We start from the raw sequence: 144,179 nt of genomic DNA on the forward strand, positions 1-144,179 counted from the left end.
TAATAAAAGCAGGCATTTAGATATTATTGGTAGACCCAGAAAGCCAAAGTTTGGGCATTTGTTCAGTACTTTTAAATAAATAATCAGAGAAAGGAGAAAGCCCTGAATAGAAAGTCAAGCTCACTAAAATAAGTGTTCACTTTATACCTTCAGCTTGGAAAGTTTTTCCACATCTATCCATAAGTAATAATTTTATTTTATTTTTTGAAACATTTTATTTATTCATTTGACAGAGAGGGAGAGAGAGCACAAGCCAGGGGAGTGGCAGGCAGAGAGACGGGGCAGGGAGTCTGATGTGGGGCCCAAACCCAGGACCCTGGGAGAAGACAGATGCTTAACAGACTGAGCAACCCAGACTGTACTCATGAAACAGTTTTTATAGTATATGTATATTCAAATATATATCACTTCTTTTATAGCTTCTCAGTTTCCACTTTTAGTTGGAAAAATATTCCCTACACCATAGGTGGTATGTATTGTCTCCAAATTCTCTTTCAAGATTTTTAATGTTTAAATGTTTACGTTCAGTTTTTAAAAATTCATCTGACATTTATTTTTATACATAAAGATATTTAATTTTATTTTGGTGGATTGACACTTGTACCAGTAATTCTTACTAAATAATCCATGCATCCATCCATCCTGAACTGAACTGAACAATTTATCTCACTGAACTGAAATTTCTCTTCTGTCATATCTTAAAATTTTCTGTAGATTCTGTGTTTTATTTCTGAGTTTTAAAATTTTTTACATTTTTAGCAACCCACGTGTCCATTGATAGATGAATGGGTAAAGGAGATGTACACATACTGGAATATCACTCAGCTAAAAGAATGAAACCCTGCCATTTGCAATAATATGGATGGATCTAGAAGGTATAATGCTAAAGTAAAATAATATGGATGGATTTATGATAACCAGTCCTCAGTCCCCTGTTTTTCTTTTTCTTTCTTTCTTTCTTTCTTTCTTTCTTTCTTTCTTTCTTTCTTTCTTTCTTTCCTTCTTTCTTTCTTTCGGATGTTTATTTATTTGACAGAGAGAAAAACAGAGAAAGAGAGAACAGACAAGCAGGGAGAGGGGCAGAGGGAGAGGGAGAAGCAGGCTTCCCACTGAGCAGACAGCCTTATGTGGAGCCCAGTTCTGGGACCCTGGGATCATGACCTGAGCAGAAGGCAGACAACAGACTGAGCCACACAGGCACCCTCCTCCTTTTAAAAATTTTTCTTATTTTATAAGTAGTAAATTTAAAATGCTTTATTCAACAAATATTTATTCATTCAGTAAAATATTCAAGACACTATGTTAAGCCATTATACTATAGTAAGTATGATGATGGAGTTTCTATGTGAACTTGACTGGCCCTGGGGTACCCAGATAGATTAAACATTTTATCTGGGTGTGTCTGTGAGGTGTTTCCAGATGAGATAATCATTTGAATTAGTGAACTTAGTCAAGAATACTGCCTTTCCCAATGTGGGCATTAGTGAATTCATCGAAGGTTTGAACAGAATAACAAAGAAGGGGGAGAAAATATTCGCCCCATTTTGCTTCCTTCCTGCCTGGTTTAGTGGAGACATGTGTAGTCATTTTCCCTGGCCCTTATACTGGGATTTAAATGATTGGCTCCCATGGTTTTCATGCCTTTGGATTTAGGCTGAATTACATGCCTGGTTTTCTTGGGTCTCCAGCTTGTGGAGGGAATATAGAGAAATTTGTCAACTTCCATAATCAAGTCAAACCTTGTCTAATACCATAAGGTAATATCATATTCTTCACCTGAAGTTTTAATGGTTGATAACAAAGTGAGTGATAGCTTAACAAGTCTTTATTTTGTAGGGTGTGTCTGTAAGTAACAGGCAAGAGAAAGGAAGGGGAAAGAGAGAAAGCAAGTACTTTAGCAGTGAAATACTAGAAAGATATGTTTCTGTACTAATATTCTAAAAAGAAGGTAACTCAAAATCTTCAAAATATCCAAATTATATTTTTCCTCCTAGGAAAATTTCCACCAGGATTTTGCTCCACTTAATATTTGGTTACAGAAAAAAAAAAGATGCAATTATAAGCTATCATCAATAACTTACCCCTGAACATATATGTGCATTTCTAGATATTTTCATGAGTATATAATAAGGATGGAATTCCTGGGTCATAGTTTTTTTTGTGTGTTTGTCTTTAAAAGGTAATCCCAGCAGTGGATGAGAGTAGTACTTGTTCAAACCTTGAGTTTTCTCTTTTCTTTTAGTCAATCTGGTGACAGGTGTAGAAGCATATCATCGAAGTTTTACTTTTTCTCTGGTGATTAATGATGGTGGACAACTTATTGGCCATTTAGGTATCTTTTTTGGTTATGTGTCTCTCCAAAATTTTGTTCATTTTTGCTAGGTTATCTTATTGATCAGTAACATTTCTTGGAGTGTTCAGATATACTTTTGTTGTCTAATATCAGTATTACAAAGAACTTCTAATATCATTACAAAAAAACATGACTTGCCTTCTTTTTTTTTTTTTTGAAAGATTTTATTTATTTGACAGACAGAGATCACAAGCAGACAGAGAGAGAGAAGCAGGCTCCCTGCTGAGCAGAGAGCCCAATGCAGGGCTGGATCCCAGGATCCCGAGGCCACAACCGAGCTGAAGGCAGAGGCTTAACCCACTGAGCCACCCATGTGCTCCACTGGCTTGCCTTTTAACTCTATTAATTGCGTCTTTTGATGAAGACATTTTTAATTTAGATTGAGACTGCCATATCAACTTTTTCTTTACAGTTGCTACATTTGAATTCCATTTAAATAATCATTGCCTATCCCGTAATCATTAATATATTCTCTAATATTTTTACCCAGAAGCTTTATTGCTTTGTATTTCACACATTACTCACATTCCATCCTACACTTTTTTATATGCCCATCTTACACTGATTTTTATATGAGGTTGGAGGCAGGTGATTAATTTGGATAAAATTGGTATTTATTCTATCATTAAGTTGTTTACATTACAAATCCTTTTTTCTTTTAAGCATCAGTTGTCTGGTTTGGTACCTGTCTTTTACTGTTTTGTTCTTTTATAATTCATTTTGCATAATGTTTGAAAGTGATAATTATAGTTTCCTTGTCATTTCAATCTATAGTGGAAAAGAGCAATAGTAAGATATGCTACACGGTTTAAGCTTTGATTTCTTGGTGATGTCATTTCAGGATAGTTGTTACCTACTTAGCAGTATTGGAGACACTCTTGATTCTACTGCTCCAATTTCCACACTAATTGCTTAACCTCTAGGTTAATGACAGTTTTAGTTATTGCTTAGCACAAATCCAGGAGAGAGAAGTCAACCAGTTTGTTTTTTCCAAAAGGGCCCTCTGGCTCTTGTTATATGAATTGGGCTAGGCTTCTAGCTTGCTTAAGTGCTAAGAAGTTTATCTTCAATGCATTTTATCCTTAATGCATTTATTCCATTCTACCTTCAGTTTTTTAAATAGCTGAATATCTGATCTTATTTCCCTTCTATCTTTGGCTATTTTTTAATGATACTGTTTTATATTTTCCTGTTGCTCTAAATGTATTTGTTTTCCTTACATTTAATTTGTAATTTCATGAAATTTCAGGTGACAGTTACCATGGCAATGTTATTTGATTTCTGTTTAACCCAATCCTCTGTGATAAATTATCCTTACATTTTATGTTCCTTATTTGAATACACACACATATGTATATGCATATGCATACACAACACACACATTTTCTAAATATATACATATATATTATGTGTATGTATATTTTTACACACAGGCATACATATGGGTATAAACAGATATGCTTAAATTGACATTTAGAAATGTGTATAGTAGGCTGATTTACTTTGTGGACAAATTTTTCAAATAAAATGTTTTTCAAATAAACTGCTTAATTTTGAACTCTCTAAGAATTTTGAAATAATAATAGCTGACTGAGTGAATATTTGACATTCCATCAGAAAATTGACTGAAATTGAATTTAGGGTCAGAAAAAAAGTGAAGAGCAGTATATCAGGTAATCTATATATACCCATTCTACAGTCTTTTGCCATTTCTAATAATTGACATGATTGATACAAACATGTTACTAATGAGACTGATCAATATTAGTTTAGATATAATTAGCATAATATATAATGTTGATTATAGGTATAGGTTATCTCTTCTACTTTGGTTAATCATTTTTTAAAATGGCGTAGGAAAAATTGGCTGCTATTAGAACAGCTGAAGCTAATTCTTTAGTGAGAGATACAACTATTCAAAGCATTCTTAGCAGGTCAGTACTGTCATCGTTCACCTACCAGTTATTTTTAGGACATTTCACACCGTTGTAACAGTGACAATTAAAAAAATCTCTTTTCAAATAACATAATTCAGAGTAATGATGTGCTGCATGCTAAAATTGTCACAATTTATGTATCTAGTGATGTGCAACTGAGAGTCAGCAGATACATTATTTTTAATTTGTCTAATTTGTTATTAGAGCAATTAACAGGGAAGCCACTTATTGAATATTGAATATGCAAGCAGTTTTATTAAAAACTGTAATTTAAGTGTCCATTAACCAATAGAATCTTTTCTAGCTCTGTTCTTATTTACCATTTATCACATTTCTCATAATGTGATGAATTTTTAAATTGACTATATAGAACATAATGTTACTATTAAAATAAGTATATTTACTATTAATAGCTTATGACATAATACATTTTTTAAAGATTTTATTTATTTATGTGATAGAGATAAACACTTCGAGAGGGAGAACACAAGCACGGGGAGTGGGAGAGGGAGAAGCAGGTTTCCCGCTCAGTAAGGAGCCAGATGTGGGGCTGGATACCAGGGCCCTGGGATTATGTCTTGAGTCAAAGACAGACGTTTAATGACTGAGCCACCCAGACGTTCCACATAATATATTTAGTTGAAATAAATATGTAGACTTGAAGTCAGTATTCTAATGTGACAAATGCAATATGATTATGGAAAAGTAATGGTGTTATAGAACTCATATATAATATTCTTTTTACTGTACTGTATTTTTATGATATAAAAGACAGTTTGAATGAGATATATGCCTGATACAAAGGTAGTAACTGTATTTTATCTGTGCATTAAATGAGTTCTAAAGCATCTAGTAAATTTAATTAACAAATCAAATAATTTAATACAGTAGCATAATTATGGATGCCTGTCATTGGTGAAGGGAAGCAAAGAGATCATATGTATTGAATTAATGTACTGACCAAAATGATCAATGGAATTACGTTCCAATATCTTTATGGAATAAAGTTGAGATACTGAAGTGATTTCAAAAATATTTACATGACAGAGACTGGCTAGAAGCACTGAATTCACTTCTTGTTGCAGTATACACCAAATAAATGAAATGTCTTACCCCATTGCCATATTGATTAGTCCTTTTCAATGGGAAGTGGGTAAGAATGATACATCATTTTCTAGCCAAAGTAGTTAAAAGCTTAAAAAGCCCTCATTTATTCTCTTCTTCTCGCTCTCTCTTCCTCCCCCCCTCCTCTCTTTCTCTGTCTCCTCTCTTCTGCTTGCTGTCTGGATACAAATGATCCACAGAAGCCACTAAATGGAAAGCTTCTGTGTCCCTGAGTGACTAAATACAGCAGAGGTCATCACCACCACTGAGATGTTTAGGTTCATTGTCATCAGCAGTGGACTTATCTTAACTCAAGCAATTCGTGTTCACCTTATATATTAAGCAACAATCCTTTTGAAACATCTCTAATTAATTCTTACTCAGTTTCTGTTTTTGGATGGGGAATTTACGAGTTTTATTTATATCTTACCAGCATCTGATACACTTTATTATTACAGACTTTTGAAATAATTTTATCCTCTGAATTTCTGGCTTTTCAGACTTCTTTGCTGATACTTCACCCTTTCTTAAATATTAGGGTACTCTAGGGATAGTCCTGAGCCCTCCTCATGGTCTCTGTTTCCACCCTGGAGGATTTGTTTCAGGCCTATGGCTTTAACCTACATCTCCGATCCCTACATCTTGAGCGCCTCTGTGTCCAATTCTTAACATCTCCACTTGATCCTTAGGGCTTCATAATCTTAACAGTAAAATGTAATTCTTTATTTCCTCCCTCAAAAATGTTTGTCTTATGCACTTCAGTTTAGGCCATTAGCAGTCATTCAGTTATTTAGTACACAACTCTAGGCATTACATTTGAATTCCCTCTTTTCTTCATTTCCTATCTCTGATCCATTTGGATCTTTCTGTAAAATGTATCTTATCACTTCTCACTCTCTTCAGAACTGCCTGTGATAACATCATCTCTTATCTGGATTTAAGGGTTCTAAGCAGGGAAGTTGCATCCTCTAATTAATAATTTCAAAAGACAATAATTTTCTCATTAGATTTTTTTTCTTTCTCTGGACTGTTTAAAGCAGAAATCAAATCATGTAAATCCCATGTTTAAAAATCCCCAGGTTATTCTCACTTTGTTTTTATAAAATCTAAATTCAGACCATGGCATCAGTCTTCATCTTACAACACTAACACTCAGACTGGTACAAAGCTATGAAACACTGTCAGAACCAGTATATTAAATCATTGCTTAATTTGCCTTCAAAATCTAAAATAATGCCTCAGAGTTTATCAACTAGATGGAATTTAGAAAAAAAAATCTTAGTAAAATAATGAACCAACTAATAGTTCTGTTTTCTAGATTGGTATAGGCTGTAAATTTGATAAATAATTTTTCTGCATTCACAGTGATGCAGGTTTTCCTTCCATGTAAGTTCTTATTTCATTATGCTTTGTAATAGGCTTATCATTTCTTCCTGGATTATGGCAATAATCTCCTACCTGTGTTCTCTACTTTCACTTTTGGTTTATAGTCCCTTTTCTACACAGAAGCGACAATAACCATTCAAAATTATAAATCAGATCATGTCACTTCCTTGCTTGGAACTGGAAAGATCTTTTCATTACCATTGAGGAAAGACAAAATAAAACAAATAAAACTTCTTTACTGCAGCTTAAGACCACTACTTGATTGATTTTTGGTTACTTTGCTGACGTCTTTTTAAATCTTTTCCTTTTACTCTTCTTCAGTAGACTCCATCTGTACCATCCTCAGTGTTATTGGCTGTGCCAGGCTCTTTTCTGGGTTATATTTTATGAGGCTATTCTTACTGTTTAAAAAATATTTTCTTATTATATCTCCATAGAGCCAGTTTCTTTTTTCTCATCCTTGTTGCAGTTCAGACAGGACTTTTATAAGAAACTTTTCTCAGTACCCCATGAAAAATAACCCTCTACCCAGTCAGTCTTCATTACATTACCTGTATAACTTACCAGGATTTGAACTCACTGTGTCTACACTTGTTTACTTGCATATTTTATCCATTTGGATTAAATCCACTGGAATTTAATCTATTATTCATAGTGGTGCCTCCCAGCCTCTGGTAAAAGACCTCACACAGTAATCAATCACTACATATATGTTGGTTGATTGCTTGGTTGCATGTCTAACTTTGCCCTTGATTAAAATCGCCATGGAGTCAAGAAATTAGTTTGACTCATCTTATTCTCACACATGATACTCAACAAAGCTATCTAGATAGAGCATACATTTTTATTTAAAGATTTTTATTTATTTATTTGACAGAGAGAGAGAGAGAAATTACAAGCGGGTAGGCAGAGAGAGAGAGGGAAGCAGGCTCCCTGCTAAGCAGAGAGCTCTATGTGGGGCTCGATCCCAGGACCCTGAGATCATGAGCCTAAGGCAGAGACTTAATCCACTGAGCCACCCAGGTGCCCCAATAGAGTTTATATTTAATAAATATTTTGTTATACTATACACAAGTCAGTAGTAAGGGAAAAAGTCAATACCAAGGGCCAGATTGAGATTAATTAACTATCTCAAACTTCTCTAGTGTTGAATCTATTGTGAAATCCCCTTATTACTTTTAATCAGGCTATATAGTTCTTGAAATATGACCAGTTTTCAAAGTTCTTACTCAAATAGAGAGTTCTGTCTGTGGCAAAATATTTCTTAACTGAGGTAACATATTAGAATCATCTGAAGAATGATAAAATATACCAATATTTAGACCCCACTCTAGACCAATGAGGTACAAATACTTGAAGCTGGGGTATGAGCACTGATAGTTTTAAAAAGAACCACAAAACTTAGTATATTGAAAATAATCAGAACTGTATACCACTGGCTATAACCAGTTGTGGTATTTTTCTTTTATCATGGATTCAATGTGTATTAATGATTACATCTTCTCTAAGTGTTCAGTAAAAATGTTTGAATATTATTCTTTTATTAACTCTGAGTCTACTTATTTACTTATCTTTGTGTCTCTTTTTTTCTGCCCTTTCCTAATAGAATCCTTATCGCATGCACAAAATTTTCCCAAACCTTTATTATAAAGATTCTTATGAATAGGAAATCTTGTTGTTAGAATACTACATTGCATCAAATAGCAAGTCAAATATCTGTTTTTTTAATTATCAGCATTTATAAAATTACAAGGCATATTTGTAATTGATTTATTAAGATTAATCTTTCAATTCTGTGAAAAGGAAAAAGTGTCTAGCTTGCTTAGATGGTTTACTAAGATGGGCTTTCTGAATGCCCCTCATAGAAATAAAAAAAAAAAATAATGGAAATACAAAAGAAAAAATATGTCATATATACTAACTTTCACATTTTACGGTATCTCTAATCTATGATTTTATATCACTTGCATCCATACAGCTTACTTAAAATGTAAAACCTAGGGTTTATCTAAAATCTACTATTGAGTCAGCACATAAAGAAGTGGGCCTAGGTATATTTACTATGTTTAACTTTTTATTATAAAGAATTTTGAACACACTGAAAAGTAGTGAAACTGGAAAATGCATCCTTATGATGCATCCTTAAGATGCTCTAGGAAGTAGTAGAAGACATGCAACTTGGCAGTTATCCACAGAACAGCCAGGTGCCTATGGTGAGATATGTGTGCACCAACTCCTGTCTGCATAGGGAAAGGCACTCCTGGAACCTGTTTATTCCCTAGAACATCTGGTCTACCACAGGGGCAACAAAGCTGGCTCCTGGAGCAGAAGACTCCTCAGGCTACAGAGGAGTCACAGGGGCACAGGGGCAACAAAGCTGGCTCCTGGAACAGAAGACTGCTCAGGCTACAGAATGCTGATGCTAGAAATGAAAAATCAAGCTGATTTTACCTGATCTGGTAAGATGCCAGAACTTTAAAAAAACACTTTCTGTTTCACTGTAGGAAATTTGATGTATAGTTTGTGAAAATATACTTTATTACATCAAGGAAATTCCTTTCCATTCTGACTTTTGTGTCATTACAAGAGATGTTGAATTTTACCATATATATACCAAATATACCATACATATACCATATATAGGGATATTTGTATCTATTGAGAAAAATGTTTTTTTTCTTTAACCTTTTGATAGGGCAAATTATAATGACTGATATTTTTTAAAGATTTTATTTATTCATGAGAGACAGAGAGAGACAGAGGGAGAAGCCAACTCCCCACTGAGCAGTGACCCTGATGTGGGACTCCATCCCAAGACCCCAAGATCATCACTTAAGCCGAAGGTAGACACAACCATCTGAGCCACCTGGTGCCCTAAAAAGACTGATTTTTGAATAACAAATGAAACATATAGCCCTTGAATAAATTGAAGATGCTGTTTATTTCTTATTATTTATGCAATATCTTCTTGAAATTATGATTTTTGCTTCAATATCCACTAAGAAAGGGACTAGTAATTTTCTATTCTCTTTAAACTCTATTTGGCGTAAAGGTTATGCTGAGTTTATGATACAAGACAATCGTTCTTCCCAATTAATCAATTCTTTGAAAAATTTTAAGATTGACTGTAATTCTTTTTTAAATAATTGGTATAATTCTTCAGTAAAACATTTGGAAACTGAAATTATGTATTAAATATTCAAAATAATATACAATATTCAGGAGTTCTTTCTTCTTGTGTCATATGTAATAAGTTGTATTTTTCTAGGGAGTCTCCCATTTAATCTAAAGTTTCTAAAAATTTTAGCCTATTTTTAAAATTTTATTTTTAAATTTTTTGTAGTATCTGTAGACTCTGTTATAATGCCTTATTTATTCTTGACATTGATATTCATGATTCAAGATTTTTCTCATGTTTGATTCATCAATCTTACTAGAAACTAATCAGTTTATTAGTTTTAAAAAATAATTTGTCTTTTTAATTCTCTTTATTATTGCTTCTATTTTATATTATTAATTTCTTATCTATATCATTTTTTACTTCTTGTATTTTCTTTGGAGTTTATTTGTTATTCTTTTTCTAAGATTTAATATGGACACTCTACATAATTCTTTCTTTTCATATATATATAAAGAGAGAGAGAGATCTATATATATATACTTTAGGCTATATTACTTCCTCTGATACTGCTTTGACTGCCTCTCATACATTTTTTTTAAAGTTTTAAAATATGATTTTAAGAAAAGTTTTAAATATGTATAAAGAAGGGAAATTAGCAAAATTACATCAGCTGCCCATATATGGAAATTCCAACATAAATTACTATCAATGATCATGACGAACATTTTTGTTTTACATCTATCCTCTTTCCTTTGTCATTTAATATTTTAAGAAGATTTATTTTTATGGTCATGCCATGTCCAACTGTATTATATATTATATATGTTAGCAATCTTATTCTATATTTGTTAAGAACTACTTGTTTATGTGTTGAAAACTACAAATTTATGTGTTGAAACCGTAACCCCTAATGTGATAATATTTGAAGGTGGAACCTTTAAGAGGTAATTGGGTTTAGATGAGGTTATGATGGTGTAGCCTCTCATATAGGATTAGTTTCTTTTTTCTTTTTTCTTTTTTTTTTTTTTTTAGTGTAGTACATTTATTTTAAATGATGGACTACTACGGATACATTATCCTTAGCCAATGTCCATAGTTTACATCAGAGTTCACTTTTTAGGTTGTACAGTTCTATCTGTTTTGACAAATGTATAATGACATGTATCCACCATCACACTATCAGATAGAACAGATTTATTGCCCTAAATATGCACTCAACCTATTTGTTCCCTCATCCCCAGGCAACCACCAATCATTTTACCATTTCAATAGCTTTGCCTTTTCCAGCATGGGTGGGATAATTGGGATCAAACAGTATGTAGACTTTCCAGACTGCTGGATTAGTGTTTTTAGAAGAAGAGAAAGCAAACCCAGAATGTGCTCTCCCCATGTAAAAACAGAATGAGAAGACAGCCATCTGCAAACCAGAGAGAGGGCTCTTATCAGGATCTGACCTTACTGCACCCTCATCTCAAACTTCTTAGCCTTCAGAACTATTAAAATAGATTTCTGTAGTTTAGAGAATTTTTTCAAATATATATATATGTATATATATACATATATATATATTTTGTCAGAGAGACAGCACAAGCAGGGGAGCAGCAGGCAGAGGCAGAAGCAAGTTCTTTACTGAGCAAGGAGCCTGATGTGGGACTAGATCTCAGGACCTCAGTATCCCAGGATCATGACTTGAGCAAAAGGCAGACACAATTGACTGAGCCAACCGGGCATCCCAGATTTCTTTGGTTTAAGCTACCCAATCTATGGTAACAAATTACACTGGTTCCACATTGCATTTTGTGTCAAGTTGGCTTCTCTTGTTCTTCCAAAGATTCTTCCATACACATCTTTGTCATATAAGAACTATGTGATCTTTGGAAAGTTATTTTCCAACATCACTTTTCTTATTTATATGTGAAAGATGAGAGCGGTAACTAGTGTTTATACAGATGTTAGGAGTAGAAATCATGTATTTAAAGCATTAAATGAAATAATGCACTGAGAAAAAGCTAGCATAGCACTTGATAAACAGAAATATTTGGTAAATGATATTGCTGAGTTTTTGTGTTATATATATGGCAAGAGAGAGAGAGAGAGAGAGAGAAAGAGAGCTGGAGTCCAAAAGTACATTTAAAATTATTCTTCTGTAATTAAAAATTACCAGGTAAGTACTACCTAGAGCAACATTAAATCATGTTTTTTATTGTAAACAAGAACTTGCATTATCATTCCTGACATGTGTACAGAATGTAAATTTCTAAGGATTTTTGTTACTGCTTACTATAACCTGTATCCTATCTTTTAGATACTGACTAATGCTATTATTCACAGAATAAACTTAAACAAACAGGATTCACAATAATTAATTTTCCACAAGGAGAATTTATATACTATAAAGGCTATTGAATAGTTTGTCTTTGTAAGGAAACTTGGTCTGTAAAGTTTAAACAATATTTTTCTGCTGGTTGTTCATTTCAGTTATGAACAGTATTTGTATTTTCAGTAGACAATTTTCAATGAATAGCATAAGATGAAAAAAACGAAGATAATTGGTAAGTAAACAAAATACATGAGAATTTAAGTATCTCTGCAAAAAAGAAATGACTTCAGATTAACTTATTTTTGCTTATTTTTGAGTGTATCAGAATATAATCTATTTGAAATTTGTGTATTTGAAATTATTCTGAGTTTATCAGAGCTTATTACCAAGGTATGCTGTCAATGATAGCATTATTTTTTACACTTTTTTGCACTCTACTGGAAATTTTTCTTATAATGTTTTAAAAAGTGTGTCACTGTTGGAAGCTTCACTGATGGAAGTTGAAGCTTCCTGCCTTATTTGCAGTTTGAAGTAACTTAAAGCCAGTTGTTTAGCAAATGCTAAACGATTTTTTTTAATATAATTTTTTATTTTTTATAAACATATATTTTTATCCCCAGGGGTACAGGTCTGTGAATCACCAGGTTTACACACTTCACATCACTCACCAAAACACATACCCTCCCCAATGTCCATAATACCACCCCCTTCTCCCAAACCCCCTCCCCCCAGCAACCCTCAGTTGGTTTTGTGAGATTAAGAGTCACTTATGGTTTGTCTCCCTCCCAATCCCATCTTCTTTCATTTATTCTTCTCGTACCCACTTAAGCCCCCATGTTGCATCACCACTTCCTCATATCAGGGAGATCATATGATAGTTGTCTTTCTCTGCTTGACTTATTTCGCTAAGCATGATATGCTCTAGTTCCATCCATGTTGTCGCAAATGGCAAGAAAACTATAAAGTACTCATCAAAGAAATTGAGGAAGACACAAAGAAATGGAAAAAATGTTCCATGCTCCTGGATTGGAAGAATAAATATTGTGAAAATGTCTATGTTACCTAAAGCAATCTACACATTTAATGCAATTCCTATCAAAGTACCATCCATCTTTTTCAAAGAAATGGAACAAATAATTCTAAAATTTATATGGAACCAGAAAAGACCTCGAATAGCTAAAGGGATATTGAAAAAGAAAGCCAACGTTGGTGGCATCACAATCCCGGACTTCAAGCTCTATTACAAAGCTGTCATCATCAAGACAGCATGGTACTGGCACAAAAACAGACCCATAGATCAATGGAACAGAATAGAGAGCCCAGAAATAGACTCTCAACTCTATGGTCAACTAATCTTCGACAAAGCAGGAAAGAATGTCCAATGGAAAAAAGACAGCCTCTTCAATAAATGGTGCTGGGAAAATTGGACAGCCACATGCAGAAAAATGAAATTGGACCATTTCCTTACACCACACACAAAAATAGACTCAAAATGGATGAAGGACCTCAATGTGCGAAAGGAATCCATCAAAATCCTTGAGGAGAACACAGGCAGCAACCTCTTCGACCTCAGCCGCAGCAACATCTTCCTAGGAACGATGCAAAAGGCAAGGGAAGCAAGGGAAAAAATGAACTATTGGGATTTCATCAAGATCAAAGCTTTTGCACAGCAAAGGAAACAGTTAACAAAATCAAAAGACAACTGACAGAATGGGAGAAGATATTTGCAAACGACATATCAGATAAAGGACTAGTGTCCAGAATCTCTAAAGAACTTAGCAAACTCAACACCCAAAGAACAAATAATCCAATCAAGAAATGGGCAGAGGACATGAACAGACATTTCTGCAAAGAAGACATCCAGATGGCCAACAGACACATGAAAAAATGCTCCATATCACTTGGCATCAGGGAAATACAAATCAAAACCACAATGCGATATCACCTCACACCAGTCAGAATGGCTAAAATCAACAAGTCAGGAAATGACAGATGCTGGCGAGGATGCGGAGAAAGGGGAACCCTCCTACACTGTTGGTGGGAATGCAAGCTGGTGCAACCTCTCTGGAAAACAGCATGGAGGTTCCTCAAAATGTTGAAAATAGAACTGCCCTATGACCCAGCAATTGCACTATTGGGTATTTACCCTAAAGATACAAACGTAGTTATCCAAAGGGGCACGTGTACTCGAATGTTTATAGCAGCAATGTCCACAATAGCCAAACTATGGAAAGAACCTAGATGTCCATCAACAGATGAATGGATCAAGAAGAAGTGGTATATATACACAATGGAATACTATGCAGCCATCAAAAGAAATGAAATCTTGCCATTTGCTAAACGATTTCTTACTTCTGCTTCTTTATCAACACATTTTTCAACTTTTTCCAGTGTGTTTTATTGTTCTTTTAATATCACAGCCTCTTTCTATAACCAAATATTAAGGAGAGAAAAATGTATATTAAGGGAAAAATTCACGTGAATTTTGGGGGACCTTTGGTTATCCTAGTTTTAAAATGTCACAGGGGCACCTGGGTGGCTCAGTGGGTTAAGCCTCTGTCTTCAGCTCATGTCATGATCCCAATGTCCTGGGATGGAGCCCCACATTGGGAGCCCTGCTCAGCAGGCAGTCGGCTTCCTCCTCTTTCTCTTCCTGTCTCTCTGCCTGCTTGTGATCTCTCTCTCTCTGTCAAATAAATAAATAAAATCTTTAAAAAAATAAATGTCACAGATAATTGTCTCTTTTTCTGTGATCCAATTGTTAGAAAGAGCTCTAAAGTTCTACCCACAATGCCAACATGTTCCATGTCATCAACAATTCAAATTTAATTCAGTTTTTACACTATTGTGACTTGGAGGTAGTGTCAGTTTCCACAGCTTAAAGGTCAGTCCAACAAGACTGTCCTCTGTCTCCCACTTCTAAGATTAGTTCACAGTCCACATTGTCACTTGTGCTTTTGACTAACTATATATTGGAAAGTCCAATGACCTCCTCTCTTTTTCTTCAATTAATTTGCTACAGTGGCTCATAGAACTCAAAGAAACGTTTTAGTTGCCATATTTCTAGTTATTATAAAAGGATATAACTAAGAAACTATCAGATGAAAGAGATTTATAGGGCAAAGTATGAGGAAAGTGTGCAAAACTTCCATGCCCTCTCCTGATGCCACTTTCCCAGTACCTCCATGTGTTAACCAACCATGTTAACTGAACACATCCTTTTGGTTTTATATGGAGGCATTATTATTTGGCATGATTGATTAAATCATTGACTATTGGCAACTGAACCCAATCTCTCACCTTTTTCCCCTCCCCAGAAGTTGAGCAGTGGGACTGAAAGTTTCAATCCTCCAGTTACATGGTTGGTTCCACTAGCAATCACCCAGATCCTAGGGTGCTTTCCAAAAAGTCACCTCAATTGCATAATACAAACACCTTTATCACTCTCTTTACAAGGTTTTTAGGAGTTCAGTGTCAGAAAAGGGGTTGAAGACCAAATATGTACTCCTTATAAATCAAAATATTGTAAGTTATTTGAGTATCAACTCTCACAGACACATGTAGTTCAAAAATGAAGACTTGTTAATATGTTCGTTGTTTATTTTTTAGTTAATCATAGGAAGTGCTAGAGGATTATATAAATTTTATCTTATTACTATGTCACAATGAAGTGTCACAGTGGCTATTATTTATGAATAAAACCATGGCTGAATAAGAGAAAATGGATAGATGAGAAAATCTGCACATCAGACGTTATAAAATGAATACTCTATTTAGCTCAGGTTCTGTGTAAAGTTTCTTTTCTGTTACTGTCATATTACTCTACAATGGGATTTCTCAATCAGCACTATTGACAATTGGAGCTGAATAATTCTTTGTTAGGGGATGGTGGTCTTTCCCAGTGCACTGTAGGATATTTAGAAACATTCTTGTCTTCAAGGATGCTTGAAGATGTCAGTAGTGGCAATAAAAAATGACTCCAAATATTGCCAAATTCTCCTGGGATACAAAATTGCCCTGCTTGAGAACCATGGTTCTAAAAGGAAGCCACAAATGATTCAACAGAGACTTGAGTTTCTGCAGTTTACCACTAAAACCTAGAAGCTTGTGAGCACTAAGTTTCATCTTTGTTTCATGTCTGAGGTAGCATGAGGTAGCATTCTTTCATTGCGTTCTTGGTCATTTGGTGCCCTTAATGAGTTTGTTCCCAGTGAGGTCAACAAATATACTGAAAGATAAGATATAGAAATACCAAGTGATCACCTTCAGAACTGTGGTTCTGAAGTGGTGAAAGAACTTTTTCTTTTTCTTTGATATAATCCATAGTCATATGATATTCATAAAATACACTAAAAATGAGTTATCAAAAAGAGATCTCATAGTGGATGTGCTTCCCTTTTCAACAAGGTCAGATTCCTATTAAAAAAGGAGTAATTTGGTCAATTTGGAAAATATGTTTTTTAACTTCGGGTTAAGATTTGTTAAGATTTTTTTATTGTTTGTTTATTTTGGTAATATTCAGTGAAAAGAACAAAGCAGTGATTAAAGAGCCTGTGTTCTTGTCCTTTGAAGAAGCATAAGCAAGTCTTTTTTCCCTTCCAGTTTCACTGAGGTATAATTAACAAAAGATATTTAAAATGTACAAGGTGATAATTTGATACACATATATACTATGAAATATTTACTACAATTAAGTTAATTAACACATCCATAACCTCACATAGTTATCTTATGTGTGTGAGTATGGTTAGAATGCTTAAATCTACTCTCTTAACTAATTTTAAGTATGCAGCATATATTATTAACTATAGTTACCATGCTGTACATGAGATCCTCAGAAGGTATATATCTAATAACTGGAAGTTTGTACCATTTCACTAATATCTCTCGATTTCCCATTTGCCCCATCTTCCAGTCTCTGACGACTTCCATTCTACTGCCTGTTTCTATGAACTCCACTTTTTTAAAAATTCTATTTATATGTGATATCATACAGTATCTGTCTAGCATATTTTACTTACTACAATTCCATATATACATATATGAGATTACATGTAGTCATTCATGGATACATAGGTTGTTTCCATATCTTGTCTATTGTGAAGGATGCCACAATGAACATAGAAGTACAGATATCTCTTTGGGGGTACTGTATCACCTTCTTTAGATATATACCTATTTCCTTTAGATATTTCCTTTAAATATAGAAGTGGGATTCCTGGATCATAAGGTAGTTCTATTTTTAACTTTTTTGGGGAAACTCTATAGTATTTTCCATAATTATTATAATAATTTACATTCTCACCAGCAGTGTACAAGAGTTTTTTTTTTCTGCATTCTTGCCAGCATATGTTATCTCTTGTCTTTTTGATAGTAAGCATCCATCCAAACAGATATAGGTAATAGCTCATTGTAGTTTCCATTTTATATTTTCCTGATGATTAGTGATGTTAAACACCTTTAAATATAGCTGCTGACCATTTGTAACCCTGTTTGAAAAGAAATATTTTTTCAGGTCCTTTGTTTTTTTAATGGAATATTTGATTTCTGTTATTGAGTTCTATGAGTTCCTTATATATTGTAGTCTTAACCTGTTAACAGATAAGTGATTTACAGATATTTCCCCCATTTTATAGATTGCCTTTTTATTTTATCGATTGCTTCCACTACTGATGTAGTTTTTTAGTTTGATGTAGTCCCATTTATTAATTTTTTCCTGTGCTTTTGGTGTCATATCCAAAAAACATCATTGCCAAAACTAGTGTGAAAGAAGTTTTCCCTATGTTTTTCTTCTCTAGGAGTTTTATGGTTTCTGGACATATTATTACGTTTTTAATACATTTAGGATTAATTCTTGTGAGCAGTGTAAAATTGGAATCCAGCTTCATTCTTTTGTGTGTGAATTTTTACTTTTTTATGACACCATTTATTGAAGAGTCTGTCCTCTATGCATTGTGTGTTCTTGGCACATTCATTGAAGATCAACTGACTCTACTATGTAGATTTATTTCTAGGCTCTCTACTTTATTCTATTTGTCTTTATATTTGTTTTTATGCTATGTCATTATATTTTTTCCTTCTGTTGTCAGCCTCTCTTTAATCACTTTTATATGGATAACATGTTCTTTCTGATAAAGACACACACACCATTAACCATTTTTAACTTCCAAGTTGAACAATACATTATGGTACTTGTAACATTAAATATCTAACAAATTATGTGTGAATGTTCATACCCATATCATGAGGATATGCAGGAAAATAAATTTTAATATACAACAGTAAAAAATAATTTGTTTAATTTTGCTCATGTTTAAGCTTCATGTTTGAAAACTCTATTTTACTTACTTATTTATTTTTTCTTTTTTTTAAATTTCTTTTCAGTGTTCCAGAATTTATTGTTTATGCACCACACCCAATGCTCATGCAATACGTGCCCTCCTTAATACCCACCACCAGGCCCACCCAACCCACCAACCTCCTCCCCTCCAAAACCCTCAGTTTGTTTTTCAGAGTCCACAGTCTCTCATGGTTTGTTTCCCCCTCTGATTTCCCCCAACTCACTTCTCTTCTCCATCTCCATGTTATTCCTTATGCTCTGCAATTAAGTGAAACCATATGATAATTGGCTCTCTCTGCTTGAGCTATTTTACTCAGCATAATTTTTTTTTATTATTATTATAGCTTTGTAACATAGCTTGAAGTCAGGAAGTAAATCCTCTAGCTCTGTTCTTTCTCAAGATTATTTTGGCTATTTGAGATTTTTGTTATTCTAGATAATTTTATAATTTTTTTTCTATTTCTATTTCTATGGCATTGGAATGTTGACAGGAATTGTATTAAGTCTGTAGATCATTTTGGGTAGTGTGGATATTTTAACTATATTAATTCTTCCAATCCATGAGTGAGATTACCATTCCATTAATTGTGCTTTCTTCAGTTTGTTTCATCAATGTCTTATAGTTACCTCTTTGGTTAAATAATTTATTTATGTATTTATTTTTTGGTTTTGATGCTATTGTAAATAAGATTTTCTTAATTTTTTTTTTTCAGGCAGTTCATTATTAGTGTAGACATGTGGCTAATTTTTCTATTTTGATTGTGTATCCTGCAACTTCACTGAAAGTGTTCAGTAATTCTAAGAGTAGGCATTTAAACAAAGGTATCATCTCTGCAGCTTCCATATTAGAACTACTTTTACTGCATTCCATAATTTTCAGTCAATTGTGTTTCCAGTTTTGTTCATCTCAAGATATTTTTTAATTTCTCTTTAGATTTTTTCTTTGACACGTTGTTGTTTTAGGACTGTGTTGTTTATTTCCACATATCTGTGAACATTCCAGCTTTCTTCCTGCTAATCATTTGTAGTTTCATACCATTGTGGTTACAAAAGCTATGTAATATGACTTCAATCTATTTAAAATTAAGAATTTACATCCTACCTTCCTTTTTGTCAGGAAGTGAGAAACGGATACACTGTCAAACTGTTGGAATTATGTTAAAAAACTGGCAGAATAGGAGTTCTGCACTGTCATCCTCTCACAGAACTTCAATTTCAATTTCGGCAGTTGCTATATATGAAAATACCCAAGTGGGAGTCTGGGAGGTTTTTTTTTTTTTTTTTTTTTTTAAGATTTTATATATCTGTTAGACAGAGAGAGAGAGAGCGAGCACAAGCAAGAGACCACAAGCAGGGGAAGCTGCAGGCAAAAGGAGAAGCAGGCTCCTTGCTGAGGAAGGAGACCAATGTGGGACTTGATCCCAGACCCTGGGATCATGACCTGAGCCAAAGGCAGTTGCCTAACTGACTGAACCATCCAGGTGCCCTGGGAGTCTGAGATTTAGGGAAGAAGTTCCAGGACTCTGTTGGAGCTGATAAAATCCAAGAATAAATGCACTGATGAGGGTGAAAGTAGCAGTTTTACTTTATCCACCTTAATGGTGGCATGGTGCCAGGAGAGACCCTAAGGGCCTGCAATTTATCTGAAGTGGGAAGGTAAGGTAGTAGGAGTTCCCATTCAGCTTCCTCCACTATGCGGTATGTTGGCAAAACATCCAATTCTTTCTTGTCTCACCCAGATTACTAAGGTGGTCAAAAAGTTTGAGGGGTTGGGAATGGCTGGGAAAATAGCGACCAGGTCTTAGACCTTATTAAAGAGATACTATTATTCATAACTGTCTTTCCTATGAACCAATTCATGGACTCCATCAATAAGTTGCCAACAAGCCACTTTAAATCCTCACCTATGGATTCTTTTAACTGGCCCACAGGAAACCCAATTGCTTTCCATGCTCCAAATCTCTCCTATTGCTCCTGTTGCTAGCTCTCAACATGCTCCCACAGACAGTGAGAACAAACATTACTGGTCAGTTAGTGGTCAAACACAGAAAGCTAGCCTGATCATGCAGCACTGAGAGAAGGTTCACACACTTAAACATTTCAGGGCATTTCTCTTGGGAAAACAAACAGGAGGCTCTCAGCACCTGACTTGGCTCTGTGGGACCAAGTGAAGTCATAAAATCTTAAGAATTCCCTCCCAGAAAAGAAAAAGAATCATGGAGTGGATGTATCTATTGAAAAGTTTTGATAGGACCCCAAAATCCTTAGCCAGATGGACAGGTAAAGGTATCTATTCTTCAGAACCAATCAGTACAGACTGCAAGAGATAACTACTTCTTCAAATGATGAGATAGTCATTCAAAGTTCAAGGAAACTGAAAAATTAAGGAAACATAGCAGATCAAGGGAATGCAATAACTTTCTAGTAACTGGCCCTAAAGAAATATAACTCTAGTCTGCTTGAGAAATAATTAAAATTAATTGTTCTAAGGAAGCTCAATGACCTAAAAAAGAACATATGTGAACAAACAAATATAATCAAGGAATTAATACATAAACAAAATATGGGAGATTCAATAGAAACATAGAAATAATTTTTTTAAAAATTAAGCATATTCTAGAAGGTGAAGAATACAATGAATAAAATGAAAAAAGGTTATAAACAGCATCAACAGCATCCTTGGTCAAGCAGAAGAATCTCTGAACTTGAAGACAAGTCATTTGAAATTATCTAATGAAAGTAGAAAAAAAGAATCAAGAAACCCTATGTGAATTATGAGACACAATCAACTGAAACAAAATTCACATTACATAAGTCCCAGAAGGAGAAGAAAGATAGACATAGGCAGAAAGCTTCTTTAAAGAAATAATGTCTGAAAATTTCTCAAACCTGGGCAAAGATACGAATATCCAGGTACATGAAGCTCATAGGTTAGATTCAACCCAAAGAGGACTTCACTGAGACACATTTTAATAAAACTGTCAAAAATAAAAATACAAATAGTTTTACAGCAGCAAGAGAGGAGAAACCTATTTCATTCAAGGTTAACTCTGTAAGTCTATAAGACAATTTCTCAGCAGAAACCTTGAGGCCAGGAGAGAGTTGGAATATATTCAAAGTGCTGAAAGGAAGAAAAACAAATCCTATCACCAAGAATATTTTACTTTGGTAAAGTTGTTCTTCTGAAATGAAGAAGAGATAAATGTTTCCTCAAACAAAACTGAAGGAATTCAACCCCATTAGACACTTTATATAAGAAATGTTGAAAGGAATTCCTCAAGCGCAAATGAAAGGATGTGAACTAGTGACAGAAAAACATCAAAGAATGAAGCTCAGTGGTAAAGGTTAGTATATAATCAAATTCAGAATATTTTCATACTGTAATGGTGGCATGTAAGTCACATTAATATAAAGATTAAGAAACAAGTGTTTAAATTGACTAGCTATAATACTTACTTCATAGATACACAGTATAAAAATGTAAAATGTAATCTCAAAAACATGAGATATGAGGAAAGGATAGTTTTTGCATGCAATAGAAGTTAAGGTGTTGTCAGCTTAGAATAGATTGTTATCTCTGTCATAAATACACAAAAACTAGAGAAAGAATCAAAGCATACCGCTATAGAAAATCATCAAATCACAAAGGAAGACAACAAATCACAAAGGAAGAAAGGAACAAGGAAACTACAAAACAGCAGAACAATTAACAAAATGGTAAAAGTGTATCCTTACCTATAAATAGTTACTTTAAATATAAAGAGATTAAAGACATTTAACTGAATGGAAAAAGAAATCATAAAATTTAACTACATACTGCCTACAAGAGGCTCACTTGAGCTTTACAGACACACAAAAGCTAGAGTGAAAAGATAAAATGGATAAAAAAAATTATGCAATTGAAAACCAAGAGAGCAGGGATAGCTATACTTATGCCAGACAAAATAGAATTTAAATCAAAAGCTGTAACAAAAAAGGTCATTATATAATGATAAATGTGTCATTTCACCAAGAGAATATAATAATTATAAATTTATATATGTTTGTAGAATCTAAATATATTAATCAAATGTTAACAGACCTGAAGGTAGAAATAGATAGCAAACAATAACACCTGAAGTCTTCAATACCCCACTTTCAACAATGGATAGATCATCCAGACAGAAAATCAATAAGGAAATAAGGGACTTGAAGTATACTTTAGGTCAAATGGACCTAATACATATGTTAAATAGTCCATCCAATAGCAACAGAATATACATTCTTCTCGGGAACATTCTTCATGATGGATTATGTTAGATCATTAAGCAAAAGTCTTAATACAAACAGTAAGTAATATATTTATATTATCTCTAAAAAGTGGTGTCATTTCGGTGTACCTTTTATAAGTGAAGAAATTGTTTCAGAAATATAAAAAATTTTGCTAAAGTCATTAGAAGTGTTAATTTACAAAGTCAGTAGGCTGAATTAGGTCTGAAACCATGCTTAATAACTTGAGTATCATCTCCATAAGGACAGGTTGTTTTGTGTGTTTCACAACCGAGGGTGTCTCAAAGGCCTAAAATAGTGCTACCAAGCACGATGAGGTACCACCTCATAGGTGAGGAAAGAAGGAGGATGGGGAGAGGTAGAGGAGGGAAGGAAGGAAGGAACATTATACCACATATTTTTAGTGGCATTTTTACTTCATTCCCAGTGTTATGTAGCATAAGTGTTTTGTTACAGAACTTAATATACTAAATGTTGAAATCCTTGAATAATCATTTCATGTCCTGGGTCTCCATGACCCAGGATTCCTCCTTTTTCCTCCTCAGTGACATCCCACAGAGTAGAATTCTTGGAGTTATCCTATTAAAAAAGGTATTTTGGTGGATAATTAGAGATTATTGTGATGTTTCCATTGTCAATAGTGGAATATTTTCAGTGGATATTTTCCAGTTCTGTCCTCTGTGCAAGCAAATCATATTTAGATACTTAAAAGAGCTTGTTTTTATTTGCTATTGCCAGATGTTTTCTATTTCAGTGACAAGTCTTTTTCCATGCATATTACAAATCACATTGATTTTGAGCCATAATAGAAATGAAAATGAATATGTAAAACAAATAAAATATGCTTCATCTCTGTATTGCATATACTTTTTATTCTGATTATACATTTAGCACATATCCATTGTGAAAAGTAAGGACAATAAAAATAACTGTTCTTATCATTCTAGATTATTTTATTTTGACATTTCTTGCTAAATGCCAAGAGTAAATTATTATAGAGTAAACATATAGAATAGCTTCTTATAATTCCAATGAATATTAATTCTCTGAGCTAGTAGATGGCCAATGTTATGATTGTCCTGAACTCCCTTGGAATATCACAGAATTCTGGTCTTTTGATATTATGTATATATAATTGTTGAAATTTTCTTATCTTAACTTTAAAGAAGATCAAAAAGGGAGAATATTTATTTGGGTACATCAACTTTTAAAGAGTTGCTTTGCAAATCTCGAACAAAAGTTAACAAAAGTTACTTCAATCCTACTCTGCTGATTCCTCTGAAGACACTGGCCATGGCTCCCACTGTGATTTAGCGTTAACTTAAAATTAGTGTAATAGTACACCATAGCTTGGTCGTGGGGTTAAATTGATTTCTACACAGTGCTAAGGAAAATACGTTGTATTTTCTTTTAAATATAAAAATTAAAAACTTAAATAGCACTCATTAAAAGTCTTCAAAAAGAAACTTTACCTCAATTGATATAAATGGCTTATGATTCAATAAATGTTGAGTTACTATATATACAAATGCCCAATGATCAGACCATGTAAAAATAGAGCTCTGACCTATATCTTCTGCAACAACTAGCCTGGAAATCTGAGCCAGAATTTCTAAATAACCAGCCTAGGAAGCTCAAACACAACATGGGCAGCAGTTGGCCTAGAATTGTCAGAACTTGACCAGCTTCCCCACTTCTAATGACTAACCTGAGTAAGCCAAATATATTCTGCAAATTAATCATCCAAGAGACCCCAATTCTAGTTAGCCCACCTCCAGCTTTATTATGCCAACAAAATCCAATCAAAACATGCCTGATACGACAGTTGATTGATGATAGATAATGATTGATGGTGATAGTTTCCTTTCTCATTATGTGCTTTTTATTTATTTCAAGAATGTTGAAAAATCAACATAAAAACATTAAAGTTCCACCAGCTACTTTATTATAGTCATGGTGTCAATCACATATGATTCATAAAAAACAATGAACAGTGAATTAGGAGAAGACTCATATCATATTTCACAAAGAAAACTAGTGGCTATTCCTAGTAAGTTGGAGCCATATTGATACATTATGTATTATGTTTAATATTTAAAACTTGGGAGTACCTGAGTACCAGTACCTTGGCTGGTTAGGCATCCAGTTTTGGCTGGATCATGATTTAGTGTTTTAAGACTGAGTCTTGCATTGGGCTCCATGCTCAGGGCAGAGTCTGCTTGAGATTTTCTCTCTCCTTTTCCCTCTGCCCTTCTCCCTGCTTTATCTCTAAAATAAATCAATAAAATAAAATAATAATATATTTAAAAAATACATAAGACTTGAGCATCCATTATCACATTTTAGATTTACTTGAGAGAATAGTAATTCCTATATCAAAAGTAAGTTCCATTGTTTATTTTATTTTATTTTACTTACTTATTTTATTTCTAGTATATTTAATATACCATGTTATATTAGTTTTAGGTGTACAATATAATGTTTCAACAATTCTATATATTACTCAGTGCTCATCATGGTAAGAGTACTTTGAATTCCCTTCACCTACTTTGCGCATCTTCCACTCACCTCTCCTCTTGTTTCTTCTCCCTAGGTAAGAGTCCATTTTTTTGTTTACTTATTTCTCCTTAGATCACTTGTTTTGTTTTTAAAATTCCACCGAAAAGCAAAATCATATGGTATGTTTCCTTCTCTGACTGACTTATTTTGCTTACCATTATACTCTGTAGCTCCATCCCTGTTAGTGGCGAGATTATTTCTTTTCTTTTTTTTTTTTTTTTTTTTTTGGTCTGAGTAATATTCTATTGTGTCTATATGCCATCTCTTCTTTATCCATTCATCCACTCTGATGGACACTTGGGCTGTTTACATAATTTGTTTATTATAGATAATGCTCCAATAAACATGGGCGTGCATATATACTTCCAAATTAGTGTTTTAATATTCTTTGGATAAAAACCCAGTAGTGAAGATTACTGGAATTTAGAGGAGTTCTATTTTTAATTTTTGAGGAAACTCCATACTGTTTTGCATAGTGGCTGTACCAGTTTACATTACCATCAAGAGGGCATGAAGATTCCCTTTCTCCACATATTTGCCAACATTTGTTGTTTCTTGTATTTTTTATTTTAGACATTCTAACAGGTGTGAAGTGAGTAGGTTTCATTTTTAAGAAAATCTCCAGGAAGAGAATGGCCTTCAACATTGGGAACAGGAACTTGAAAAGGTTCTCATTTAAACAGTAGAGATGCTTTCTTCCAGAAGTAAGTAAAACTTGAATGTGATTACACAAGTGTTAAATAATTGGGGTAAACATATTTTAAAAAGGAAAAATGAACTGCACATTTCTTACTATAGAAATATATATATATATATTTTTATAAATTTTTTATTTTTTATAAACATATATTTTTATCCCCAGGGGTACAGGTCTGTGAATCACCAGGTTTACACACTTCACAGCACTCACCAAAGCACATACCCTCCCCAATGTCCATAATCCCACCCCCTTCTCCCAAACCCCCTCCCCCCAGCAACCCTCAGTTTGTTTTGTGAGATTAAGAGTCACTTATGGTTTGTCTCCCTCCCAATCCCATCTTGCTTTATTGATTCTTCTCCTACCCACTTAAGCCTCCATGTTGCATCACCACTTCCTCATATCAGGGAGATCATATGATAGTTGTCTTTCTCTGCTTGACTTATTTCGCTAAGCATGATACGCTCTAGTTCCATCCATGTTGTCGCAAATGGCAAGATTTCATTTCTTTTGATGGCTGCATAGTATTCCATTGTGTATATATACCACATCTTCTTGATCCATTCATCTGTTGATGGACATCCAGGTTCTTTCCATAGTTTGGCGATTGTGGACATTGCTGCTATAAACATTCGGGTGCACGTGCCCCTTTGGATCACTACGTTTGTATCTTTAGGGTAAATACCCAGTAGTGCAATTGCCGGGTCATAGGGCATTTCTATTTTCAACATTTTGAGGAACCTCCATGCTGTTTTCCAGAGCAGTTGCACCAGCTTGCATTCCCACCAACAGTGTAGGAGGGTTCCCCTTTCTCCGCATCCTCGCCAGCATCTGTCATTTCCTGACTTGTTGATTTTAGCCATTCTGACTGGTGTGAGGTGATATCGCATTGTGGTTTTGATTTGTATTTCCCTGATGCCGAGTGATATGGAGCACTATTTCATGTGTCTGTTGGCCATCTGGATGTCTTGTCTGGATCCAGACAAGGATCCCATCAAAAAGGAGAGCTATAGACCAATATCCTTGATGAACACAGATGCGAAAATTCTCACCAAAATACTAGCCAATAGGATTCAATAGTACATTAAAAGGATTATTCACCACGACCAAGTGGCATTTATTCCAGGGCTGCAAGGTTGGTTCAACATCCGCAAATCAGTCAATGTGATAGAACACATCAATAAAAGAAAGAACAAGAACCATATAATATAGAAATATATTTAAAACATTTTTCCTAACTATGAAATTAAGTATGAATCATGAAAAAAAATTTTGTTTTGATTCTTATGAAATGTTTGATAAAAGTGATATAAATTTGAGGCCACACCATTACAAGATTCTTTACATCTAGATTTTCAATTTCATTGTAAGGTTTTCACACTTTATGCTTCAGTGACTGGAAATATCTACAGTGTTTGAAGAGAAAGGGTATCATTTCATGAAAAATGCATTGAAATTATTGCAAAATATGAATGTGAAGATGCATACCAAGACACCCCTTGATAATAGTACATATTTTTCAGCTGCCTTAATTATTTTCTAGCATTGCCTGATTTACTGAGTGCTTAGGTTTCACTGGCTTTAGTTACTCTTACTTTAGGGTGATAGGTTATGGTGTTACTGATTCACTATATGATGAGGAAGTAGACGTTTGATTGTATTATAAAATTGTTTCATTTTAAATATTTTCATGAGAAAAAGTGGAATTTTGTTTCTAATTTGTAGAATATTCTGCATCATGGGTATTTATTCCATGGGGTTTTAGAAATAAGTTAGCATTGTGAGTCCTGAAATATGGTCATTTGACTTCTTTCCTTACTAGCCTCTCTGGCATCTCTATGGAGTTAGTCAGAAACATGCACATGCAGCCTTCGGTGATCTGTCAAGTTTTGGGGGGTATCAGTGGCTGATACAAGGCAAATTTCAGACTGAATAGGAAACTTGCCTCTAAACTGTCTAAGGAGTCACAGAAACAATATCAATTCTGTTTGACATATATATCATTTAGCAAATATCTACTCTGATCTCATAAGTTGTACAAAGAATGACCATAATATTCTAAAAATTTGTCCTTAGAAGAGTCTATTTCAGTGAAAGTGCCATTCCAAAAAGTGGCTGCCAGTAATGCTAGAGAAACCACCTTTGTCTGGAATATGCTCATTATTGCTTTTAGAAAGAAATGAAATGGGATGGGTGTCGAATGTGTAATATGAGGTTTCCAGGAAATAGAAATTCAACATGAACTTTGTCTGCAGGTTACATATGAATATCTACCTGGAATGTACATTACAGTCTTCATGACTCTCAGAAGCTCATGGAAGAAGAGTGGGTGTAGTTACTAGTGGGGAAAACCTGTTAAATTTTTATTCTAAGAAATCTAATAATTGATATTATGTTTAAAAACAGTGAAAATGTAAATACATGAAGTTTATGGATTTTCCAAATAAGTGAACTGTTTCTGTTGCTTATGATAATTAGGAAGCCTATTGGGGGGTGCCTGGGTGGCTCAGTCATCAAGCGTCTGCATCAAGCCCTGCATCAGGATCCCTGTTTAGCAGAAAACCTGTTTCTTCCTCTCCCACTCCTGTTTGTGTTCCCTCTCTTACTGTCTCTCTGTCAAATAAATAAATAAAATCTTAAACAAAAAGAAAGAAACCTATTGTTGGGGCACCTGGGTGGCTCAGTTGGTTAAGCATCTGCTTTTGGCTTTGGTCATGATCTCCTGGGGTTCTGGGATTAAGCCCCTCCTCAGGCTCCCTGCTCAGTGGAGGGTCTGCTTCTCCCTCTTCATCACCCTCTATCTCTTGCGCCTCTGCTCCTGTGCACTGTCTCTCAAATAAATTAATAAAATATATTTTTAAAAAGCCTAGTAATTACATAAACATAATTTATATATGTGACCTCTTTCTCTTTCTCTCTCTCTCTTTTTGTCTCTGTCCCTGTCTCTATGTCTCTCTATATGTGTGTGCTTTGTCTCTAATTTCTTTCTTTTTTGGTGGGGAAGCACAAAACAAAACAAAACAAAATTCAAAGACTATCAGTGCAGAAGTTGTACCTAGTTTAAGTATTTCCTTTCCTTTATAACCTTTTCTCTTTGTTTCTGCGTAATTATACATACATGGGGAGAGAATTCTATAGTACAGTATATTTTTATCACTTAACCTATCATCAGCATTTAAAGAGGTTGTTATCTGTCCAGCACTATTCTAAGCATTTTGTATTTACTAAATCATTAAATACTCAAAATAATTATTGATAGTAGGGCTATTATTATCTCGTTCCAACAATAAAGAAACTAGATGTACAGATACGTAAATAACAATGATAGAAGTGGTAAAAATGTAATTCAAACCCAGGGAGTCTGAATCTAGAACATAAACTCTTGACTGATATATTCTGCTTTTTAATTCTGTGCTCAGTATTTTTCTGCATAATAAAATATACTTTGCTATTAGCTATAGTGCTATTAGCAGTTCCCTAATATTTTATGACATCTGATATTATTTATACATGACAGTGGAGATAAATTTAACATCACTTCCTATTAATTTGCATATATTTTTTTACTTTCTCTTTTTTAATAGAAAAAACAGAGTAAAATTATTTTTTTTTCTTTCACAATGAATTTGCATTTTTAGAAATGGTCACTAGGAGTAGGTGTTTTTTTTTTTTCATTATTAAGTTCACATTACAGATTTTAAAAAATTCTACTGCAAATATTCCTTGATGAACTAAGGACATATTACCTTCAAGTTTTTGTTGCCTCTTCATTGTTGAAGGCAGCTATCAACTTGGAATGTCATTATCTGTGAGGAGATGTGCAGACTCCAAAGTTGCAGTTGCTTTAATGGCAAATCTCAGGTGAATCTGCTATTGAAGTCACTGTCTTTGCACATAAAGAATACAAGATATTTCGAACATAAGAAAACTTTGTTTTCTTACCTTGAGAAAAATCTCACTTTGTTGTTTTCATGTTCAGTACCCATAGGCTGTGTTTAGCAAAATAATAATAATAATAATAATTTTTTTAAAAGATTTTATTTACCTACTTGACAGATAAAGAGAGCACAACCTTACGGGGCAGCAGAGGGAGAGTAAGAAGCAGGCTCCTCACTGAGCAGGGATCCCGATGTGGGGCTTGATCCCAGGACCCTGGGATCATGACCTGAGATGAAGGCAGTTGCTCAACCAACTGAGCCACCCAGGTGCCTCTAAAAAATAATAATTAAAAAAAAATCACAATCATTTTTCACAAGCTTAAAAAGTTTAGTTCCATCAACTATAAGATCTTAAATTCATACTAATAATTTCCATTTTTGATCACAAGTCTCATTTAGATGATCTTAGTTTGCTTAAATAGACACTTTGAACTTTTCATTTCAGAACTTTTTTTTTTTTATTTGCTATGGCAAAAATCCATAAGGTATTTCCTTAAGAAAGAAATATACATGCCTAAATATAAGTATACTTATTTGTCCACTGTCTTTATATATACATACTACTATAGATTGCTTATTTGTGACTTCCCCAAAGTTAATGTTGAAAACTAACCCTCAACATGATTGTTTTAGCAAGTGGGGCATCTGGGAGGTGATTAGGTCATGAGGGTAGAGCACTCATGAATGAGATGAATACATTTATAAAAGAGCCTACAGAGTTCTCTTGCCCCTTATAGAAAGTGGGGGGAGGGTCAGAAGGAGAGGGAGGGAGAGAATCTCCAAGAGATTCCTCGTCAAGCAGGGAGCTGGATGCAGGCCCCAATCCCATCACACTGAGATCATGACCTAAGCTGAAATCTAGAGTTTGTCAGTTAACTGACTGAGCCATCCCAGCATCCCTTGGCTTATATAAATGAAAAAACCAAGGGTAGGTTTGATTCCAGTAATGGCCGGATTATCAGGATTAAACAATGTTGTAAAGATTTGGTCCATTTCTATCTCCCCGCCTGCATCTCTGGTCTATGCCTTCATTTATGTTAGCTTCATTGTCAAGCAGCAATTATCCAAACTGAGTGGCCCCTGACAAGTCCTTACAGGCTTTATAGCTAGTAATTATAATATAAGAGAGATTTCTCTTCCAAGAACTTCCAATAAATTCTGGAATTGAGTCTCATTCATTCTCTGGAGTTGTTTTCAAATCCCTGAAATGGGTAAATGCAGTTCACTCATTGGCTAGGCCCAAGTTACTAGAGCTGACATAGGATTGCCCACATGGATGGAGATGAGGAAAGAGTATTTTCAAAGAAAAATTGATTTGAAGAAAAAAGAATAAAAGTCTTGCAAGCAAAATTAAGTACAGTTACATAATATATAAAAAGGATGAAAGGATGAATAGCTTTCTGGTAGAAGAATATCTTGAAGTTTGACTGAAATTTAGTACAAAGCTGTGTATTGAAAATGGTAGAATCTGTAAAACTCTTATTTAGAAATAGCAAGCAGATTAATATCTACCAACATGTTCTACCGTTTGGGGAATAAGACAAAAGGGATCATTTCATAGGATTATGATTAGGAAGGAAAAAATTTAAGGAACTTGATAGGCTCTGAGGGAAATAATGCTCAGGTTGATAATATACCTAGTTTTTCATATTAAAAGACTCTCTACAAGGCTGCTTTTAGAATGTTTTAATTCTGTCTCAAGAAAGAAATTGGTTCATCTTTTCCTGCCAAAATTTATGCTTATTAATGCATAGGACTGTGTGAAGTCTTCGCAAATGTTTTTCCACAAGATAAAGAAGATTTTTAATGAAGGACTAGTGGAAGTTTTATGGTAAACTGTGATGCTTTGGGGTCTGGGTGACAAAGTATAGCCCAGTGGGTAAGAGGAAGTTCCTCAATTTTGCATGTAACTCATAACTCGTGAAGAACCACAATGTCTGGTAGATCTTAGAGCAATAATCCAGAGCACATCACTTGTGGACCAGACAATGAACATTATCATCAGGGAAACATGAAGAAGCTTCACTTGGATCAAGGAAAAGCAGAATATAGAAGCTACTTGGTGATTACATTGACAGGTTTATGAATACATGCAGGTCCTCTGAAAGACTTAGGAGAAGACTGGATTATGTTACAGTAAATGAAAGATCATATAGCCAAAGACGAAAATGAGAATAAATACATTGGAGAATCATGTATGTAACTTCATTGATTAGAACTCACTGGGGTGTTACGGTAATATTTATAATAATGTGTATTGTAGATTTGAAAAAGATATTTGTTGGTATCTCAGCCACATACAATCAAGTTTTCCTACAAATACAATTCCAAAAACAAAACCACTTTCAAATTATGACTGTATTTACTTGTTGTATAAAGATAGCAAGATCTAGAAGTATCTATTTAGTTTTTGAGAATGGGGCTTCCTCAGAAAGCTGAAAATAGGACTATCCTACAAGCCAGCATGTGTACTATTAGGAGTATACTCAAAGGATTAAAAAAAAAAAAAAAAAGCGATTTGAAGAGGAGCATGAACTCCAATGTTTATAGCAGCAATAGTCAAATTATAAAAAGAGCCCAACTTTCCACCAACTGGTGAATGGATAAAGAAGATATGATGTATATATACAATGGCACATTACTCAGCCATAAACAAAATTTAATTTTGCCATGTGCAATGATGTGGATGGACCTAGAATGTATAAAGCTAAGGGAAACAAGTCAGCCAGGGAAAAACAAATACCATATGAATTCATTTATATATGTAATTTAAGAATCTAAACAGATGAACATAGGGGAAGTCAGAAAAAAAAAAAAAAAGAGAGACAGAAAGACAGAGAGGGAGGCAAATCATAAGAGACTCTTAACTATAGAGAACAAACAGGGTTATTGGAGGAGAGGTGTGTGAGTGGATGGCCTAAGCAGGTGATGAGCATTAGGGAGGGCATTTGTGATGAGCACTGGATGTTATATGTAATGAATCACTAAATTCTACTCCTGAAACCAATATTACACTACTGTTAACTAACTAGAATTTAAATAAAAACTTGAAACATAAAAAGCCCAAAAGAACCTAGTAAAAGGAAACTTAAAGGAAAATTGTTTTATACTAAAGAGTACTATTCTCTTTTTATATTTGCACAAGTATTTATGTGAGTATAAAAACATAAAACTTCTAAAATTAACAATTATGTAATTGTTTAAATTATAATATTTTCTATTATAATAAATTTGAAAATTTTATTGAATATGTACTTTAAATTTTATTTAGTTGAATATTTAGTAACACTTCATTTATGGTTATAAAGTTATTTTCAAATAAAATAATAGAAGTCTTTCTCTTTCTTATTTCAATATTTATTATATTTCTTTATATCCTTGATGGGATATGATACATTTTTATGTTACTTACAAATAAGGGCATTGAGATTTTTAATTATTACTGAATTGTAGAATAGAGTTGATACTTCAGAGTTACATGAATTTTAGAACAACTAAATTCCAACAGTACTCCCAGTGTTCATTAAATCACAATTTTTGTTGTTAAGTAATTTGGTCAGGCACATAGGCCATCTGTTGAATTGAATACAAGCTATGTAATCTGCTTGGACCATCTTTTTGTTGTATATAGTTTATCACACTTATTTAATTACTACATGCTTCCAGATTTTTGTGGTTTGCAATATGCTCACTCAGTGAAGTTCTGTCCATATTGCATTCCTTATTCACTGAGAAACTACTAACATTTCTTGTTGATTAACAGTCAGCTTTGCTTATCATTTAGTGTTAGAATGATAGCACTGGATTATTTCTCTTTTTGGAAACCTTATTATGCATTTATTGTTGACAAGAAATGTGTGTATTTCATTAACATTGTTCAATATTTTCTTTCTTCCCTTTTTCAGAAATTTTGAGCATCCTGTTGATATTAGGATAACTTCTCTTCACTTCTTTTCTCATCTTCTAAAACATTCTAAAATTGGAAGTGTTAGAAAATGTGGAATTCTCTTCCCCTCTCAGAAAGAGTTATGACCACCCTGATATTCAACAACCATGACAAACCATACCTGATTTTTTATTTTTCATCTCTTATAGATTATTATAATATCCATCATCTAGAGAACTTTCAGATGATCCTTTTAATTTATGTTGATTCCTATTTTCTAGTTTTCCATGAAGAGTTGAAATTATATCTGCTTGTTTTTCTCACTTGAATACATTTATGTAATGTAGAAAAGGGACCATGATAATTTCTCTTATATGGTACGAGCACTTTATTTTTTAAAAGTTTTATAAGTTAAAGCATTTTGTATTTTATGAACTTAACTGAATTTTAAAAATACCCAACTCAACTATTTACTTGACTGGTTGTCTTATTATGTATTGTAAAATAAAATGTTCTTTATCTCTTTTAAGTTCTGAAACCATTAAAATCTCTGTACTGTTTTCCATGTAGAGAAGCACTTCTCAGGCATCATAGTACCCCTCTAGTTTACCATAATAAATTGCTAAAATCTGAATATGTGTTTAAACCATTTGGAACTGGATAATGGGCATTTCACATTATCCCCCATGGCAAATCAAGCTACTGATTCCACCACTCCCGCTTTTTTTGGGTTTGCTTTCTATAATTGATTGTTACAATTCTACCATGTTAGGAATTCATTTGATCTCATTTCTTTAAATTTGGATCATATTGACTTTCAATTCTTAAAACATCAAGAAATTTCTACTGCTGCAGAACAAAGTTTCTGCAAGCACAAACACAAAGCTGAATAACAGCTGGTTGAGGCATTTGGGAGCAACCTCATGGCAGAAAAGCCATGAGGTTTCAAGATCACAGTGAGAAAAGAAGCACATGCACATTAGGGTGAGCCAGAAATTTTCTATCACCTTTCCCATGCAGGCTTGTGCTAATTCCCAAGCCACACTTGGCAAGAGTTATACATATGTAATTTTTATGTTTTTTTTTCTTTACGTATATTGTCTTCAGTAGAAAAATAAATGTATTAATCACATTACTCATTCATCTGAGTAAATTAGGTGCTGAGACTAATCATATTTAATTTTACTATCCTTTTGGCTTTTCATCTGTATGACACCTTATGTGATAGGTGGATTTTGAAACTCAACATTTCTGCACATAGTCTTCATTCATTTGATGTCAAAGGCTTATTTTAGTGTGTTTTTTTTGAAGAAAAAAAGTGTCTACTTTACAAGTCTTTGCACCACCTTTTATTAACTGATAAGTATAGTTTAGAGAGAGCAGGGCTTAAATTAGTTTTTCATTTATTAACTTTGGAAAATGAGCAGGTTATTTGGTATAATCATTTTGTGTTACAGTTTCTTCATTTATAAATAGGAATATTATACTTTCTACATACTTGTTGTATTAATATGACAATGCATAGAGAACAAAATGAGAACTTGTTCACAATTTGTTACTTTTAATATCAATATTTTCATCAAAACCCATCTTATTAACAAGAAGATGGTTCTTGGTTATGACAAGAAATTTAAAAATGTATTTTTTTTATTTTTTTAAATGTATTTTTAATGTATAAAACATTTGTTTACTTATCTTATTATTTACAAGAAAAATAATCCTTATCTATAAGGATCAATCACAATACTAATTCATATAGTTTTCAAAATTCACTCAGAAGACAGAATAGGCATATTTTTCAAAAATCACTTTACAGTTATGAGAAATATCTTTTTTGGTTTTTTAGAGATTTTATTTTATTTATTTGTTTGCTTGAGAGAGAGTTGGGAGGCAGGAGCAGAAGGAGAAGAACAAACAGACATACTTAGTACAGAACCCAACATGGATTTTAAGCCTATGAACCTAAGATCATAACCTGAGATGAAATCAAGAGTTGGATGCTTAACTGATTGAGCTGACCAAGTGCCCTGAGAAATAATTGTTAATGAAAGTGAAACAACTTACATGTTTCCCAACACAAATATAGATGCATAAATACCACAAAACTGTATAGAAAAGATATTATAACATGCACATCCATCTCTAATTAATAACTAGGCTTGGGTTTATATATGACTTATTAAATATGGAGTTGTGGTAAGTTACTCAAATTAACTTCCATCATTATTGAATGAGGTTAATATAAAACCTATTAGCATCCAGTGTCTGATAAATAGGAAGCACTTAAAGTGTGATACTTCTTTACTATATTTAAAGTGTGATAAAAGTAATTAAAAATTTATTGTCTCCTGAGTTGTTAATTTTAGCCATTCTGACAGGTGTGAGGTGGTATCTTATTGTGGTTTTGATTTGTATTTCCCTGATGATGAGTGATGTTGAGCATTTTTTTCATGTGTCTGTTAGCTTTTTGTATGTCTTCTTTTGCTAAATGTCTTTTCAGGTCATCTGCTCATTTCTTAACCAGGTTTTTTGTTTTTTAGATGTTGAGTTTGATAAATTCCTTATAGATTTTGGATACGAGCTCTTTATCTAATATGTCATTTGCAAATATCTTCTCCCATTCCTTTGGTTTCCTTTTAGATTCGTTGATTGTTTCCTATGACCCAACAATTGCACTACTAGGTATTTATCCAAGGATACAAACATAGTGATTTGAAGGGTTGCTTATGCTCTCTCTCTCTCTCTCTCTCCCTCTCTCACTATCTCTCTCTTTCAAATAAATAAAATCTTTAAAAATGTTTAAAAAACAAAACAAAACAAAAACAAAACAAAACAAAACATAGTGATTCAGAGGGGCACATGCACACCAAAGTATATAGCAACATTATCCACTATAACCAAAATATGAAAGAGCCCAAATGTCCATTGGCTGATGAACAAATAAAGAAGATGTGGTATAAATATATACATACAAACACAAACATGTACAATGGAATATTACCAGCCATTAAAAAGAATGAAATCTTGCCCTTTGCAATGAGGTGGATAGAGCTAGAGTGTATTATGCTAAGCAAAATATGTCAGTCCAAGAAAAACAAATACCATATATGGAACTTAAGAAATAAAACAGATGAACATAGGAGAAGGGAAGGAAAAATAAAATAAGATAAAAGAAAAAACAGAGAGGGAGGCAAACCACAAAGACTCATAACTATAGGTGAACATAAGTATAGAGAACAAACTGAAGGTTGCTGGAGGGAAGTTGGATAGAGTGATGAGGTAAATGGGTGATGAGCATTAAGGATGGCATTTCCATGAACACTGGGTGTCATATGCAAGTGGCAAATCACTAAATTATACCCCTGAAACTAATACTATACTATATGATAATTAACTTAAATTTAAGTAAAATCATGAAAGAATGAAAGAAAAGCAATTAATATTTAAAGCAATATTGTATTTTAAGAACAAGTAGATATTTACAAAAATCAAGTTTTCAATATTCAAATAATCTTTCAAATAGGAAATATATATTTTAGAGTTATAAACAATGAGCACCTAGACAGATTTAGAGACTTTCCAATCTAACTCATTTTACAGAAAACATAACTGAAATGTGCAGATATTAAGTGTATTTTCCAGAATCACAAAGACTATTATTGACAAATCTAAAATTAAATTTCACATTACCTTGTTTATGTTCAGTATTTTGGCTTCATGACTGACTGTCTCTTTTAATTTATTCTCACCATTAGAAAAGGAATTGAGGTACAGTTTTGTGATTATAGTGCCTTATTTATTACCTCTAAATAAATTTCAATTATGTTATTATTCATTATGATCATTCTAGTTTTAAATCTCTTTTTTTTTTCATTTTTTATTTTTTATTTTTAAAAAACATATATTTTTATCCCCAGGGGTACAGGTCTGTGAATCACCAGGTTTACACACTTCACAGAACTCACCAAAGCACATATCTTCCCCATTGTCCATAATCCCACCCCCTTTCCCAAACCCCCTCCCCCCAGCAACCCTCAGTTTGTTTTGTGAGATTAAGAGTCACTTATGGTTTGTCTCCCTCACAATCCCATCTTGTTTCATTGATTCTTCTCCTACCCACTTAAGCCCCCATGTTGCATCACCACTTCCTCATATCAGGGAGATCATATGATAGTTGTCTTTCTCTGCTTGACTTATTTCGCTAAGCATGATACGCTCTAGTTCCATCCATGTTGTCGCAAATGGCAAGATTTCATTTCTTTTGATGGCTGCATAGTATTCCATTGTGTATATATACCACATCTTCTTGATCCATTCATCTGTTGATGGACATCTAGGTTCTTTCCATAGTTTGGCGATTGTGGACATTGCTGCTATAAAAATTCGGGTGCACGTGCCCCTTTGGATCACTACGTTTGTATCTTTAGGGCAAATACCCAGTAGTGCAATTGCTGGGTCATAGGGCAGTTCTATTTTCAACATTTTGAGCTGGCAAGGATGCGGAGAAAGGGGAACCCTCCTACACTGTTGGGAATGCAAGCTGGTGCAGCCACTCTTAAATCTCATTTTAAAATACTTTATTTCTACATTTTTATTGACAATATTCAGGGGTTTTTTTATTTTTACTGTATCCCTTTAAGATTTATTTAAACAGGTATATAATTTCCCCAAATATTTTAATGTTTTTCATTGCCAACAGAGCTAACATAGATCTAAATTATTTTTAAGTATAATAGAAAATTTACGCCTGTAGAAGAATATCATGGAGATTTTTCTGGCTTAAAATGACTGATTAAAAACATTACACCACTTAGAATGGCCAAAATTAGCAAGACAGGAAATAACATGTGCTGGAGGGGATGTAGAGAAAGTGGAACCCTCTTACACTGTTGGTGGGAATGCAAGTTGGTGCAGCCTCTTTGGAGAACAGTGTGGAGATTCCTCAAGAAATTAAAAATAGAGCTTCCCTATGACCCTGCAATTGCACTACTGGGTATTTACCCCAAAGATACAGATGTAGTGAAAAGAAGGGCCATCTGTACCCCAATGTTTACAGCAGCAATGGCCACAGTCACCAAACTGTGGAAAGAACCAAGATGTCCTTCAATGGACGAATAGATAAGGAAGATGTGGTCCATATACACTATGGAGTATTATGCCTCCATCAGAAAGGATGAATACCCACCTTTTGTAGCAACATGGACGGGACTGGAAGAGATTATACTGAGTGAAATAAGTCTAACAGAGAGGGTCAATTATCATGTGGTTTCATGTATTTGTGGAGCATAAGGAATAACATGGAGGACAAGGGGAGTTAGGAGAAGGGAGTTGGGGGAAATTGGAAGGGGAGGTGAACCATGAGAGACTATGGATTATGAAAAACAATCTCAGGGTTTTGAAGGGGCGGGGGGTTGGGAGGTTGGGGGAACCAGGTGGTGGGTATTGGAGAGGGCACGGATTGCATGGAGCACTGGGTGTGGTGAAAATGAATTTAAAAAAATAACATGCATGCTTTTCCCCATTTATCTGTATATCTATCTATATCTTTATCTATATATCTATATCTATATATATCTACCTCTATTAATCTATCATTTATCTATCATCTATCTATTAGTAAGGAACTGACACCAGGTGAAGTATGTTCACTAAATTGGGGAATATGGTAAATAAGAAAAATTTATGGACAAGTAGAATGTACTGAAAGAGGTAAAGCTTAGGGCACCTGGGTGACTCAGTCAGTTAAGCACCTGCCTTTGGCTTGGGTCATGATCCCAAGACCCTGGGATCAAGCCCCACATTGAGCTTCCTGCTTAGTGGGGAGTCTGCTTCTCTCTCTACCTCTGCCTACTTACTTCTCTCCTTGTTTGTGCACCCATGTGCTCTCTCTCTGTCAAATAAATAAATAAAATCTTAAACAAATAAAAATTAAAAAAAAAGAGACAAAACTCAACAATGGAACCATTTGCATCACAAAACCTCAAAAATACTCTGCAGTGATTAGTACCAAATATGTCCAAAGATAGTAGTACAAAGTGGGGATGAAAGGAGAAGAATTCATTGAAATTCTCTTTGAGAAGAATCAGTAAGATCCCCTAGATCCCCTTTCCCAGGTTTCATTTTCCACAGCCTGGTGAATACCCCCTACCCAGCAGGGACCAAGTGGTTTACTCTTTGGAGAATGCAGCAAGAGGCAAAGAGGCTCCATATTAGGATACTAAGAAAAAAAGAGAGAGAGAGAAGAAGAAAAAGTAGAAAGAAAGAAAGAAAGAAAGAAAGAAAGAAAGAAAGAAAGAAAGAAAGAAAGAAAGAAAGAAAGAAACATGGATAGGTAAAATAGGGGAGGATTAATGATGTTGAGTTTCCTGAGGAAACTCAATCCCCTGAGGGGATTGTCCTGGTCCTAGGTAAGAGCAACTTATCTGAGAATTTAATAAAATTGGGCAGGAGTACCTGCCGAATTAATCATACTTGGAGGTGAAACATGGGTTGCCATAATGGAATAGTGTTATATGCATTATATTAGCATTGACCTTGCTTTGCTATTACTTAAATAATTCAGGAAATAAACCAAAAAGATAATGAAATTGAGTAATTTGGCTAATAACCTTACATATAGTTTTTTATGTTCTTTAGGTTGATAACTGAATTTAATGTCTGGTTTAAATTGAACACACTTGAATTCTGGCTTAGAAGTGGCTGTGAATTCTGGTTACATAAATATATTTCTAAAAGAATTTTTCCATGTGGAGGTATTCAGAGATGAGCTCTGCAAAGACTGAAAGGCTCTTGCACACTTGCTGTCCCATCAAAACATCCAGCAATTGATTATTCATAAAAGGAGCATGCAAACTCGTGTTTCTCAAAGTTAAAAATGAATGCCACTAGAAACGTAATATCTAATCACTATTCCCCAATCAGCTGTTCCAATTTGGACTGATAATGTTCACAGATGATGATGGTTCATTTTCTAGCTCAGAATGAAGAATGTTTAGTTCTAAGAACTGAGGCCATTATTATTCACATGCTTTTGATCCAGGAAATTCTTGCCCAAAAAGGCAAACATAAGCCTGTAACTGTCATGGTAATGCATTATTTTAAGAAAGTGATGAAACAAAAATATATGTTTATAAAAAATAGTAAATTAAAAGAAAAGTGATGAAACTAATTTATCTAACCAGATTGTTTGTTTATCTGATCAATTCAATATTAATCAATTTACTTACTAAGAATTATTTCAAGGCTATGTCTTACTGTCTTCAATAATAGTACTAAGTCACTATATCACAAACTTTACCCAATCTCCATTGATAATCTTTTTAAAGGACAACTTGAACTCAGATTCCAAAACCATATAAACATCCATCCATAATTTCCCCCTGTAAGCCTCTTTTAAAGTAGTGTTCTCCTTTACTGTGTTGTGGTTAATAAACTTTGCATTGGTAACACATTAGTACACTGGTCTTTTGAGACAGTTTTTAACAGGGATTTCTTTCATCAAGTCACCAGGCTGGTTATAAAGTTGAAGTTCAAACATACTTGAAATGCAAGCCCACAAGTTTAATTTCCCTGACAAATATTTTTTAATTCATGGAGAGCCATAGTAGCGAGATGATCGTCTTTGATTGCAGAGATAGTTTATTAAATCTGTTCACACCGGGTCTTAGTTTCAGCTCCCCACCTTTAGTATTCTTCCAGATTCTTTAAGATAAAACTGTAGTGTGATCATTCAGCCCTTGTCCACATCTTCTGGAAATGTTAAGCATTTACTACTATAGATCTGATATCAGAAAGTTTTATTTAAGTCTATGGAAAGCCTACACTGTTCCTGACACATTGTTGCACTCCACAATACTTGTTAAATTAATGAAAATATTAACTTACTAAAGGCTTTTAGAATTTCCTTCCCTTATGGCACCTGTGGGTTTAATTCCAATTTCTTCCAGAAGTAAACATCCCATCAATATAAACTGAATTATATGTATTGCACTTTATCCATCATGTCTAGGTGTTCAAAGGGTGAAAGTTTCTCTTTCAATCTCATTGGCCTTCTCATAATATCAAATACTAGTTCATTCAGTGCATACAGTCAAAATCTGGAAAAGAAGCTGGTAAAAGGAGAGCACAATCTATTGGAATGATTGAAACCTGAAAGAACTGTTTAAATTTATGAATGGTATAAAATTTTAGGCTTGATTTTAATAAATTTAGTTACTCTATTTCTTCCCAAGCAGATGGTGAAGCTTATGAAGAAAATACAATTAGATCTAGAGAAATAAAATAATTACATTTTATTTGTACATCCCAATTATAGGATTAAATTACTGACCCAATATTATAGGTCTTATTCAGAGACTTTCTTAGTATTTATTTTATAACAAGATTTCTATTGTACAAAATTGAATCTAAGTATTCATTTTATATGTTCAGTGATTAAGAATAATTTTCCTGTTTTTCTTACCCTCTTCATTCCTTCTTCCTATTAGAGAATAATTTTCTATTATAAGAGTATATCAGTTTAAGTCTATGAAAGAAGGACAGTATTGTTAGGAGATGTCCTATTTGTCTTATAAACATTCCACTTTAAAAAATCTGGACAAATTAATTGTACTAGCTGAGGAGGACCTTGACCATAAAGATCCATTGTCTTTCCTGTAATTAGCAACTCCCTAGTCTTTATCATTGACAGGGGAAAAGACAAGGGGAAGAATTCTAAGAAGAATAGTTCATTGATGTATATTTAAAGTGGACCTGAAAGATAAAAGCTATTTTTTATTATTTCCTTTTGTGCTGTAAATATATCCTTGATAATCTACAATTACACTGAAATTACACTGTACCTACCCATTGTTTCAGATGTTGGATTTGTATTAAAAATTTGGGAACCTGCTGTGTATTAAGTATGATATTTATTTCCATTCTCATCTTTTCTGTTACACACCGACTTTTAAAATTGTTACTTCATGATTCACTTATTATCTGGGTTCAACAGTGGAAACTCTACTTCTGCTAGAATACATTTGGTAGATTGTTTTACTTGACATTTAAAGCTTGACTGACAGCAGTATAGAGGAACAACTAGAGAATGTTGAATGTATGCAAGAGGATAATAAAATGATTTATGCAAATGATGAAAGGAATGGAAACAGAGGATTATGAGAAAAGGGGGCATAAGTAAGATAGTAAAAATATCCAAATCCATACGCATTATTTAGGTATGTATTGATATAAACTCTATGCCTCAAACAAAATAAGTCTTATTATTGGTTGTCTTTTTATTTCTGAATATTTGATATTATAAGAATTTTAAATAAAAACTATAAGGCAATGATTATTTTAAAATATTATAAATAATTACATTCATTATAGTCCAAATATGCCAGTATTCTTATACTTTCTTGTAAGTATGAAAGGAAATTTAAGTGTTTAGTTATCCATATCTTATACATACCTTAATTAATTTATACACCTAACTTACGATTTTTAGCAGTAAAACCAATATACAACATATCCAATCTAGTTATTTTTACATCATTAAGTTATCAAAAATGCCATTATTTATCCAACAAACAAATTAAGAACCAACAAAATGTTCAGTGGCTTCCTCTAATAATTTAAATTATCTGTGGTACATACATAGCAATAAAAAAAAAGAATCTTGAGGTCCATTATGCTTTAATGTATTGTTATGACACATTATATCACTACAAGAAGACATGCAAATCAACATCCCTAATCATCAGGGCAATACAAATGAAAACCACAGTGAAATATCTGTTCACACGTGTTAGGATGGTTATTAGTAAGAAAAAAACAAGAGATAAGAAATACTGATGATGATGTGGAGAGAAGGGTATCTTTACACATTGTTTATGGTAATGTAAATTGGTAGAGCCACTGTGGATAACAGTATGAAGGTTCTTTAAAAAATTAAAAATAAACCTGCCATAGGATCCAAATATTGCATTTCTGGTTTTATATCCAAATGAAACAAAATCATTATCTCAAAGAAGTATGTCATGTTTATTGCAGCATTACTTATAATAAGCAAAGTATGGTTCTGTGTCCATCGATGGATAAATGGATAAAGAAGTTGTGGTGTATAAGTGTGTGTGTGTGTGTGCGTGTGTAGGGGGAGTGTATATATACATGTGTATGAGTGTATATGTATATAAATATAGCATGTTTATATATGTATATACATATGTACATATGTGTGTGTTTGTGTATACACAAACCAACAAAAATTGAGTTTATTAACCTGCTAGGCAAGGGATTATATATACCAGTAAAGAATTCACACTATGAAATATTATTTAGAGTTAAAAATAATGAAATCCTTCCCTTTTGTGTGTGTGCCTAGGATGAACTGACATTTGGAGGGCATTTTGGTAATTGAAAGAGTCCAGACAGTGGAAAAAAAATATCACACGATACCATTTATATGTGGAATCTGGAAAAAAAGAAAAAAGAGTGACATCATTCAAATAGGGAAACAGAACGGAATGGTGGTTGCCAGGGGCTTGGGGATAGGGAAAATAGGGAAATTTTAGTAAAAGGTACAAAGGTTAGTTACAACTTGAATGAGGTCTGAGGAGTTAATATACAAGATGATACAAGACTGCCAACACTGTACTGCATAACTGAAATTTGCAAAGGAATAGAACCTAAAACAAAAGCAAACATAAGGTAAATATGTGATGGTTGTGTTAATCGACTCAATGAAAGGAGTCATTTCATGTGAATAGATATTTCGAATCATCACTTAGTACACCTCGAGTATCTTTCAATTTTATTTTCATTTATACTTCAAAAAAGTTGAAAAGAAGTTTTCAATATTGACTCATCAATTGTGATGAATGTACTACACTAATGCAAAGTGTTAATAATAGGATAAACTGTGAACTGTGTGCAGGGGTTGGGGGAGATATATATATGGATATTCTCTGTACTTGCCACTCAATTTTCCCATAAAGCAAAAGTCTTCATAAAAATAAAATAATTAAAGAGAATCAATATGAAAAATAATGGAGAAATAATTATGGTGTAAAGATATTTTTTGAATCTCTTATTTTAAGATACTAGGAAAGCTGTTGAGACTTTGAGAAAGAGAAAACAGGTGGTAGAAACAGGGTAGAGGAAACACAAATCGAAGATAGGAGCCACAGGACATGGCTTCCTGAGGGAGTCAGCCTCAAAACTCAAATCTGGCAAAAACGATCCAAAGATCAAAGATAGATGTGGGTCCTGAGAACAGGGTTTGTAAATTGCTGCAGGTACAAGTCTCTCATTTTTCTTCACAGAACTAACAGCTGGCAATTGTGGCCTCTGCTTTTAGGTAAAGTCTGGGCAATATTTTAGAAGAAGTTGCACTCCACTGAGAAGTCTAAGGAAAATAATAATTCCTGTGAAGAGACAGAGAAAAACCTTAGAGACCAAGGGGCTTAAGGAGGTATGGAGAAGAAAGAAGGAGGGAGAATAATTCATTTTCCTAAAGTGAAATGAGCTAATATATTCCTTCAGTACTTTACCAGAGTAGTTTTAGGGATTTTAGTTGCCGGCTTCTGTCTGCTGTCTGCCTGATCCACACTCCCCCCAGGGTAGCTGGGCTATCAACACTTGCATTTAGGAGCGAAGCCTGTTAGAGAAATATGTTTGTCACAACTGCAGAGATATTTTGCATTAGGCATCTGTACCAAAGAAGGGAATCATGCTTTCGTAAGTCTGGATGGAAAAGCAATAAAAAATACATATTTGAAGAAAACCAACCACCAGAATAAAAAAGACTGAGCTGAACAAACAGAAAACTTACTTTCAAATAAATAATTAGAGGGTTGAAAAATAACCTTTAAAATTTATATTAGGTATTCACATAAATTGAGAAAAAATGTTTTATACATTAAATACAAAGAGGTTACCATAAGAATGAGCAAAATACAAGGAGCATTTTTGGGAATTAGACTATGACTACTGATATGAAAAATTCACAGGATAAAATGTATAATAAAATGTTTTAAGTTGAATATGAAATGAGTCATGTGGGAAAAATGGAAAATATATCTTATAATATATAGAAAACCAGTTGATATATGATCAACTAATATTTGACAGGGGAGCTAAGGGTACTCAATGGATAAAAACAGTCTCTTCAATAAATGGTGCTGGGAAAATTAGATAATTACATGCAAATGAATGAATCTAGACCCTTATCTTATATGACACACAAAAACTAACTTGAAATAAAGACATAAATGTAAGACCTGAAGTTATAAACATATTAGGAGAAAACATAGGAAAAAATCTTAATATGGGTCTTGACAATGATTTTTTGGATATGACACCTAAAGCACAAGCAACAAAATCAGGATTACATCAAACTCAAAAGCTTCTGCACAATGAAAGAAATGATCAGCACAATAAAAAGGCAAGTTTTATAATAGGAGGAAAAATTTCAAAGCATACATCTGATAAGGGGTTAATGCTTAAAATATATAAAGAACTCCTACCACTCAATAGCAAAATAACAAATGTCCCAAATAAATAGATATTTTCCCAAAGAAGATACTCAAATGGCCAAAAAGGTACAGGAAGAGGTGTTCAACATCACTAATAGTAGGGAAATGCAAATCAAAATCATAATGAGATATACTTCACAACTGTTAGAATGACTATCATCAAAAAGATGAGGGATAACAAATATTGCTGTGAATGTGAAGAAAAGGGAATTTTTGTGTACTGTTGATGGGAAGGTAAACAGTTACAGCCACTACAGAAAACAGTCTGGATATTCCTCAAAAAATTAAAAACAGGACTATCATATGGTCCAGCAGTTCCACTGCTAAGTATATATACAAATGAAATAAACCATTACCCTGAAGAGATGTACAGCACTATGTTTATTGCAGCATTATTTAAAAACGTTCAAGATATGGAAACAACCTAAGTGTCCAGCAGTGGCTGGATAAATAAATAAAAAAAAAAAACATGTTTATGTATACACACACACACACACACAGGAGTATTATTCAACAACAAAAATGGAGGAACCCCTGTTGTCTGGGACAACATGGTGAATCTTAAGGGTATTATGCTAAGTGAAATAAGCCATTTGGGACAAACTTCAGTTGCCTGTAGGGATAACAGGCTTAATGATGCACCTTCACTGGCTGAGTTCTCTTCTAGCTACCACTCCCTGGTTCCCCACCTTGAGATTCTAATATAAACTAGGACTATTCAAAACTCTGCCTCAGGGTCTTTTGGAAGAACTCAAATTGAAATGGGATCTGTTTTCAGGAGGCTTGAAAAACTAGAGTGATACACCACTCACTTTTTTTTTTTAAGATTTGTGTTTGTTTGTTTTTTTTAAAGATTTTATTTATTTAAGAGAGAGAGAGAGTATGAGAGAGAGAGAGGACAGTGGGAGAAACAGACTCTCTGGCGATCAGAGCCTCATGTGGGACTCGATCCCAGACTCCAGGATCATGACCTGAGCAGAAGGCAGTTGCTTAACCAACTGAGCCACCCAGGAGCCCCACCACTGTGTGTTTTGATGAACATCTAAATTAATGGATCCCTTCTTACAATGAAAGAACTTTATAAGTGGCAGTAAAGTCCCTGACTAGAGTTTTAATGATTTCAAATTCTTACAGATGACACTTAACAAGCAGAAGATACTGGTTTAAGAATTAAATTGTATACTGTTAACACACTTCAAGAAGTCTCTCTAGACAGAGGCCTCGGAGTTTTTCTTGGACTCTTTCAAAATTTTTGAAACTTATTTTCATTGGGGGCACCTGGGTGGTTCAATCAGTTAAGCCTCCAACTCTTGATTTTGGCTCAGGTCATTATCTCAGGGTCCTGAGATTGAGCTCCTAGTTGGGCTCTGTGCTCAGCAGTCTGCTTGTCCCTCTCCCTCCCCTTCTGCCTCTAACTAAGCTCCCACTCATGCTCTCTCTCTAAAATAAATAAAAGACAGAAAGAAAGAGAGAGTGAAGAACACAGGCAGGGGGAGTAGCAGAGGGGGAGGGAGAAGCAGGTTACCCGCTGAGCTGGGAGCCCAATGCCAGGGCTAGAGCCCAGCTTTTTTTTTTTTCCAGGAAAGTTAACTGCTTTATTATCATGACAAGACAGATGACAGGTTTTCACTTCACCATTACATTCATGCTAGGGACAACACTGTTTCCTACTCCAGATGCTATGTGGTCTTTTAAAAACACATTATTTACTATGCTTGGGATATTTGGGCATGCTTAATAAAATTTAAAAAATATTACAAAACATTCCTTTATTTTTATTTATTTATTTTTTTTTTACTGAGTGAAGTACCTAATTTTATACAATTTACACACAATTTTTTATTTTAGTAACAGAAACAATGATGTCATTTCACTTCTTGATATTTAACAGCAACAAGACTTGCACTCCCCAAGACGTGCACTACGGCCAGAAAATAGTCTATCGTCAACAGGACGGTCTTGGCGTCTTACATATTATGTTCCCACTTTAAGTTCTATTTGCTAGATTTTAAAAGACGCAAAGACAATGAACAAGTGGCTCATAAAAAAGGAATAAAAACAGCTAATAATAACACTGATGTATCAATCTCATTTATGATTAAAGAAATACAAATTAACAAAACAAGATACCATTTTCCACTTATATTGGCAAAGATTAAATTAAAAAAGGGCTCCTATCTATAGCTGAGCAGGGAAAAAGTAGCTGGGGGTGAAGGGCTGGTCACACATTGGATATATATATATCTACTCCCTGAGATCATGAGCTGAACCCAAGGCTGACCACTGACTGAGCCACCCAGGCACCCCTAAAATAAATAAAATCTTTAAAAAATAACCAAAAACTTATTGTTGGTAATGGCGCAGTATTGATAGTTAAATAGTTAATTGAAATAGCTTCTAAATTTTGCTCGAGATATCCCATTAATTTGAATCTTCTTTGTTTTAGCTAACAAGTTATTATGGTCAAATTTTCCTTATAGAAATACAATGTAAGTTATGAAAGTTTTAAACATATGTTATATCTTAGTCACTTTAAATTATATGTACGCTTGAGTTTAGAATCCTAAGTTTTCATAACAGAACTAATAAAATGCCCTGGTTGAATAATTTTCTTCCAAAATAATGATATATTCAGTTATGTTTCTGATCAGGTAAATGTATGTTAAATCAAAAGAAGCATGAGTCATGAATGACTTGGTTTGTGTTTGTTTTGGTTATAAACAGAACACAACACAGTTACATATAAATTTCCCCAAATATTTAACAGTTAATTTTTGACATGCATATCATTTCCCTGATATTTTAACACTTAAAAGTCATTAATATTTAAACACATTTTAATTTTTGTCATTAAGACTCATTGCATTCCTGAAAATTGCCTTTCCCCATATTTTAAAAGACTCAGTTTCTTCCCAAATATGTTAAACCATGTGTAATGTTTAAAATTGAGGAAAAAAGGACTCATTTATCAGAAAAAAAAATGGGGATGACAACCCAGATATCTAAAGTTGCCATAGAGGATTTCTTTTCTTCAAGACTGTCATCTGGCTATGTGTTTAGATGTTTGTCTCTTATTATTTCTTCCTGGTACTTAGGAAGCTATTTTAATTGAAACAATCTGGTTTTTTCCCACTTAAAGAAAAAAAATATATTTTACTTCTCGATGTTGTTACCTATTTAATTTTTTCTGGTTTTCATGGAAATCTGTATAAAACTTTAAAGACAAATTAAAAAAGATGACTGTACATAGGAAAAAAGGAAGTGTACACCCCTGGATGAGTAGTCTTCATTTTTTCTATGTATTTAAAGGACTCCTAGTAATAAATTTCATAGGATTTTGAAGCAACATGAGAAATATTTGAGTAATTCGGGGAGATTTTATGTCTGAGAATATCCAGGAAAATACTGGGAGAAAGCATTGTTTATCACATAGTTGTTCAGTCAGATGATAATAAATGTGTATTATTAAGGTACTTGATTTTATTTATATAGACTCCTCTCTCTCTTCCTCCCTCCCTCTCTCAATTCCCCTTAATTTGTGGCACTTATGTTCTTTAAAGTCACTGCAGACACTGTATTAATAAATATTAAACCACTGCTTATTGGAAAAAATGCAGGATTAGGTTCCTAAGAGTTCCTGGTTATATTTTTGTCAACCAATGAAAGCTTAACCCTATTTTATGTGTCTTTCTATTTAAAGACACTTACTTGATATACGTTATTGATTTATTAACACTGAACTCAGAGCCAAATAGCATATAACTCTTCACACATGAATGAAACTTATCTAACACATCTTTTTCTCTATAAGGGACATCAGAATTTCTTGTGCTTAGGAACACGAGACAGCCTTTCAGTACTATGGTTGGGGGCCATTTTAAAGAGCAAAATCACTGATGAAAAAGTACAAAACTGTAATATCCATGTCACAAAGGACACTTGTTTGCAGAGATGAAACAAGAGTGTCTCCTTGTTTGAACTAAGCTGGGAATATATATGAAGGGCAATTCAAAATTTTCATCACCTGTGCCTGTCTGCGGTGACCACGAAAGCACCATGAATTTGATTTTAGAGAGTAGGCAAATTTACAACTATGGAATCTGTGAATAATGAGGATCAACTCTCTGTATGTGTGTGTGTGTGTGTGTGTGTGTGTATAACTAGGTGTCGGAATAAATTTTAACTTCATTTTTCTAAAACATTTTTCCATAATATATATATAGTCTTCAAATGCAAATTTTCTATGCGTGTAGGTCAAAACCAGTGGAACAATGGGCAAGTTTATATGGTTCTTATAAATATTGCCTCTTCATTTTTACAAAATGAAGAGTGAAAGAATGAAAATAGAACCACAAAAGTAATTCAAAAAGAAAAGTTTTGATTGTCAAACAATTCACTCACAAATGCAGTAAAACAAACATTATTTTTTTCTAATTATATCTACTTAATAATAGTAATACATGATCATAGAAATACATTTAAATTCAATAGAGAGGTAATTCAGTATTAAAAATAGCCCTACTTACTTTTACGCCTACACCCTACTAAAAGTGCCATTTTGAGCTCCTTTTTTAGTTTTGTTCACCAAAAAACAATATGTATTTTGGAATGTTTTTAATTAAATAAAATTTAACTGCTTTTCAGTCTGAAATGAACATGAAATTACGTAGAGTATGCATTATAACCTAACAAATAAATTATAACTATGTCCATGTGGATAGTTTTTTGGGGTTATCTAATTTGAAACACGCACTTTCCCAATGTCTTCATAGGCTTTATATATATATATATCCACTCCCCAAATCAAAGATAAGATGTATGGTAGGTATGTAGTGACATCATCTTGTGTTATTATTTTATATACATTTTTATTACAAATGAGCCTCACAATCTTTTTTCCTCTATTTTCATTGGCTTTTGTAAATTGTCTATTTAGTCTTTTCCTCATTTTTTCTACTCATTTATTCTGAGAAAATTTTTTAATACATTCTGGGTTCTGGACATTTATCAGTTTTGTAAGTTTCACCTATCTTTTTTCTTTTTAAAAATAGATTTAAATTTTTTTTAAAAAAATTTAAATTACTTATTCATTTGACAGACAGAGATCACAAGTAGGCAGAGAGACAGGCAGAGAGAGAGGGGAAGCAGGCTTCCTGCTGAGCAGAGAGCCCGATGCAGGGCTCGATCCCAGGACCCTGAGACCATGACCTGAGTGGAAGGCAGAGGCTTTAACCCACTGAGCCACCCAGGCACCCCTTACCTATCTTTTTTCATTCGTTACTTTTATGAAGTCATTTGAGGAAAAGAAGTTCTCATTTTAATATAACTGAACTTGTTAATTATTTTTTGCAAGCAATGTTTTTAGTATCTTATTTAAGACATATACCCTCCTGAGGTCATGATATTTCAGTAAGATTTTCTGGAAACGTGTTTATTAACTTACCAATCACAATGGTTCTATTATCTGCTGAAAATTGAATTTTGCTATGTTATTATATGAGATAGCGATTCAATTTATTTATTTATTTATTTTTCTGTACTGAGGCATGATTTTTCTAGTATCAATTATTGAAAAGAACTTTTTTCTCATTATTTTTGACAAAAAAATGTATTTTTGACAAAAGTGTTTTTGACAAAAATCTGATACTTCTGTACAAGTGGATCTGTTTTAAAAATCTCTAAGTTTTCATATTTCTATTTGTGTATGTTACTTCATTATTGCCACAATGCTTATCAAATTTAGATTTCTAATAATTCTAGATAATTGGAAAAATTCTCCACTGTGTGCTTCTGTTATCTTTTCTTTAATGGGTTTTTATTTAAATTCTTTTGCTATTCTTAGCCATATGTTATCCCTTTGACTTTAGAATTGATATACCAAGTCATATAATAATTTACTAAGCAGTACTTTTGTTTCTGTGCATGTTTTATTTTATAATATATTTTAAAAAGTAACTTTGAATAAATAAAGTTGTACAGCACCTTTACAGGAAAAATTTTAAAACTTCAGTGAGAGGTGCCTGGGTAGCTCAGATGGTTAAGTTTCTGCCTTTGGCTCAGGTCATGATCCCAGGGTCCTGGGATCCAACCCCACATTAGGCTCCCTGCTCAGCAAGAAGTTTGCTTCTTCCTCTCCCACTCTCCCTACTTGTGTTGCCTCTTTTGCTGTGTCTTTCTGTCAGATAAGTAAGTAAAATCTTTAAAACAAATAAACAAACAAACAAAAACCAACTTCAATGAGATACTTTAAAAAATGAAAATATACAACTTGTTAGTGGATTAGAATTATTAAATTATTCAAAAGTTATAATTATTATTAGGCAAATACACTTGTAACAACCATCTTCACCAAGAAACAAAACTATGCCAGCAAGTCCAGAAGTCCCTCATGTGTTCAGATCCATTCCTAGTCATCTCATTTACATCTAACCAAAGTAAACACTATTTTATTATAGTAAAAACTTAGGTTTTTTTTTATGGTTTTGTTACACAGAGACATTACTAGTCTAACAATTTAGTCTTTCTCACTTTTTAACTTTTTTTTTTTTAATTTTATTTGTCAAAGAAGAGAGATTCAGAACACAAGCAGGGGGAATGGCAGGCAGAGGGAGAAGCAGACTCCTTGCCAAGGAGGGAGCCCTATGTGGGGCTCGATCCTAGGATCCTGGGATTGTGCCTTGAGCTGAAGGTGAATGCTTATCTGACTGAGCCACCAGGGCATCCCTTAACTTTTGTTTAGGCATTTCAGGTCTCTCTTAATTTACACTCCCCACCCTTTCTTTATTATAAGTTGTGTCCTTTGAAGAACCTGTACTCACCTGTAACATATGATTTCCCACAGCTTGGATTTTTCCTATTACATATCTATGGTGAAATTCAACATGTTCTTTGTTCCCTTATTATGCTGGATACAGATGGTTGATCAGGCTTGATCATATGAAAATTGGTAAAGATACAAACGTAGCTGCCCAGGCTTTCATCATCTTTCCATAAATCTATTCCAATGTGCATCTGATGCTATTTTAGCAGACACACTTTCATACATTTTTCTTAAAATTTCTGAGTATAGTTGACATGTAACATTATACTAGTTTCAGGTGTACAAGTATAGCTGCTATCTGTCACCATACAATGTTATTACAATACTATTAGCTATATTCCCTATGCTGTACCCTTTATTCCTGTGACTTATTTATTCCATAACTGGAAGCTGCATCTCCCACTACTTTTTAACCATTTTGCCCATCCCTCCACCCAGAAGATGAACTTTTTTTTATAAAGGTTTTATTTATTTATTTGACAGAGACAGAGATCACAAGTAGGCAGAGAGGCAGGAAAAGAGAGGAGGAATCAGGCTCCCTGCCTAGGAGAAAGACCGATGCAGAGCTCAATCCCAGGACCCTGAGATCACGACCTGAGCTGAAGGCAGAGGCTCCAACTCGCTGAACCACCCAGGTGCCCTGCAGAAGACACACTTTTAATTTCTCTTTCTGCTTCTAAATTTTTTCACACATATGAAAACACCATTACAAATATCCATATTATATTTGTATTAATTCTAAAAGAACTTATGATTTAATTTTTTTCCATACATAATATTATATCATTTTTACCCAGATATTTTTCTTTCTATTTATTTTTCTTACCTTATTACATTGGTTATACTTTTGTATGCTATAGAATAGAATGGGGACATGGGGCATTCTTGCTTTTTTCCTATTTCAGAGCACAACTTTCAATATTTCACCATACCATAAAATGCAATAGTTTCCATAGATTTTATGTAGATACAGTATATTAGATTACAGAAATTTCCTTCTATTCCTAAGGTGCTCAGAAATCTCTTTGCTCTTTCAAATAGATGCTTAATGTAATCAAGTAAGTATTGCAACCTTTCAGGTAATTATGTGATTTCACTCATTTATCTGCTGACACTCATTATGTATTGATTTTCACATGTTAAAACAACTTAACATTCATGAGTTAAGCTCCGCTTGATCATGATATAATATAATGTTTATGGACTGGTACATTAAGTTGTTAATAATTTATTTAGGATTTTTGTATACATATTTATAAGACAGATTAATTTGCTTTCTGTGATGGTAAAACAAGCATCATTTAGAAACTTCTTTTTGCTCCATTATTTGATTCCTTATTTTCCTCAATTTTTGAAGAATTTTTAAATGTATGTATGCTCAATTTTAGGTAATATTTTAAATGTGTATTTCCCCATCTCACTTAAATAATTTAACTGGAATTAAAATTCTAGGTTTGAAAGATTTTTTTCTGTAGAACTTGAAAGGGAGTGGTTTTTGTTTTTGTTTGTTTGTTTGTCTTTTAGCTTTTAATGTTGTTTCTGAGAGAGATATTCAAAAACATAGGACAGTATCCATACTTCTATATAGAAGTATCATTTTACCAATGATGTTTTCATTGGAAAGGGTAACATGGAGACTTTCAAATATATCTGAAATTACTTATTTCACAGACAAAGAAAAATATTTGAAACAAAAATAGGAACAAGTTAAAATGTGGGAAGTGTAGTTTCTGTTATTCTCTGTACTCTTCCATATGTGGAACAAACACAAATACGTAAAATTTGTATGTTTGTATCAACATCCTTGGTGACAGAAAAACACATGCATTTCTTTGTATTTAATTTTTGTAACAATTATTTCACTTTGCAGTTTTTTTTTCAAGTTTTGTTTAACTACAGTAAGGCACATTCACGATGTATATGTTTTCAGGAGACAATACCAAACAGTGAATGATTTGTTAATGAGACAAGAGAAGTTTAGTAAAATTGAGGTGGAGATAAGAATGGAATAAACTAACATTCAGAAATATATTTGTATATCGTCAATTTTACTAGAATTTATTAAGATGTAAAGTCTTACTGCTAACTTGCTCATTTTCTAATTTAAAAATTACTTATTTTTTAATTTAAATTCAATTAGCACATAATCTATTATTGCTTTCAGAGTTAGAGGTCAGTGATTCATTAGTATTTTTTTTTAAGATTTTATTTATTTATTTGAGAGAAAGAGAAGGAGGCAGAGGGAGAGAGAGCATGCACCAGTGGAGGAGAGAGGCAGAGGGAGAGAGAGAAGCAGGCTCCAAGGGGAGTTTGATGTGGGGCTTGATCCCAGGGACCTGGAATCATGACCTGAGCCAAAGGCTGATACTTAATTGACTGAATGGCCTAAGCACCTTATATATATCCAGTGCTCATCACATCACGTGCCCTCCTTAATTGTCATCACCCAGTTAACCCACCCACCCACCCTTTTCCCCTCTAGCAATCCCAGTCTGTTTCCTATATTTAAGAATCTGTTATGGTTTTTATCTCCCTCTCTCATTTTTGTCTTCTTTTATTTTTTCCTCTCTTCCCCTATGAGCCTCTGTTTTGTTTCTTAAATTCCACACATCAGCAAAATCATATGGTAATTGTCTTTTTCTGATTGACGTATTTTGCTTAGCATACATGTTCCATCCATGTCATTGCACATGGCAAGATTTTATACTTTTTGATGGCTGTGTAGTATTCATATCTATATCTACTAATCTATCTATATCACATCTTCTCTATCCATTCATCTGTCAATGGACATCTGAGTTCTTTCCATGGTTTGACCATTGTGGACATTGCTGCTACAAACATTGGGGTGCAGGTGCCCCTTTGGATCACCACATTTGTATCTTTGAGGTAAATACCCAGTAGTGCAATTGCTGGTCATAGGGTAGCTCTGTTTTCAACCTTTCCAGGAACCTCCATACTGTTTTCCAGAATGGCTGCACCAGCTTGTCTTCCCACCAACAATGTAAGAGTGTTCCCCTTTCTCCACGTCTTCGCCAACAACTGTTGTTTCCTGAATTATTAATTTTAGGTATTCTGAACAGAGTGTGGTGGTATCTCACAGTAGTTTTGATTTGAATTTCCTAATTTTGAGTGATGTTGAGCATTTTTTCATGTGTCTGTTGGCCATTTGGATGTCTTCTTTAGAGAAATATCTGTTCATATCTTCTGTATATTTTTTGAGTGGATTATTTGTTCTTTGGGTGTAAGTTCTTTATAGATTTTGGAAACTAGGTCTTTATCTGATATGTCACCTACAAATATCTTTTCCCACTTTTTCAGTTGTCTTTTGGTTTTGTCAACTGTTTCTTTCGCTGTGAAAAACTTTTTATCTTGATGAAGTCCCAATAGTTCATTTTGCTGTTGTTTCCTTTGTCTTTGGAGGCATGTCTAACAAGAATTTATTAAATGCAAAAATTTGTCTGTATTTTGAGTACATTTGGTAGGATAAATTTTCACAAGTGATGTGTTCCCTGGATTTTTCTCTGTTAGTACCATAGGTAAATGACAGAGAAATTTTTAAAAAATGCATAATCATGAATGGACTGGAAAAGCTTCTTTTATTATTTATATTTTGGATTATCAACTGTTGTATTTTGGTGCATCTACAAACCTTCCAAATTCTTCCAAAACCTTCTATATTCTTCTTGAATATGTTATGCAAAAATTAATCTACTCTTCACATAAAATATAACAACAAGGATTTGTGCCACTGTACTCATTAGATGTTTTGGTGAAATGTTCAATTTAGCAAATGGTGAAGTTTTGTAGTGATTATTTTTTCATTAAAAATGCATTAATCTGCTGTTCTGTAATTATTATGATGTATATGGATTCTCCATATGTTCTGCTACTTCATGAATCCATACAATATTCTTACTGCTTTTTTGTCGCTTAGAGTTAATAATTACTAGTCCTATCTTAATAATCCTACTGTAGGGCTATTTCCCAGTCTTCTATGTTGCCATGTCTTTGAAAGATGTGATCATCCATCTTGTGGTAACCCATCTTTTATCATATCTTTCTTTTTTTTAATGATTCTTTTATTTTTGTTTAATTGTTTTGATAACATTTATATTAGTAAACATTATTAGTAATTCATAAACACAACATTGATATCAGTAAAATACTCTATATGACTACAACTAAGTGGCATTAATACTGGGCAAAAATAAAACCATCACTAATACAACCTGCTGAGAGAGAAATGACAATGGCCTGCTTTGTAAATTCTATTAACAGAAACTTAGATTCCTTGATACAACATTAGAAACTCTAAAACCCCGCCCAGGTCCAGTTTTAAGTACTATCACTACAGTCCTAGTGGTGGTCTTTACATGGGTTTACTACATATATTTCATAAGTAGCCATTAGTATAATTTTACCAAACAATGAAGTGGTTTTGCAGTGGCAAGATGAAAAGTGGTTTAATGACAACCAATAATCAATTTGAACTCATGACTAGATAAGTGTATTTAAGAGAATGATGTGAAGCTTTTACTATAAGTTATATACCATTTATTAGTTTTTTCTTTTATTCATTAAGACATTCATTTACAGCATATGCATTTTGCCATGGTGTTAATGGTGACATCTGAACTGAAAAAACAAATTTTCTGAAAGTTATTTGATTCAGAAAGGTATCACTGCAACTACAAGTCTATCAATTAACTATATGAGAAATTAAAATGAAAGCATGAAGGAAATGAATAACTTATAGAGTACTTACTCGTTCTAAAGTGTAATTGGTATGCAATGACCCTATGACATAAAGAAAAGTTAAATTGTTCAGAAAAAAATAAAAGTATATCATAATTTCTTAAATACAAGGACCAAAATATACATGTTAAAACATCCTTCTAATTTGGTTTATTTTTCATGGTTTTAAGTTTATTTTAGAATTAATGGATGCTATCTGATTAAAACAACATGCTTTGGGTATAGGTAGTCTTTGGAAAATGCTGACGATAAATATATTTATCAAGGATTGAATTAATATTAATGCATTCTTTTCCTATTGTAGTTTATATACATTATTATATGCACATGTATGGATTATTGAAAGATTTGAACTCAAAGGGATTATAAAATAAAGATGGCTTTATTTTATGAAAAGTTGCTGCCTTTAACCAGAGTAATGCCAGGTAATACAGAATCTTTATCTCTTGAGTGGATGATTTAGTAAAAAGAAAAGTTGAAGGAGGGAAAGATCAGTACATCAATAAAAGAAAAAAAAATGGCTGTGAATTGTCTTGATACAGAGAACATTAAAGAAATTTGAGTTTCTCTTCTCATAAATATTAAAACAACTATCAGACTGATAAAGTATTTCTTAGTATTGAAACACTTTTTACAACATAATGATTATTATAATTTTAGGCTTTGGGATAAAACTAAACTGCTTCTTAGGTATGTGATATTATTTTGTATAGACCTAACTAACTTTGGATCTCAGTTTCCTCATTTTAAACAGTTATCGCAAAAATCCTGTCCAAAACATGCTGTGATGAGTAAATGCAATCATTAATATTTACCATTATCCCATTATTACTCCTTATACTTCTTGATTTTAACAACAACAAAAAAATTGTCCTTAAAATACTGCTTTACTTATGATGTCCTCAGGTAAGATTCCTCTTTTTACTTTGCAACCTCTATTTGAAACTAGAAGCATGGCATGACTTTTGGTTTATTCTCCCATACACATTTATATAATATTTTGTTCTTTTACTTTTTCTTTTTTTTTTTTTTTCATTTTCTACTCCTGCAAAATATATGCCATCTTTGATTAGTATCTTATTTTCTTTCTTGTAGTCACATTATGCCTCCATCCATATTCCTTGCAGGCCTGGAATTTAGGTTATGATATACAATCTCTGATGTCTCCGAAATGAATGTATACTTCTTACACCATTGGAGTTTATTGATGATCTAATCCACTTTAGCAACCCATATTGGCTGTCTCATTTTTTGTTCTTGCCTTCGTGAATTATTTCACCTCTAAAATCTTAAACATAAAATCCTACATTATTTATCAAATTTCCTTTGTCCTGCTTTTCATAGTCTCTCTCAGTACACCTCTTCTCAAATGCATTATGACTTTTAATCCAGGACTGAAAAATATTTTTATCAATATTCTAACAATTAATAGTCACTGGTGGGAGGACTGTACTGAGAATTCTGAGCCTGAGGTTGAGGCTCAGCAGGAAAGAATTGTGATCAATTATCAGTGTTCAAAATAAAGCAGAAGTATATGGTTGCATGTATGCCAAATAATTTTAAGTCCCCAACCTTTCCTAGTTTTGTTAAACTATCATTCTTTGAATGCACATCTTCTTTTAAAGTTTTATTTATTTATTTGAGAGGGGGAGGGGAGGCCATGCATGTGCAGAGGGGCCTCGGGGGTGGGAGAAAAAGAGGGAAAGTAACCCAAGCAGACTCCTCACTAAGGCCAAAGGCCTACCCTGGGGCTCAATCTCAAACCCTGAGATCATGACCTGAGCCTAAATCAAGAGTGGACACTCAACCTACTGAGCCAACCAAGCACTTCAAATTTTATCTGTTTCTTTTTACTTTTTCTTTTGTGTGGCAACTAAAAGTTATAAGATTACATATATGGGTTGTTATATGTTTCTCTTAGACAGCACTGCTTTAGATAATTCCACCTCTCAGCCTTTGAGATGTTCTAGCTGATGCTAAGTTGCTCTGCTGAGCTCTGCCAAACTCTAGATTTGTGAGTAAAATAAATGTTTCCATACATTTTACTCACAAATCTGCAACACACTTTATTCTTCTTCCTCAGGAATGAATGTCTTAGCTGTCTTTCAAGATTTTCATTTCTCTATGTTTTTGAATTAGCTTGTTATTTTAAAGGTCCCTCTTAAATTTTTCAGAACTTAATTTTTATTTTCTTAAGACCTTAGGGGAAATAGTTGCTCTACTTGAAGCCAATAATCACAGCTCTGAGTAGAAAGATTTAGTTTTATATTTTGGTTTATATATTCAGTGATATTTTGTGTGTTTAACAAGAAGTTAGGTAAGATCACTGTAATGTATAAGATGTTTTCATTAAATTAAGAATGTTTTAAAAGACCCTATGTGCTTATTCCAATTAAAAATTAGTTTACCTGGAATAAAATATATTTTGATTTTTGCTGATAATTTTAAATAAGCTTTCAGCTTGTTGTATTGGGTGATTTTAAGTGCCAGTTAATATAGTGTAGTATTATTTCAGATTTTAACACAGGCTAGGGTATCTGAATAGCAGGATAGAGATAAAAGCTTAAAGAAAGACCAAAGGTTTTTTTTTTTTTTAATATAAGATTATTAGAATATAGAGGCAAAACCAAGAATTGTATGATGAATGTCTAGCTTGCAATTGGAACATTTAATTAAAATGTACAGTCAACAAATATATTCTTTTGAAACATTTAGGAAGGGAATATAAATTTTCTTAGATGTGGGATTTAAATACAGATATCAAACTTGTATGTCCAGAGGTAGATAATGCATCTGCTTATAAATCAAAAGTAAATTTTGACATTTAATCCTATTAACATTTGGATTATCGATTAAAATGACCCTTTAACTTAGAGGTTACTTTGGGATTGCATTCAGGTCTTTTAATATTTTATGAGTAAAATGTCAACATAAATTGTCCTCTTAAATGTGGAAATGCATGATGATAGATAATAAATGTACCCTAAGCAGATAGATTAACCTCCTTAGGATACCAGTACTAAATTGAACATTCTTTCTTTAATAAAGTTGGCCAGAAATATTTTTTGCAAAAAATGTCTATTGGAAATGTTTGCTTTAGTAATATTTGAACTCAGCAGAAAATTGACTTGTTTTGTAGTTTTCAGAGTAAACTTAAATAGTGGTTTACCTCTCAAAAAATATACCATGTCATTCTTTCACTTTGAAAATGTAGGCACTTAATATATATTACAATTTATAACTAAGTTTTCAACACTTCACATTTTAATAATCAAATAATTTTAAATGCCTGATTAGTACAGTTAAAAATAAAACTATAGTCAACTATCTAAGAAAAACAAAAGTATATTTTATTTCCTATTTATTTCTCAATCCCAGTACTGATAATATTGTATTTGGGGTCTTAGGAGGCACATGGGTATAAACTTGTCATCCCTTAAAGCTCAGTAACAATGACTCATAAGCCATAATGGGAGATTTCAAAACATAATGTGCTCACAAAAAAAAAGTACCTAGACCAAGGACAAGAAAACACATAAAGAATCTGAATAAAATAATATGCCTTCTATAATATATATATTATATAATATAATATATAGATATATATAAATATATTGATATATATTATATATCGATATATTATATAATATATCTATAATAATAAGCCTTCTATAAGTACATATGGAAATATACCAGCAGTGTCCACAATAGCCAAAATATGTAAAGAGCCCAAATGTCCATCAACTGATGAATGGGTAAAGAAGATGAGGTATGTATCTACAATGGAATATTACTCAACCATAAAAATGGATGAAATCTTGCCATTTGCAATGTCTTGGATGGAACAAGAGTGTATTAGTTAGGCAAAATAAGTCAACAGAGAAAGACAGATACCATATAACTTCACTCATAAGAGGAATTTAAGAAACAAAACAGATGAACATAGGGGAAGGGAGGGAAAAATAAAATAAGATGAAAATTGAGAGGAAAGCAAACCATAAGGGATGATGAACTCTAGGAAACAAACTGAGGGTTGCTGTAGAGGAGGGGGTGGGGGGATGGTGTCAGTGGGTGAGGGATATTAAGGGTATATGATATAATGAGCACTGTGTATTATATGCAACTGATGAATAACAAATTCTACCTTTGAAACTTAAAAACAGAACAAAACACAAGAATTACAGTTTATAATCTCAGGGTCCTCAGATTGGGCCTTGTATCAGCTTCTGTGCTCAGTCTGGCCTCAACTCTGTGTCTCTCTCTCCTTCTGCCCATCCTCCTGCTTGTGTTTTCTCTCTCTCTCATATAAATAAATAAAATCTTTAAAAAAACCTAAAAATAAAATTTCCAAAAATGACAGAAAATAAAGAATATCCATTTTTTGTTTGCTTTTTAAATTTTTATTTAAATTCCACTTAACATACAGTGTAATGTTAATTTCAGGTATATAGTTTAGTGATTCAACACTCATATAGCACCAGGTGCTTATCGCAACAAATACACTCCTTAATTCCCATCACTTCTTTAAACCATCTTTCCACCCACCTCTCATTTGCTAACCATCAGTTTATTCTCTATAGTTCAGAATCTGTTTCTTGGTTTGCTCCTTTCTTTTTTTCCCTTTGTCCATTTTTAGGTTTCTTAAATTCCACATAAGAGTGAAATCATGGTATATATCTTCCTCACATTTCCTTTGGTGTGCAGAGCTTTTTATTTTCATGAAGTCCCAATAATTCATTTTTGGCTTTGTTTCTTTTATGTCCATCATCAGGAACAAGATAGAAATATCCACTCTCACCAATGTTATTTAGCATGGTACTGGAAGTTCTAACCACAGCAATCACAAAATGAAAATAATAAAAGGCATCCAAATCAGTAAGGAAGAAGTCAAACCTTCACTATTTGCAGATGGCATGATACTCTATATTAAAAACTCAGAGGGGCACCTGGGTGGCTCAGTGGGTTAAGCCTCTGCCTTCGACTCGGGTTGTGATCTCAGGGTCCTGGGATTGAGCCTCGAATCAGGCTCTCTGCTCATCAGGAAGCCTGCTTCCTCCTCTCTCTCTCTGCCTGCCTCTCTGCCTACTTGTGATCTCTCTCTGTCAAATAAATAAATAAAACCTTTAAAAAAATCAGAAGACTTCACCAAAAAATGTCTAGAACTGACACACAAATTCAGTAAAGTCACAGGATACAAAATCAATGTACAGAAATCTGTCGCATTTCTACATGATAAATGAAACAGCATAGAGAAATGAAGGAACTGATCCCATTTACAATTGCATCAAACACCATAAGATACCTAGGAATAAACCTAACCAAAGAGGTGAAAGACCTATACTTTGAAAACTATAAAACAGTGATGAAATAAATTGAAGATGACACAAAGAAATGGAAACACATTCCATGCTTATGGATTAAAAGAACAAATATTAGGTTATTTTTGGTTTTGTTTTGATTAAATTCAGTTAGTCAACATATAGTACATCATCAGTTTTTGATGCAGTGTTCAATGATTCATTAGTTATGTATAACACCCAGTGTTCATCAAAGCACAAATATTGTTAAGATGTTCCTATTACCTAAAGCAATCTACATATTTAATATAATCCCTATCAAAATACCAATAGCATTTTTCACAGAACTAGCACAAATAATCCTGAAATTTGTATGGAACCACAAAACACCCCAAATAGCCAAAGCAACCTTGAAAACAAAACAAAACAAAACAAAACAACCACAAAACAAAGCAGGAGGCATCAAAATTCTGGATTTCAAGTTGTATTACAAAGCTGTAGCGATCAAAATAGTATGGTACTGGTACAAAGATGGATACATAGATCAATGGAAGAATGCCCATTATTTTTAAATATTCATGAAAATAATCACAAGGATTGATGATATCTTAGCTATCAAATTTTTTTTAAAAATCTCTATTTTTAAGATTTTATTTATTTATTTGACAGAGAGAGAGAGATCACAGGTAGGCAGAGAGGCAAGTAGAAAGAGAGGGGGAAGCAGGCTCCCTGCTGAGCAGAGTCCGATGTGGGGCTCAATCCCAGACCCTGAGATCATATCCTGAACTGAAGACAGAAGCCTAACTCACTGAGCCACCCAGATGCCCCTAAAAAAAAAAAAATCTTAATAAATTTCCCAAGTGAAGAAATCATGTACACTATTTGAATTATAATTTACTAAAATTTAAAAAATAAGAAAAAATAAGTGACATAACTTGTGACTTTGAGAGTATTTATCTAATGATGAACAATACTATGTCATGAAATATCAAACCCTTCTTAATATGACCTATGTAGTTCTATGAAGAAACTGTATCAATTTAAATTAGTTATTATAAGATAGGTAGAAAACAAATAATCTTCTAACATAGGTAAATGTGCAGCATGTAAGTTTTAAAAGTGTGAGGACAAAAATAATAAAGCAGAAACAAATGAACTTTAGGACAGACAATTATATGTGGTATGTATTTTAATAAATTCATGTAATATATAATACTTTGGAATACAAACTTTATTTAAAACAGATTATCTTTATATTCCATATATTTAGTTATATTATACATTATATAATATTTCTCTCTATATATTTATATATAAACATACATTATAAGTAAATACATTTTATTAATAATTCTATATTTTATTTCTTACATGTATACAAATATAAGTGTTATATATTTATATATAAAATATAATTACAGAAAAGTACATTTTAAGGGTTACAAGTTGAAGATTTGTATAATTATATGTTAATACATTTGAAAACCCAACATTAAGTTGTTGGGTTTTTTTTGTCAAATATCAACATAGGGATGCCTGGGTGGCTCAGTGGGTTAAAGCCTCTGCTTTCGGCTCAGTTCATGATCCCAGGGTCCTGAAATCAAGCGCCCCATCAGGCTCTCTGCTCAGCAGGGAGCCTGCTTCCTCCTCTCTCTCTGACTGCCTTTGTGCCTGCTTGTGATCTCTGTCAAATAAATAAATAAAATTAAAAAGTATATATATCAACATAGAAGAGACTAGAAGGTAATAAAGATGGAAAAGTGAGTCAAATATATATTATTAAATGATGGAAAGTCAATGAAGTTTTATGGGCAAATATATTAAGTAATTTAATAAATACTTATTGAGCACCAATTATGTTTTCAAGGATACTCTGGATGCTAGATGTGTAAAGAAGAGAGTGGGATAAATATTGTCTGGTCTGATGGAGCTTACAGTCTATTGGAGGAGTGAAATATTTGAAAGAATAATCACAATAATCAGTGTGTAATTTCTAACAGTGTTAGTGATTTTGGAAGAAAAAAAAAGAAATGAGATAATTCATAAAGCTCTAAGAAATGTATCTGGCTTGGAAACATGGTGGAAAGGTTTTGAAGTCCTCCCTAAATTAGAACTGAGATGTATAGGATGAACGTTAAGTTCACAAGTATATGTGAAGATCAAGTATGGAAGCAAGAGATAGAGAAATAGATGATAGGTAGGTAAATGATAGATAAGTAGATAGATAAATATAGAGAGAGGGAAGTGGAAGGATAGAAAACCTTAAAATACCTGGTGGATAGTAAGTGCACATACATATTAGTTACTGTTATTATTAGGTAAATTATGCTTGTTATACTTAAAATATATTTGTTTTTTATATACATACAGTTTTTTGGTAAATGCTTGTTTAAATTCTGGAATAATCATTTTATGAGGCAGGGAAGGAGATGAATTTTTTGGATTAACAATCAAATGGCAATGTGCCAATATACTTAATTTCAGTTTAATAAAAAACAAAACAAAACAAAACAAAAAAAGAACTAAGCTTTATATGTAATAATTGTGCTCTTAAGCCAGGATCCGATATGAACTGAGATACATTTTTGGTACATCATGTTAACTTCTATTTTTCAAGTCTAATTTCAGTAATCCATACTTTGAGTATTAGGAAAAAATTTTTCTTGCTTTCAGTGGAATATCAATAGCAAAATTTTCAGAAAACGATTATAATATGGAAATTTTACTTCATCTTTAATTTATAGGTTGTCTTAATTTTGTTTTTGTTTTCCACATATCAAGTTATATGAAGAACTGATCAAATCAAAGTATTAAGAATTTCTTTTTAAATTGGGTTTTAGAAGTTCCTACAAAAGCATAGACAAATATTCTGGGAAAGGAAAGGCAGTGTGAAATAAGAACAAATGAAAACTGTCTGTGTGACTTTGTATTTAAGCGAATTTAAGAAAAATGGAGGCATATTGACAGAAGACAAATTACTTCGTAATTGCATCTAGAAATAGCTTCTTTTAATGTAGTAAACAAATGTCATTCTGGCTAGACACATCAGAATAGTCTCAAATAGAATGAATAAAACAAAAACGAAGAAGTCGACAAGCTTGAGAGAGCTAGGAAATGATTAAGCATTTCTCTGAAATAATTTTTAAAAAGAAGTGAAAATGAGGCAACTGGAATTTCACATCTTAAGAGGAATGTCTTGGTGCTGCTCAAGATGGAACAGCCCATTCTGCCTTTCAACAAATCCTTTCCAGATATTATCTCAGTTATGATTTACAAAATATCGTTACCAATGATTTATGCTACAACTGAAGCTGGCTGTATATTTTTAACTAGTGCATCATTCTATTTTACTCAAATGGAAGTAATTTCAATTTCCCATTATTATCTTAGGCTATGATGCATACCGCAATTAGTGTCTATGGCCCATGAACAGAAAGAGAAAGATGTTTAGAACTTCCACCTTTGTCACACCCTTGGAATGAGATAGGAGATGGGCTAGAGAATCCATTAAAGCCAGAAACTTTAAAAAATGCTTTCCCTGGGGCACCTGGGTAGTTCAGTCGTTTAAGTGACCTACTCCTGATATTGGCTCTGGTCATGATCTAAGGGTCATGAGATCAGAGTCCCACAGTGGGTTCTATACTGGGCATGGGACCTATAAGATTTTCTCTCTCCCTCTCCTTCTGCCCTTCTTTGCCTGCTCATACACACACATGCTTTCTGTTTCTTGCTTTAAAACAAAACAAAACAAAACAAAACAACTTTCCTAATAAGTTCACCTAGATTACTGAAGTAAACTCATGTCTTCCTGTATAGCCTTTTACATATACAGTTGAAATTACTCTTCATGGAGATTTTTTTTATTACAAAATATGCTCAAAATTCTCTATAACACTAATTCTATATAGGCTAAAATCTGGATAGTTTTGTTTGGTGAACTGTTTATGTTGTGCAGGAAAATAGAAAAAGTTGGACTGGCAGAAATGAGACCAGAAGTGTGGGAATTCACAATGCCTGGTTAGCTAAGGTATGATAAAAACAATACTCCTTGGGAAAGGTTAGTTTAAAAGCAAAAGTGTGAGCAGAAGACTGGGCCTCCTTTGAAGTTTCTGTGCTGAAAACAGTCATATCCTACTTGTAGCTCAATGCTATCTTAGGTTAGGCATAAATCCTTGGTAGTCACCTATTCTCTGCCCTGTAAGTCACAAACATAGATAGTTCTAATAACACAATGCCCATAAATATCATGGCCCTAGTTACTGAAACTTTATATTCCTTTCTAATCCTGATTCTTTGATGTAATAATAACATGCATAATAGAAATGGAGATAGAGCTTGACTCGGGGCCTTTCACCACTAGGGCATCTGGTCCCCGGTCTCTCTCCTTATTCTTACTTAGATGTTTGGAGTAATCTTTTCACTCACCATCTCCATTTGTCTTCTTAGTTTATCCTATGGATCCTTTGACTCTCAGCTCAAGTCTTAGCTCATTTGAAACTATAGATCACACAGTTTCCTCCACCTCTAAAACCAAAAAGCTCATCATCTATACTATTCATGGGACAGAACACTGTATGCTTGATATTGCTCACATTACTTAACTTCTTTTAGATTATCTTTTTTGTCTAATCTTACTGTAGGCATTTAGAAGGCAGAAGCCATGATTTTGCTGTATAGCACCCAACGTATTAGCAAAAGCTAAACCAAAAATCAAAACTGGTCGCGTTTTGGTGTCTCAGTCAGTTAAGAGTCTGTCTTCAGCTCAGGTCATGACCTCAGGGTCTCCAGTTTCCTACTCAGCAGAAAGTCTGCTTCTTCCTCTGTCATTCCCCCAACTCGTGCTCTCTCTCTCTCCTTCTTTCTCTCAAATAAATAAAAACTCTTAAAAAAATAAAAATTGGGCAGTAAATATGTGCTGGGTCCTATGCTAGATGCTGTTGTTAAAACAAGAGGTGAAATCTGTGGAAGCTTGTAGATTTTTTTTTTTTTTTTTTTTTTTTGGGCAGGAGAAAAGTTTTGTATTAATACTTTAGAGAGGAGAACATGAAGTAGGACTTTTGGGGTTGATGTTGAGGGGAAGGGGATTTTGTAGATAAAATTAGGTCTACATTAAGACTTCAGTAAGCATGAGCAAAAGAAAGAGTAAAGGAGGAGTGTTATAGCAGAAGACTACTGTGAGAAAAAGCCCAGTAGTTAGTCAGGGTGAAATTCATTCATCTACAGGATTTACACCATTTGTTGTGAAAAACATGCTCAGTTGGTGGTTATTGAGGAGAGCGATGAGCTGATTTGTTTTCAGGATGTTATCCCATTAATCAAGACCCAGGACTGAGTTTTAAATATTTGTCATAAAGCCTAAATTCTGACATCTCATATTTGGGTCCTTCCATAGAGTGACTTCAAATTATCACTATTATCACTATAATCCACAATGGCCTCTTTTATTTCAGTTAGAAAAACATATTCACTGTCTCCAGATTTGTTGCCTACTTTTATCCTTTCTTCTTTTCTACAATAAATGTCTACAAAGAAAGATAAAGCATGATAAATACATAAAAGCCGTATAAATTTGCTGATTTGAGAGTTCTGAGGAGATGGACATTCTTGCAGTCTTGAAGGTATAGCAAAGGCTTGATGGGAATTACAGTGTTTTATATTGATATTATATAAAAATCAGTCTTGGGATGTGAATTTTTAAAATGAATCTTAAAAATGTGTTTGCACATGCATTTAATTACTCTGGGCCATAAACACTGATGATTTTTAAAAGCTTTTTTTTTTTAATCTTTGCTCTCCTAAAAAGGGATATTCTCATGTCTTTGACTTTATTTCTAAGAGTCTAGTGCTGCTCATAAAGTAGTAGATGAATAAATGTTTGCTAATTGATTTATCAGATTTAGAAAAATAAATACTGAAAAGAAGAAAGCACAGGGGCGCCTGGGTGGCTCAGTGGGTTGGGCCGCTGCCTTTGGCTCAGGTTGTGATCTCAGGGTCCTGGGATCGAGTCCCGCATCGGGCTCTCTGCTCAGCAGGGAGCCTGCTTCCTCCTCTCTCTCTCTCTGCCTGCCTCTCTGCCTACTTGTGATCCCCTTCTGTCAGATAAATGAATAAAATCTTAAAAAAAATAAAAAGAAGAAGAAAGCACAGTTGTGATGAACTATACCACATAACCTTTGAAATCAGCATTATTATTCAGTCAGATGGGCTATTGAGATAAGTCACACTGTCTCTTCACCCATACTAAACATTACCAATTTAATAATTTAGTAAAGAATAATGTCATTTATGGAGAGCATGATTTAAAAATGGTGACATTGGAAAAGGAAAAACAATATATGTTTTGCACAAATTGATAATTTTGCTTCTTCCTATCAGAATAAAAGAAAAATAATAGGAAATATCCCCAGCAGTTGTTTAATGGAGCTTACACTATTCATTCTTATTTTACTTGCAACTGGTTTTTGTTTATTTGTTTTTCTGGGGCTGGTGCTAGCAGGGAAAGAGAAACAACAGTTTAATATGTCTGTGAAAGTCAGTGTAAATGGAAATCGTGAGTTCCCAACTATTACAATGCAAGTAGATCTACTTGGGATTGAAATAACAACATAAAGTTTCAATCCCTTGGGAAAAATTACACCAGGCAGACTGATTGAGTGGAAACTATCCAATAAACTGTTCATGGACTTTATAATCAGTGAACCATATAAAAGAGACTCAATTTTCTGAATTGCATGTCAAGAACTAAATTTACATGATGTAGCCACTTGAAGTAAACATAACTAAGCATACTGGTACATGAACCCCTTGGGGAGAAATGGAGTATCACTAAGCAACTGCCTGACCTCCCAGCCAGAGTATTTTATGCAACCGAATGAATATTACTGCTTAGTGGAGAAAAAAATGTAATGCTGCTTACATAATTATTGTCCTTCTTTAACAAAAAATATAATAGCTCCACTATTGCTAGCTACGCCAATTTATACAATAAAAATTCCTAGAAAACAGAAATAACAGTCTTTCAATAATGGCAGACTAAGTAAATCAGATTAACTGTGCTCTAGAAGACAGATAAATTTAAAAGCAATGGGGTATTAATAAATTCATAAAGAATTACCTGGTCTGCTAGATTACTTGTGATATCTGTACCATTTTCAAGGTGACTCTTTGGTTCTTCCCATTAGAAGGTGGAGTCTTTTCCCACCCCTTATCTGTTCTGGTCTTGGGACTTGTTTTGGCCAAAGTAATTTGGGAAAAGTGGCATCTTGCCAGTTCTGAAATCTAAATTTTAAAAGGGAATTCAAGCTTTTATTCTCTCTCTCTTGGAACTCTGCCACCATGGACTAAAGCAAGGCCAGGCTATCCTGCCAGAGGATGAGATAACACATGGAACAGGGCTGAGCCTGCCCGGGCAAGGACATCCTAGACCAACCAGCCCTTTTTCATTCATCCATAAATCCATGGGCTTGCCCAAGCAAGCAAGAGCAGCCACACATGGCTCAAACAAGAGCCATTCAAGCAATCCATTAATTGTCAGAAAGAATACATAAGAAATGTTTTAACCACTAAATGACTTAAATTGCCACTATATGTAACTTTCACATCTGGCCAGAAACAAATTTTCATTTAGACAGGTGAGTCTAATATTTGGGGACAATTTTCCTTTCTCCTTGTTTACTAATTCCCATTTCAAAAGCTTAAAACAACAGTAACAATGACACCAAACTGTTGACTTGGAATTCCACAGGAAATTTCCTTATCCAAAGATAAGGAAACTGAAGATTATATATATCAACAGATAACAGAAATGGAAGTCATGTTGGATGTTCTCCCAGCAGAAGAAAGAACTCCCAGCTGAATGTTGGAAATGCAAGAGGAATAATCAGGAGGCCATAGAAGGAAATTAATTTTTCTAAATTCCTCAAGTATTTTCATAGAAGATGTAAAAAAGTTGATTGATATTTAGTCCTTGATAAATTAGGAATCATTTTGAAATCTCTAGGGGAATCACTCATGACAGGAATCAATCAAAACAGATACAAAATCAGAGAAACAAGAACAAAGTCATTAAAAAAATAAAAAAATAAAGTGATTTAAAATTGTGTGATTTATCTCAAATGTATTGATCTAGGAACAAATGTAAATGGATCAGAGTCCAATAATAAGTCAAAGATGATCTCATTTTACAAAGAAAACTTTGCTTTTTATTAAAAACACATTTAAAATAAACAATGATATAAAAAGTTTACAAACAAAAATATCAATATATAGAAAGTTGGTGTGACTGTGTTTATACTGTTAAATCAGACTTTTGGGCAAAAGTGTTAATAAATTTAAAGAGCGGTATTTTATAATGTAAAGCTTTAATCCACCTGGATAACATATTAATTATACATTCATGAGCATCTAATAACATAGCTTCAACATACAGCAAAGTACAGATCCGTGTGTATGTGTGCATGTGTGTATATATGTATCACTATATGCAAAAACCGCATGATATATACTCTTAAGCAAACAAGGAATACATGCAACAATTGACCATAATATGTAAAAACAAAAAGAGATAGAACAAATGAAATTTGTCTTTGATATCATTTTAATACACTTCCCCCTTCCCATGGAACTCAGATACCTAGTATATGCTTAAGTTCTCAGTGTTTAATAATAGAACATTCAAATGTGCATGTTTTATGTGTTTTAAAAAATAAATTTCTTCTATTAATAAATGCATGTTATTGTAGAAAATTTTAAAAATATAGAAGAAATATTTAAAAGCTCATGAAAGTCATCAAGTAATCCTTCATTCTCACTCGTCCTGATCTTGGTGTAAGGGAATGAGGATGGGTATTAAAGACAGACCTGAGTCCAAAAGACGTCTGTGATCTCCAATAGCTCTAGGACTTTGGGAAAAGGTACTTCACTTCCCTGAGCCTCAATTTCCTCAGGGAATTAGAGTAATTGTACTAGGTAAGACTATGTTGGTTATTAAAAAATCATTTCAATTTCACAGGAGCACATTCACGGATTAATTATAGGTATATAAATAGGGTGTCTCATAAATTCAGATATGGAAATATAGTGGAGCCTCAAAAAGAGAAAAGTGGGATTGAAAGGAACTTGAGAATACAGGAATAAACTATCTCCCACCTCTAGTTTTCTTGTCATGTATACCTTCATTTTTCTTTCTCTAGTTCTTAGATCAGATGAGAAATAACCATGGAAGTTACCCTGGGTGACTCATGTCTGGGCCAGTAGTCAGCCAAAGTTCAGTTCACTGTAAAGAGGGAAATGGGGTGTCATTTTACAGAATAACTGCTCATTTGCGGCTGCTCTGGTGTTGGTGAGGCTAAGGAAGAATATCTGTATGAACAGAGAATCCATGACTTATCAGGGCTACTGTGAAAATTAAATGTATTTAAATGTTTTGGTGATCATTGATAGTTACCATGTTGATTATCAGAAACATTCAGATTCAACTATTGATTCTATTTTCATAGCTTATTTTTAAATCACTTTACTTCTTTTATGTAAGTGCATATATATACCGACATATCACATTTTTTATATTTACACACATTATACATACAAAAATATTTAGATGAAATGATGCAATAGGCTCCCTGATATGAAGAAGTGGTGATGCAACATGGGGGCTTAAGTGGGTAGGAGAAGAATCAATGAAACAAGATGGGATTGGGAGGGAGACAAACCATAAGTGACTCTTAATCTCACAAAACAAACTGAGGGTTGCTGGGGATAGGGGGTTTGGGAGAAGAGGGTGGGATTATGGACATTGGGGAGGATATGTGCTTGGGTGAGTGCTGTGAAGTGTGTAAACCTGGTGATTCACAGACCTGTACCCCTGGGGATAAAAATATATGTTTATAAAAAATAAAAAATTAATTAAAAAAAAACATAAATTTAAACTATGCATTTTTTTAGTGAACGTTATATTGTAACCCTTTTTATGGATTATTTCAAATTCTTTAAAAACAACTTTTTTGTTTGGCTGTGATCTTATTCTTAATAAATAAATCCTATAATTAATTGATTTACCTAAACAAAGTTTCATCTTTAAAGTGAATTGGAGACTTAATCCTGAACAGATTGAAAAGGCAAGCAGTAATATTCGAAATGGTAATGTATGCAGTTTGTTCCATTTTCACACAATGCTATCTCATTGATAATGTGTTTTTGATGTGAGATAAAATCAACAAAAGAGAATTGACAGATATGCATATGAGCATATCCTTCACAAACACAATATGCCAAATTTAAAATTCTGTTAAAGCTAATTGTTAGTAACATAATTTGGCAACTCATCAAGCCTTGCAACATTTGTGTATTTTGTGATATTTCTTGTATTTTACTCTTATTTTTTGGAAGGAGGGATTCTTAATAAAAGGTAAATAAGCAAATTTTCAAGAGTCTTTATTTATTTCCTGGTTCAGCATAGGGATTTGGAGTGAAATTGGCTATGATAGACATAGCTTGCTTACATTCCTTGAGATTAGATGTTATATTTTCAATATTCATAAACATGATGAATAAGTAAAATCCCTAAGATTATTGTTTTCATTTATTTATCCAAAGACATTATGAACTTCCTTTGTAGAACAGGGGTTCGAATACTTGCAAAAATATTTGTTTTCTGCTGTTGCTTTAATGTTAAGAGTAATTACATCATAAGTGCTTGATGGTAAGAAGTGCATATACTTGGCACAACTTTTATGGTAATTTTGTAGACAGTAGTTATTACCAAAAAGTTATAAATAAATTAATTTGATTCTTTCAGATATTGAAAGGTATTAGCTCTTTTTCCAAAAATCTTTACTAGAACAGCAATGTTATAATCATTATAATGTCAAACATGGGAGGCATTCTATTTTAGAAACATAGATAATATTAAACATAAATAATAATACATGGTAATAAATAAATAAATATAAAATAAAGAGACAAGTATAAGCATTCTATTGTATAAACATACATTTTTAAAAAGATTTTATTTACTTATTTTTCTGAGAGAGAAAGTACAAGTGGGGGGAGGAGCAAAGAGAGAGGGAACAAGCAGACTCAGTGCTGAACTCAGAGCTTGACTCAGGCTAGATCTCACAACCCTGAGCTGAAATCAAGAGTGGGACATTCAACCAACTGAGCCACTCAGTTGCCCCTAAACATACATTTTATTATATGTTAAATAATATAGTACGAATATATATATATATATATATATATATATATATATATATATATATACACACATAGTATGAATGCTTGTCACAGGCCATACATAGGCAGTACAGATATATTGGTAATATACACCAGAGATTTTTAACATTATTGCTAAGGCAGTTGCATAAGTGCATAAGTGTGTGAGAGGATGGAAATAAAATGCACTGAGATTGTGCGTAGTTTGGTGACTGACTTGTGTTACAGTTTGTGGCAGTATAGTCCTACTAAAAGGAATATATTTTGTATGAGCATGGCACATGTTGATTAAAAGAAATAGTAATCACAGAGGGTGTTGGATCATCACAGGTGAGTTAGTTTTGGAAGACTTCAAAGAAAAAAAAGTCTGCTTGATTTAAAAATTCATGGAATACTAGATGTTTAGATGAAAAGAATTAATTAATGATGTTTCCTGTCAATTCATAGATGCAAGATGATTAAAAACCTTGTAGACATTTTTAAAAGAATCAGAGTTATCCAAGAGTTATGCAAGTAAATTAAGGTATACCTTGGAAAGTTTTCTGAGACTTAACTATGGAAGGCTTGAGATTTCAAATCAATCAGTTTAGTTGTTTATTCCAGAATAAGGCATCAGTCAAGATATAGATTTTTAAATTACAAATTATAGAATTATAATTCATAATAATAAAAATATATAAAGTGAAAGTTTTAATACATTAAGTCTATGATTAATTGTTAGTGATGTTAATGTTTTTAGAGCATTAAAATGAAATTTTCATTATGAAAATAGGACAAACTATGTCTCTATATCTATTATATATATTCTAAAAAATTATAGTAACAGATATAACTTTGTCTGAAATTTTAACAAATATTAAAATACATTGTGCATCAGTTGATATTTCACCTATAATGTTTGACATTTCTAAAAGATTTAACTTTTACATTTTGAATGTAATGAAATATTGTGCAATATTTCATTATTCAAGAATAGATCAAACACGCAGCCACTTCAAATGAAAAAGGAAATGAAAGGAAGACTGCTAAAGATTTTGAAATAAGGTGAGATTAAACATCAAGTATTGAATTTACAAAATACCTTTAAAATATGGTCAAGTTGGTTGCAGAAAATAAATGTAAATGTTATGAAGCAGGGATGAATCAGTAATGTAATCTAGTAGTAAAGTTTGGATCATTTAATTTTGGAATCAAAATTAATTTTCCTTGAAGGAAAGTATAGAAGGTAACTCTGAGTTTCTAAAATTTAGAATGATGTGAGAATAGAAATACTGAATGTTGATATATAATAATTTGAAGTAGGGAAATTCTTTCTTGAGACTGACTTAAAAAAAAAATCTTTTAGAGACATATCTTGAAAGAAGTTGCTGTGGCCGATGTTAAAGTTATTGCCTATGTTCTCCTCCAGGATTGTGATAGATTCTTGCCTCATGTTGAGGTCTTTTATCCATTTCAAGTTTATCTTTGTCTATGGTATAAGAGAATGGTCGAGTTTCATTCTTCTACACATAGGTGTCCAGTTTTCCCAGCATCATTTATTGGAGAGACTGTCTTTCCCCACTATATATTTTTTCTTGTTTGTTGAAGATTATTTGACCATAGAATTGGGGGTCCATATCTGGGCTTTCTATTCTGTTCCACTGGTCTATGTGTCTTACGCCAGTACCATGCTGCCTTGGTGATCACAGCTTTGTATTAAAGCTTGAAATCAGGTAACCTAATGCCCAGTTTTGTTTTTCTTTTTCAATATTTCCTTAGCAATTCGGGGTCTCTTCTGGTTCCATACAAATTTTAAGATTGTTTGCTCCAGCTCTTTGAAAAATGCCAGTGGAATTTTTTTGAAAATATAGATTATTGTTGACAGTATAGACATTTTAACAATGTTTATCTTTCTGATCCATGAGCATGGAATGGTCTTCCATCTTTTTGTGTCTTCAATTTCTTTCATGAGTGTTCTGTAGTTCTTTGAGTATAGAATCTTTACCTCTTTGGTGAGGTTTATTCCCAGGTATCTTATGGTGGTTCTTGGCACTATAGCAAATGCAATCAATTCTCTACCCTTTCTATATTTTCATTGTTAGTGTATAAGGAAGCAACTGATTTCTGTACATTGATTTTGTATCCTGTCACATTACTGAATTGTGGTATGAGTTCTAGTAGTTTGGGGAAGTCTCCAAAGGCAAAGGAAAGAAAAGTGAAAATGAACTTCTGGGAGGGACTTCATCAAGATCAAAATCTTCTTCACAGCAAAAGAAACAGTCAACAAAATAAAGAGGCAACCCACGGAATGGGAGAAGATATTCACAAATGACACTACAGACAAAGGGCTGATATCCAAGATCTAGAAAGAACTCCTCAAACTCAACATGCACAAAACAGATAATCACTTCAAAAAATGAGCAGAAGACATGAACAGACATTTCTCCAAAGAAGATATACAAATAGCTAACAGACACATGAAAAAGTGTTCATCATCATTAGCCTCCAAGGAGATTCAAATCAAAACCACATTAAGATACAACCTTACACAAGTTAGAATGGCCAAAATTAACAAGACAATAAACAACAAGTGTTGGAGAGGATGTGGAGAAAGGGGAACCCTCTTGCATTGGTGAGAATACAAGTTGGTGCAGTCATTTTGGAAAACAGTGTGGAGATGTCTTAAGAAATTAAAAGTAGAGCTACTTTATGACCCTGCAATTGCAATACTGGGTATACAAATGTAGTGAAAGATAGAGATATAGTGAAAAGAAAGGTCATCTGCACCCCAATGTTCATAGCAGCAATGGCCACAGTCGCCAAACTGGAAAGAACCAAGATGCCCTTCAACAGAAGGTAAGGTCCATATACACTATGGAGTATTATGCCTCCATCAGAAAGGATGAATATCCAACTTTTGTATCAACATGGATGGGACTGGAAGAGATTATGTAGAGTGAAATAAGTCAAGCAGAGTGAGTCAATTATCATATGGTTTCACTTTCTTGTGGAGCATAAGGAAAAACAGAAGACACTGGGAGATGGAGAGGAGAAGTGAGTGGGGGGAGTCAAACCATGAGAAACTGTGGACTATGAGAAACAAACTAAGGGTTTTGGAGGGAGGGTGGTGAGGGGGTTGGGTGAGACTGGTGGTGGGTATTATGGAGGGCACGTATTACATGGAGCACTGGGTGTGATGCATAAACAATGAATTCTGGAACACTAAAAAAATTAATTTAAATATAAAAAACAACAAAAAATCTTTTTGTACTTCACATACTCTGTTATTGTTCATGATGTTCCCTTTTCTGAAATTTTCTTCTACTTTTCGCTATTATTACACTTTTAACTATACTTCCAGCACCCTGAAAAAACTGCAACTCTGAAACAATCTCTGATACCACAATAACAATGTCTTCTTTAAAAGTATTTCCTAACATTTCATGATGTTCATTCTACCTAATACCTCTGTAGTAATGATTATAGGCTTTTTATGTTTTTTAGTACTCAATAAGTGTTGAAAAAATTGAATTGTATTAATCAGCACATACAGTTAGGCAGACTGAGAATCTGGGTTGTAGACATACTAACCTGGAAGCTTTCCATGATTCTCCTAATACTTGCTTAATCACAGCAAGGCTTTGATGGTGTCCCCAAATGCAGAATCAAATTCTATCATTAATGTGTATTTGATCAGATGATCTAAAAGGGTTAGTTAAGCTCTCTTGCATCACTTTCTGCTTTACACTGACATGCAAATATAAGAGATCAGAAGAGTCCCTGTACACGTTAGTATAGGAATCCTAGAAGGAAAAGTTGGGACACATTTCACTTATTTCTGGAGGTAAGTGAGGGATATAAATACACACACTTATAAATATAAATATATATATATATATAAATTATATATGACATATAAACATATAGTATTATAAATAAATATATCATAATATGTAATAAATAAATAAATATATAAATTATGCTCTTATATAAATTAAAGCATAAATAGGTGATTCTAAATTTATACAGTCCAGTCAAAGAGGTCCTCAAAAGATACCTGAATCCATGAAGTATATTTATCAAGTGACTAATGGGTTAATGTATTTTACCTGTTTTACTGTTGATAAAAGATCAACAGAGGGATATAAAAGTATATGTCTGTATACATGTGAAAAACTGCATAATGCAACATTTATTAAAATATTTTTAAAAAATTTTTTCCTATCCTCCTCATTAAGATGACTTAATTTTCTAAACTCCAGTTTTATCTTTTTGTATGTACAGAGATATTTTTGTGTTTTCACCTTTTCTTCCTTAACTATAGGAAGCAAAACGCTATTCATTACTAATCCATATAAGTTGTACAATCGTTTTTCCTAAAATGTTTTTATCAGTGAACTATTTATTATAAAATACTTACCTTTTTCCCTTTAATGTAATACAGAGTTGGTTTGAGGGGCAGTAATTGACTGAGTTTGTTTTGCCAGTAGTTTCGATGTAATATATGCTGTGTTCTTACTTCACATGTTTCCTTTTATAGCTCATCCTGAGGACTCCTGTTCTTTATTTACCTATGAATTTCAGTGGCTGCACTTGCTTCATTGTCTTGGTGTGATGTGGGGATCAGTGGTCAAGCCAAGTCAGTATACCCATCACTTCTCATCAGATTTTATAACTTTGGTGGCTTGAATTGCTTTATGATTCTATGCCCAAAGCTCTGGGGATTTGGAAGGGTTGAGAGGAGAGCACGAACACATGATGCCTCTCTATATTAGTTTCCATAGTAACAGTAGAATTGTTCTTATTAAGGTATGACTTGGCTCAAACTGATTTTTGAGATTGTGTTTTTTTCTTGAAAAATGTGAAGTAAGCTACATTACATGGAACTGTGTGTACTTGATTATCATATTTCTTTTTGTCCTGGGAGAAGACTTCTTTTAGTCATTTTTGCTTTGCCAGATTGGTTGACCAAACCTCCATTTAACTGGAGGTTCGTTTTGTAGGTGACAAAAATCCATCTGGCAAACACCATTCAAGGTTCCATTGTCTTGTTTTGGAATAAATAATTCAGGTATATTATTAATAATCACACAGAAACCTGGTATTAATTAAAAGGAAACACCTTTCTTCTTTAATACTTTGGCCCTGAAGTGACACGTCTGCTTATTACTTGTTCAAAAAGACAAATCACATGACTTAACCTAATTTCAAAAGGCAGACAGATGAAAGATAGTACACAAAATATTTGGTGAGTATTACTATATTTATTTAAAAATACTAAATCAATTTTGAGGAATTATGTAGGGTTACTTCTCTTGCCAGATGTTGAGACTTAAGCACAAAAACTGATTACTACTGTAGTAATATAACAGATATTCCAAAAATATTAGGAACATGAACATACGGAGTAAAAGACATTAAAATATAATATGGTAGAGATGATGTTGCAGGGCAGTGGGGAAAGAATTATGTTTTCAATAAGTGGTGTTGGATACATTAAATATTTATACTGAAAAAAAAGAAAAAGAAAACCTATGATCTCTACCACACACAACACAATGAAGTCAACTTTTGGAACCTTCAGTATCTATATGTGTAGGTAACATAGTAAATGTTCTAGAAGAAAACACAGGAAAATCTCCCCAAGAATTTGGACTGTTCAAAAGTTTCTCAGAAAGGACAACAACATTTCCAAACAGTCAAGAAAAAAAATGAATAATTACACCACATTAAAATTAACAACTTCACTTTTTAAAGACATAATTTAGAGAGTGAAAAGGCAAACCAGTGTAGGAAATAAATATTTTGCAATAAACATATCTACAAATGACTCACATCCTTTACATATTTATAGATTTCTACAACAGAGAAAAGGAAGACAACCCAGTAAGGAAAGAGGAAAAAAAAGACTAATTTGAATAGGCATTTTGTGAAGCAAGAAAACCAAATGGCCATTAAACATGTTAAAAGATGCTCAACTTAGTAAGGAAATTGAAATCAAAATCACATGAGACACTGCTACACAACCAGCAAAACAGCTAAAATGAAGAAGATATTCCAAGTCTTAGCCCAGAAAAAGATGTAGATTAATTGGAACACTAGTGTAAACTGGTAAACTCATTAAAAATAAACGAACTAACTAACAAACACTACCAATATCATTTAAAAGTAACCATATTCCAATCCACTGAACTAGGATTCTAGTCCTTGATATAAACTCCTGTAGACACATGTTTATATACTTACCAAAATACATTTTCAATACTATTCATAGGCAGCACTGCACTTAAAAGCTCCAAGCTCAGGGTACCTGAGTGGCTCAGTTGTTTAAGCATCTGACTTTAGCTCAGGTCATGATCTCAGGGTCCTGGGATCCAGCCACACTTGGGCTCTGCTCTCAATGGGGATTCTGCTTCTCTCCCTCTCCCTTTGCTCCTCCCCTTGCTCCTGTTCTCTCTCTCAATAAAAAAAAAAAAAAAAAAAAAAAAAAAAAAAAAAAAAAAAAAAAAGCTCTAAGCTAGAAATAAACTAAATGTTGATTATATGTAGCGTAGATCAGGGGGTCATCAATTTTTTTCCTCTGGAAGGCCAGAGAGTAAATTATTTAGGACATATGCAAGACATAAGGTCTCTATCACAACTTTTCACCTTTTCGGTAGTTCAAAAGTAACCACAAAAAATACATAAACGGGCCTGCCTGTGTTAAAGTAAAACTTTAGTGACCAAGTGGCAGGCTAGATTTGGCCCATGAGGAACAGTTTCCCTACCTGTGGCATATATAAATAACTGCTGGTGTGTTTAAACGATGGAATGTTAGGGACCATGGTTACAGACCAATGATAATGACACACGGCAGCTTCCTGCATCAACATGGATAAAGCTTAGGTATTTTTTAGTAATGGAAGCCCACCACACATATATACAAATTGTAGAATTCTACTTATAAATTGACCCTCTGTGGTGTTAAAAAAGCGGTTAACTTTGTTTTGAAGTGCAGGGCATAGTGACTGATGGAAAGTATATAACATGGGCGATACGAAGGAGCTCTGGAGAGCTCTTTGAACTGGTTTCTGGTTAGTTACATGAGCATATTGATATCTGGTTACGTGAGCATATTGACTGTGAAATTCATCTAGCTGTATATTTGTGATCAGTGCATGCAGCAGTGTCTACACTGGACTTCAATAAATACAGTTTTATCAATTCCATAAGAAAAGGATAGTCAGAGGAAAATTGATGATCACATCTCCTAAATCTAGTGCTCATAGACATTTGTGTTTCTCATGTGCCAGATTAAATCTGTTTTACTGTGTTAGAGAAATGACAGGGAATCAAATTACATTTAAATGGAGACCATAAAGTTAATTTCTATTAAAAAAATTAAATGATTTTCAGTCACATGGATATAAATAAAAACAAGAATGTAATTTTTTTCTTTAAAACACATTTTAATACATAGCAAGATAGTAGTAAATTAATACACAAAGATTTAGGTTTTAATTTATACTCTCATAACTAATGGTAATATTGGGATTCTGGATTTCTTAATACTAAAATAAGTATATCTTTTTATTGATATTCTTATAACTTTTAAAATATCGTATAAAATAAAAAGTTACAAGAACATCAACAACTTTATGAAATTACAGGAATTCACTCCTTTTGGCATAAAGATTTAATCTTAAAAATATATCATTAAAAGTACATATGGCAAAGATATATACACCATAGCATTATATAAATTTTAGTTTTAAAAAATTTTATATTGTGTTAAATTATGATGCATCTTAATACCCAAAAATAGTAAATTGATTGAGTAAATGATATTATTCCATTTGAATAAATATGCTAGAAACATTAGATTAAGGTTTGGAAGTTTAAAAATAAAATACAAATATTAAGGAAAGTTAGATTTAAAAAAGCAAATTGATTTAATTTTTTTATAATTTATGAGGAAGTGGTGATGCAACATGGAGGCTTAAGTGGGTAGGAGAAGAATAAATGAAACAAGATGGGATTGGGAGGGAGACAAACCATAAGTGACTCTTAATCTCACAAAACAAACTGAGGGTTGCTGGGGGGAGGGGGTTTGGGAGAAGAGGGTGGGATTATGGACATTGGGGAGGGTATGTGCTTTGGTGAGTGCTGTGAAGTGTGTAAACCTGGTGATTCACAGACCTGTACCCCTGGGGATAAAAATATATGTTTATAAAAAATAAAAAATTAAAAAAAAAAAAAGAACAGTAAAACAAATCTGCTAAGGAAATAATCTGGAGTTAAGAAAAAAAGAAAAAATTATTTGTGGCTGATAAAACCATTTATTTATTCTTCTACTCTGGAATTTTTTCAGTCTGTTATAGTGATTATGCATTATGTTTATAACTTTAAACTATTAAATATGTATTCTTTCATTTTCTTAATTTTATTATTTTACCTCTAGTTAGAAATCAAATAGTTTTTATGTAGGAGAATTCAAACCAACAAATATTTGTTAAATACTTCTGTGTTAATGCGACATATAATGCAAAGTACCTAATACTAATATGTACTCTCAGATAATGCTTTACTTAGTAGTTCACGTAAGTTAAAAGTGAAATGAAGGGCTTGAAGGAAATGCCGGAAAATGTATTTTATATTTTACCAAGAAAAACGTGAAATAAAGATTTTGTTTTCCTTTCATATAAATCAAATTTGTAATTTAGTCATAAAATTATTTTAAGAAAATATTTTGAAAGATCATTTTTTCTGCATGATTATGTAAACTTCCACATATATTACTAGTGATAGTTAACATTAGGTGGCACTGTTTTCCTTTTGCAAGGAAAAAAAAAAAAAAAACAAACCTTCATTTTTGTTCCATGCCAGCTCATAATGGAATCCTAAAGATTTACAAAGAAGGGCATTTAATGTTTCAGTTGTTTTAGAAATGTGCTGTTCACCAAAATTTTTACATAATAGGTGTCCTATTCCCGGTAATATATGTTATATAAAGATATATGTTATATAAAGAGGAATATGAAACCATACAACAGGTTATAAATCAAGCATCCAATGAGTATACTTTAAATTGTATAAATTGTATTTAAATTGTATTTCTGTATGTTCATTCTGATTTACCTTCTCAAGGTTTATACATTTCACAAAATTTTACATTGTGATCTGAAGTCCTTCTAGTGGTAAGGGAGAAAACTCTTCTCAACAGAAGTATGAAATTTAAGTTAGAATGGCATTGTTACATTCTTTTCTATGTTAGTAATTATTGTGTTTGTTTCAGTATCTAAAATCAATTTTTTGTTCACTTTCGTATTATTGTTCTTTTCAATTTAATTTAGAGATTATATGTGTTATAAATGCAATATAAGGGGCTCCTGGGTGGCTCAGTGGGTTAAGGCCTCTGCCTTCGGCTCGGGTCATGATCCCAGGGTCTTGGGATCGAGCCCCGCATTGGGCTCTCTGCTCAGCAGGGAGCCTGCTCCCTCCTCTCTCTGACTCCCTCTCTGCCTGCCTGTGATCTCTGTCTGTCAAATAAATAAATAAAATTTAAAAAAATAAATGCGATATAAATAACCAACATTGGATCAGCTCATATCCTTTCCTATAACGTTAAATGTGTGAGCAGCAATAATTGGGGAAACACACATACACACAGACACCACCTCGTCATTGACCAGTTAAGTACACACTGAAAAACAAAGCTAAGTTTTTACTATTCTCTCAATGTTTATCATCTTTCATCAGTACCATTGTAGTCACTTTTTAAATGATTATCTTGCTTTCTTTTCAAGTCGGCCTCTACCTTAAATGTCATCGCAAAACACAGATCTTCACAGGCTCTTCACCCCTTAAACAGTTAATTGCATCTTTTGTCCTGAACTGTCACTCATCAGACTTCCAAGTGCTTTCCCATCATTTTCTGTGTCACATCTTGATAATTACAGTTCCTAAGTAACTTTCTGACTCTTCAATCTTTTTGCACATTCTGAGCATTCTCTCCTTCAAATAATTTATTCCTCTTTTTCATTCTGGCAAATTCGTTTGTAGGTCAAAAACATCCCCTAAACTGTCAACCATTGCACATTAAGTTAAGGTGCTTCCCTTCTGTCCTATGGCTGTATTTCTTTAATGCACACACCGCATTGCACTGAAATTATCATATATCTTCTCTCTAGTAGATTCCAAGGGACTTGAAAGCAGGGATCTTGCACCGAAGAGGTTGAATGCAGAAAGGAGCTGTACAGCATAACTGTGAAGAGTTTTTGGCTTCAGATGCCTGCTTTTAAATCCCAGTTCAGCAGTTATAACTGTGGGACTTCAGCCAAGTAATTTAACTTTTTGGAGTGCACATTCTTCTTCTGTAAAATGGGGATGACAATAAGATCTGACTGATAGAACTGATGTACAAATGAGTTAATATTCAGACCTGGAACATTGTAAAGTCTCCATAATTTTTCCCCCATTGGAATCACTTTTTAATATTTAAATACAAAAAGTTGAGCACTTAATTTATTTTTTCTTTTTTAGATAGATACCCAGGTCTCTCATAGCCAAAATGGGCAGAAGAAATGAGCTCCTGCTCTGTCCTCCAAAGTCCCAATCCTGTGGTTGAAACTGCTGCCAGGCCCTCCCTCCCTTCGAAAAATGGGATAGTGAGATCTTCCAGTCATGAGTGATTTAGTGAAAGGGGTGGGATGGCCAGAGCCGGAGTAACTATCTGCACTGCTGCATTCTGGTATCGGGGTGAGAACAGAAGAAATGGGACAGCGTGGAGGGCACAGTTGCAAGTTGGGAGGCTCTGGGAGACACTGGGGGGAATTCCTTAGATAGATCAATGTGCCAAAATTAAAAAAAAATAATACTGGGTGTGGTGAAAAATAATGAATACTGTTATGCTGAAAATAAAAAATAAATTAAAAAAAAATAAAATAAAAAATAAAATAAAAAAAATAATAATAATAATCCAAATAATTAGCAGTTCAGACACTATTGAATTTTCAAACTTGTCCCACCAAGACAAGTCATATAGCAGTAGCAATCTAGATCTTTCCAGGTAGTGAAGGTAGAACATTTTCCTCTGAGAGCCTCATGTTAGGCCCTAGAAGTATCTGCCACGGCTGCAGTTGGGGCTGCTCCATTTGCAACTTCTCGGTCTCAAAGACAACAGGAAGAACCAGGATCGTGACGGAAGTGTTCCCAATCCATAAGGATGCCCTGGAAAACATGTACATTTTCTGAGCCACAAAGGGAGAGATCAAAAGTGGCTCCAGCAGCGGTCTGGAGCCTCTCTGGGAACATCCCCGTCAGACCCCACAGTCTCTCCACCAGGGTCTCCTCGAGCTCCTGGCCGTCTTCCTCCTCCAACTCTTCCTGAGTCTTCTCAGGATCACCTTTGGGAAGCAATTTGTCAGGGGACAGGGGCGCCCCAGGACCACCAGCGGTGGCAGCCATTTGTTCCATAAATATTGATGGTTACTACTATAGTAGATACCTAAATAATACTGATAGCATGAATAAATTAATACTGAGCTCACATTGCCCTGTAATCACAAACATTGTGAGAGACACTACTATATCAGAAATTATACCATGTTGTAAAATGGCTACCTGCATGATGGATCTTTGATCTCAAACGTGTTGTTTGGGCAATGTTGAACCAGTTTTCAAGATTTTACACTGGGAGAGTTTACATTAACATCAGGACTTTCTGATTTTTTTCTTTTAAGTAAGCTTGGAAAATTTGGCAACTTTTAACCCGATTCCCAATTGATAAAAATAAGCTAGAACAGAATTACAGTAAGTTCCCTTCACATTGATGACATATTCTCCACTTTGTGCAGTCTGAGTCTTCCTAGCACTGAGGCTATCATTTGTCATACTTAGCACTTGAATATTATCTTTAAAAAGATTTATTGACATATAATTCATGTACTAAACAATTCACCCATTAAAGCATACACTTCAATCCTTTTAATATCTTTGTAGAGTAATGCATTCATCATCACAATCAACTTTAGACCGTTTTCATTACCTTCCCCCCAAACCTGCATACTATACCTGTCAACCTCAGGCCACCTGTCTCCCAGCCCTAGACAACCACTAATGTACTTTCTGTCCCCATGAATCTGCCTATTCTAGATGTTTGATACAAATGGACTTATGTGTGGTTCTGCATGAGTGGCTTCTTTCACTTAGTGTAGTGCTTTCTAGGTTCATTCATGTTATAGCTTGTATCAGTACCCCATTTAATTTTACTGTTGAATAACATTCCATTGTATAAAAATACCTATTTATTTATTTACTTACTTACTTGCCAGTTGATGGACGTTTGGGTTGTTTCCATTTTTTGATAATGCTGTTATGAAAATTACTGTAAAAGTTTTTGTGTGGCAATATGTTTTCATTTCTCTTAGATATATACCTAGGAGTGAAATTGCTGGGTCACATGGTAACTCTATGATTAAACATTTGAAAATCACTAAACTCTTTTCCCAAATGGCCACATCATTTCACACTCCCACCACCTGCATAAGGGTTCCAGTTCCTCCACATCTTGGCCAAAACTTATTATCTGTCTTTTTTATTCTATGCAACGTAGAATGTGATTGTGAAGTTGTATTTCATTGTGGTTTTGAAGTGCTTGTGCCTAATGGTTAATGAATGGTTTGTGCATCTTCTGGAATGTGTCTTCAGATCCTTGGTCCATTTTTAATTAGGTTATTGTTTTTTTTATTATGAGGTTGCAATGTTTTTTTATTTTAATATTCTCATTCAAATCTTTTATAAGATGCATGTTTTTCAAAAATACTCTCCTACTATGTGGGTTATCCTTTGACTTTCTTGATGGTTTTTTAGAAGCAAAAAGTTTTCCTTTTGATAATATTCATTTTAACTTTTTATTTTCCTTTTCTCGTTCCCTCTTTCAGTGTCATATACAAGAAACCATTATCTAATCCAAGATCCTGAAGATTTACACACTCACACACACACACACAACACGCACACACACACATTTTCTTCTACTATTTCATAGCTAATCTCTTACATTTAAGTCTTTGGTAAATTTTGAGTTAATTTTCATACGAGATAAGGGCACTACTACCTTCATCCCTGTGATTCCCCCCCCCCCATTTGTCCCAGAAAACATTGAAAAGACTATTCTTTCCACATTTAACTGTCATGGAACCTTTGTTGAAAATCAACTGCCCCAAAATACAAGGGTTTATTCTGGCCACTCAGTCTTATTTCATTGATCTATATGCTTATTCTTATCTAAATTACACACTGTTTGATTACAGTGGCTATGTAGTAAGTTTTATAATAGGAAATGTTTGTTTTTCTCTTTTGTCCTTTTGTTGTTTTGGCTATTCTGGATCTCTAGACTTTTCATATGAATTTTAGCATTAGTTTGTCAATTTCTACAAATAAACCAGTGAGGATTGCACTGAATCTATCAATTTGTGGAGTATTGTTATTTCATGATATTGTCTTCTACTCAATGAATTTGGTGTACATTTCTACCTAAGTATCCTTTGATTTCTTTCCATGGTGTTGGGCAGTTTTCAGAGTAAGTTTTGCATGCCTTTTGCTAAATTCATTTCTAAGTATTTTATTTATTGCTTCTATTGTAAATGAAATTTTCTTAATTTCCTTTCAGTTTGCTTATTGCTAGTAGATATAAACAATTGATTTTGTATATTAAGAATGTATTCTGTAACCTTGCTGAATTTATTTATTAATCTCTACTAATTTTTGTGGATTCCTTAGAATTATCTATACACAGGACTATGTCATCTACAAATATGATTTTATTTCTTCTTTTCCAATTTGAGTGCCTTTTTTTTATTTCTTTCATGATCACTCTGACGGAAACTTTTAGAACAATGTTGAATAGAAATAGTAAGAAGGGACATACTGTCTTATTCCTGAATTTAGGAGGAAAGTACTCAGTCTTTCACCATTAAATATGTTTGGTGTGGGTTTTTTTTAATGTTCTTTATAGCATTAATGAAGGCTCTTATTCTCAGCTTGTTGAGGGTTTTTATCATGAAGAGGAGTTTAATTTGGTTAATTTTTTTCTGACTATTGAGAGGCTCATGTAACTTTTGTCTTTTATTTTATTGATGAGGCATATTATGGAGTTGATTTTTATGGTCATTTCTTATAAATTTTCAGAGGGAAGTAAAATATTTATTATATAATAACTCAATCAAAGTAGGAAAAAATGTTTTACAAGTGGAAACATATTTATAAGGGAATGAAAATAAATTGTAAAAATGAGGCACATCTGTCTAAATTTAAGGACAATGATCTTAATCCTTCAATGGAGAGCTAGTGAGAGTTCACAATGAACACTTCATTTCAGACTCCATTGATTTCCTTAAGATATGTTTGGAATTCATAAACAGAATTAAAAGTATGAATCACATGTCTGGATTTTAGCAACACATATGTTGGGTTGTTATACTATACTTTTAAATAGAGGAGCATTTAAACAAGAGACACTAGCCTTCATTAGGAATATTATCAATACATGTGACTATGTTGATGGAGTTCCAATAAAATGAACAAATCTTGAAGTATTCACTAAGATTCACTAACATTATGTATTCTGCTCAAACATTCCCAAACTTTTAACAATGACTCAAATTATATTACTACATCTTTCTGCTATGTTGATAATTATGGCAACACCTTAGTATACAATGAAATATTATTCAACCAAGAGAAAGTTGTAATTCTATCCTTTGCAGCAACATGGATGAACCTGGAGGTCTTGTGCTAAGTAAAACTAATGAGGCAGAAAAAGAAAAATACTCTATTTTATCACTTACATGTGGAATATAAAAGAAAAAAAAAAGTTGAACTTAAAAGAAATAGAGGTGGAGAAGATGGAGAGATGCTGGAAAAGAAATGTCTAAGTCTCATGTATATAAGGAATAAGTTAATCTAATATACAGTATTGTGACTATAGTTAATAATACTGTATTGTATGCTTGAAATTTTCTAAAAAATAAATCTGAAATATTCTAACTGCCAAAAAGAGAGAGAAAACTGTATAAGGTGTAGATGTGTTAATTTTAACCTGATGTGGTAATGATTTCACAAAGTATGTGTATATCAAATTATCACACTATACACTTTAAATATATATAATTTTACTTGTCAGTTATACTCAAAAGAAGCCAGAGTGAAAAAAGAAATCTATATGCAAGACTTAATTAATTAGCATAAATAGGTTTTATAAGTAATTTTGTCACTGCTCAAGTGTGTTTTCAGAATATGAAGCTGTTGAACCATTACTGTTTTTTATAAACACACTTTTAGAAGAGATTAAGTCCCAGAGCCTCACATCTTTTTTTTTTTTAATTTTGGTTGCTTAGAATACAGTGTAATATTAGTTTTAGGTATACAATATAGTGGAATTCAATATTTCCATACAAAAACTGGTGCTCATCACAAGTGCACTCTGTAATAGCCATCACGTATTTAACTCATCCCAGTTTCTTCTCTATAGAGTCTGTTTCTTGGTCTGCTTCTTTCTTTTTTTTCCCTAATGATTGTTTGTTTTCTTTCTTAAATTCCACATATGAGTGAAATCATGTGGTATTTATCTTTCTCTGACTGACTTGTTTTGTTTAGCATAATTCTATCTATCACATCTTCTTTACCCATTCAACAGTTGATGGGTATTTGGGCTGTTTCCATAATTTCATTGTTGCAGATAATGCTGCTATAAATATTGGGATGCATGTATCCCTTTGAATTAGAGTTTTTGTTTTCTTTGGGTAAGTATCTAGCAGTGAAGTTGATGGATCATAGGGTAGTTCTATTTTTAACTTTTTGAGAAAAATCCATACTGTTTTATAGAGTGGCTGCTCCAGTTTGCTCCCCCAGCAATGATGCATGATGGTTCCTTTCCAAGACCCATTGTTTCTTGTGTTGTTGATTTTAGTCATTCTGTAAGTGTGAGGTGATGCCTCATTATAGTTTTGATTTCCATTTTCCTGATGATATTGAACACCTTTTCATGTATCTGTTGAAGCTCTGTATATCTTTTTTTTTAAATTTTTTATAAACATATATTTTTATCCCCAGGGATACAGGTCTGTGAATCACCAGGTTTACACACTTCACAGCACTCACCAAAGCACATACCCTCCCCAATGTCCATAATCCCACCCCCTTTTCCCAACCCCCCTCCCCCCAGCAACCCTCAGTTTGTTTTGTGAGATTAAGAGTCACTTATGGTTTGTCTCCCTCCCAATCCCATCTTGTTTCATTTATTCTTCTCCTACCCACTAAAGCCTCCATGTTGCATCATCACTTCCTCATATCAGGGAGATCATATGATAGTTGTCTTTCTCTGCTTGACTTATTTCGCTAAGCATGATACGCTCTAGTTCCATCCATGTTGTTGCAAATGGCAAGATTTCATTTCTTTTGATGGCTGCATAGTATTCCATTGTGTATATATACCACATCTTCTGGATCCATTCATCTGTGGATGGACATCTAGGTTCTTTCCATAGTTTGGCTATTGTGGACATTGCTGCTATAAACATTCGGGTGCATGTGCCCCTTTGGATCACTACATTTGTATCTTTAGGGTAAATACCCAATAGTGCAATTGCTGGGTCATAGGGCAGTTCTATTTTCAACATTTTGAGGAACCTCCATGCTGTTTTCCAGAGTGGCTGCACCAGCTTGCATTCCCACCAACAGTGTAGGAGGGTTCCCCTTTCTCCACATCCTCGCCAGCATCTGTCATTTCCTGACTTGTTGATTTTAGCCATTCTGACTGGTGTGAGGTGATATCTCATTGTGGTTTTGATTTGTATTTCCCTGATGCCGAGTGATATGGAGCACTTTTTCATGTGTCTGTTGGCCATCTGGATGTCTTCTTTGCAGAAATGTCTGTTCATGTCCTCTGCCCATTTCTTGATTGGATTATGTGTTCTTTGGGTGTTGAGTTTGCTAAGTTCTTTATAGATTCTGGACACGAGTCCTTTATCTGATATGTCGTTTGCAAATATCTTCTCCCATTCTGTCAGTTGTCTTTTGATTTTGTTAACTGTTTCCTTTGCTGTGCAAAAGCTTTTGATCTTGATGAAATCCCAATAGTTCATTTTTTCCCTTGCTTCCCTTGCCTTTTGCGTTGTTCCTAGGAAGATGTTGCTGCGGCAGAGGTCGAAGAGGTTGCTGCCCGTGTTCTCCTCAAGGATTTTGATGGATTCCTTTCGCACATTGAAGCTCTGTATATCTTTGAAAAAATGTTTATGTCTTCTGTCAATTTTTTAACTGGATTATTTAGTTTTTTGAGTGTTGAGTTTGATAAATTCTTTATATATTTTGGATAATAACCCTTTATCAGATGTCTTTTGTAAATATCTCTCTCATTCTAAAGATTGTCTTTTAGTTTTGTTGGTTGTATCCTTCACTGTGCAGAAGCTTTTGATTTTGATGAAGTCCCACTAGTTTCTTTTTGCTTTGGTTTCCCTTGCCTAAGGAGATATATCCAGTAAGAAGTTGCTACGGCTGATGTCAAAGAGGTTACTGCCTGCGCTCTTCTCTAGGATTTAAATGGTTTCCTGTCATACTTAGATCTTTAATCCATTTTGAGTTTATTTTTGTGTATAGTGTAAAAAAGTGGTCCAGTTTCATTCTTTTCCATGTTGTTGTCCAGTTTTCCCAACACCATTTGTTGAGGCTGTCTTTTTCCCATTGAATATATTCTTTCCTGCTTTGTCAAAGATTAATTGAGCATGTAGTTATGGGTTCATTTCTGGGTTTTCTCTTTTCTTCCATTGATCTGTGTGTCTATTTTAGTGCCAGTGCTATACTCTTTTGGTCGTTACAGCTTTGAATATAACTTGATGTCTAGAATTGTGATGTCTCCAGCTTTGCTTTCCTTTTTCAAGGTTGCTTTCATTATTTGGGGTATTTTATGGATCCATATAAATTTTAGGATTGTTTGTTCTAGTCAGTAAAAAATGCTCTTGGGATTGCATTGAATGTGTTGGTTGTTTTGGGTAATACAGACATTTTAACAATATTTTTCTTCTAATCCATGATTGTGGAATATCTTTCCATTTCTTTGTGTCTTCTTCAGTTTCTTTCATCAGAGTTTTATAGTTTTCAGAGTACCTGCCTTTCATCTTTTTGGTTAGGTTTATTCCTAGGTATCTTAAAGTTTTTGGTGCAATTGTAAATGGGATTAATTCCTTGATTTCTCCTTCTGATGCTTTGTTATTGGTGTATAGAAATGCAACAGATTTCTGTACATTTGATTTTGTATCCTGTGATTTTACTGAATTTGTATATCTGTTCTAGTCGTTTTCTGGTGGGGTATTCAGGGTTTTCAAGTTGTCTCCAAATGGTGAAATTTTTATTTCTTCCTTGCTGATTTGGAAGCCTTTTATTTATTTTTGTTGTGTAATTGCTGTAGCTAGGATTTGCTGTAGCATGTTAAATAACAGTGGTGAGAGTGGGCATACCTGTCTTGCTCCTGACCACAGAGGAAAACCTCTTAATTCTTATAAGCAACATGGCATGTTTCCTTGTCTGCAGGAATCAGTGCTACCATGTCATGGGGGTTTCTCTTGCCTAACCTCCATGTAGGGCTGGCTGGTCCTGCAGTCTGATATTGCTCTACATGACTGATGTGAGTCATTCACACAAGAAATCATTGGTGTCTCCTGATGACAGAGAAAAGTACCCCAGATTTTTGACAATAGTGTGATGCTTTTATTTCTTTTTGGTAATAAATGTATTCTGTCCAAAAAAGAAAAACTTGCAGAAACTTTATTTTCTCATTTATTATCATTTCATTAGATTTTTATTTTCAATCATGGATTATTTGTTCTTTAGGTCTAACATGACAATAATAATAATAATATATTTTGCTCTGCAGATCTTATTGCTTATATTTTGAATAGATTCCATGGGGATTCCATTGATTCTAGATGAACAGCTCTATTAAATGTCCTATTAAATCTAAATTTTCATTTATTACCTTATTCTGTAGGTAATTATCATTTAATAACAAACACAAAACAAGGAGAAAGAAGAAAAACTGTCCCAATACTTTCTAGTTGGTAAAATCACTCTCCACATTTTTCATGTATTACTTTTACAGTGGTATTATTCAGCCTGGAACATCTAACTTTTTTAGTATATTTAGAGATCCCACAGGTACCTTGAATACAACATCTATGGTATTGACTCCCTTTTCCTTTCTTAATATGTTGCTAATTTCTTTTATCTATAACTGCTAATATCAGCAGCATATATTCCATATTCTGAGTCTGGACTCAGAAAAGAAATTCTAATATTATCCACCCTCTCACTCTATATCATTACATAGATCAAAAACTCTCATACATTTTGCCTTGTAAATACTTAAGAAATCTATTCATTTTTGTCATCTTTCTTATTACAGATATTACTTTATATGTATATATAAATATATTTTATATATGATTTAAATATATAATTGACATATTGATTATTATATATGTATCTATTCCATATATTCATATAATTACCTCTTCAATGCAATTATTAATTGTCACAATAATGCTAGATATTCCATTTAACCTAGTATCCCCTAATATTTGTATCTTCTTTAGTCATACTGCAATTATTAAAATTAAGAAATTAACATTGGTGCAATTCCACTAATCTACAGACTTTATTTGGTTTTTGCAAGTTTTTCCATTAATGTCCTTTTCTCTTCTTGGATTCAATCTAAGATTTCACATTGCATTTAGTTGTCATGTTTTCTTAGTATCCTCCAATCTGTGACAGTCCCTCAGTGTATGTGTTTCATGACTTTGACATTTTTCAAGTGCATGTATCATTTATTTTGTAGAATTCCTTCTATTTGGATTTGCCTGTTTTCTCATGTAGATTGAGGTTTTGCATTTTTAAGTAAGTACACCACACAAGTGATGTGCCCTCAGTGTAATTATATTGAGGTATATGGCATCAAGATATTTTATTACTAGTCATGTTAACCTCAATCATAGGTTAAGATGGTCTATGTCATTTTCTTCACTATATAGTTACTATTTTCTTTATGATAATTAATATGTATCTTGGGAGAGATTGTGTCCATGAGGATATTCTATTTCTCTTAAGATCTTGGCAACTAGGGGCACCTGGGTGCCTCAGTGGGTTAAAGCCCCTGCCTTCAGGTCATGATCTCAGGGTCCTGGGATCGAGCCCTACATTGGGCTCTCTGCTTCCTCCTCTCTCTCTGCCTGCCCCTTTGCCTACTTGTGATCTCTGTCAAATAAATAAATAAAATCTTAAAAAAAAAGATTTTGGCAACTAAAGTTTCCTTTTTTGAGTGAATCTAGTCTGCAACAATTATTACTGTCATTTTCATCTCCTTCATTCATTCCCCATTCAATAATTTAAATTCTTTAGTAGGGACGAGTTGTCCCTTCTTAGCAATTTATTTACTTTATTACTTATTTATACCGATATGGGTTCATGATACTTTATTCTATGGATTCTAAACAAACACTATCATTATTTTTTAGTTTGTGATGAATTGTTTCAAATTAGTCCATTGGAAGTGATTCAGATTGGTATTGTGCACTTTTTTATTTTGACATCACAACATTCTCAGGGATCATTGTGAAGTTTTCCTCTCTGGACCCTAGAATTAATTGTTTCTTCAAGGAGTCCTTGTTCATTTTATTTGAGAAAGTGATTTAAAAAATAATATCTGGAATGCCATAATACTCCACCATCTCAGAAGACAAACTTTTGTATAGTCTTCTTTGTCTTTTGTGTTATATTATCTATTCAAAATGCTGTTTTCCAATATAACTTGGGTTACATCTACCTCTTCTGGTGTAGTTATAATTATAAAATTATAAAACAGTCTAATATAATTTTATATTTCATTTCAGTTTTCTCCAATATCCTGCATGGTTATTTAAAAAATTACATACAGTAACATTCCATCTCCATGGTCTATAAATCTGTAAGTTTTGCCATATGAAGAGTCATAAATCCACCAATCATGATACAAAACAGTTCCACTACTTCAACAATTCCCTTGTGTCTCTTTTGTTGTGGCCAACATTTCCTCTCTTCCCCAGTCTCTGGAAACCATTAATTTCTTTTCCATCCTCATAGTTTTATATTTTTCAGAATGTCTTATAAATAGAACTATATGATATATTGCCTTTTGTGTTGAGCTTCTTTCTTATAATTTTTATTTTTATTTGAGTATAGTTGATACCCAATGTTACATTAGTTTCATGTACAAAACATAGTGATTCAACAAGTTTATGCATTATGCTATGTTCACCACAAGTGTGGCTACCTTCTATCTCCATACATCCCTATTAAAATATCATTCACTGCATTCTTATACTATGCCTTTTATTCCTGTGACATATTCATTCTATAACTGGAAGGCTTCTTTAACAAAATGTACTGGGAATTTTTGTTTCTTGGCATTTCAACACATATGTAATTGCATTTACTTTGATATTAATTTTTAATTTTTCTAATGATTAATTATGTTGAGCATCTTTTCTTACATTTCTCTGTCATCCATATACCTTTTTTGACAATGTGTTTGTTTAGATCTTTTACCCATTTTATTATCTCTCTTCTTATCATTGATTTTTGAGTGTACTTACAAGTCTTCTCAGAAATGTGATTTATAATATTTTATCACTGTGGCTTTTGGTTACATTCTCTTAATAACATCTTTCAGAGATAAAATGAGTTGAATAGTTAAAAGTACATTGGGTTATTTATTTATTTTTCTTTTATGGGTTAGTTTTTATTGTCGTATCTCCAAAGTCTTTTCTTAACTCAGGGTCAGAAACATTTTTCCAGTGTTTTCGTTGAGAAAATTTATAGTTTAAATGTATATTTAAACAATTTGAAGTACCTCAAAAATGCTCATGCTTCAAGTATGGATGATACGAAGAAACTAGTGTGCTGTGTAAACTGGAGTGCCCTCACTGAGTGGGAAAATGGATAAATCACTATCCCTCACACTGTTGCCTTGGAAATATACTATTCTGGAATGATGACATAATTTTATTTTGTGGGTTTGTGAAGTCCTGAGAAGATGACCTAAAGATTCTCCCAAACACAGTAGAAATAAGCTGAAGTATTAAAAGATGGTAACGTTAATGTCTTCACATTGAGTTTGTAGACTGAGCTTCATACTTGTTCTAATTCTTCAATGCACTTAATGCAGTACATTATAAAATTGCATGCTGTGTATTGTCTCCTTTTCTATATCATCCCCCCAATTTTCCTTTCTTTGAAGAATTACTTATGACTTATCAAATTTTTATTTAACACCCAGAACTTTACCTTGCTTGTATTAGACTCTATCTGAAATAATATTAGTTGAATGAATGAATGAATGAATGAATGGTGTTTATGAAAGTCCTTCTAACTAAAACTGCTAAATGTCAGTATTTTTTTTTTAAAGATTTTTTCTTTATTTATCTGACAGAGATCACAAGTAGGCAGAGAGGCAGGCAGAGAGAGAGGAGGAAGCAGGCTCCCTGCAGAGCAGAGAGTCCGATGTGGGGCTCGATCCCAGGACCCTGAGATCATGACCTGAGCTGAAGGCAGAGGCTTAACCCACTGAGCCACCCAGGCGCCCCTAAATGTCAGTATTTTAACATTTGAGAAAACTCTATTATCTCATTAGTAATTACATTCTCATCAAGAACTTAGGCTAATTTGTTTTAGTTTCAAATGAACAGAGTTAGAGATTATTTTTTGAAAATAGATATCTTTTATAGAAGTATTTCCTAAGAAACAAGCTTTAATGCTCAAAAAGATTAAGGAGCTGTTCAATAGTGAAAAACAAATTATACTTCCCATAGTTATCCAAGGTAAATTTGCTAATATACTCAATTGTTATGACAAAATTTTTGCCTTTTGCTCTATTTCCCACAATATGAAACCAAATTTGATCTACCCATTGTATGTGCTGCAGTCGATATACACTTTCAACTTTCCACTCAATATACACATTTGTGATTTTGAGGGCTCCTCTCTTCCTGAGAAAGAAAAGCAACTAAAATATTACTATACCTCATTTTATGTAATAGAGAATGTCTAATGCAATAAAGAATGTCTAACACAATAGAGAATGTCTAAAAATTGCATGTAAATTAATCTTGAAGAACTAAATTATATTTTCCTCTGAAAAAGTGTTCATTATGAGAAGTATACTTTTTTATTGAAGTATAGTTGACATACAATATTATATTAGTGTCAGGTGTACAATATAGCAATTTGACAATTATATACATGTGAAATGCTCACCATGATAAGTTAGTCACTATCTGTCACCATACATATTATTATAATATTATTGACTATATTCCCTATGCTGTAAAACTATGGGAATTTTTTGAGTAAAAAAATTGTCTGAAATCATGACAAAATTTACAATAGAAAAATAATAGGAGTGCCTGGATAGCAATTTATGGTCACTTGAGAGCAGAGGATCTTGTTTATGTCTCTAATTATCCTATGATATTCATTGTGGTTGAATAATAAAATGTGTAGAAGAATCTTTTTCTATTATTTTTATCTATAAAGAATAAATGTTTATAATTAGTGAAGACTTCTTAGATGTTGGACAATGAAGCAGGTGGATCTATTTATTTAAGTTTCTGTTTTCCAAATAGAGAGCTACTTTAGGAAAAAAAATTGATAAATACTTCAGGAGGGATAGTCATGATTGGACCAAAGCTGCTGTGGCAAAGTTAAATGGACAAATTTGGCCATTTGGGAAACTGAGATTAAATAAGTTAAATAACGTGTGCAAGGTCACACAGATCTTAATTAGAAGGCTTGGGATTTGTCTTCAAGTTTTTCTTTATAGCTGAAATTCTCATCATTATGGCAACTTTGGACACACGATATTGAGCATTTAGTGGTCCCTGATACTTCACTGAACTGAGAAAAGTACCTTCAAACAATGCTATCCTCAGCAATATATAGTGAACTTGGGTCAAATTGTCAAGCCCACACTTCTTTTAAACAAAACCTGTCCCTGTAATTTCTGAATTCAACTGGCGTAAGTGCTCAGGCTTCACTCAGAAAGTGGGTTTTGGCCAATTAGTTATACTTCTTAGTGTCAGGTCCTGTTGACCGAGGTCCAAAGCCTGACAGGGTCTTCAAAATATAAAATAAAATAAATATTTTTCAAAATATTTCAAAATTTTTATTCAAAATAAAATTTTTATTCAAAAATAAAATAATGACATCTGTTCAGAATTTGAGAACTGGCAAGTTTTCTGAAGATTTGGAGACTTGGGGATTACTGAAGATTTTGAAAAAATGTCTATATCCTGAACTGCATAGCTTTCTGCCAACCTATCATTTATTTTCCTTGCTTTGGCATGAATTTCTCCTCATAGTGACTTTAGCCATACATAGGCTAACATATAAGCAACCCCTCCCACCACACACACACACACACACACACACACACACACACAGAGAGAGAGAGAGAGAAATTGTTTCTGTGAAAAGCAATTATGTGACTATAATTGTTCTCAGTCCAGTACCAAAATCATTCTGGTGACTGTTCTGGGTCTCCTCACCCTAAAGCCTGATGTTCTCTGGGTTCCAACGTATTTTTCCTTGAACATGGGAAAAAGATGCAAGGCATGGGAGTTATAGTGGACATTTCTTGTTTGCTATTTTTTCCACCTATTAGCCACACTCCCCAGTTATTGCTTGTTTGCTTTCCTTCTCTTATTCTAACTGCTTTAAGAAAAGTATTCCCATAATGGGGACTGGTTCAAGCACAGGATGAACAAATGATCCAGTTCAGACTGGTTAGACCCAATAAGACCAATGGTAAGATGCTTGGGCTCTTAGGGGAACATGTTGTCTCTTCTCTGCTGGATTTGATCCTAAAGAGTATGCCTCTAAGATTTTTGCAGCCTTCTGAAAACCATTTGTGGAGAGAAATCTGAGAATGGAGTCAAGACAGCAGGCAGTAGGTTCAAGACAAACAAATATATATATTCTAAGATGTCACTGACAACTTTATTAAGCTACACTGGAGGCTACCAGCTTATCCTTAGACTTTTCAATTAAAGGAGACATTGAATCTATTATTGGAATAAACCAATTTTAGCTAGATTTTCTGTTACTTGTTTAGAAATGTACAAAACTATGTAGGAGAGAGTGGTATGAAATACTAGCCTGAAAATATCTTAATCAAGCAAAACATAATCTCTTATTAGATACTATAAGATATTTAAATGATAAATTATTTTAAATTATATCTTTTTTGTATTTAATGATATGGATAATATAAATTAAACTCAAAGTGGCAGAAAGTATAATATATTGTGCAGATGACAACCTGCTAAAAATGACAAAATATATTCAGCTACAGTGTTTTATTAGCTGATTTTTTACTGAGCAAGTATTATGTGTACTCTGATCTTTAAATTTCCCCAATCGTGCAGATAAATCTTCATTTGTTCTTTTCTCTACCCTCCCTTATGTCATTCCATAAAAGCAGATAAATTTGGCGAGGCCATTGAAAGGTTTTAAGTGTATTCAACCATGGTCTTCTCTAATACTTTGAGAAAGCACAGGGGCACATTAATGTCACAAACAATAAATACATATTACCAATGCCCTTGAGTTGTCCTTGAATCCATTTTTGTATTCATACATTCTAACAGTCAGAGGAGGTATAATATCATTTATAGCAAGCTGAAATCGATGCTTACCATTTTTCTCTACCACACTTGAATTACCCTTTTAGTTTTATACTTTCTGCATATTCACTAATCCTGAGTCTTCTCTCCCTCATCTCAGATTCCAAGCTGATATTCACATTATATCTGTAGGTAATTTATGTGCATTAGACAAGAGTTTGGTAAAGATTTGGTGGACACGGGGTTTCACTTAGAAATGTTACCATTCACCTATTTATGAATATATATTTTTCTAGGGGATTTCTTGATGTTGTACACAATGTGTTGCTTCATCTCTCTCTAATGCATCCTCTTAATTCCTTTATAATGTCCCTAACTAAGATTTCTTCAGAAGCTTGTAGGACCAGCTTCAGGTTTAGATTTAATTACGGAAAAAGTGGGGGAAAAAATGAGATCTACTTGGAGAATTGAAACACTGTTTCTATAAAACCTGATTAATATGAACTATTTTTTAAAGATTTTATTTATTCATTTGAGAAAGAGAGAGAGAGCGAGAGAGAGCATGAAGAGGGGAGGGCCAGAAGGAGAAGCATTCAGAAGACTGAGCAGGGAGCCAGACGCAGGACTCCATCCTGGAACTCCAGGATCATGACCTGAACAGAAGGAAGTTGCTTAACAACTTAGCCACCCAGGCACCTGATTTAAAAAGTGTTTTCCAAAACCTGTAAGAATGATTATGATATATGTACATATATAGTGATACAGCAATAATCCTTACATATAATATATTTAACAAATTAAATAACTTAGCTTTCTATTAAAAATAAACAGAAAGAGAGCAAGATTGTTAAAACATTGCATACATGTTTTGTGGTGCCTGGGTGGCTCAGTGGGTTAAAGCCTCGGCCTTTGGCTCAGATCGTGATCCCAGGGTTCTGGGATCGAGCCCTGCTTCCACCTCAATCTCTCTCTCTGCCTGCCTTTGTGCCTACTTTTGATCTCTCTCTGTAAAATCAATAAATAAAATCTTCAAAAAAATTACAAACATATTTTCTTCTCCAAAATATATCTCCCCAATTAACAATCAGATTGAAATTTCCTTTGTGATGTGGTTTGAAGATGTCATGCAGAATTAGGAATCTAAATATCATGAGGACATTTAAATGTTGCAGAATGTATTAATGTCTGTCAACTATTTGTGATTAGTTCTTCTATTAGTCAAGAGGTGGTAGCATTTCTCAACTGTTAACGCCCTTCAGTCACAAGCTCTTAATTACAATTGTGAAAAAAATACCTATAAGACACCTGGAACAGAAATCCTTAACAGACTTTGAATATGTTAGAGCCTGATAAAATCCTGCAGCACACTCTCGCACCGTGAAGGAGCTACTCAGCTGGAAGGCTTTAAATTAGTGATGGTCAATCTACTCCTATAAAATATGCCTTGGAAGATACGGCTTCCAGTTCTGAAAGCAGCCAGACTAAATGAAAGCACATTCTACGGACAGCTTTCTGGGTCTAAAGTATGCCAAGCTCAGCTTAATTAATAAGTCTGATTTATAGACAATAAATATAAAGTTTATTCACAGATGCGTAATGGATGTTTTGCAGAGACCATTTTTACGTGTGCAATATTTCATTTTCCACAGTGAGAGGAGTGGGTTCTTCATGGGAAATAAAAGGAGATGTTTTATTTGATACGTGCTTTCCTGCCTTCTTCATTCATGAGTCTGAAATACCATTTTTCTTCATTATATGTTGCTCCATTAAGTGAAGAAAATGATGTTGAAATAAAATAGAGAGTGCATCTTTGAAGCTCTATGAGAATTTCGGAGTGAACTTAAGAATCATCATATTACACATAAGTATTTGTAGATCACAATTATACAATTACAGGTTATATTTGTATATAAAAATCACATACATAAGTATAGAAAGATGAGGGTATGACACACATATGCACACAGACATACACACATGCACATGAAAAGACTTTTTTTCTAACTAGCATCTGAAACTTTAGTGCTTTTCTGTTTTATTATTAAATATTTGATGAATTCAAAATAAATTTTAAAATATACACAAGGTATGAAAAGTATTATAATAAACTCTGTATACCTACGACCCAAAATAAGTAATAGGACATTATGAAATCCTGTGGATCTTTCTACAAAAATCTTTCCTTTCTCTACCTCAGTAAATAATTACCATTGCAAAGTTTTATTTTTCCTTTGTATGTGAGATGTGTTTGTGTGTGTGTAAGGTTTTAGTACATGTGTATCTAAACACAATATGTTAATAGTTTTTTAATCTGCTGCTTTTGAAATTATTATGCATGCATCTATAAACATGTTTATATATTTAATTAGATTTTTTTATTATCAGTTCTTTTTGTAATCATTATTTCTCTAAGAGTCACTCGGGTTGGATGCAGCTGTAGTCCATTCATTTCGACTACTGTGTATCATTCCATTTTGTGAATATACCATAAAAGTCATTCTATTAAAAAAAGTTAATCTATTTTTTCTTAGATTGCTTGTTTTGATGCAATAATGAATACTATTGCTTTAGAATTATTGTACATGTACCCAGTGTTAGATTCTGAGTCTTTGGGTATATGGAAGTTCATCTTTACTAGATAATGTCAAATATTTTCCAAAATATGTTTATAAATGTATACTCCCACCAGCCCCGAATGATTGTTTCTTTTGGTTGTGCCTCAATTGCTTGGTATTGTCAGACTTTACTTTTTGACACTTTAATTCCATACTAATTGAATATACTAATTTCTCTATTTTATAAGATTGGGCTTCGATGCTACTGGATCTTTTAGCCTTCTTCTGTTGAATGCTTATTTATACTTTCCTCTTTTTTTGTATTTGTAAGTTTGTCTTTTTCTCATTGATTTGTAGGAATTGCTTTTATTCTTTATACTAACTCATTGTCCATTTTACATGCTGTCAATTTCTTCTCCTACTTTATGGTCTATATTTTTCATTTAGTTTATGATGTTTTTTGACCCTCTTACCTCTAGGTCTCACAGGGGGCCTGGCAAGACTAGAGTAAGATCTTACTGATGCTGCCTAAATGGTGAAGTGGAGACAGGAATTGAGCAGTACAAGAGATAATCTCATATCTGTGTGTTCTGCAGTCTCCTCTTGGCACTTCCCATTGGTTATAGTCAATGGGACAAGAGAGGGCAAGAGAAAGTGGGCGCTGACAATCACAGGCTTAGACCCTGACAATGGAAAATGGAGAGTGAATCTGGAGTGAAGTATATGAGAATAACCATACAGATTAGTATAATTTATTTCTACCAAGTAAATTGTAAGAGTTTCAAGTTCAATTTTCCTGTTTTATCTTGAAAAATAAAAGTTTTCTGGGGAAATACAATTATAAAAACTGAAGTGTTGTTATTTTTTTCAGGTGTAGAATTTAGTGATTCATCAGATACAAATGACACCCAGTTCCCATCACAACAAGTGCCCTCCTAACTACCCAAAAAGTGATCTATTTTGTCACTAAATGATCTATTGTAAATATTTAAAAAAAAGTAAAGAAGATCTTAGATCAGTAACTAATGAAAATAGGTGTAAAACACTTCATTCATAATTAGTTTATAATTTTTGTGCTATATTATTTTTTAAAATTCAAAATGAAAAATGAATAACAGACATACAGTGAAATAATAAGCTGGATTTGCACTTATATTTATACTTATGTTTATGTTTATATTTATACATTTTAAAGCCAAATTCTGAGCAAGAATTCCTCTCATGCACTTACCCTGCTGCAATCACGACAGCCTATGAATTTGACCTCTTAGTTCTGTTTTTTAATATCTCCATTCTACTCTACCCATTTCAAAATTCTACCAGCCTCCCTAGATTACTTACAATAACCTCCTGATGTGCCTCCAGTCTCTAGAAACACCTCTTTCAATATTCTGCTGGAATCAGAATAATCTCTTTTATAATCAAATATGGTGTCATTTTATGTGTAAAACCCTTTTTTACTATAAATGCGTTTTTGAAAGCTTTAAAATATCTTAAATCTTCCAGTTTGGTATAGCTTCAGCTTTATATATAGTTTCAACTTTATCCATTCTCTCATAATCTTTATCTGTTTATTTCCCAATCTATTTTCAGTTCTTGGTTTAGTATAGTTTTATTGAAAATCTTCCCTGATCCTTTAAATCTGAGTGATCCCAGAATATTGTATATTTTTTCTAGTACAACACATACAACTTTTTATTATCATTAGTTATCTTTCTGTAGTCTAAACTGTATTTTGTGAAAGTAGAGTAAAATTCCCTTTTTATCACTTTATATCCAGATTCTTGTACATGTGCAAGATAGATGAGGTATAGTATATATAGCATATAATATATATAATATACAACCAATAAATATTTATTGCTTTGATTCCAGTCTGGAGTGCCCTTATGAAAAGGCCACTTCATCTCTACAGTCGTATTGCCTACATGTTCCTACTATTTCCACTGCTGTCCCTGTTGCCATCATGTGCAAACGTCAACTAACAGGGAGAGACAATGGCACTTGTACTTTGGCTGGCATAAATGCATAGAAGTTTCATTGGTCTGAAAAATGTATTATAAAGGCTAAATGACCAACACAAAATCACAAGAACATGGGCCCTATGAGAAGCATTTGGATTTTTCCAAAGTAAGAAAAGCCATGGGAGAAAGCAGATTAACTGGTGGACTTCCCTACCCACAGTGGATCGTTCCAAGATACACCACTTTCATGTGCCTTCTCTGAAGGTATCCCACAAAGACTAAGCAAACACCTATGTTGGTTGTGGAAATTTGGTTAGCTCAATAACATACCCCTTTGTATTAGCAGTCCCCCATCCATTGTTGTCTCCTCCCCTATCCTTGTAAATGTTCACATGTCATGTTTTCTTGAGGCTTTTTTTTTTTTCCCTAGGAAAAATACAGACTAGACCCTAGAGTGCCTTTGGTACCTGGGAATGGTACAGGAAAAACAAAAACAAAAACAAAAACAAACAAAACAAAACAAAACAAAAACCTTTGAGGACTTGATTTTGGAATTGGTCTTCCTAACAGAGAAATTGACCTGGAGGTGAAAATAAGTAATTATAATTTAAATAACAACTTGAAACATTTAAAAAAGAAAGAAAAGAAAAAGTAATAGGGCTGAAAAAGAAACTAAACATGCAGTTTCAAAAGGTATCCCATTTCTAAATGAAGTATGGAATATTTGAGTTAACAAGACTGAGAATGATTAACTCTCTAAAACCACTTCTAGATAGTGGAAGCAAAATAGAACTACTCTAGACCCTGAAACTTTCTCTAACTTTCTAGAAACTTTGTAAAATCATTATTTTTCTTAAGATCTGCCCTCACTAATATCCATGGCTTTCAGGAAAAAAAAAAAAAATTCAAAACAAAAAAACAGAGTGAAGTCTCGGAATAGCTACACTATGCAAGCTGTGCTCTCAGAAACGGCCTAGAGGCCAAGCAGTTGCAAGACTAGACAAGAGGTGGCAGCACATAAATGTGTGTGGGTTTTTAGGGAACTAGGCCAAAGGAAACAAAATATAGGAGTGTTTATCGGCGAATACATTGATGTGCAAATGTCCATTGTAACAAAGAACTCAGTATTATGTCAGGAGCCCTTAGACATTTGTCCCATTAGTTTGCTAGGATGTCTCCTTGACACTTGGACGTGAACATGATACACAGAAAGTTAGATGATGCGTTGGAACTTCACTGAATTAATATGTAGGAAGAATATCAGGAGACTAAGAAATATGTCCACATTAGAATTAATTTACTATATAAGTGGCAGTATCCAGCACCTGATTGCTCCCTTCCCGATGTTAAGGGAAGGGAACATCTTTACCAAAGGTAATGAAGAATGCACAGGAAGGAAGCACTGGCACGTTTGAGAAGCCCAATGGTGAGTATTTCATGCATGCCATGATCAATAGCTTGGATGTTATCATAAGTGGTGATTTTGTGATTCTCAAATAACAGAGGCCAGGTGGCAGCATATTCATAAGATGAAAGATGGACATAATTATTGTAGTAGGCAGATAACATGGTCATTAGGAAACCCTGATACACAAAAGTTGTGACCTCCATCATATTGCCACTCAATTCCCTTTTCTGGCCTTTGCAAAAACCAGATGGATAATGTGAGATTATGATCAGCTAACATAAACTTAACAATCATAGATTGTCCTGTTAAGATCTTTTATCTTTCTGGAGCAGAGCAACATAGGCTCTGGCATTTAAGTGGCTATGGATTTTCCAAAGCCTTTTCAACATCCATCAGTAGGGTAGTTTCTAAGGAACTCACTTTAACCCAAGAAATTTAGCACTGTACTTTCACTATCTTGTCTCCAGGCTATGTTAACTCTCCTGAGTTCTGTCATAATATGGTGGAATGCATCTAAATTTTGATGCACATATGAATCTTTTAGAGATGTTAAAATGCAGATTCTGATTCAGTAGTGCTGAGTGGGATCTGAGATTTTAAATTTTTAACAACTTCTTGGTAATAGCAATTATTACTTAGCAAAGATATAGCTAGGGATCTGGACCATCTTGACAACTGGGAGTATATCATGCTGGTCTTCTAGATTAGAGATATTATGCAAATTGAACCTGCTGAGCAAAATCTCTGAAGTAATCCAGATGGGATAATAAGATAAGTGCATTCCAGAAGGTGGAAAATAAACATTGTGGAAATTTAGAGTCCTATCAACCCAAAGTGTTTGGGTTTCAGTGATTCTAAACATTTTCATAGCTTCTTTAAAGACAGACGCGTCTTCTGGCAAGGAGGTTAATGGCAATAAGCTCATGACCACAGGATTCACTGTCTTTGCTCATTTGGTTAGTAGGTTTGCTTTAGTTTTTAATAATTTAATCCATCAAATGTGAGACAGCCATTGTAGTATAAAAGTGGAATAACTCAATAACTTCTCGGCTAAGATGCCAGCTCAGGACACACATCCTGAGAAAGTCATGTACTATATTCCAAATCAGAAAAGGCATATGAACATGACAAAGCCCGATACATGGGCTGTGTACCCAATAGCTGGAATATATTTGTCTGACAAACTATGTATTCATGCAGAGTTCTCCCCTATCACCATTACAGCTAGTGATCTATGTGGAGAGTTTGTTTTTTCCATCCTAATCATTTTAGATTCTACAGTGTGGGAGGGATTAGTTCTCACAGTTGTAATGCTTTGGCCTATGCTGTGTTTTTAAGACTTCCAAACATTGTGTATAAATTTGACTATTTTAACCAGGAGTTTGAATATTTGAATATTTTATCTTTATTATACTTTCTTGATTGCATTAAATGACAATTTGATGTTAATCATTCATATATTTATAGAAATCAGAGGACATATTTTTGTTATGCTAGTTATTAAATAAATGCATCCTAGAACATGTACCATCTAATACAATAAAATATACAAATACTTCTTAATTATGGATGATTGATACCAGAAAGCAAAATAAGGCCTAACTAAGGGTACAGTGTCCATTACATAAATTCAGTTGAAGAGAAATTAAATCTGTACTAAAAAGGTGAGAGAAAAATATAAAAGAGTTGGAAAGATGGGACAAATAAAGAATATTTCAGACGGATAAATAGAAAAGACAGAAAATACTTTTCCCATTGTTTGTACTCAAACTCTGTCAGATATATAGATGATGGGTTTTACAAATAGAATTTCAATCTCTATGTGTTAACCAAGTTTTCTGTACAAATCCTTTACAATATTCTACCCTGATATGAAATTAATATCAAATAGAGTATCATTTATGAAGCAACAATGGATCCAACACAGTTTTTCTCTCCTCTAAATAGTCTGCAAGCTTAAGCAGCTCTATTATAATGCAAATAAGATTATTATAGTAATTTTGGATGAATATTTTCAAAAGCAGTTATGGCCTGTCAATAATGTTTATGATTACCCCAAATGCTTTAATGGCTCTCTTGAGATGCCAAAATGCAAGGACAAATAAACAGCTTTTAGAATAGACATTAGTGAAAGAAAATAAAATCCTTTTAAGCTTGCATTGTGTAAGTTCTCCAGCTTTTTTAGGGATTCTTCGGGATCAAGAAAAGCAGTAAATATTTACCGACGTTATTTTAAAAATCCTTCCATCTTTTTCTTTGATCTTGACATATTTGAGGAAGAGGATTATTAAATCTATTTAAGGTAGTGCTTTGAATAGGAATTAGAAAACTTGTTAGTAGTTACTATTGATGATATTAATTGATAGTATCATTACAAATACAAGTGAGAAAATCTACGTGATAAGCTTGCATGATTTGTTGTGGATTCCCAAAATATCTGTAAAAAATTAAAATAGAAGTGAAATTTAGTGATTATTGGCAGTTTAAATGAAATATAAGACATTTTAATTTTTAAGTTACATATAATAGACACAAAATACTATTAATGTTTTCATAAAAATGATTATGAAACATTGTTTATTGCAACATATTTTCAGTTATAGTCACCCTAAAAAAAATCATTTATGCATTAGTAATTTATTCTAAGAATGTGTTATTTAGCCCATCAGATAACTCATAGAGGAAATAAAACAGTAAAAATTATTTATATGCAAAGTGCTTTATATATTTGAAAATATTTTATATACTGGACAAATGTACTCTTGCAATAAACCTGAGATTTTATTTTCAATTAACTTAAGCAAAATACATTAATATGATTTTTAAATCAGCTTTTATTTTCCTAACAAGTGTGATCTTATTTCCAGCATGCTATTTCATGCTTTTTTCTCTTTTTTTTTTTAAGATTTTTATGTATGTACGTATATATGTATGATTGTATTTGAAAGAGAGAAAGGGAGAGCATGTGGGCTATGAGGAAGGGGCAGTGGGGAAAGGAGAGGGACAAGCAGTCTCCAGGTTCAGTGCAGAGCCTTTTATGGGGTTTGATCTCATGACCCTGAGATTATGACCTTAGCTGAAATCAAGACTCCAGTGCTTAACCAGCTGAGACACTCAGGCACCCCTGACACTTTCTCTTTTTAAACATTTCTCAGCATGGCTTTATGTTTGTACATTTTCTGTATTGGTCTCAAAATCATGTATTAATATAAACTGCCTAGATTTGGGTTTTTTTTTTTTTTTTGTGGGTTAAATTGTTGCTAGTTATGGTAAATAAAGTCATTAAACCAATATTCAGTAATTGATACAAAAAAAATGCAGACCTTAAAATAATTGCATTGAAAATTCTCATATTAAAAAATGCTACAGGGTGCCTGTAGCTCCCCTTCCGCTCAGGTCATGATCTCAGGGTTCTGGAATCAAGTCCCGTATCAGGCTCTCTGCTTGGCAGGGAGCCTGCTTCCTCCTCTCTATCTCTCTCTCTCTGTCTGCATCTCTGCCTGCTTGCTCTCTCTCTGTCAAATAAATAAATAAAATCTTCAAAAAAATATTACACATCAAAATCTTATTAACTGGACTTTATAAAGTATAAACCTAATACAAAGATGTGGCAAATAAATATAAAAACAAGCCAAAAATCATTCCCTTAAACTGACATTTTATAATAGAATAAAATGTACATATCTGTTATATTTTCAAAAATGTATTGCAGGGGCGCCTGGGTGGCTCAGTGGGTTAAGCCGCTGCCTTCGGCTCAGGTCATGATCTCAGAGTCCTGGGATCGAGTCCCGCATCGGGCTCTCCGCTCAGCGGAGAGCCTGCTTCCCTCTCTCTCTCTCTCTGGCTGCCTCTCTGTCTACTTGTGATTTCTCTCTGTCAAATTAATAAATAAAATCTTTAAAAAAAAATGTATTGCAATAATTTTTTAACATTAAAATGAATAGAGTAAAAGCTCTAAATATACAAAACTGGGGAAGATATTCTCTTTTATTTAGTGTTATTAGTTATATTTTTAATAACTCTGTGAAGTAAAAATATGAATGATACTAAATATAAATTTTAAAAGTTTAGATTGTTAAACAGTATCAATCAGACTTATTAGCCTATCACACATATATATTTTATTTATTTATTTACTTATTGTCAACACGTATGTGTTTTAAAATAACATAGGCTATTTACAAAAATAATTCCACATAGGGTCACAAAGAAAAAAAACCTGGGTATTCCAAAAAAATAAATTCTACATGAATCTTTCTCTGACAACAATAAAAATTGAGAAATAGCTGCAAATATTAGTACAAATTTAAAAAGAAACATAAAGATAAAACCCAAAGAGACAAAAATCCACAAAGAATGAACATATATTTGAGTCTTATTTTTCTTGGAAAAGTTGAGGATCAAACTAGTATCTGTTTCCAACATTGGAAAAAATTATATAAAGTGAGGGAAGCCGATTGGACTGAGTCGATACGATTGGGCATTCTTGTTGAGATATTGCTGTTATTGCACACACACAAATAAGAGAGGTGCACAGAGAAGGACAGTGTGACCTTACGGGTGGTGGCAATTACAGCATTGCAGTTGTTGTCTGTCCTGTTGGTCCTGCAGTGAGTTTAGAGCTATACTTGAGATGCAAACATAAGCACCGACCTTGGATGAGATTGACATGGTTTCAGTTTGGTGGAAACTATCCTGTATTCTATCAGGAACATTAGGAAATTGTTCATGTCAGAGAGTGTCTTCATTGAAAAATTCTACATATTCAGATAAAATAACTCATCCAGATCAAAGATTGCCAGGCAGGATTGATGGTAAGTGCCTGTGTTAGACTTTTGTAGAAATTAAAACTACAGATTTAGACCCCAAAGTACTACAAAAAATGATCAGATACAGATTATTAAACAGCCATGTTAAAAATGTATAAAGAATTTTTTGAAATCTCCTAGATGAGCAAATAATGATGCAATCTTAACTAATGAAAAGAAACTTAATAAGCAACCACATGAGGCTTCTAGAAGTGAGGTGGGGGAAATTGGAGGGGGAGACAAACCATAAGAGACTGTGGACTCTGAGAAACAAACTGAGGGCTTTTTGTGGGGGTGGGAGGTTGGGCGAGCCTGGTGGTGAGTCACTGGGTTGTGGTGCATAAACAATGAATTTTGGAACACTGAAAAAAAATTAAAGTAAAGTAAATTTTAAAAATGTTTGTTGAAATTTTTAAAAGTATTAAGGAATAGACAGAATTAATGAACTAAAAGATTGATCACAACAATCTCCCTAGAAGGTATTCCAGAAACACACAGAGTATTCACTAATTTCTGTGCAAAACTGTCATCTCATAAATTAAGCAGGCTTTTATAATTGATACTAACATTTGATGGGACAAAACTTTTTGTTTTTTTTGTCAGAGTATTTTTGGACTCCTTTCAATTTTTTCAAGATTATTTATTTATTTGAGAGAGAAAGAGACAGAGGGAGAAAGAGAGAGAGAGAGCACACAACTAGGGTGAGGGGCAGGAGAAGCAGGTTCTCCGTTTAGTAGGGAGCCAGATGTGGAGCTCAGTCCCAGGACTTTAGGATCATGACCTGAGCCAAGGCAGATGCCCAGCTGAGCCATCCAGGCATCCCTCTTTTCAATTTTTTATTTCATATTAATTAACATATAATTTTCAAGTTTTATTTTAAAATGTTTACATCATGTAGATTGAGAAAATAAAAAATTGGCAGATTAATTTAAAGGAAATTAACATCTTTACAATATTAAATTACCTTCTCCAGTAACACATCATTTCAGCAACTTCAGTTTCTGATAAATTTATATAATATTTTCCTTTAGGTGTTATTGGGTTTTATTAATATTATATTTTTATTGTATTTTTACTAATACTATATTTTTAAATTTTGGATAAAGTAAAATTTTAACAATTAGATTCTGTAACTGCTTGCTGATGAAATGGAAACAATTAATGGATTTTCTTTTTTTATCATTTATCTTGTATCTGGCCACCAACTTACCAGGTTCTTTGATTTTAAATAAGCAGAGCTTTTTTCTCTGACCTTGAGTAAGAAGACAAAATTGATTTTTCTTATACATTTCAAATATTATTTATTTGGAAATACTTTTCATCCAAAAAGGGAAAATAAGGTATAATTACATATCATATTACAGATTTTCAAATTGTATTTGCTATTATTATATCCTTCCCAAAGTATATGTATATTTCTAGTATTTTGACCTTTTGGTAATCACCAATTATTACTAATATAGAGTTACACACACTCATTTGTTTGTCAAAATTATTCAAGTTTTCAGATAATAAAGCTGAATCAGAGAGTCAAATTTTGCAAAGTCATATTTAAGAAGTAATGAAGTCAGAATCCTAACTCCACAGCTTTTATATTTAAGCACTAGAAATCTTAACTACTATAAAAAAAAAAAGCCCTCAAAGTTAATTACTATAATATACTATTCTAATAACTACTACATGAAATATGCTTAACCAAAATTTTACTATAATATTCTTAGGTAATAAAACACATCAAGACCAATTTTCTCAAGCGGTCTTTGACTTTTCATTTAGGGTATACTAAACACTAAGTGCTTTTTTTAACTTCAGTAACTCTACGTTAGATTCATGTATTAATCAATTGGTGCTGCTCAAAGTCTTATGATTTTTTTTTCACTAGCTTTATTAAACTGATGTCAGAAATTGAACTAATGCCTAGTTGGGTTTGTCTTCAACCTGTGTAGTCTCAGAGACAGTTTGTTTGAAAGTATAGATAATATATGTCCATAAAGAATATTTTCTTTTTAGTTAGTAGTTTATTTACTTTTAGAAATTTCTAAGGTTCTTATTTGTTAGATCATTAGGAGTTATGATTTTATCCTGTAGTGATACAATAGGTATCTCTCCCTTCCTTCCTTCCTTCCTTCCTCAAACTCAAAACCTCTTGGGAGTCAATTATAAGAGCAAAAGAATAGGAAGGTGAGGTAAATAATAGTTATGGAATGCTACTAATTTCAAATCATTTTCAAAACAACTTAGCAACATGTGTACTTTAAGTCTCAAAAAGTTTAAAAAATGGTGGAAGTAAAAACAAAAACCAACAATAACTACCAAGTTAGGGATTTTAGTTTATGTTTCCCAAGGTCATTCTCTTCCACCATTTTATTCCACCTCCTTAGGGTGAGAAAAACAAAAAAGGGATAAGGAACAGGTTATACCATTCAGAATCATTGACTTAGGAGAATTCTCTGAGGAGATCTTTCCCATGGAAAAATTGGACAGACACAGCACTGGCACAAAGTCTTAGCAGGTTCATCACCTAGTGGCTTGTTGACCCATGGTATTGCATGAGTGTAACTTACATTTACTTTTAAATGCAAATTTTCTCTTCTGTTTGTAGCCATCGGGGACATGCTCAGGGTGATTTTATATAATCAGAATATTATTAGCTCTCTCTGCCTGCAATAGAATTTCAAAGTAGGGAAATTTCATTTTCCAGCCTCTACTCTTCTCGGTCACATTTGTCCTCAACACTCTCTCTTCTTTCAATATTTCCATTACCTAAACAGAAAAAGACAATTAACTGAATCTTTTTTAAATTAAAGATTCTATTTATTTATTTGACAGAGATCAAAAGTAGGCAGAGAGCAGGTAGAGAGAGAGAGAAGGAAGTAGGCTCCCTGCCAAGCAGAGAGCCCGATGCGGGGCTCGATCTAAGGACTCTGGGATCATGACCTGAGCCGATGGCAGAGGCTTTAACCCACTGAGCAACCCAGGCACCCCAACAATTAACTAATTCTTAAATGATAATTATGAGTCAGGAAAAGATCTTATTGTAGGATTACATGAATTCTGTGTGTGTGTGTGTGTGTGTGTGTGTGTGTGTGTGTGTGTGCGCGCAAAGATCATGTAAAGCATGGACATGGCTTCCCACTGCAATTTAATTGTTTAAAAACATTAAACAATGTTGCCTACCATGCCTAGATCATATGGTTCCTGCCATCTTTCCAAAGGCATCATTTCTCATAAATTTTACCCCTACATTGTTACCTACCTGTTCTATAAACTTTCTATTACTTCCTAGTAAATATTAGGGTCCTTTCTCATCCTCAGTTTTGATCATGACTCCTTACTACCTATCAGACCTTAACTTAAATATCACCTTAATAAGGACAATAACAACCATCCAATCTGAAGTTCTTCCTGCTAGTCTCAATGCCAGTGTCCTACTTTTATTTCTTTGTTTTCCACTGGAGAATTCTGTATACTCTCTGTTTGTATATTTGCTTTTATATAAAGCTTCCCAGTAAGGCCAGTGCCATTATGACACAGACCTTGTCCATCTCGAGATTTGTTGAATTAATAAATTAACACAGAAAACATGAAATTTTAAAGCATCATGGTACAGACTTTATTTAGTTGTGTACTCATTTATCCCAACTCTTCAATTTATACTACAAAAGTAATTATTTGAAAATGGCTTTCTGGAGTATTTTATGACATAATTTTAAAGTTTTCATTTCTCCCATAAATTTAAAGAAAAAAGAAATCAACATTTTCAAAAAGGGAGAGACTTTAATTTACTTAGGTTAGTGTTCTAACTGGAGATTTCAGAAGCAAAATAACCAATTTAGAATATCTGTAATTAAGCCCCCTGTCCTATACACATCTGAAACTACATTCAAGGTCATGCTACTAGTTCTAACTATATAGGTCATATGAACATAGACATTTGTCATTTAGTATAGACAACATTATCTAACTGAAACGATGAGGCTGCAAATACAGATAATTGAAGTTTTAATTACAGTGTTGTGGTGCTTAAACAGAATTAACTGTAACCTAGGAAACCATTGACATTTAGATAAGGGAGACAATCAGCTCTACAGTGTAAGAAATCATGGGAGTAAAATTTATCTTAAGAAGAAAAACAGAAGTAGGAAGTTATAAGTAGAAATTACAAATTGAACACAGACAGAAGCAAACTTTGGTTCAGTGTGTAGGGGAGAGAGGGTGGTTTTAAAAAGATAAATTTCTGAAGAAATCTATAATATACAATTGTATTTCGCCCAAACTCTTCTTTCTTGGATAGGAAAGGAAGAAGTTAAGTACCTGTCTAAAACAGACCAGTGATTGGGGTCTGATTCTAAACTCAACCTCTTCTAGTTCTGGTATCATGAAGATGTGATTAAATATTTTAAATATCAGTTTTCATCTACATAAAATATGGGTAACAGTACATATATATGAAGGTTTCTGGAAGGACTATAGGGGAAATCGGTTAAGAAATTCTTACATACATTTTGATTCAAAGGATGATAACTATTAAAACATTCTACCATAATTACAGTGTTTATTTTCTTAATGTTCACAACCTTCTTCCTGAAAGAATTTTGGTGCATACATATATATTGTCATCTAGGCCCAAGACAGATTCTTGCACTGTATACATTAGGGACCATTGTAAAACTTCTTGTTGACTTCCTTATCTCAGTTCTAAAATTTGTTTTTTGTTTTTCACCAATACCCTTTCTTGTGTGACCCCTTGATTCTTTTTGTTTTGAGCCCTTGATTCTTAAACAGAATTCATTTTCTATATTTCTAATTAAATTTTCTATACTGACAAGGTAAACTTAAAAAAATTCAGTGTCATTTTTATGTTTACAACTTATCTTAAAAAGAGTAAAAAATGGAACAAAATATAAAATGGAAAGTTGGGTGAATAGTGGATTTATGGACATATGGCTAGAAGCAAGTATGGAAAAATGTTAGCTGTGAAATATACATGTCAGATACATATATCTTCATTGCAATTTTTAAAAAAATCTTCCTGTATATTTCAAAATTTTCATAATAAAATGATAGGCAAACAAATTTACCTTTTAATCCCTCCTATAATTCATGAATTTACCCCATGTGTATGTCCAAAAAACTGTTTCCTCAGACTTGTTATTTTGTTTGTTTGTTTGTTTTCTCTTGCAGTTGAAAAGGAAAGAGGATGGTTATAACTATCGAAAGATACAGAACCTTCATAATTCCTATTGCTGTGTACTTCCTTGTCCCTATATTAAACTACACTTAGTGCACGCAATAACCCAGCTGCTTGCTCTAGGAAATACTGCCCTGAAAGGCAAAACTGCAAGCAATCTAAATATATTACTTTCCAAGATTAAAACTTGGTAATAAGGACTTGCAAAGACCTTTGACTTTCCCTGCCTACCAATTCAAAGCTATTATTGTCATAAACTCTAATCTCAACCAGTTCACTTCCTTATGAAATCTGCCTTAAAATCCCTTCACCCATATCCTAAAATTCTATAAATCCTTTCTTTATTTTTCCACATTGAGGTACTGCCTAAAATTCTGTCAAGGTGGTTTTCTCCCTTACTACAATAGATACAAGAAACTAAGTTTTGCACGGTCAATAGGTTTGTTTGTTTATTTGTTTTAGATGACTAGAAAAGTTAGGCAATGTGTTCGGGGAAATTATTACATTATTAAATTTACCGTATTTTGAGCATTTATTCAGCAATGCACTTGAAACTCTGTCAAGTTCAAGAAGCTGATAAAGGTTCTGGAAAATATGTTGGTGTTTTCTTTGTGAACTCTAGAATTAAGATTATAGTTTGGAAATAACTATGCCTGTGTAGAAGTCTAGGCTTTAGCAAACACTAGAAATAATCTTGGGTAATCCATAATCTCTCTAGGACATAGAAATACTAATGCCTACTGCACTAAGGCTGGTATGAATTTGGGTCCTATTTTAATCTCTCTTTCTCCACACACACACATACATATATATATATGTATATATAAAAGGCTTTATGTACATAGTGTGTATGTGCATACATGTATATATGATTTATAGTTGATAATAAATAGTAATTTTCATGATGTATAATTTTTGTATGTGTATGTCAGAAAAATATATATGCATATATATGTATATATATATGTATGTATTTAATGGCAATAAAACTGAAATGAGTTCATTGAAGCCTAAAAATTTAACTTTTCATCATTACTTTTTTATAGTCAGATAAATATATTTGATGATAATTATGGAAAACATGCATTTTAAGCCTGAATATTGGGTCTTGGGACCACATTTTATTCAAACAATTAGTACCATAGTGCCATTTTTTTTTAAAGCTAAAATCTTTTATTTATTCAGGTTTATTTAATTTCTATATAATGCCCTTTTTCCAGGATTTTATCCAGGAGAGCACACTATAAAATAAGTTGTTAGATCTCCTTCAGCTCCTCTTGGGTGTGAGTTTCTCTAACTTCCATTGTTTTTTGGTTATCTTAATATTTGTGTGGTGTTCTAGTAACTTATTTTGAAGGATAGCTCTCTATTGAAATTAGTCTGATGTTTCCTTATGACTAGATTGGGATTATAGGTTTTCAGGAGCAAGACCACAGAGCTAAGGTGTCATTTTCATTATTTCATATTAAGCATACCTACTATTGACATGAAATATTACTGTTGATATTGATCTTGATCATCTGGATGGTGTAATTTTGTCAGATTTCTACACTTTAAAGATACTTTTTTTCCCCTTTCCATACTATGCTCTTTGAAGGAAATAATTATGCATAGTTCACATTTAAATTTCAAGGAGTTTTGCTAATCCTCCTTGAGAGTAGAGTAACAATTTAAATTATTTGTGTATACTGACACATATGTATAGATATTTCTATATGGAAAATCTTTCCTGTATTAAGTTAAATAGGAGTTTATATCAAGGTCATTAATTTTAATCCATTACCACATGGATCATGCTAGATTCCTTCCCTTCTTTATGGAAACTACCTTACTAACAATCTATTATCTATTTCGTTAGTTGTATAATTCCAGTATACATGTTGAGTGATATCAGAATTGTTAAACTCTTACCTCCATAGGAAATAATAAGCTTTATCAGCTTTGCAAAGTTTATGTACAGCATCTTTACCTTTAATCTTAAATATTCTATTCATCATGGAAATTATTTGGAAATTATTGGAAATAATTATTATAATTATTGGAAATTATTTATCCCTACCTCCTTAACTAAAGGTATCTCGTGCTTTTCTTATATAGCTAGATTGTCTTGTCATGGTCTGTGTTCCTTCCTGGTATTACTCAAACTCCTAAATCTTTTTGTTTCTTTAATTTTCATACATTAGGTTAATTCTTTGTGGTGTGAAAGTATATAAACTTTGCCAGAGGTAGAATTCTATGTATGCACAATTTCAGTGTCATAAATATTAGCTTCATGCCCCCTCCCCAAGTTCCTGTGACTCATCTATTCAACTTTCCCGCTCTCCTTCCAAACCTCTGGCAACCATGGTCTCTTTTACTGTCTTCATAGTTTTGTCTTTTTCCAGATTGTTGTATAATTGAAATCAAATAGCCTTTTCAGGCTGCCTTCCTTCATTCTATGGTGCTATAATAAATGGTATTGTACTCTTAACTCCAAATGCCAATAGTTCATTGCTGTTATGCAGGAAAGCATTTCAGTTTTGTATATTAACCTCATAATCTGAAAACTATTATGAATTCTCTGGGATTTTCTACACAAATAATCATGTCATCTGCAAACAAAGAGTTTTATGTCTTCCTTCCCAATCTTTGCATCTTTTATTTATTTTTATTGCTTTAATGCAATAGCTAGGGCTTTTTCATTACAAAGTTGAATAAGAATGATGGAAGGGGATATTCATGACTTGTTCTCTATTTCAGGCAGAAAGCGTCTAGTTCCTCATCATCGAGTCTGATAGAAGCTACTGGGATATTTTTTTTTTTTTTTGTAGATTTTGTAGATAACTATTCCATGTTTGCTGTGAGTTTTCTCATGAATGGGTGTTGGATTAGTAAAAAAATTATCTGTACCAATTGATAAGATCATATGATTGGTTTTTTTTTTTTTTTTTTTTTTGCCTAGTGATCTGGAAGGTTACATTAGTTGATTTTTAAATGTTGTACCAGCCTTACATAGCTGAACTAGATCTCAAGTGACTACAATGAATATTTATTTTTATTCATTGTTTTTCTTTATTTGCTAATAGTTGGTTGACTTGTATGAGAGATATTGATCTACAGTTTTATTTAGTGACTTTATCTGGTTTTGGTAAATAGGGTAATGCTAGCCTCATCGAAGTTATGAGGCGTTCTCTTTGCTTGTATTCTCTGGAAGAAATTTTGAAAAATTCAAATTATTTCCTCTGAAAGTTACTAATTATTGACTCATTTTTTGATGGCTATAGGCCTATTCATATTATCTACTTAATTTTTGACTTTTGGTAGTTTGTGTTAGGTAACTGTTGCATAGATAGATAGAATATTAAAATATTCTGACATATCTGTTTTGCATGTGAAATATATTGATTTAGAAATAGCTACAATGATCTATGAATCTCATAAAATTTGGAATGTAAATAGAGCTGGTGACCTTCTGGGGAATTTAATACTTGTTTGTTTAATTATTTAGAGACTTAGTGCTAATGAGATAATAATAAGTCCTCCGTTGAAATGCCACAATTATCAACCAGTTTTGCATGAAAGAAAAATAAAATAAATCCATAGGCATAAGATGTCATCATAACTTTTTCCAACCACTATATTACAAGAGGGAGAATAGAATTGCAGGAGTGTAGTTAGTGATACAAACCAATCATCTGCATAATAGAAGTTATTAAAATGATCATATACTGACAATGGTGAGAATTGTCACAAACATATGTGCAGATAAATCTTTTACATTCATGAATTTACAGAAAACTATGTAAGTGATAGGTAATAGTCAGCATCCAGATATCTCTGCCTGGGAAGCATGTCTTTGTTTTTCTTCCTTTCCCTTTTCATCATGCAGGCATTTCTTTGTTTATGAATTCATACAAATAATTGGAAGAATAAGTAGAATGTAAAGCCAAGATAGACATTACACAACTTCTTTTGTGAGTATCCAGTATTTTGTGTGTGTGTGTGTGTATGTACACATATATACACACATATTATATATAATATACATATATTATATTATTATTATCTTTTAAATGTGGCCTACTTGGATAGTTAAGGGAGTGATTATAAAGTGCTCACCATGGAAGGGAGGCAGATTTAAGACATATTTAGCTGGCAAAATTGTCTAGTTGAAGGAATGAAGAAGATAGGACAAGGAAGGGTCGAGATTAGTGGGGCCATAATAATTTCATGAATTCTGATAAAAAATAAATGAGAAAGGAGCTGATTTGGGTGGAAAGGAAGTAAGTTTAGAACCAGATATGAAAAAAAATCAAAGCTCCTATGGGAGTTGAATTGTATCTATTCCGCAGAATTTTACATATATCACCTTGAAGCTCAAGGAAAGAGTCAGTTCTCTGTGGAACAAAAATGTGCTTTAAAGGAAAACTATATGTTGTTTGGATCACACCTTTTCTGATTTATCTCATTCTGATTCTATGGAGGTTCTGCATCTTGGATTGTGTATTAGTTTCCTTGGACTGAAATAACAAAATATTTATTTTATCCCAGTTCCGAAAGCGAGAAGTTCAAGTTAAAGGTTCCAGCTGATTTAGTTTCTGATCAGAGCTCTCTTTCTGGCTGTAGACAGCCTCTTTCTTGCTATATCCTCACATGGTCTTTTTGCAATACCTGCTGTGGAGAAAGTAAGAATGAGAGAGAGGGATGGCACTTTGGTGTTGCTTCTTATAAGGACACTCATCCTATCATATCAAGGACTCACCTTTATGATGTCATTTAACCTTCACCAATTTTTTTTTTTTTTTTTTTTTTTTTTTTTTAGTAATCTTTACACCCAATGTGGGACTCAGATTCACAACCCAGAAATCAAGAGTTTCATGCTCTACATACAGAACCAGCCAGGTGCCCCTTCATTGGTTTTTGATATCATGGTGTAGTTTTTATAATCTTTACTTCCTAAATTTAATTAAAATATTTAAAATATTTTAATATGAATACAGAAAGTTAAGTAGGTATGAATATTTGATGTTTTTGTTATTTTGAAGTTGAGGACAGACACTGACAATTCCCGACCTATGGTGTCTCAGAACACTCTCCAACTAAGTGAAATTTATCTGCATGGAAAACAGTAGCTTATTAAGGCATATTAAATAGCCTCAGGGTGCAAGCATCTGAAGCTAAAGCACAAGGCATTGTTCATCCCTCATGTTTTAGCAGCTGTTTAATGAGAAGTGCCAGCTCAGTGTGTAGTTAATCTATCTAATAATTAATACAACAGCAGCCTGGGAGTAGTGTAGAAATAACTCCAAAGTCCTTGTTCATTTGCAAATTAATACAGAGACTTGTACTTACAGCCAGTTTGTGGGAAGGTGAAGGGGATATTTAAAATTCTTAATTTCAAGGCTCCTATTTGATCACATTTCATTTGAATACATCACATAAGACATAATTTAAAAGGGATAATGCTTAAGAGTGTAACAGAAAATTAATCTCCTTATGATTATTAAAAAACACATGTACCCCTCAAGGCTAAAGGGAGGCTAGTGTGTTTTCCATGCACAAAAAAAGGCAAATTTGAGAGCAAAGCTCTTTCTAATGTCCTTAATAATATGAACACTATTAATTTATCTGTGTTCATAATTCAGTCAAAATTTATCTAATGCATGAAAAAAATGTCAGATTGCTTGATATTTTTAAAATAATTAAAAATTCAATTAGTTTCTTGGTTATAAATAGTGTAAGATTCTGAGATGCTTTCTATAAGTCAATAATTAGAAGGAAATATTGACCCTCTCCCTCAAAAAGCATAAAAGAATGAAAATTATAAGCAATATATTAGTTTGATCCAAAAATATTTGAAGGTTGTAATTGCCTAATGAACAAAAATGTTGATGGGAATAAATCTGAGTAAGTCTAAATCCCTGCACTCAAGGATACCCCTTTTAAATATTTTATTAGTTATATAGTTATATAGTTGTAGTTTATATGATAACTCTTGTGATAATATATTGTATCTGTGAGAAGAATTTGTTCCTCCAAAAGACAAAGAGATACCATATGAAACAGGATTCCATTCCCAGAATAAACATTTTGTTACACAAATGTCCATAGTCAATACTATTCAAAACTATTCATAATACCCCCAAAGTTGAAATAACCCAAATGTCCATCAACTGATACATGAGTAAATACAATGCAATATTATTCAGCAATAAAAAGAAATGAAGTACTGAAACATGCTACAATAAAGATAAACCTTGAAAGTTTTATGCTAAGTGAAAGTAATTCATGGTTGCCTAGGGGTATGGAGGGAGTTTAGAGAGGAAGGTATGGGAATGGAGAGGTAGTGTTACTGGGTACACACTGCTTTTTAAGATGATGGCAATATTCTAAAATTAAGGTTGTGGCAATGGTTGTACAACTCTGGAGTAGAATAAAAATCACTGAATTGTATAGTTTAAATGGTTGATTTGTTTAGTATGTGAATTTATCTCAATAAACCTGTCAAAAATCGGACATTGAGCTAACCTGGATAATTCCACTCATACAATGCTCATATGTACAAATCTTAAGTGCTCTCCACTTCTCCTAAAAGAAGGATAATATTGTTTTGGACAATAGTAACTTCCTAGAGTAATATTTAAGTTTCAAAATTCAAATTTAAATATATTTAAGGATGTTTTAAAAATATCATAAGCAAAATTTTTATGAGAGATCGTATTTTTTTCTCATTTTTATTAGCCTTAAGACAATTTCAATAATAAAACATAATAAACACAACCTAGTCACATAGCCAAAAATGGAACTTCACATACATGCACACCAAATTTAAGAAGTAGGCAATAAAGGCTTGGAAAATATATTCTGAGAAAGTCAGCCAAGTGTCTCTAGGAGGTGGTTAGAGGAAAAAAAAAAATGTCTATATTCAAAGAGATAGACAATAATGATTGATGTGAAAACCTACCTACATTCTAATTCTTGTCATGAAATAAATACAGAGAATATGTCCAATGGCTTTAGAATAAATAAAATACTGTTACCAGTGACAGGAGATTACTAAGATTTTTTTGAACATACACATGAAAACCATTTGAATAGTCCTGCTAGTGCCTTACTGTAGGCATATTTGAAATATTTTTTATTTTTATTAAAGAAATATATTAAAATGAAATCCCACAGTTTTTACTGTTCTTTAGTTTTATTTTACTTCTCCCAATTTTTATTTTTTTAATTTTTAAATTTATATAAATTCTGTAAGAATAATACAATAAACACCCCCATATATTACTATTTTACCACAATTGATTCAAATATATATATTTTTTCTGAACCATTCTCTTAGGAACAAAGGAATTCTCCCACATAAGTATAATAAAATATGACACTCCAAGAAATTTAATTTTCACTAAACTTACTATTATTAAATATGTAGTCTTAATTTAAATTTCCATAGTTGCTCTCATAATGTGATGCTTAACCATAAAATAGTATGTATTTTATTGAAAACCATAGTTTAGTCTTTTAATTTCTCTCTAGTTCAAAATTAATCTTTCTGGCAGTTTTCTGTTATAGTAGCCAATCATCTATCATTAAGTAGAATGAGATATAAATAAACTTTCAATACATTGATTAAGTCTTAGATAAAACTTTTTTTCATTTTTTGACATTATATTTATAAACTATGGACATTAATAATGAACTAACTGTAGTTTTTGAAAAAATAAAAAGATGTCTGTAAATGTGATTTATCCATTGTGTATTAAAACAAAGGCTGAACTACAAACCTATCTCTAAACAGTAGTCAAATAATTCATTTGTGGAAGGAAATACAATAGGAAAAAGGAGGAATGAAACAAATTAAGTTCAATTTTCTGACCAACAATAAATACCCAACTGCTTCATAATATGAATTTTCTTGACAGTCTGCTGCATGCATTTATAGTCCAGTTGGTAGACTTACACAAGGTCTTAAAAACACATTATACAATACACTGTCTCCATGATTTGGCATGTGTCCTTTCCCCCTATCTTTGTCCTCTTATGGGAATGATCAATGGGAAAGGAAAATTTTATAATGTAACGAGAAGGAGGACAGAATAATAAACATGAGTAAATAAGAAAATGTATCTTCCACTTTACAAGTGGCTTTAGGCAATAGTAAAATAGGACATCTATAGCAATTGGAAAGAAGACCCAATATGAATGCATAGGTCAGTAAAATATTGGGACCACGTGGACATTCTCTAGATTGTGACTATTTTCTGTGAGAAACAGGAACTCAAGTAATCAGCTGAGAATGTGGAGGGTAGAAGTTATATCAAGATTTGAGGTGAGGTTGGAAATTATAGCATAGGGGTCTAATTTCTCTCTAATACGAGAAAGTTCTTGGACTCTGAGAAAACAGTAAGATTGCCAGATAGCACTCAGGGTTCACCTAAAGTTGGGAAAGATTAATTTAATTGAGGCCAGTTGATTAAGTTGTAAGTTTTTCTTCAATCCTCAACTGCAAGGGGCACAACTGTGAAGTAGGAAGTGTTGGTTTTAATTGGGCCTGAGGTTTTGTCTGTTGAATACAGAGATGAAAGGGAAGAAGAAAGGTTAAGAGACAGGAAAAGAAATGATTATCCTAATTATTACAATGGGCCATGGATCTAAACTGGATAAAGTAGGAGGTGAGAGATTGTTGGAATCTGGCCATTAATTGAACAAGCTAGAAAAATAGAAACTGGTAATCAGTGAGTCAGACACTTATGGAGGTAATCAGTGAGTCAGACACTTATGGAAGTGTTGAATCACTATATTATACACCTGAAACTAATATACTGGATATCAGTTAACTGGAATTTAAACAAAAACTTAAAAGTGAGTTTTGTTAGAAGTGTAATTATGAGTGGGTATTTGTCATGGGAATGTCTTGCGAAAGTGCGGAGATCAGGATCATTGAATGAGTCAAAGAAGTGAGAGACTGGATCAAGTCTGGGTATGTTAAATTGACCAAGAAAGATGATAAATATGGGCAGACTGGGAAAAATGGAAAGGGCCAAAACCTACACATTCTAGGAATCAAGGGAATAGTTCTGGGAACTCTAGCTCATGGTTTGAACTTATAAACTATATTTTGTTGCTGTTGTTGTAGTTTTGTTTTATTTTATTTTATTTTATTTTGTTAATAGAAGATAGAGAGAAATGCTCTGGAGTGCAATAAAGGGAACGGAAGTACTAACCAACTCCCAGGTCTGATGCTATTCCTAGGTATGAGAGGAAATGTGCATGCATATTTATATCTTAGCTGAACTTTGGTATATTGAATTTTGGAAACAAAATGGAACAAATTAGATCACCTTTAAAGATCCTGAATGCCTCCTGAAAAGGAGTGAACAGGAAATAATTAGTCTTTATTATATAAACTTATGAAAGTTTTAAATTAAAAAAAATCTTTTTTTAAAAGATTTTATTCTTTTATTTGAGAGAGAGAGCAAGTGAGCACAGAAACACACAAACAGGTGAAGGGGGCAGAGCAGAGGGAGAAGCACACTCCTCATTGAGCAGGGGATCCCTAAGCAGGTCTCTATTCCTGCACCCCAGGATGGGATCATGACCTGAGCTGAAGGCGGGTGATTAACAAACTGAGCCACCCAGGCACCCCTAAAATAGAAAATTCTTGCTACTAAATCAAGACAACCAAAAGATGAAGCATATGGTACATTTTAAGTGACAGGTATGTAGAAATTTATATATGCTTCATTAGGGAGGAATCTAGTTATAAATTGTGTGTTATCTTACATTAGAACATAGTCTTTTAAAACGTGTCTCTAACTTTGACACATTGACAGTGATTGTAATGCTGATTGAGATATTAAATAGCCAGATGTAATGTCTGTTTTAGGTTAATATTGAATTGAATTACTCAAGTATAGTAGAATAGCAAACCTTGAGAAAAAAATGAAGTCATGAAAAAAATGTATTTTTATTTTTACTATTTTTTGTAAAATAGTTGATAGTAATTCAAGAGGTTAACTAAAAAGCTGAATTTTGACTGTTTTTGTCCTCTTTTGCACTGTCTTCATGTCTGGAACAAGCTCTATGCTGCAATAAGAAACTTGCAGTTGATAGACTTGTTCACATTTCATAGCTTTTTTCACTTAGACTCATAACTAAACTCCTACACGTGCTTGCACATAGACTACAATGATCACAATGAATAAACTATGGATATAAATGCTAAATACATATCTACTCTGTTATAATTGTATGTAGATTGTTAGGAGTTTAAGTTGATAATAGCTGAAGACTAATTTACTATTATGCCTTCTCATATTTATGTTAATTAAATGATAATTTTCATTAAATGCTATTTCTTTTTTTTTTTTTAAAGATTTTATTTATTTATTTGACAGAGAGAAATCACAAGTAGATGGAGAGGCAGGCAGAGAGAGAGAGAGAGAGGGAAGCAGGCTCCCTGCTGAGCAGAGAACCCGATGCGGGCCTCGATCCCAGGACCCTGAGATCATGACCTGAGCCGAAGGCAGCGGCTTAACCCACTGAGCCACCCAGGCACCCCATTAAATGCTATTTCTTAATAAGCTTAAAGTATTTTGTTTTACATAGTGAATTTTTAAAAAAAAATTTTAAAAGGATTGCTTAATTAGAATTTGATTCATAGATATGGGGTATTTTAAGCATGGGGTATTTTAAGCCAAGTCTGATTTCAGGTTTAGCTAAATGAAAAGTAACATAGTTGCTTAAATTGAATTTGTCAGAGAGAACATATGCATATGAATTTTATTGCTAATATGTGTTTATACTGGAAATGCATGGATCAGGTACATCCTGTATATGATGGAAAACACAGAAATATAGAAACAAAAATCATTTTATATTTTATTTCTATACTGTAAGTCATATGTTCCATTCTTCAGTTACTCTTAATAGTGAAGTAGGACAATGTGGAAATATTTAAGCTAACATTAACACCTGTGTGCTATTGTCAGTCAAGGAGCCCAGGTGAGGTCAGTGAATTTAAGAACAGAAATTGGAATAAAGAGATGAGGAGGGAAAAGTTCAGAGAGAGTTTTAAGTATAAATCTGACTTGAATTTTACTAATTTTTAAGATCTATAATAGACTAAAAGATTAAAATATCTTGAAGCAACTGTATTCCCTGTATCAGATGGAAATAAAAGCTCATAAAGAAAATTAAATTCTATTAGGAAAATAAAGTTATAACAGCACCTGTCTCATGTGTTATTGCCAATTTATACCTGTTATATTTGGGATGAAATGTGATGAGATGTGTGAGTTACATTATGTAACAGGAGGGCAATGATGTAGAATAGTGCTGATTGAAACAGTTTTCCCCATTACAACATATTTAAAAATTTTTATTTTTTTTTTATTGACACATAATGTATTATTTGTTTCAGGGGTACAGGTCTATGAATCATCAGTCTTAGACAATTCGCAGCATTCACCATAACACATACCGTCCCCAATATCCATTACCCAGCCACCCTATCCCTCCCCCCCCCATCCTCCCCATCCAGCAACCCTCAGTTTGTTACCTGAGATTGAGAGTCTCTTGTGGTTTGTCTCCCTCCCTGGTCCCATCTTGTTTCATTTTTCCCTTCCTTCCCTCCACGACCTCCTGCCCTGCCTCTCAAATTCCTCATAGGAGAGAGAACATATAATAATTGTCTTTCTCTGATTGACTTATTTCACTTGACATAATCTTTTTTAAAGTGACTCCATTTGGTGTCTTTCTTTCTTTCCTTTTTTTGTTTGTTTGTTTGTTTGTTTGTTTTAGGGAGAGATAGAGAGTATGAGCAGGGCGAGGGGCAGAAGGAGATACAGAGAAGCAGACTCCTTGTTTACAGGGACACCCACCCTGCTGGGGGGGTGGTGGGTGGCGGCTGGAACCTGGGACTTCGGGGTCATGACCTGAGCCGAAGGCAGCCACTCAACTGACTAAGCCACTGAGGTGCCCCTTCCCATTATATCTTATGAAATTCATGTATTCTAATTGTTCTCCAATAAATATTACATGCAGTGAAAAGAAATCTTAGATCAAATTTTCTTTTTTTTAAAGAGGATTTGCATGTTTCCTACATGTCATTTTAGCTTGTTGACACTGAAGTCCATTACATATGATCCTGAATTAAAAATATAGCCAGAATACTATTAGGATATTATTTTCATTCATTCTAACATTGTTATTAAAAAAACAAAACCCCCCACCCCCCAACCACCTTTATAATCAAAATATTGCGAAAGCATGCAAAAATACATAAAACCATACAATAGACTCTTATGTACTCATGACCCAGATCTAACAAATGATGACATTTTGCCATATTTGCTCCATGAAATCTGTTTTAAAGAAAATGAAAGAACATGAAATCAGATAGAGCTACCCTCCTTCATCTTTTCCATTCCTCCCCAGGAAAAAAACAAAAACAAAAACAAAAAGCAAAAATGAAACTAATACATGATGCCCTGAGGTTAGTAGACATTCTTCACATACAGACTTTATACTTTTGTTATCTATGTCTAAACAAGTAGGAGTATATTTTTTTATTTTTAATTTTTTATTTATTTTTATTTTTATTTTATTTTTTTAAATTTTTTATTTTTTATAAACATATATTTTTATCCCCAGGGGTACAGGTCTGTGAATCACCAGGATTGCACACTTCACAGCACTCACCAAAGCACATACCCTCCCTAATGTCCATAATCCCACCCCCTTCTACCAACCCCCCTCCCCCCAGCAACCCTCAGTTTGTTTTGTGAGATTAAGAGTCACTTATGGTTTGTCTCCCTCCCAATTCCATCTTGTAGAAGAAGAATCAATGAAACAAGGAGTATTTTTTTTTTAAGATTTATTTATTTTAGGGGTGCCTGGGTGGCTCAGTGGGTTAAAGCCTCTGCCTTCGGCTCAGGTCATGATCCCAGCATCCTGGGATCAAGCCCCGCATTGGGTTCTCTGTTCTGCGGGCAGCCTGCTTCCTCCTCTCTCTGCCTGCCTCCCTGCCTGCTTGTGATCTCTCTCTGTCAAATAAATAAATAAAAGTCTTAAAAAAGATTCATTTATGAGAGAACATGAGCAGGAGGTGCAGAGGAAGAGAGAACCTCAAGCAGACTCTGCACTGAGCTCAGAGCCAGATATAGAGCTTGATCTCACCGGGCTGAGATCAAAACCTGAGCGAAAAGCAAGAGGTGGTCGCCTAACCAAACTTGCCCCTAGGCACCCCCCCCAGTAGATGTATTTTGTATATGTTTTGATGAACATCAATTGTTTTTGCTGCCTAAAAACTGTCCTTTTACTATTCAAAATTAAATTTTTGTGATTTATCCATATCGTTAAATGCAGTGAAGTTCACTCATGTTTCTATTGTGTATCTGAACCATATTTTATTATTGCTTCCCTACAAACCCAGGAACCTCTGGGCTACCCCTCAGGCCAAAGAGATCATAATCTCAGCAGGTCTGTAATCTATTTAAAGCATACTGGTTGGGAAACTCTGTTGTAAAGTGTGTAAATAGTAGTGCAAGTGCTGGGTTGTAATATATTTTACCAGTTGGTATTTTTCTATATCCTCTAAGAAACTTGATATTTTCACTGTTTTGCTTTTCCTACTGCCATGTGTGAAATAGTAAAGAATTATGATTTAAACCCACATTTCCTTATGCCCTAGTGGTATTGAGAATTTATTACTGCTTTCTGAAATTGAACTCTCATATTCTCTGAATTAAATGTTTATAATTTGGCCCATGTTTTAAGTTCTCACCCCTCTTTTTTTTTTAATCGAGACAAGTATTTTGCTTACTCTTTTTCAATGATATGTATTTATAATATATATCTCCCCTTTTATGACTCGCATTTTCACCTAGTTTAAGATGGATTGTCACTTACAGAAATTTGTTAGTCTAGCCTTACTTAACCTTGAAGAACTATTTTAGTGAGGCTGATAAGACTGACAGATTTGAACCACTCTGCTTACTAGCAGTATAACTTTTATCCATATATCTTCACCCAGCTATGCCTCAGTTTCCTCATTTATAAAAAGGATGATAATCATAAGACTTACATCATAGAGTCATTAGGTTGCCAAAGTAGTATATTTACAATAATGACAGTGGACACAATAAAAATTTTGTCATCACTGTGTTGTCTATTTTCCTCTTGACTTGTTCTTTCCATGACATTTTGCTTCTGTTAGGCCACTGGAAGATAATTTTTTGTGTATGAATTTCTTCGTTTGTAAGTTTGTTGCTGCACTTTCATGAAGTTCAAGGTTTGTTTTTATGTATATATGCACATATGCATATATATACATATATAATAAAATATGAGTAACATAATAATAAAGATATATGTAATAAGAACTATATGTAATTATTATATATGTGTAAATATATAAAATATATAGTAATTAGATCTATAGCCACATCTCTAATTATTTATCTCTATGTATTTAATTTCTAAAATGTGGGGCAGATACAGCATTCCTTTGTCTTCTCTGGCCCAGGGCTGGAGTCTACATATGCTGTTCACTGAGGAAGCACAGGTGAAGCACAGGTGCTCACTCTGTGAGCAGCTTCATTCCTCACTCCCTGGACTGCAAGAATCCAGAAGCTGTTAAAACACCAGCCTTCAATCTATAGGACATGTCACATTGGTTCCAAGTTCTTCTTTATTTCTGGCACTTGGAGTTTCCTTTCTTTATGGCCTCTCTGTGTATTTAATGTTCTTAAATAATTTGATTTCATTCAGTATTTTAACTTTAGTAGCAGAGGACAGGGGAATAAAAGATGGTCTATTGCCTCAGTCCGTCATGTTTCTAAAACCAGACATCTTTCCTTTTTTTTTCCCCCTTTGCTTTTTCTTACTTTCTCCATTATTCTCAAAAGTTTCTTTTTTCCATAAAATTAAAGCTAATTGTATTCTGTTGGAGACATAAATCCGACACCTTGATAAATGAATTAATTTTATAGCACCCAAATCATTATGGGTTAGATTCAACTGAACGTCACAGAATTATCATTTTTTTAACTCAAAAACAGTTGAATAGCAACAATTTCTTAGGGGTTACCATAATATTATGTATGCATGTGCACACACACACATATACACACATAAATAAAATTTTTGATGATTATTTTTCACCAGCATAAATTTAATAGAAGTCATTTAGCCAATTATGAGTTTTTGGTAATGTATGTAGTTGACTGCATTTTTCTACTACTCTGCTCAGTTAAAGGAGCTTTCTGTGAGTCATCCAGATACCACGTGTTACACTGATGGAAATTCCTAAGGAAAAATCCTGACCCAACCACTCACTTACTCATCAGCAATTTTTGAAGATATCTATGTGAACAAAGTGTATTCTAAATTCCTCATAATGTTGCCCCAGCCTCTATAATCTTTGTCAAATCAAGTCTATTCTTCAATCTCATTCTTTCCCCAACACATTTCAGGCTTCAAAAAGCATTCAGAGGGCCTTGAATCACTAGTCATCTCCTACTCTCCTAACATTTGTTCAAACCAGTACTTCAAAATACGCTATCTTCCCCTGTGCCTATGAAACCACTTCCCAAACCTTTGAGGCTCAGCTCAGACGCACTTCTTCTAAGAAGTTTTCTTTATTTCCTTGAGCATCGGTGACTTTCTTTTTTGTGTTTTCCCAGCTCATTGCTCATTAAAAAAAAAAAAAAAAGTCATTTTCACAGTCTTCTTGCATATTTATTTGTGATAATTAGTATCAGCTTCCTGAAGGCAAGGATCATGCTTTTCTTCATACCTCTGCACATAATAAGCACTTAACAAGTCTTGCAGAATTGATTAAATTGGGAAGCAGAGTTTAAAAATCTGTTTATCATCTTTGAGGAAGTATTAAAATATTTTGCAATTATAAAATTGAAAAACCAGTTAATTTGTTAAAATATAACCTTGGTTATTTTTTTGAAAAATAAATTAAAATGATGGAGCCCTCTAACCCAAATAATATTTTATTTTTCCTCCTTTTATTGTATCTTCTGAATTTTAATATTTTAAGAAATCTTGCAGTGTTTTTGAAAATTGATTCTTTTTTCCCCTCAAATAAGATTTACACAAAACCACTGGTTATTTAGCAAAGCTTTTTGACCATCTATCCAATCCCGTGTTTTGTAAATAATTGTCAATACTCACTTGGTTCTAAATAATTGTCAATACTCACTTGGTTCTTTTTTTTTTTATTTTTTTTATTTTTTGACTTTCATTGAATAGGGCATTGAAAATAAATTGTTTATTTTAATTGAATAGCTACAAAGGATCAAAATAGCTCAGTAACTACAAAGCCTTATATTTTTTATACTGTTCTGAGTTTTTATTGCATTCTCAAAGAATACACAGTGGTTACTGGCATTTTGTAACTAATCTCTAATTATGGAATTATAAGAATAATAAAAGCCAGGTGAAACGTATCCTTTATATATATATATATATATATATATATATATATATATATATATATCAATAGGAAGCAGATTGTATTTTCTTATATCGCCTCTGTAAGCCCAGCAGAGCTGCTCTTACTGACTCTAGCCTTTAAACACACACCTTGTTGTCACAGGTCTTTTCACAGCATATTTGCTCCTCTGATTTTAGAAGTTGAGTTCATGTTTTGGCCTTTCTTTGTAATGAAATTCTGAATATGTTCACTGCAGATTAATCCACTATTTTTTATTTTCAGGAAAAAATGCAAATGTCAGTCTGTTAGTTCTCTGTGTAATGTTTGAAAAACTGTATGTTGGGAGAGCGTTCTGCACTTGGCTGGCTCCAAGTTTTATGCTAATATTTCTTTTGTGAATTACACTCCTTAGGCTGTGAACTCTTGGATTAGTTTTGGTTTCTAGCATCTTCCCCTTCTTTTCTGTAAAGTAAATGATGTCAATATAAAAACCTAAATGCTTTGTTATAAAATCTACTTTTTGTGAAAGCATTGTTTTCTGATCATAGGGTGCATTTTCTTTTGTACTATTTGTTTTTTCATTGGCTATTACTGTCTTGCTCTTTTTGCCACTGCTGGCTCTTCAGTCATTCATTCAATCTTAATAATATAACATTTGCATAACCTACAGAATAATGAAGGACAAAAACATACGATGAATCCAAAAACTCTGGAGCTGAGTTAGACATCCTAAGAATTAGGAAAGTCTTCCTTGTGCTAAACCATGCTGGTTGGTTGGTTTGTTGTTTGTTTGTTTTTGTTCAATTGGTGACTATGAACATGCTTGGGATGGACTGTCTCATTCTCTACTCCTCTCATCTACCCATCCAGGTTCAACCAGATGGCAATGCCTCTTGGAAACTTTTTGGTAAACCCTACCTCTAGGCTGTATCAAGTATTTTCTTTTATTGTTCTCTCATTATACCTTGTTTCTAGATCTATAGTTGTGGCATCTAAGAGTTTTATGAAACAGCTTTTTAAGACTCTGTCTTCATCTTAATTATCTTAGTTTCTCTGATTGGGCACAGTATTGGGTGATTGCAAAAACAGATGGATTCCTGAAAAACCTTGCATTCTGTAGAATTATGAACTGAAAATAACAGAGCCAATGGGAAAGAATGATGGGTGAATAGGTTACTCAACATTAATGTGAGTTTATAAGCAAAACACCAACAGTTAACAAAATCGTATGGATTTATAAGGATCTGGTGATTGTTTTACTTCTAAAACACTTTAAAAAAATAGCAAAATTCTTGGTGTATAGAATAGACCATAATAAAGAAGGAACTTTAAAAATAAAAGCTGAAATTAGTTCAATAGAGGGAGCTTAAGGTAGATTTGATGCTGTTGTTAGGAAACAAGAGAAAAGTCACAAAATGCATGGAAAATAGAATGGGCCAATAAATACTTCTATGACTAAGCACACAGCCAAATACTGCAAAGATGAAAAATATGGGGTGAGTCTTCATTGTGCATGAGATTGTATTTCTCCATTCAGTAATCAGCTGTGTTAACATGCTTATTAGCGTTCATATCGATTCTTGGTGAGATCAAAGATGAACCAGTCTGACCGGTGAATTATAATTGCATCATTCTTCTATATATCAGTTGTGTACAAACTAACTTGTGCTACAGAAATATTCTTCATAGAATATTTGATAAAGAAGACACAATGCAGTGATTCCATTAAAAAACGATAGCAACAAACTCTCAATCTTCTTAATTTTGAAGTTTCCTGTAATATAAAACTAATTGTTCAAGGACCATGGAAAATTTACTCACTAAACTCACTGAAATTTCCAAAGTACTTATCTTGGCTGCTATGTACTCTTCCTGAGATTAATCGAAGTTTGGAACTGTTCTTTAGGAAATGTTACACATTATCTTTTGGAAAATTGCAGGAGTAATCCCTGAATAATCTACAGCAGTTTGGTAGTGTTTGGTGCACTATTCTAATTACATTATCTGTGGATATGTTGGGAATCGTTAATTTTGTGGGAACATTTTATTTAGTGAACCTAAGATCAGAATTATTATTATGTTGTATATACCAGTTTATTAGAGTTAATATAATTTCTTTTCCTCTTGTGCTTTAGAGCCATTTCATTTTTCATTGGCTCAGAAATAAGTTCAGTGGATAGGACAGGCACCCACCCAATGGTTAGGAACTTGCACAGCTGTCAGAACATACGACACAATCATAAATCTGACAGCTGGTAGGTACTCTGACAGAACAAATTTAGGCAATTTCATTCAACAAGCATACTTTGCATATTTACTATATACCAGGCACCATATGAAATACTCAGAAGAAAGCCAATGAGTAAGATAGAACCTCTGTCCTCAAAAATCTCACAAGGTAAGTGATTTAACAGAGGTCCCAGTCCTAGCTTTTTATTAATTGTATGTATGGATTTGGTTCTTCTCTTAAAAAGCACTTTTCACTTTTTCAGAATGCCAAATGAAAATAAATATCCAGATGTTTTTAGTATAAATATAATTTTTTATATTTGCTCTCATGTCTCTGGGAATGCAGCCAGGTAGATTTAAAGTTATTTGAGCAAAGAGAGACAATGTCATAGTCTCAGATCGAGGTTTGCATATGTCTTTGATTTCAAGCAATACACTTCTCTTTTAAATCCATTATTTTCTCATTTTGTGAAATATGAACCTGGGCCAGGTTACATCTATGTTTCCTATCAGTATAAGAAGCTAGGCCTCTGTAAATTTCATTAAAGATACAATTTGTATCTGTGTCTGGAAATGAAATGCCATTAGATCACAGGTTTGCAATCTGGCAGCATTTTGAAAATGAGAAGTTTCATCAAATGCTTGAGACTACAGAAAGAGGGATTACAGTCTCAGCAAGGGGGGATAGGTTTTTGTAATACAGACATTAGGATGCAGTGTGCTAAGGTTGTGTACACTGCTACTTCCCAGGTGGGTTTCAGATGGGCTGCCTATTTGTTATAAGAAGCATATTATAGGTACAGAGTTTCAGTACTTAAATCCATACCCTGAACCTTTTTTTAGTTTCTAAGCCAGAATCATATCTACTTAAGGGCCTTAATTACATCCTTTGAAATTATCACAATTATTTAACCTTTGTTCTCGAACTTCAGGAAAAAGAAAATGCAACAAAAATAAAGTAATTACTCCCCAAGCTGATGAGACCCTTCAGATGTTTTTAACACCAAAGTACTGCACTTTGTTATTTTTAACAGTGTCAGCTATCACTAACAAATAGATTCCATAATGGTCACACTAACTTATTTCTTGTCACTTTCTTTTTTAAACCAGAAAAGAATAAAGTTTAGGCTGTATTAACTCTGGAATAAATGGATACACATTGCTCTCTATATAAATATATTATACCGCTGAGCGTGGCTATGGAGTTCTATGTAAATTTGAAGTCCCAGAAATACAATTTGTGAAACATAAATTAAAAATATGTTTCAAGGATCTCACCATTTTTTTGAAGATTTAAGTTTTTTTCCCATCATGGGATTACATGTGTGTAGTTACAAATACAGGTACATAAAATACAGGTATGTACTTATTTTCTTTCACACATTAAAGTACTTTACATTGAGCTCATTTTATATTCACAACCAATTTGTGATAACTGTTATTATAATGATATTCATAAAAGCCCATTTGACAGGTGAGAGCATTGAACATTAAAGACTGGAAAGCAGCTTGCCCAAATTCACAGAGAGCTTGGATTAGAGCCCAGGCAGTCTAAATCCAATCGACCTATGTAAAGTCCCTGACACAGAGCAAGAAGTCAGATGAAGGCTATTATTCACTGGCATTCATCTAGTATTCCATAAAAGTTGCTGAGATTGGAACCATGTGCAATTATGCCTCTGATAATCTGAAGTAGAACACCTGTGCAGACAGTTTAATATCTACTCTTTAGGTTAAGACTAAAAGTCAGATGAGCATCCTCAGGTTGTAGGCAGTTTAACAGTGAATTCTAGAAAAAGACAAACCATGGAAAAAGACAGACCATACATTCACTTATGAGTGTGTATGGAAGCCTGAAGGGATCAATAGACTTAAGTGATTCCGAATAGGGTTTTGATCAATGACAGAATTTCTCAAGCAATCTTAGCTGACTACCCTCCATGTGTACACAAAGCTGACTTGCAATGCCCTGGATACCTGAAGAGTAAAAGCTCTCAAGCTAAGAATAAAAACAGATACCACTGTGGGAAAACAGTATTGTAGGAAAATAGAGATATGTGAAAAGTGGAAAAAAAAAGTCTAAAAAAATTAAAAAGGTGGTATAACAATACACTTCACAAGTAATTATCTGATTAATTGTACAATTAGAGAATTTCAAAATAGGGACAGATTACCTTGGTATGGTGCTCAGGAAAAACTTAGACAAGTGGTAGAAATTAAGTCTGGATTGGATTTGTAGGGAAAGAAAGGAAAAGCATTCTAGACATAGCTAACATTTCTACACTGAATACAATTCTGGTATAAGTATATACCATACGCTTTAATTTTTTTTTTATTTTTGTTTTAAATTGTATTTATTTTGACAGAGAGAGATCACAAGTACGCAGAGAAGCAGGCAGAGAGAGAAGGGAAAGCAGGCTTCCTGCTGAGCAGAGAGCCCATTGTGGGGCCCGATCCCAAGACCCTGAGACCATGACCTGAACTGAAGACAGAGGCTTTAACCTACTGAGCCTTCCAGGTGCCCCTATACCATATGCTTTATACATCTTTATCTTGTGTCTCATCTCAGTTTTGCTGGCGCTGATGTTCAAGAACAAATGCAATCATCTTTTTTTACTAACTTTGAGCCAGTTTTTGTTTTTGATTATTACTAAAGTGTATTCTGAAAGAAAAGAAAATATTTTACTTAAACTTTTCTTAGTTGATTTAAAATTTGTAATATATGATTGTTTTATGCTAAGTGAAGTAAGTCAGGCAGAGAAAGACAATTATCGTATGATTTCACTCATATGTAGAATTTAAGAAACAAAACAGATGAACCGAGGTGAAGGGAATGAAAAATAAAACAAGATAAAAGCAGAGAGGGAGGGGTGCCTGTGTGGCTCCGCTGTTTAAGTGGCTGCCTTCTGCTCAGGTCATGATCCCAGGGCCCTGGGACTGAGCCCCATGTTGGGCTCACTGCTCAGTGGGGAGCCTGTTTCTACCTCTTTCTCTCTACCTCTCTCTCTGTGTGTCAAATAAATAAAATCTTAAACAAACAAACAAAACAAAGCAAAAACAGAGAAGGAGGCAAACCAATAAAAGACTTTTAATTATAGAGAACAAACAGGGTTGCTGGAAGGGAGGTGAGGGAGTGGATGGTTTAAATGGGTGACAGTTAATAGAAGGGCACTTGATGTGATGAGCACTGAGTGTTATATGCAAGTGGTGAATTGCAAAATTCTATCCTTGAAACTAGCACTACACTCTTTGTTAACTAACTAGAATTTAAATAAAATAAAAAATACAATAAAAATGTAACATATGGTATGTGACTACCATCTATTCTTTGTACTCTTCAAATATTAGGGATTATCCATGATCACTGTAATACTATTTTCCTATGCCTACTGAGGTGTCTAGAGATCCTTTTGCCTTATGACAAAGGAAATTATTTTATGGTAGTTTGTCAGGGCAGCAAGTGAATAGTCGGCAGAATGAATCCCTTTCATAAGTTCTTTTGAAGAACTACACATATCTGTCTTTTCAAGTCTGAGATTTAAAGCAAAAAAGTTCAATTTACATGATTCTCTGTCTTCAAAGGTCTTATAAGAGATGTAGGTATGCAAATATTTCTCACTCTTTCCTGGATGATTCTTTTCTTCTACTTTCTAAATATGAGAACATGCAAAATCTACTGAAAAAGAAAAAAAATCCTTTGGCAAAAACCATGTGAATACTAAAAAATGGCATAAATATTTACCTTTTTATGTTCTGATCCACTCTGTCCTTACTGGACTCTATACCTACCTCAGGGGGAAGTCTCATTCAAACTGCATTTTTTAAAAATAATTTATTTATTTGACAGAGAGTGGGAGAAGAAGAGAGTGCACAAGGAGGGGGAGCAGCAGGGGAGAGGGGAAAGCAGGCTCCCTGCTCAGCGCAGAGGCCGATGCGGAACTCGATCCCAGGACCCTGAGATCATGACCTGAGCTGAAGGCAGAGGCTTAACCCACGGAGCCACCCAGGTGCCCCCAAACTGCATTTTGAAAACATCTTTGTCCTTAGGAGGCTTGTTCACTTTCTTTTTTGTCTATTGCATTGGAATAGTTTTGTTCAATACAGGATCTGATACAAACATGCAGGGTAGGAGGATGGGAGATGCCCTGAGTCGTCTTTCCCTCAGCTTCTGTAAAATCCCCAGGATTCTAGCCCTTACCAGGCAGGCCACCCCGCCATGCTCCCAGGCCACAGATGTCAGCATCTGTCTTAGCTCCTCTCCTGGACTTGGGAGAGAACACAGTTTCTATCTCTGTGTCTCCAACTGTACAAAGGCTTTTTTCTTTCCCCTCTTTCTAATTCTTCAGTAGTTGGAATTATTAAATTTCTCTATCAAACTGGGCTTTCATTTTCAAGCTAGATCCTCATGTAGGTATCCACAGCCACTTCCTTAATGGCGTCCTCTTCAGGAAACAGAAAGAACAAAATGAATTGTTATAATTCTAAGTGCTAATTAATAATAACTAATAAATTAGAAGAGGTAATACACTTTTGGAACATCTCACAGGCTAATTGCTGGGAAATTAAAAGTTGCTTAGGAAATCTTTTTAAGTTAATGAATTATGTGAATTAATATCTAATTCATTAGATATTAAATAGTTCTTGAGACTTGTTATGATAAATTTTAGAGGAAACTAGATGTATCACTTCAGATCTTTGCTGAAAATAAGATATAAACACAACAGAAAGAGAACCAGTTCAGTGAGGATGTACTAAAAATAATTTCTCAAAGTTAATAATTCCTCTTGGAAAGGTATCCAAAACTATTTATCTGTAATTATTACAGGAAAACAACTGCAAATGGAAAATTTCAAGTAAAATTATTATATTCACAATCTTTCTCCTCCCCTCCTTTACTCTGAAATAATTACCATTATATATGTAATTCAATATAGATATAAATATAATATATAATTCAAATATACATATATATATATATATATAATTCATACATAATTCAATAAAAATCCTAGACAGAGAAGGTAAATTATAGCAAAGGTGATGTTTAGACTTTTCCCCTTTTTCATGAGGTATTTATAACATGATTTATGTATTTCCAAGAAATACCAGTCAGTACAATGCCATCATCTTACACACGTGTAACTTTCATTTATAAATGGACTTAAAGACACAGAACGCACCTGAATCAGAGCAGAGTTTTGTCACTGAATCTGTCGTTTCATGAGGAAGTCATTCACTAAGTCTTTGTGATAGATTTTATTATTGATCTAAACATATACTGCTCCACATTTGGTGGTGAATAGAAACTCCCACCCTGTCAATCTCAGAAGTAACCATGTTACCTGCTTTGGACACTCTAGATAACTGGGAATGACATTTTGAGCAGGAACTTTGAAAGCCACCTTTATTGTTATATGCCACTGAGAATTTAGGCTTGTTTGTTTGTATAGCACATCCTAGCTCTACTCTGATTGATACAGTACTTCACACAAAATGATGAATATGAGTCAGAAAACTATGTTTAGGCTTAAATCAGACCCTAAGTTTATTCAGTGAAACTAGACAATTTACTTGGCATTCCTATCTCAAATGCAGTAGGGCTGGTTTTTAGGGCTGATTATCTCTGAAGTTCTTTCATTTCTGAAATTATATGATTCTATCCTTACTGAAAATCTGTGAAGAGGCTTATTATGCATAAAATTAAACAAAAATTTTCCCAACAGCTGTGCTTAAGAAACTATCTTTTAAAAAATAGTTTTGTAAGTTTTATTATTATTATGATCAACATTACTTAGATTTTAGGTTTGTCTTTATGAGCAGCCCCAAATCATTGTAATAGTATGTGATCAATGACTTAAAAATTTTTCTCTTTGGCTCAACATATATTCCAGAGGGACTCTTTTGATTCTAATAGGTAGGAAATATTCAAATTGTTTAGAAAGTGCACATTCAATAAAATGACTTCAGACACATTATGTATATAACATACACATTCAGCAGTATTGCTTCTAAAATTCATATGAGTTCTATATTAAATAAGGTTTATTTTTGCTTAAATACTAAGCTTTATGCATAATTAATATGGAGCTAGACTGTAATATCTATGATGCTGGTCTTCTTTTTATGATTCTTGACATACAGTGAATATTCATTAAAAATATGTTGATGAAAGACATTATTAGGCCATTCTATGAAATAAAATTTACCATATTTGATTTTGTACATAATTATGTTCCTTCAGTCTAGAAAAATCCAAATTATTATACGACTTCAGGGATAATGAGTTAAAATGACATCTTTGCTCTGCTAGCATTAATTTATTAATTGATTTATTCTTTCATTCACTTAACAAATACTTTTTGAGCCTTTTATTGATAGGCAATTCATTAAGCACTGTTGATACAAAAATAATAATAAAATTGGAAAACAAAGTTATATTTGGAAAAAATTCATTGAAAATTATAAAGTATTATTTAGAAAATGATCATTTTAATGAAAAGCATTATATAACCAAAATACTGATAGTTATACATTTGTTTTGACTTGCCCTTCCTTTTTTTTTTTAATTTTATTCATTTATTTGACAGAGATCACAAGTAGGCAGAGAGGCAGGCAGAGAGAGAGGAGGAAGCAGGCTCCCCACTGAGCAGAGAGTCCTGATGCAGGGCTCTATCCCAGGACCCTGGGATCATGACCTGAGCCGAAAGCAGAGGCTTTAACCCACTGAGCCACCCAGGCACCCTTGACTTGCCCTTCTTAATGGTGCTTTACATGAAATGATTAAGTGGTCTCAAACTCTGAATAGGAATTATTTAATTAAAAATGTTGATGCCTTCCAATTTCCCTCAACTCCCTTCTCCTCTCTAACTCCCCTGTCCTCCATGCTATTTGTTATGCTCCACAAATTGGAAGGGGAGGTGAACCATGAGAGACTATGGACTCTGAAAAACAATCTGAGGGGTTTGAAGGGGCAGGGAGTGGGAGGTTGGGGGAACAAGGTGGTGGGTATTAGAGGGCACGGATTACATGGAGCACTGGGTTTGGTGCAAAAACAATGAATACTGTTACACTGAAAATAAATATAAAAAATTTTAAAAAATGTTGTTGCCTAAGGCATGAGGAATCACTTATTTCATTACTAGAATATACTTTCTACAACTGCCATAATATGAGCCCTTACCATGCCTTCTTCTTGTCTTCTCCTTGAGTCTTAAGTCCCAAAAGTCAAGATCATATGTGTATGGAGTTTCATCTTTTTTTGCTGGTGGAGAAGGGATGTAGATCATGTGTGAAAAATAATTGTTTGTAAAATAGAGGGCAAGTAATAAAAGCTGATCCAAAATAGAAGTGAATGGTAGGGTTTTTGTTTTGTTTTGTTTTGTTTTTAAAGATTTTATTTATTTATTCGACAGACAGAAATCACAAGTAGACGGAGAGGCAGGCAGAGAGAGAGGAGGAAGCAGGCTCCCCGCTGAGCAGAGAGCCGGATGTGGGACTCGCTCCCAGGACGCTGGGATCATGACCTGAGCCAAAGGCAGCGGCCCAACCCACTGAGCCACCCAGGCGCCCCTGAATGGTAGGTTTTAAGAAATATTTTAGACTAGATTTGTAAATTTTTATGTGTGTTTATTAACCCATGTATATAAACACATAAATATACTGACTTAATGTTACTGACTTTAATATTTGAATTGTAAGAACTCCATTATAGATTAAGTATGCATTATAAACACAAACCAGATTTTTTGCACCCTCCTTTCTTACTCTACCTTGCATCTGCTTTTTCTCTAGTTTGAACAATCCTTTATAAATCCCTTTGTCTCATGAATTCTAACTAAATCTTTTACAGTTAAATTGACTTGCTGACTCCTTTGTGTGCCCTCTTTAACTATCTTCTATTTCCACCCAGGCAAATATAAATATTTCTTCCTTTCTACTTAAAATTGCATATACTTTCCAAATATCATATTATATCTAGTTGTATATATTTATGACTTTTCCATCTTTCCTACTCTATTAATCTTCTATAGAAAGACATATTTCTTGGTTATTCTTATGTACCCAATAACAAAACAACTCTAGATGGCCAAATGTTCGTTCTACGGGGAAAACAAAACAAAACAAAAACAAAAACAAGAAACAACCTCAATGATGTTTTAAGCAAAAGCCCATGTTTTGATAATTCTTAAAATGAATAGCTTCCATTTCTATAACCCTAGTCAAGAATCCACATTCTCTGATCTCTCCTAAAAAATTTCCACCTTATTACCTCAAATACAATATTGAACAGTTACAAGTTCCTTCTCTTACGAATTGAACTTCTGTGGATATCCATTATTCTTGTTCATGACACTACTGATGTCTAGATTTTTTAATTAAATGCTATGGATTTTCCTTAGTTTCTCAGTATTTTCTCTCAAATAAGTTGAAAATATATGTTAAACAATATGATTCTTAAGTTTATTATTTCTGTAATTTCTCATTCTACATATAGCTACTGGCTTAAAGAACTTTCTTCCAATGTCTAACTTGGTTTTTGAAGTAGTCTTCAAGATGGTTTTTCTTTCACCATTATTTTTCTTCAATTTTCCCTAATATGATGAAATATTTTTTCCTTAAAACATAAAAATAATTGTATTACTCTTTTACATTAAACCTTTTGTTTATTCTTCATTGTTTACAGAATAGAGGACGAATGACTTTGCCAATATATTACTTTAACTTCCAACAATATCTCCAAACTCATCTAACACCCATGTATTCACTTAGTGTTTCGGATATTGCCACTCTTCAGGTTTCCTGAAAGGTTTATGCTATGACATCACAACGTACTGTGAATTTTTTTTGCAGTTACACCACTCTTGAAGGCGACATACACTTTTATTATAATACACATCATGAGTATCTGTTTGTACTTCTGTCTTACAAAGGAGAGTAAGCTTGTTGAATATAGAGACTCTTTTTTTTTTGTTTTGTTTCCTTTTGTTTATCCCTGATACATAAAACAGGGTCTGATAGGTGTTAGGCACAAAACCATTGGATAGCTCAATGAATATCTGTATATATCTATACCAATCTTTCTATATATATATATATATATAGTGTTTATATATACATATCTAATACATTAAATAACTGATCGAATGAATAGATTATTATGCATTTATGTATTTATGTTAGTTTTAGTTTTTTAAATAGCAAATAGTAAGCAAATAGTAAGCAAAAAACTGTTTTTCCTCAAAGGGAAGAAAAGCAAGTTTTCAAGCAGTCTACAAGAGAATTGAGTAAAAGATATGTATCGAAAGCCAATAAGTTACAAAATATAGTTACCTAATCATTTTTTTCTGAGATTTAAACTGACTCTTGCAGGGGAAACGTCTCAAAGAATGTTGGCAATATAATTAATACACATTTCTTTTC

General features: G+C 33.4%; 1 long non-coding RNA gene and 1 pseudogene across 2 annotated transcripts; both read right to left on the reverse strand.

Moving 5' to 3' along the window:
* Positions 1 to 25,017: 25,017 nt before the first annotated feature.
* On the reverse strand, positions 25,018 to 79,233 carry LOC309858197. The gene is made up of 3 exons (XR_014308090.1): positions 78,911 to 79,233; positions 29,833 to 29,972; positions 25,018 to 25,098 (listed from the first exon to the last, which is right to left on the reverse strand). It is a non-coding gene; the product is annotated as an uncharacterized lncRNA (long non-coding RNA).
* Positions 79,234 to 85,523: 6,290 nt separating this feature from the next.
* LOC309858796 (mitochondrial import receptor subunit TOM22 homolog pseudogene) lies at positions 85,524 to 85,944 on the reverse strand (annotated as a pseudogene). Its single transcript has one exon. The product of its transcript is annotated as a mitochondrial import receptor subunit TOM22 homolog pseudogene (transcript).
* Positions 85,945 to 144,179: the final 58,235 nt, after the last annotated feature.

This window comes from Mustela nivalis, assembly GCF_964662115.1.
Source record: "Mustela nivalis genome assembly, chromosome: 2".
Taxonomy (NCBI): domain Eukaryota; kingdom Metazoa; phylum Chordata; class Mammalia; order Carnivora; family Mustelidae; genus Mustela; species Mustela nivalis.